This window comes from Gymnoscopelus braueri (assembly GCF_963280865.1).
Source record: "Gymnoscopelus braueri genome assembly, chromosome: 13".
Lineage (NCBI taxonomy): Eukaryota > Metazoa > Chordata > Actinopteri > Myctophiformes > Myctophidae > Gymnoscopelus > Gymnoscopelus braueri.
This window is the reverse complement of record NC_137615.1, coordinates 33,939,310-34,061,809: the sequence shown is the minus strand read 5'-3', so window position 1 is coordinate 34,061,809 and position 122,500 is coordinate 33,939,310. Positions and strand designations below refer to the sequence as shown.

Below are 122,500 nucleotides of genomic sequence, written 5' to 3'. Positions count from 1 at the left end.
ATTTTAATCCTGGCCCTAAGATCAATTATTCAGTCCTCCTGCTGAGTAGGCAGACACACTGATTATCCAGGAGAGAGGAGACAGGGCGGGAGAGGGGAAGAGAGAGAGAGAGAGAGAGAGAGAGAGAGAGAGAGAGAGAGAGAGAGAGAGAGAGAGAGAGAGGGTTAAGTAAAAAGGAGAAGGAAACAATGAGGCAATTTAAACAGAAAGGATGGAAAGGAAACTTTCGCTAGACAATAGGCTGAGATGTGAGGTCTCTCTCATTTTCTGCTCAACTTTGCCTTGGTGTGTGTGTGTGTGTGTGTGTGTGTGTGTGTGTGTGTGTGTGTGTGTGTGTGTGTGTGTGTGTGTGTGTGTGTGTGTGTGTGTGTGTGTGTGTGTGTGTGTGTGTGTGTGTGAGATGATATGCATGTGAACCGATATATATTACTGCATGTGACACCACACCAAGACCAAGACATTATTGAATGTAGTTCTATCTAGCTTTTTTGTGCTTGCTTTTCTTTATGCCCATTAGGGCGCCTCGTATCTATCTTTACAGACAGCATTTATGATTAAAGGACTGTGAGTGTGTGTTCGCACCCATTATTGTTAACAAGTTAGCAAAACATAAAACATAAAAAGCAAGATGCTCCATTTTTCCTTTAGCCAGTATACAGTGCACATTGTACTGTATAGTGTCTCAGGCATGTGTGTGCGCACACACACGCACATAGTGCACTTACATTTCCTCCAACTCTTTTCACGGACATAGCTTCAGAACAAAATTGCAGTAGGGATTCAAATGAACTCAAGATTTCAAAGTCCCAGACCATATCCAACAGCCAAACCCACATCATCACATACCTACAGGCCCGCATCATTTGCCCTACAGTACATTACTGTAAACCTTCTTACCCACATAAGCATATACAATACAAAGTCAGTTGTACTAGTATGGCTCCAACTATCTGCGTGTTAAAGTCCAATGCTAACGGCACCCGACAAGAAGGTTGGTGCCTTGCATGGTTTCCTCTGCTATAATATGAGTAAGAATGGGTGTGCAACTGTGCATGCACCCTTTCACCAGGAGAAACTGAGAAAGGCAGCACGGACTCCTTTTGCGGCATTGATTACATCACGCCGTTAGCTGGAGGCTTCTGCTGAAAGGATGCTTTTCATCAGCGGTGGTGCCGGTAGACCCCGGACAGCATTTCTGCACCGTTAATTGCAAAAGTCTTCTTGGACAGGCCTTTGCCTCTATCTACACCATGCCCACAGAAAAACAGCATAACATTTACAAACATATAAACGCACCATTTACTATTTAGTATGTCGTCAGCATACTGTTACTGTGATGCCATGTTTTTTTATTTGATTTGATTTATTTATCACAATGTAAAAACAGTACACAAAATATATAAAAGAAAAGTACCAGGAGGAGGCAAGAAGCCCAAAGGGCTTATATGAGGCCTCTGCCTATGTATAACACAATAAAAACATATTTGTAAACAAAATATAGATTTTTATGTAGAATTTAGAAATACAATTATTCATTGCAGTATAAAAATTTTAAATCTACAACATGATTGAAATACCTGATTATCCATGACATTACTGATAATAATTAGCCAACACAGTTGACATATCAGATTTTACAGGATGTCAAATCTATAGAGCAACCAAGCAAACAGGGAATAGAGAAGAAAATAAAAATATATAATAATAAACCAAACAAAAGTTATCAGGGAATGTGACATTATGTGACCTGGTTAATTATTAGGACATCCTTCAATGTGTTCTTGTATACAGTAAATGAAGTGGAGAAAGTTATTCCAGTGGAGAACTTGTCCCAAAGTGTAGTACCTCTGTATTTAAGGGAACATTGACCATGGCTAATACGGTAAAAAGGGGGGGGGTGAAGATTTGTAGGCTGTCTAGTGTTGTAGTTGTGTATTTGAAAATGTGTTTGGAGGTAATTACTAAAAGGTTTGGGAGTGGAGTTGGGGGTTAAAGTGGTTAAGGAGTTCTCTGTCAGAGAAACAAGGAAGATAAACTAGTGTTGTATTGTGTTACGGTTATTATGTGCTGCTGCTGTTTATTGCATTTGGATGGGTTTGTTTGGGTTTGTATTGCACAGCAATTTGATTTGTGTCTCTGTCAGGATGTTATGATTTTACCTGAGCAAAAAAACAGTGTTCTGTACTGCTGCAGTTATTGCACCTGTTGGTTTTGAAGGCTAGAGGGTGTTACTGTGCTGGCTTACAGATGTACTGTGAATGCCCTTTTTTCTATAGCATTACAGTCTGGCTGTCTCAACATGTGCATGCGTGCGTGGACTGCGTGCGTGCATGCGTGCGTGCTTGCGTGCGTGGCAATGGCAGGGCACAATGGAGCAATGATTTATGCTTGCCACTGCTCCACTGAGTAGAACAAATTCCCTGAAAACATATTGTACTCTGAATGTGATCCCTCTGGTTGTCAAAACCTTAGTATAGATCGAGTCACAGTTATTACAGTCAATATTTATGAATATAAATCTAAGATTCAAAATGACAGTTTACATGAGATTCGAGAAAATTGAATTTAACACGATTTAAATAAATCCCCAAATTCAGTTATTGTATTGAAAACAGATATAATATGATTCTAGACAGTTCGATTGACTGCTGGCCACCACTTGCTGATATTACTATAGTTGAGAACATGAAGTCATTTATTGAAATATTTAATCTGATTGACGGAAAAGAACATTTCCTGGCTGGGGTGGAGGCTTACACTTGGAATAATAAAACCTTGCTTGTTAAAAAAGAATTTCACTCTCTTTTACACCTATAAACCTGTGGGTATAGTGCAAGATAATGCAATACATTTTAATTGTGCAACTAAAGGTATTTTATTTTTATTTTTATAATGAACTAGACCGGTGCCCAATGACGCGGGAACGATGCAAGTTGAAAATACATGCGCCACCCAGTTTTGCAATGTTTTATTTATGCACATATTTGGAGATTTCTGTATCTGTCTGTGTTCCTTTTGTGCCCATAGTTCTCTGATGACATGAGTATATGACAGGGGTATGGCAACCTTTCTGGCATGAAGGGGTGCATCTTGTGCTTGGTCTGACTCAGCTGCACGTGCACGGTGTTGTGCAACACGCAGCCGCTTGCGGTAGGCTCGGGTACCTTTAGGCATCTTACCATGAACAAAGGTGGTCTGTAGCTGACCTACTGTAGAGTGCAAACTGAGTGTGACAGATTGTCCCTTTTATGCCCATATATGGGGATCCCTGATGTCATCAGTATATGCCCATATATGGATAGATCTGTATCTGTCAGTCCTTGTCCCTTTTGTGCCCATATATGGACATATCTGTATCTGTCAGTCCTTGTCCCTTTTATGCCCATATATGGAGAGTCCCTTTTATGCCCTATATGGAGTCCCTTTTATGCCCATATATGGAGAGTCCCTTTTATGCCCTATATGGAGTCCCTTTTATGCCCATATATGGAGATCTCTGTATCTGTCAGTCCTTGTCGCTTTTAGTTTTTAAAGACTGGGACAGATCAACTGCACAATTGCCAATACCAATGCTGTAAAAGTAGAAGTCAAATAATGTCCGATCGGATCGACATATCGTTCAAGTTCTATTGAAGAATGCTCCAGAACTCCTCTATTTTATTACTGTATATCATGCCAAAGTAATACATGTTTCCATAATTATGTTTTGTTTGGCTACAGCCTACCTGAAGCCCGTTTATGAGGCACTCAAACATATTTGGTTCTGGCCTGCTCCCCCAAGGGTTCTGGCAAGGTCACATTTGCATATTCTTTATTCTGCATATTCACTTTACATAAAAGAGCAGCACACCTGCTCCAGACGCCAGTGGAAAACTAAACTTGTGCTCATACTGTACTGCAGGGGTCTTCAACGTTTCTCAGGCCAAGGACCCCTTAGCTGAGAGAGAGATGAAGCAGGGACCCCCCCACATACTGTATTGTATAAAATTATGTTGCAGATTCAACTTTTCCATGGTTTTCATAGATAGCTTCATAGACTTGTTTGACAGAACTATCATCAGTGTTGTGTAAATTAATTTTTTACACATTATCTTTTCTATTAATATGTTGAATTCATAACCACTTAAACCTGCAATACATAGTCAACTTGACCTTTGCCTCTGTACTTGGTCTGCTCTTTTTTCCCTCTAGTCTACGCCAAACATCTTCCCAAAAAATAGCAGATCTACAAGCTCGCAGGGCGACAAGAACAAAATTGATCTCGTTCTATGTTTTTGTGGGGACCGTGGATGAACATTAGCATCATTGCTAAATCCGGTGTTACATTTTGTATGTAGGCTACCGTTCATTAATATACAGTGTCCTATCTAAATAAACAAATAAAGTCAAGTAAAGTAGAAGCAATGAAAAGCATTAACAAGAGCTTGTGATGAAATAATAATGACTGCAGCATGGATCCATTGGAACTTGGAAGGCATGCAGGTTCCTCTCTCCATTTCATTAAAAGTAGCTGTTCGGGACATACAAGGTTTCCACCTGACGGCATCATGCACTAATAGAAGCACTGTTTCTTGGTATTTCATCATTCACTCTGTCCTCCTCCTGGTATGTTCTCTCTCTAGATGTGGCCCCAAGCCTCTCAACATTAATCCCCCTAAACCTTATGAACCACTCGGTGTGGATGCCACTCCCCTCTGTGAAGAGGCTTTGACCCTGAGGAATAATTCACACACAGAGTCACCCAGGTGTCCTTAGAGGAACCTCTGGGGAGATTCCCTGCCCAATGACCAAGGGTTTAGTGTTACATATCGTTGCTGTCAGGCGGGAAAACCTTGTATGTTCCAAAACCAGGGGGAAAAAAAACCTGTGGTCCAAATAATGGATCCATCCAGTGTACTTATTAGTTTAGTCACATGCAGGATCTATTTATAAAAAGGCACAGACCGGCTTAACCACTTTCAACCTGGCTTCCCTATTTTGTTCATGTCATTATAGGCAAACATAGGCCTACATACAACACATTTGAGAGAAGAGCCCCTTCCTTAATCTTTGCACACCACAGTAAAAAGCTTGGGTGTTTATTTGGACTCCTTCTTGAATTTTAATTAACAAGTTTCTAGTGTAGTGAGGGGTAGTTTTTTTTATCAGGAACCATAGCTAAATTGAAGTCTGTTTTAACACACAGGGACCTGGAAACAATCATCCATGCTTTTATCACCTCTCGGTTGGACTATTGCAGCTCTCTGTATCATGGGCTGACTCAGTCCACTCTCTCTCGTCTACAGATGGTCCAAAATTCAGCTGCCAGACTCTTGACTGGAACTAGGAAGCGAGAGCACATTACCCCGGTTCTGGCCCAACTGCACTGGCTACCAGTGAAACATCGTATTGATTTTAAAAATGGCCTCGCGCCACAGTACATTTCTGATCTGTTTTTTTCTGCTACTCCGGCCCTCAGGGTACTTAGGTCATCTTCCCAAATGCTCCTTGCTTCCCCCAACAAGCCTTAAAACTAAAGGTGACCGGGCCTTTTCTGTTATTGCCCCCACACTCTGGAACAATCTTCCACTGCACATTAAGTCCAGCTCCACCATTGAAAGGTTTAAATCCACCTTAAAAACCCACCTCTTCTCCGTTGCCTTCAGCTCAGTCTGAGGGCAATTGACTTATTCTTTTAATTATGCTGTATTTGTATGAGGTATTGCTTTTGTGTTTCTTTTACTATGTTGTAGCCTATTTTATGAGGTCGTTATGATGCTATTGTGAATGGAAAGCACTTTGGGCCATTAAAGGTGACTTGACTTGACTTAATCAATAAAAACCTTGAGCCTGTGTCCCGATCTGTGCAGGACATAGTGCAGTGTGCAAATTAGACTCTTCCTCTGTAATTACATGCACAGTTGATTGTCTGGTAAAGAGGTGGCAGCAGTGTCACTGAAGCCTCATTTATACTACTGTCGTACGACGGTGTGTATCGCTCGTCAAATATAGCCAATCTACAAGCCAATCACTGACCACCATATGCCGTCATGAGCTTGTAGATCTGCTATTTCTGGCGAGTGACACCATCATACGACAGAGTATAAATGAAGCATAACAGATGCAGACAGATTGAGGAGTGTGCATGCATGTTAATCTGCGGAACATGGCGGATTATGTTCTGCAATATTTCTGGACATGTCTACCGACTGTGAATCAATCTGAAAAGTGTTTTAAGCTCACTAAAGCCTGATTTCTACTTAGTTGTGCGTTAGTGTTGAGCACCGAAAATAGCAGATTTACAAGCTCACAACGCTTTGCAGTTAGTGTTGATTTTGACTGGTCTTAGTTCTACTGGATCTATTCTCCACTAGTCTCTCCCTAACATTTTAGTCTAGTTTTTATTTGTTGACAACATTGTCGCCTATATTTAGTCATCATAGCTTAGTTTTTATTTAGTTTTCGTGAGTGAAAAAAGATAGTCGACGAACATTTTTCGTCATGGTTTTAGTCAACGGAATCAACACTGATTGCAGTGCAATGTGTTGTGGGCTAGTACATCGGCTATTTTCGGTGCGCAACGCAAAGCATAAGTAACCAAGTATAAAACAGGCATAAAACACACAAACATGAGTGTGATGCTAACGCACATACACTCACATCCACATGCACAAGCAGCGGAGCATACAGGGGTGGAGTGTTGACAAATAACACACGGCACAAACGCAAGAGCGGTGGAGGTTAAAGGGATTTATGTAGTGACAGCATCCATCCATCATCTGTGTCTATCACTAAAACAACAAATAATGACCTGCCTTAAAGGAATAGTTCATCCCCAAAATGACTTTTTTTCAATCAAATACACACCCCATGAAGCATTGAATTCATCAAGATTTTTTTGTTTTTATCACATTCCTGAGCCAATAATTGATGAGTGGCAGAGTCTCTGGTAGGAGAGTCAAATGCATACCGGAGAGACCGCCTTTCATCAAATTATTGGTTTAGGAATGTGTCAAAAACAAGAAAATCTACATGAATTCAAGGCTTCATGGGGTGTGTAATTGATAACCTATGCAGTATGTCTGTGGCAATAGAGGCGTGGAGTGTTGGTAGGTATACAGTAGTTCTCTTTTTTCCAGCATGGCTGCCTGTATCCATTGGTAACCACTTTTGAAGCAAAATTGCCTTTCTCTGTGGGCTATTTTCACTATTTGTTTGTTTGTTTGTCTTTAAGCCATTTCACAGTGGAGGGCCACAGCCGGAGGCTATGGCTATTTTGGGGTCCTTGGCATGGGAACGTTTGGGAACCCCTGGGCTAGAACATACAACAGTAAATGGAAGAAACAAAATAGGGTGCCCTGGTACAGTATCTGTCTGGGCCGCATGCATCTTCAGAGCAGGTTTATATTAATGATCAATCGATTCGATTGTGTTCCGGCTCGGATTAATGGAACTGTTCCTATTTATCGGTATCACAATGAAAACAAAATGTTCAAGGTTTTAAATAAATAAAATAATATGATATTTTGTTTTACATTATTTAAAAAAATATATAGTAACATCATTCAAATCTTTTGGCCAATTATTTGGGGATCCACTTGCAATATCCTCACGGCCCACCAGTGATCCCCGGCCCACAGGTTGAGTATCGCTGACCAACACATCATGTCAGGCTACGCCGTACTCATACTGACGGCCCTGCGGTTTCCTTTCCACTCTCAGCCGTAGCTGTGTGTCCTCAAGTACTCTGCATCAGACAGCACCAGACTGTACTGTATTTAATGGAAATGGCTTGTGGTGTCATTACCAATCTCACTGATGGTCCTGCGGGTCCCTTCCTACACTCGACTGTGGCTGGATGTCCTCAACTGATCTACACCAGACGCCATATTCTGCGGTAATTGCCTTTACTGACACTTTGATATCCCCCATCATTGTGGTTTAATTATTATTAATGTACACGGCAGATGAGGCTGTATTATTAACAGACAACCGAGACACGGACTGAGAGGCTAGAAAGGCTTTTACTATACAACAACAGGCAGAGAGGTACAGCAGACGTAAATGGGCGAGCTGCTGTTTAGATGCAGTTTAGATGCTGTCACCAGGCTACAATGTTTAAGATTCAGTACAAAGTTAGTTGATGTCAGGTGGCTTCCAGGTAAAAGTGAAAGTACACACGGCATGAATATTATTCGACCCCTGCCACCATGCCATTTGTGCAGTTTAATTCCATCAATGCATTCAAAGGACATTGATTGGCCTATAGGTGGAATCAAAATTCTGAGATCACACTGGATGGCAGCAACTGGATGGCAGCAACAAGAGACCCAAAATGACAGCACAGTTTGTGAACAAAAACACAGTTAGTGAGCCATTTCCCTCAGAATTTAGGGCATTTCTTTTTATTATTATTTTTGATGTTTAGACATCATTCAAACAAGACAAATCAGACAAAGAAGACGGGTTCCATTTGTATGCTCTCAGGGTAATGGGGGTCTTTGAAATTCAAAGGTTTGAGAACCACTGCCATAAGTATGACTATTGGTGGTCATCAGCTGGAGGCAAGAGCTGCATCTGCTGTTGCCATCCTTCTTGGTAGCAGTGACATGCTGACCAGTCTGAATATGCTCGCAGCGTTAGGAGCAACATTTCAGTTTCAAATGAAACCCATTGAGCAAGTGGCTTAGAATGCCACTGTAATGAGTACTTTTTCAATAAAAAAATAAAACAAATAATTGTCATGGAGATGTAAAACATGAGTGACTAAACTTGAGCAAAGTAAGTACATATCCTTTACTAGTTTTATCACCTCTTTTCCCTTTTTTGTTGGCAATGTAGCCGAATGTAAGCCAACCTTTTGCTTTGAACAAAACAAAAACAAGTTAGCCTTTTGTTTCAGCTTATTTTCACATGCATAGACTGCATTGCTATTACTGTATATCTACAGCCCCATAAATTGTCTTTTGTCCAAATGGCAGTGTACCCAAATGGAACCAGATGTGAAAAGGTCTCTACAAAACTTTTAACCAAACAAAAATGGCCGTTCTTTCACATCTTGACTCTTGAGAATGAAACAAGGAACAAGCAGTTGAGAAATCTGAAGGTTAATTTCAAAAACACTCAGAAACTTCAATGTAGGGGCGTCCGCTGGCCTAGCGATCAAGGCGCATACCATATACGCTGGTAATCCAGCATGACAGCGTGTCGCGGGTTCGACTCCCGTTCCCGACGACCTTTGCTGTATGTCTCCCCCCCATCTCTCTCCCCATTTCCTGTCAGCCTACTGTACTGTCCAGATAAAGGCATAAAAGCCCCAAAAAATATCTTAAAAAATAAAATAAAAACTTCAATGTATGAATTTCACATGATTATGCTGGCAGGCCATAAATAATACATTTTAAGAAGGAAGCCGCGGGCCATGTAAAATCGGCCCTCATGAAACAATAGGGATATGCAAACTTGATTGGACTTGACATGTAATGTGTGATAGCATGAATTCATAATTCCGTATGCTTAGTAAAAAAAACAACAACAAAAAACAATCAAAGCTTAAGGAAGATAAAGATACACACATGAGCATCCAGACTATGACATTGTTGTCATTGATATCTCCTCCCCACTCTGCGCTCTCTCTCTGTACTCTCTCTGTCTCTGTCTGTCTCTCTCTCTCTCTGTCTTTGTGTCTGTCTCTCTCTGTCACTTTGCAGTAAATCTCCTGTTGTAAATCCACCCCCTCTCACTCCCTATACTCCTCCATTCCATCACTCATTCTCAGTAGCTCAACCTTTCAGTTCATCACCTTCACCTCGTCTGTCTATATTACAGTGTGTGTGTGTGTGTGTGTGTGTGTGTGTGTGTGTGCGTGCGTGCGTGCGTGCGTGCGTGCGTGCGCGTGTGCGCGTGTGTGCGTGCATGCGTGCGTGCGTGCGTGCGTGCGTGCGTGCGTGCATATGACAGCTCAGTGTACCTGCTCCCAGGTGACTTAACCTCCATAAATGATTGAACACGCTCGAAGAGGAAATGGAGAGAGATGTACGGAATGAGAAGTGTGATTTGAACCTACAATATTAAAGCAACCAATGAGATTTCTCTCTCTTTCTCCCTCCCTCCCCATTTCCCTTCCCTAGCTCTCTCATCCCCTGACTCATTCGATAAGACACGATTGCGCGGTCTTCTCCGTATGTATCCCATTTCATGTGGGATCTGTGTTAAAAGGTTCACGTGGATGTAAAACATACTACCGGCGCTCTATGAACCCATTTACTTGCCCTTGGGGGGAATGTGCTTCAGCTTTTGGGGCTGGAGATATAAGGACACACATATCAAACGCAGCGGCGGCTCGCGTCCAACATACAGCTATACCCCGGGAGAAATCAAGCACCGCTGCATCGCCTCGCCTCAGAGCCCCCCCCCCGCCCTTTACATCCAACTCTCATCATCCCAGGAGAGGCCCTCTGAAACTGTGGGGGGGGGCGGGGCGGGGGGCTAGCAGCTGTGTGCGAACCCCCCGACCCCCTCCCCGATGCAGCATGGAAAGATTGGCTGCAGAAATGATGTAAACTACTCAGTGGAGGAAAAAGTACTAAAATGTTTTACTTAAAGGAGGAGTTCACCCAAAAAATTATTTATTTTCTATCAATTGCACACCCCATGAAGCCTTGAATACATGGATTTATTTGTGTTTTTGTCGCATTCCTAAGCCAATAATTTGATGCCCGGGTGCATTTCCGGTAGGAGACACAAAGAATTTACTTTGTGTCTCCTACCGGATACATTAGCCGGTAGGAGACAGGAATCAAATTATTAGCTTAGGAATGCGACAAAAACACAAATAAATCCATGGATTCAAGGCTTCATGGGGTGTGCAATTGATATAAAATAAGTAATTTTTTGGGTGAACTACTCCTTTAAGTAAAAGTATCAATAATGCAATGTAGAAGTACTCTGTTACAAGTAATAGTACTTGAATACAGTACTTGAGTACATGTGCTTAGTTACCTTACACCACTGAAACTACTGTATAGGAAGAGGCATTGTCATATACAGTACGCGTTACGTAACCACACCGCGCTGTTTGTCCCTCTGGGGATGCCCCTGCTGTGCTGTCGTGATTACTGGACAGTCTGGTTGTATAGTGGACTGGACTTTCAATGAGGCCACCGTGTTCTGCCCTGTACATGGATTCCGCGGTTCGATGGTTGGTAAGTAAATAAATAAACAAATGAATGACTCCTGAGTTCATGGCTGCGTCACTTATTGTTGAGTCGGGTGAGAAACGAGCTGTCCGCTGCATGTTCAGCATGCGTGAGCGTGTAAACGCAGCACATGCATGTCATCCACATGGACAAGTGTTCATACGGTGCTCTTTTTGGCAAGGCACACACACACACACACGCACGCACACACGCGCACACACACACACACACACACACACACACACACACACACACACACACACACACACACACACACACACACACACACACACACACACACACACACACACACACGTAGGTATATCTATGAAGGCATAAATAAATGTTGGCACACTCACATACTAGGCACCCCCCCCCCCCCCCCCACACACACACACACACACACACACACACACACACACACACACACACACACACACACACACACACACACACACACACACGTCATTGTCGGTATCTCATGAAATGCAACAGCGCTATCTTCTGTCCTGCAGGAGGACTGCAGGACTGCAGTAAGTGGATTCTGTGAACAAGTGGTACTGTAGGTCTCCCTTTCTCCTTCCCACCTGTATTACAGACAACGACCTGCTGATTCATCTGAACCAATGAACAACCTGCTGATTCACCGGTTGTTCACACACACACACACGCACACCCACAGACACACACACACACACACACACACACACACACACACACACACACACACACACAGTGCGTGTGTGTGTGTGTGTGTGTGTGTGTGTGTGTGTGTGTGTGTGTGTGTGTGTGTGTGTGTGTGTGTGTGTGTGTGTGTGTGTGTGTGTATTCCACCCCATATTATTAAAGATTGAATAAAAACGTCCCATACTGTCTGTCTATTCAAGGTGAAGGCGGTGAGCCTGGGGTTCCTGTCATCCTGTATGAAGCACATTCCTCCACTCTCACCCCCCCTGTCTGTCTCCCACCTCTCAAGTCTCCTTCCTCTCTCTCTCTCTCTCTCTCTCTCTCTCTCTCTCTCTCTCTCTCTCTCTCTCTCTCTCTCTCTCTCTCTCTCTCTCGTTGCCCTATTCTCACTCCACCCCTCCTCCCATCCGCACCTCCCTCCATCCTTCTCTTTTACCACACTCTATCTCCACGCAACTCCATTCTGTTTCCCCCTTCTCTGTGGCCCAGCCTCTTGTTCATCCCCTTATTATCTTTCTCTTTCACACCTCCCCCTCCCATATCAGCTTCATTCTTTCCCTTACTCTCCTTTGCCTCTCCCACTGTTCTCCATCAACCACCACTGACATACCCCACAGTCTCTCCTTCCCTCGCTACCCCCCACCCACCCCCTCTCTCTGACGTCACAGTAAACTGCAGTGTGGGCTCCGGTGCTTGCTCACACACCCACGCACACACACACACACACACACACACACACACACACACACACACACACACACACACACACACACACACACACACACACACACACACACACACACACACACACACACACACACACACACACACACACACACACACACACACGCACACGCGCCTCTATTAGTAATGAATGGCGGTGGTGGGTGGGGACAGGCATTGGGAAGGCAAACTAAATAAATTAAATGAAGAGGAGGCACACACACATTATTCTATACTCAAATGACATACGCATTGATGATCTGAACTATGGGTGGGGATATTTTGGTCTTGGCAAAGCCGTCATCTGGGGGAATCGGCAAAGCGATTCCACCGTCAGCGTTGATAATGATATGACTCATACTGTGGTGCATGGCGCAGAGGGCCCTGCACACACAGGCAACGCAACAGGCAGAGATGAACAGACTCGCGTCATACTGACGCGAGGGAGAGAGAGAGATATCGAGATCAAACCACAGAGTATAGAGGGAATGTTTAAGGAGAGGAGGGAGCAACTGAGCACGATATTGTTGTAAGAAAAGGATGTGCGATTTTCAGTTTGCGTGACAAAGTTAGTGAGAGGGAGAGAAAGAGAGAGGGTGTGCAGGGAAAAAAATACAAAACTAGGATGTGAACTGAAGGCATTTTGGGGCAGTGAGCAGAGGAATAGATGGTGAAAGGGACGTACTGTGGAGGTGCAGACAGCGAGATGTTAAGTGATTAGCATTCTATGGAACTGGCTGCTGAGTCAGGAAGTTGTGCACTCTACACGCTATACAGGCCTACACACACTGACACACAATGACATACTGTAACCCACCCTCTCTCTCCCACACACACACACGTACACGGCGCACACGCACGTACACGGCACATACACGCACGCACACACACACACACACACACACACACACACACACACAAACTTTTTGAAATATTTATTTATGTCCACATAAACCGAAGTACAAGAATGCCTTGTACATAGGACATAAACACTGCCAGTGCAGTCAGATAACACACACTATTCTTGCAAACACTAACTCAGAGGGGACTATAATATATATATATATATGAATATACTGTACTGTATGAGGACTGATTGCTGATTGAATGAATGTGCAAAGATGTTTTGCACAGTGTCTTGCAGAAGAGATTTACAATCATGGGGCAATCTAACAACATAAAATGCTTCACTTTTGTATGATATCATTTACTTCGTTGTTTTTTGTCTCTCTTGTATGGAATTGTGATTCTCTGTTTGCATAAATGTGCTTAACGTTTACATTTTGTATGAAAGCAATGAGGAATTATTTACTGCCTATTGTGCTCATTTAGGTCATGGTCACGACTAAGTGACCACAGTTTAATTCAAAGTGACTTGGCAATCAAGATAAACTGTAATACCCCACACACACACACACACACACACACACACACACACACACACACACACACACACACACACACACACACACACACACACACACACACACACACACACACACACACACACACACACACACACACACACACACACACACACACGTGCGCCCCGCACACCCACCCACACACGCACACATTGGAACTCTCAGTTTCATTTTGAGAACAAGAGATTGAAATCCAATATCCCGTGGGGCAGATTTTTCAGCTGTAGCATCAAAGCAGCCGTTCCAGTCATGCATGAATCCCCTCAAAGATAAGTGAATAGCTCATCATTTGACTCTAAAATCCATTTTGTCTGGCTGCTTTTGTACCTAAATTAACCTAAAAGATTCACATGGTAGTGTGTGTGTGTGTGTGTGTGTGTGTGTGTGTGTGTGTGTGTGTGTGTGTGTGTGTGTGTGTGTGTGTGTGTGTGTGTGTGTGTGTGTGTGTGTGTGTGTGTGTGTGTGTCTGTGTGTGTGTGTGTGTGTGTGTGTGTGTGTGTGTGTGTGTGTGTGTGTGTGTGTGTGCGTGCGTGCGTGCGTGCATGTACAGATCTAAAAATCTGATTCATCTGAAGAAGAAAAAAAAGGTGAATATACACATAAAATAACTGATTTTCCCCTGACACCCCAATTGGGCCAAATGCATATCAATGACATTTAAGGCCTTATATTTCTACAATGGGGCCAAATACATCATTTGTTTTTATTATATTGATTTTAAGGCCAAATAGGCTATACTAGCTAGATTTGCAATTGCTACAAAATCTATGGATAGCCAGTCATTATGGGTACAAACAAGAAGTTGAAGGGTACATGTAGGTACTAATGATGTGATAATGATGTACTTGCAGGTTCAAATCATGTGTACACATTATTTCCGACCATTCCACTCGACCTGTACCCATACAGAGCTACATGACCAGATCATTCGGTGTCAATGGCTGAGTGAATGTGTGCCATCTAGTGGACAAATGCATTAAGCACATTATGGTCTGAAAGTCTTCATGAATAGACCTTTTTTCATAGCCTGGTAAACCCTCCCTCCGGAAATCTCATTTCTAAATGAGATTTCCGGAGGGAGGGTTTACCAGGCTACTTTTTTCACTGCAGTCACATTAAATATAGGGTAGCGGTAGCCACATGGTGTTACCAATGATATCAATAAAATATCAATTTAATTTAGGGTGTCAGAGCTTGTCTGAACCAACAAGCCCATCCAATAGCACCAATAGCAGTGGTGTAAAGTACTCAAGTACTGTAGTACTACTAAAGTAGTACAATTTTGAGGTATGTTTTACTTTCTTCAGTATTTACAATTTTCAGTTTACTTCTACTCCACTACATCTCAGAGACAGTATTTTTACTTTTGGTACTTTAAGTGTATTTTGATGCCGATACTTTTGTACTTTCACTTGTACATTTTGAATACGGGACTTCTACTTGTAACAGAGTATGTCTACATTGCAGTATTGATACTTTTACTTAAGTCAAACATGTGAGTAGCCTACTTCTTCCATCACTGACCAATAGCACCAGCACCCTGAAGTTTGACCTGAACGAAACCTATGGTAACACCCTATTTCAAGCATAGACAGTAAAAGGTATGGACAACGTTACGGCCATACATCCGCCATCCTTCTATATCTTATGCACTCGGAAATGAATGCTGTTGGTTGGGACCAGAGCGGGTGGGGAATGAATGCTATTGGTTGTGCAGCTTGTCAATCAAATCATCATAAGGGAGCTACACCCCTCCTACAGCATACCCTACAATATCATAAATTTAAAATAAATGTGACCATAATTTACCAAAACGCATATCATGGTGATTGAAAGAAGACTTTAAACTAGCGACTGGAGGATTATAGTATTTATGACAATGTTTATTAAGGTAATAAAATGAAGCGTAAAGTTAGGCAAAAACCCATCCGCTTGAATGGAGCTTAATTACTTCTGACACCAGCAGGGGTGAAACAGCGAGACTACAGGCCATTCAGTCAGCTAGGTTATTGTGGGCCAACAATGTTCGGAATTCGGCAATCGGGATGGAATATGAAAAATCAAACAGATCTGTCTTGATCACATCACTGTAGAAATAATGTGTACCGATTTGTGTGAAATTTGGATAAAATCTGAAGGAAATATCAAAACATTTGTTTAACATAAGTCGGCCTCTGTGGCTCTATAAAGGGGCGTGCATCCTTTTAAAGTCAGTCCACATCAAACGCCATAATAAATAGTTGCACAAATCTTTCTAAGTGAATGCAGAGTCATAACAACGAAGGTAGCCTATAGGGCATTGGTTCTCAACCTGTGGTTCTCATCCCCAGATGATAGTAAAGTGACAATTCAAGAACTTCTTCTTTTAATTTTGAGTAGCCAATAATTTGTACCCCTTTTTTCTCCCCAATTTAGTCGTTATGCCAATTGATTCCTCCCCACGCACCTTTCTGTGTTGTTACTGCTGTTGTATCCTACCAATCTGGGAACCCTTCGTCAAATAAAATGGAAAAACAGCACCCCCAGCGTTTTTCACTTTTGCATTTGACTCTGGGGGGGGGGGGGGGGCTATGCTGACTGGAAACCGGGGTTTGGACATCATGCCCTCAGCCCTCCACTTCCGGTGGTGCGCCTATGTTTTCATTCCCACTAACAATATTTCTCCACGGAACACTAACACCATTTCTCCCAAAGAACATGGATCGTTTTGGTTATGAACCCACTTGTTTCTATGATGAAAGAGCAAGTTAAAATGTTACTAACTTTACGTGGTTTTGTCGGCTCCGAGGACACTATCGTTAAATGAGTTTCGGTTTGTTTTCAGTGGGAAGCGAGTGCACAGATGTAAATCCCGCCCACTACATTTTATTGGGTAAAGCGCGGCCTGCTTCCTGATCTGAAGGCACGCCCACTTGTAAGCTAACGTTCTGAACGGAGCTCCCGACAGATTCAGTAGCACAGCTCTGAATCTGTTCTTGAGAGATGAGTATCGTACTGACTCACCTGCCAGTGAGGAGCCCCCATCAGGAGGACGTAGAGCCTTCGTCCTACTCCTCCCGCCCAACACTCCCTGCTAACAGGTGCCGGCCCAGCCCGTAGGAATACATGCAGTGACATGTATTTCCCTCCAATTGTGTTCGCACAGACGCCTGACAAAGCCGGATGCACCATGGTGGATTTGAACCCACAACCTCCGTGGTGGTGGGCAGGGACTTTGCCACTGCGCTACCCGAGCACCCAATTCAAGGACTTCTAAAACATTTTTAATACCTAAAAGAAAAAAGAAATGAAATGAAAAACAGACCATTATTGCATCAAAAGTAATCAACAAACTATACTATTATAGGGGGGGAAAAGGTCATTGGCCAAATGTTTTAAATGATATTAGAAAAGGGCAAACATTTTGAAAATAGCTGATCTACAAGCTCACAACGCCTTGCAACTTATAGATAGATAGATAGATAGATATATAGATAGATAGATAGATAGATAGATAGATAGATAGATAGATAGATAGATAGATAGATAGATAGATAGATAGATAGATAGATCTAATAGTCCCATCACACATGTTACATTTGTGCACACAGCAGGGCCAGATTTGTCCTACTATGTTTCTACTGGACACAGTTAAAGTTATTAAAAATATGAATATGTTTTGCCCGTTTCAATTATAGACTCTATCACCTAGGCAGCAACACAATAACCCTGGAATAATCATGCCATCTGATTGGATTGCAGGCAGCTCTGTGTGTGTGCGGGCGGCCCATAGAATTTGATTAAATGTGAATCAGCAGAGGTTCAGATACATATTTACCAATAGCTATTCATGAGAAATGGCACAGTAAAGATGAACAGCAGTCAAAACTGGATGACGCGAGCTAAAGGCTACTATATCATATAGTTTAATCATTTTACATGATAAAATTATTTCCTGCTATTGGTCTATTGGTGACTGACTTGCAGTGGAAAGTAATTAAGTACATTTACTCAAGTACATACTTAAGTAAAATTTTGAGGTATTTTTACTTTACTGAGTACTTCCAATTTTCAGTACTTTTACTTCTACTCCTCTACATCTCAGAGGCAAATATTATACTTTTACTACACTGCAATTATTTGAAAACTTTTATAGTTACTAGTTACTTTTTTATATTTGTATTATTATTACAAAACATACATTACCCACTTCAGTCCTATAAATATTATAGTTTAATATTTTTTTTAATGATTTTACATGATGAAATTATTTCCTGTTATTGGTGATGGTTGATTGATTGATGTACTTTATTTAGTAAGACATGAGAACAGTACATGACAGTACATAACAGTACATGGAAGTACAAATTCACAATACACGGTCTACTAAACTGGAAATCTCATTAAAGGGGTAGTTCACCCCCAAAATAACTTTTTTTCTATTGATTACTCACCCCATGGAGCCTTGAATTCATAGATATGTTTTTGTTTTTGTCACATTCCTAAGCCAATAATTTGATTATAATAAATTTAGCCCCATTGATTCCGGTAGGAGACACAAATGCATTTGTGTCTCCTACCGGAATCAATGGGGCTAAATTTATAATAATCAAATAATAAAGGAAGGAATGCGACAAAAACAAAAAAATATCCATGAATTCAAGGCTCCATGGGGTGAGTAATCAATAGAAAAAAAGTCATTTTGGGGGTGAACTACCCCTTTAAGCACGCAGCTCGTTTAAGATGAGAACCCCATGCACACAAATCATGATGACATATAAGAGACAGACAGATATACACACTACTATACAGAATGTCATACAATCAGCTTTCAGGTTACTGGTATGAAGAGAGAAAAAAATATATATACAAAAGAGGAAAATGAAAGAGGGGGGGGGGGGGTAGGGGGGGTAGGTTAAGACATAGACAGGGGCCATTTTCGAATTGCAGCCTCCTGAAGGTGTATCTTTAGGGCAGTTTTGAAAGTGAGTAGAGTTTACACTCCTTTACTCCTTTTGGTAGGGCATTCCACATTTTTGATGAATAGCATGAGAACGAGTTCATTCCCTTAGTTGAGCCAAATCTGGGTTGAACATGATTTGTGGAGCTGCCTCTGGTGTTATGATCATGGACTTCATTAACATTTTGGAAGTATTTTGACAAATACAGGGGGATCCCAATGTTGTGGTGTATCTTGAAGACCAGGCCCATAGCAAGTTGCTGTACTCTGTCCTCAACCCTAAGCCATCCAATCCTAGCAAAATGAGCAGGGGTTAGATGGGTTTTGTGATTGAGGCCAAGAAGTAGCCTTACAAGTTTGTTTTGGGATGTTTGGAGCCTTGTTTTAAGGCCTTGGAGGTGTTGTGATACCATGAAGTGCATGCATAATCATAATGACCTTGAATGAGGGCCCCTGCAAGAATCTTCAGAGTATTCTTACTGACTAGACGATCAATCCTCCACAAATAGCGTGTTGTTTGGTTGACATTTTTTATCACTTTTTCTGCGTTTTTGTTACCAGTGACTGGTGACTGCTCGCTTGCACCGTTGGTGTTGTTTGTTTGTTGTCAATGAAAGTCTTCCTGTGTGAATGAATGGAACCAGTGTTGCCAGGTTTTGCGAAAGGAACAAAAGCAACCAGTCTGTGAAAACAAGCCAAAAAGAAGCAATAGGCCACATGAGCACTTTAAACCTATATGCACCGGCTATTTAAACATTTTAACAACACAAATCTTGTATGGGGTCCCTGGTATACAATATTTTCAGTTGGGTGTCTGCTGACACAAATACATATATTATTTGGGGTTCCTGACGACATGAAAATGTTTCAGAACCACTGGTTAAACAACATTATGAAACAAGCCCAAAATAAGCAACCCGCAACTACCAATATTTACAAGCAACTTCCAATTCCCTCAGTAAAATGAAGGTAAATGACTTCAAGGTCAAAGTCGATGACACAATCATCACTAGCAAAGAAGAGATTACCTATTTGGGATGTATTCTTGACAAATACCTGACAGGTGAAAGCATGGCAACAAAAGGTGGTCAAAGGAGTAAACCAGAGAACCAGATTTATGGGCAGAGTTTCCTCTTTTGTCAACCCTCAGGCCCTCAGGACCCTCTCAGGAGCCCTGATTCAGCCCCTTTTTGACTATGCTAGCTCCTCTTGGTACTCCAACACCTCAGTGTCACTGAAGACTAAGCTTCAAACCTCCCAAAACAAACTGATCCGACTACTTCTCGGACTGGGGCCCATGACCCACCTCTCTCCCACTCACTTTGCCAGCCTAGGCTGGCTCAGGGTGGAAGACAGGGTTAAACAACAAAAAATGGGTCTGGTCTTCAAAATTGTAAATGCAGATTTGCCCGAAATGCCCCCTATACCCGCATATCTGTATAAATACCTCGAAAAAGTTAGTGACACCCACAGCCACGAAACTAGAGGGAGCGTAAACAACAATCTGGTACCACCCACCCATAAAACAAACATGGGCAAATTCTCCTTCTATAGCACAGCTACCAAGGAATGGAATAGTCTAACCCCATCCCTCAAAAAATGCAGTTCGCTGGGCTCATTCAAAACAGCCCTAAAAACTCATCTTTCTGGAGGCCGAAAGAGGAGCTAGTACCAGTTTCCCTGTAGACAGACGACCCCCCCCCTCCTCTTTTTTGTACATATTTTGTATTTCCTCATGCTTTTTTTGTATATAATTTTTATTTTTCCATGCTCCCCCCCCCTTTTTTTGTACATATATTTTTTAATTTTTTCATGCTTTTTTTTTGTACATAGTGGTATTTTTTCTGTATTATCTGTATTTTCAAGTTGATTTTTGAACTGTTTGGTTGCTACTATATATGTCTATGAAATTAATTCAAGGACCCCAACGGAAACAAGTCCGCAAGGACTTTTTTGGCCGGACCTTTTAGACAAAAGCAATATAAATGTAACTGTGTTGTTTTACATTCTTTTGCCTAATAAAAATTTCAATCAATCAATCAATCAATAGAAAAAGAAGCCTAAAGTCCCGTATAATAAGCGGACATGGCAACACTGATGCCATCGTAATGCCCACGTCATTCGTCTGCTCCTCTGCGGAAGGATATTTGGCTGGAAACGTAGTTCCGGGATCTGGACAAAGATCTTCCTTGGATCTGGAACTACTTCCCCTGGGCAGGAAAACACTACGGGGGCGCAAGGATACGACAGAGCTACACGTCGCTAGCAGGTGCATGACGCAAAACAGAGCGTGAACCAGCGTTGCCATGTCAGCTTATTATAAGCCACTTTGTGCTTGTTTTTCTGTACAGTTGCTTCTTGCTTGTCAAAATTGGTATAGTTGCGGGTTGTAGGTTTTCGGCCTGTTTCTAAAGTGTAGTTGCTTATTTAGGCTGGCTTCCAATTGTTTTAATTATTAATAAACCAGTAGTTCTCAAATAATTTCATGAAAAAGTTGTGTGCCAAGGAGAATTTGTGTTGTAAGAATGTCTTCAAATGTTTTTTCCAAATATTCCACATTTCTATTGTAAGAGGTTTTGAAACTATCTGATCTGCATCGTGACCATAGATCGCGACCTATGATCTCGACGGGTTCTGAGCTTGTAGATCGGACCTGGTTGCTTATTTCTCTCACAAAACCTGGCAACAGTGGACAAAGCTACACGTCGCTAGCAGCAGGTGCGTGACGCAAATCAGAGAGAGAGACGGGGAAGATGCGATAGGAAACTGTAATTTACCTTTATTTATCGGTAAAGAAGCCAAAAATACCACATCTCGTTAAGATACAATGATGACACGGTGAGTATTGCTAGCATCATGCTATCGCACTAATATGCATTCAATATTCAATGCAGGGTTGCTAGCAGATGTTAGCATCTGTGGCTAACAGCTGATTTTTTTGTTGTCAACAATACTGTGATGATATCGATGCTTTACTTATTATATATATTATTATATACTATTAATATTATATTATTATACTATTATCATTATATTAATATCAATACTAATAATATAAACTATTAATAAACTATACTATACTTTGTAATTAATTAAAACAAACAACGTGGATGAATTGTAACAGGCATGCATTAAATAGTTCTCTTTTTCTAGTCGCATCATAATTATGCCAGAAAATGTCATCATTCACATACATAATTGGGGCTTCCCTGCCATGACACTTACGTGTCATTACATCTTATAGGCTTCACAGTAAGTAACTACTTCAGGTTGTCAAAGGGGCCCATCATCCATCTCACATATACTAAGTGTCATAAAGTGAACTGTGTGTGTGTGTGTGTGTGTGTGTGTGTGTGTGTGTGTGTGTGTTGGGGGGGTAAATATCCCCTTATTTTCTTTAGCTTAAAAGTTTGGGAACCATGGTTCCGAAACCATGGTGCCCTAGAGCACTGAGTGCTCTAGGGCAAATGTTTGCAAGCCATTATACCACACCCTGTATGCTCCCAGGTGCCAAAGCTTAATCACCTGTTCCTGCTTCCATAAGTTGGAACTTTAGAGCAGCTTACAGATGCCAACCTGTTGTTGCATAGTACAGACTATGCAGCGTAATGCTGACTGAAAGCCAAATGTAGGCAGTTTTAAGTAATTGGAAAAGCTTTGCCTTGCAGTTCCACACATTTAATTTTTGGGAAGCTGTGGCATTAACGGTGTTACCCAATATTTTCTTATTTGCTGGCATTCTTCTCTTCACCGCAGTAGCACATGTCTCTGTGTGAATTACTCTGTGTGTAAAAGTGATTGTGGCGCGTGTGTGTGTGAGAGAGAGACTCAGTCAAAGTGTTCTATTGATCATTATTCAGGGAAAGGCCCTCAGTTCTGCATGGCAGAGTTTTCTCTGATATGTGGCTGCACAAGAGGAAAACATGAGTCATCGTTGACGTCACAGTGAGGGCCATCTGAATGAACAGCTGGCATGGGATTGGTTTGGGAGCAAACACATTAGTGGTTTGTTTATGAATACAGACACCCTGGAGAATCTTGACACCATAACACTCTTCCCATTTTATCATAAATAGTGACTGAGTGTTTTTTTTGGTATCTGAAGGAAATGTCACACAGATAAACGTCCACACTCCCTGCCTACACACTGGGATGTCTTGAGCTTTGTTTAATGGCAGTAGGGTGTTGGCCAGCATGTGCAAACATGGGTCACCCGAGTCTCACCTGAGCAATGGACCAAACCCTCTTTTGTGGTCATGCAACAAGGAGGTGGGCACTTTTCCTTATCGTAAACACACGGTCTGCCACAAAGTCAACAGGCGGTGTTTGATTCGTGGATTTGTGACACAGTGGCCCCATTTAGAGCTGTTTCATCTTACTATATATCCCTATTGTTTGTTGTAGATTAATGTGAATTATATTTGCTCTTTGCTTTAAAATACGGTATGTCAATTTCTCTGGTATACACACATTGATATCAGTTTCTCCTTCCCCCTACTATGTCGGACTGCTGTAAGTAAGTCTTGGCGAGCCCTGAGGTCCATAGGGCAGGAGCCTATCTCCTGTGTCCTTAGCGTGAGGTTGCTTGATGTACAAGTACACCCCCTGGACATGATGCTAGTATGTCACAGGGACTTACCCCAATCCAACCCTTGATGCTGACCAAGTGCCATGCAGGCATTGGGTCCCAGTTTTAGATTATTTTGTATGACCCGGCCGGGGATCCCCAACCTCCCAGTCTCAGGGTGGACACTCTAACCACAAGGCCACTGAACTGGTCAGACTGCTGTGCTTGCTTTTAAAGATGGTTGTCTTGCTTTTAAAGATGCTTGTCTTGCTTTTAAAGATGCTTGTCTATCTGTAGTATGTGTAGCGTAACTGTATAACTGTGTTTGTGGTTTGAGGATAATCCTGGCTGTCCTCTTGGTGCCCATGCTCTTGCCTAGACTTGTCCTCATGTGGGAATTTGTTTTGGAGAAAGTACTTCTGGGTGAAGAGCTGTCTTCACCACGTCTTTTGGACAACAGCGCAGCCAATGGCAGCAGTGTTGTCCAGACAGAATGTCAAGATAATTTGTTGGATCAGGGTTCAGGAGGTTTTCTGTCATCTTGACTTCCTTGGCAGCTGATTACGCTGTTGGCTGATTATGCCTCAGAATCCCCGCTCACCTCACCGGCTTCACTTAGGGCAGAGCTGTGAGCCGGCTGGAAGTCCTCCAAGCCTCAAATTGATTTCCCATCTCTCTTCAAAGTCCCAAATTCCTCTTCAGAGATGCCGCAAGCCTGCTGCTGGAATGAATCACTCCTAGGCGAGGCTGTCCGCCTGCTGGCGAGCTGCTTTGGCATGCTAAGATTATAATGCCATTGTGGCTGCCTGTGTATGTTTGTGTGTGTGTTATTTATCAGTCAGTGCACAGCATGCCCTGCTAACATGTCCCCTGTTGCTGTATTGTGAGCTTTTCTTGACAAAGCTGCACTCCTGCTGTTGTATTCTGTTGAGGGGAGGGGGAGTCAGGTGGTCTGAGAATCCTTTTGCTGTGACATTGTTGCCATGGAGATCGAAATGAATGAATGAGTTTATTGGATGATTTAAAGCTAACGTATATAACACTGCACTGCAGCCAATGCATACATTAAGAATCGCAGTGAGGAAGTAAGGCTGGAAATACAATAAAGCCCAAGGGCTTATTTCGATTGTGGGTCCTCTAGTCTGTAACCACAAGATAAACACAAAACAATAACAAGACGGCAAGCAAAGACAATACACATAGTAGTTATGTCAGTTTTGTCATGTTGCACACAACATGCTTTCTTGGTCATAGACCATTTCTAACTTAATTGAATAATGCTACATGCTATGTCTTTAAGGCCGCTTTAACATACTCTGTTACAACACTCAATTTAATATCTTTGGGCAGTTTATTCCACTGCTGTACCAGAGATGTTTTTGTCTATTAGGCTATTTAATCAAAAGCATATGAAGTCTGTAGAGCTTTGCGTGCCTCTTATTAGTGCAATAATTAAGTATATATATTCATATTTGTAACATTTGTAAGTGAGCAGCATCTTACGTTATTTTTCTACCACCAACCAGTTTTTAAAATGTACAGCACCAAGATGTATACATTGGATGGAAATTTAAAACACAGTTTCGGTCAAGCTGGATGTACAACTCGACTTGCTGGGCAACATGTTCTTGACTGATACCAATATGGCAAAAAAAAGTAAAGAAGAAGTAACAATCAGCCCAATACAATAAATCAGCTGGCCAATGTGTCAGTCAGACTTTCCGTATACAGTTTTTCAACTCTGCATGCCACTGATAAATCACCCAGAATGATGTGCTGCCAAAATAAAAATGTATTTTAGTTCTAACTATGTTTCTTCTACTGGTGTCTCATCAACAGAGCTATGTTAAATGTGAGTGATTTCATCAGTGGACAATTTTGGGTAATAGTGACTGGCCACTATTCAGCAGACTAGTGATTTTGTGTGTGTCCCTCCCAGCCTAAGTTTGCACAAATACTCAAGTCATGCATCCAAAGCAGTGCACCTTATGCAACATACTGTCTCACTTGAGATTCACAAATGGCATAATACCAGCCACCGTTGCCAGGGGACAGCTCGAGCTAGACCTTTTATCGTCATAGTAATAACAGAAGACGATTCGTTCAGGAGGCTTGTAAATGGCTATGTACGTTTTATGAGACTGCAGAGACAGCATTGAGTGTGTTAGTACGTCATTATCCCCCTCACCACTGCAAATCAATCATCCGGTGGTGACCGACTGAACTGTAGGGCTCCATGGTCATTTTGGCCACAGAAATAATGGTGACTAAAATGCTTGCTAGTACACAAGACTATTTCAGGCAAGCTGTAATATAAATAATATATTATTGTCTAACTCTATGAGCACTAACCTGTATTTAGTGTTACATCACCACAGGGCCATTTGGCAGCAACGTAGCAGGTCTTTGCACTGTATTGTTGCATGTACTCTATATGGAATGGCATGCACCAACATGAGAATAAAACATAAGCTTAAGGTTGTAAGTTATTTGTGTCCACTCCTTTCTTTAATACATTTGTTAGTAGTGTGTGTGTGTGTGGGGGCGGACTTTATATTTTAGAAATGTAGACCTGTGTGTGTGCTTATAGCTGACAACATAGGCAATTCAAAAGTGACATTTCATGTCCTTGGCCACCATGAATTCAAGTAGCGACTAGCCAGCTCACTTGATTTTTCCAAATCTGGAAATGTTTATTTCTGCTCTAAACCATTGACCATAAGCGTATCTATTCAACAAAATTGTATGCAGTCAAATTATTTTATATTTGTCACTGGGATAACGAATGGTGGTGGTTTTGTGAATTGTACCTGCACATTGAGCATCATTGACCTGACCAGTGACCACCCTGTTCACATTTCAGCCCTGATAAGAAAATGTTCTGGACCTCAAGTCTAGTTTTGTTAGCAAAGGAAGCTAGCTTGTCTGAATTTTCACCCCTCGTATCATGCACTTTGTTGACCCTCCAGTCAGTGCATAACGTGTAGCCTACAGTGTTCCATGTATCTGCATGTCCATTGTCCTTTACTGTATATTCACACTCGGTGACGCATGTGTCTGTGTCCCTTTTCCCACTGCCTTCTCTCTTCATTACTATGCATGTATCATCATGTTGCCCTGGCAGACACCTTGTAAATGCATTGCTGGCATGTAAAGTAGGATCACTTCTCAGATTTCTCTGAGATTTCCCCAAAGCGACTGGCTTGGACAACATTTAAAGATGAGGAGTACACACTCTATGATGGATGTAATTAAAGCTGCACGATGTAATTTTCCTCTTCTACCCCGGATTTGAACCCGGTTTCCTGCTCACGTGTTGACATTTTGTACTTTTGAGCCAATAGAGCCTGCCTGCTTGCTCAGGGGATACGTTGAATCTTGACCTTCAGGTCAAAATTCATGTCACATCCTGTGTCTAGGTGACCGTGAGTCAGACATGACCTTTGACACAATCTAAATGTCTTAATAGAAGACAAAATAGGAGACAAAATACAACCACCCCAATTGTATAAGTTATATTGTATTAACATACTCTACCATACAGATTGGACAAAACTACATTTTATTCATTAAAAAAGATTACATACTAGTGCCACTTTAAACTCTAAAACAAACCAACTCACGCTGAAGCTGTGGTAAACAGGTTTATTTCTGTGTTGGGAAGTGGCCTAGATGTAAACTTTTTGATTAGATAAACATCCATGAGTGTGTTTGTCCAACCTCTAAGTCTAAGACTACCCAAGAATTGTTGCCCTAAGTTCTTTCCTCAACAAGGAACCTGTTATTCACTTCCACTCGTCAGGCAAGACACCGAATGTGCTTCCTGCCAATTGAATACTGGTGAGAAGTACTACTAGCTTTAATTACACAGTCTGAAGTGAGCCTTTTCAAAAGGCTTAGGCTGTTAGTAAATTCAAGGGATCTTTGGAGGTGTTCTGCAATTGGAAAAATACACAGATCAGGATGGAGTTTTGGGTTTTAAGCTTCTGTCACTCATTGCATATTACTATGGGTAATATATTTGGACTTTCCCCACAAATGTCCCCATGCTACTTCCGTGAGCCGTGTCATGAGTTAAGCCTGGAAGAGCCAAGACAAAGAATTGGTTTGTTGTATACTGTATGTGAAACAATGTAAAAATAGGCCTAAAGGCATACTAACTCCTTTATTAGTTTAGCCTAGATCTGTGATCTAATCAGGGAAACTGAACAAACAAGAAAATGGGGCATTCAGTAGAAATAAGAATGCAGCCTAATGAAACTGAAAGAAATTTGTTTTCCAGAATAATACTTTCCTCCTTAGTTCCTATCTGTTTACTCGTCTAATTAAATTATTCTGTTTACTCGTCAATTACATTTTTCTGTTACAAGTCTAATTAAAATTTTCTTTCTAGTGATGTTAGTTTCTATTTTATAAGACATTTAAAAAATGCAATTTTGATATACATTCAGAGACGCGCACGCAAACGTGCAGCAACGTTAAGTGAAGCAGACTCCCCTCATTATCTGTACAGTTATTTCTCTGTCTTTGTGTGTTTCCTCTTGTCCCGAGTTCAACTCTGTAGGGAACATAGCTACCATGTCTTATCTCCAGAAACGCAGTTCTAGTGGAGTGTTGGTCTTTTGTTTACTTTTGTGTTTTCAATTTATTTTCGGGGTATTCCATCATTGGGTGAGGGATACTTATATTTGCTGAATGGATGCATGTTATCAAAACATGCAATCAACCCGTCGAGCAGGAAAGAAAGTCTTTCAATGTGTCAACTTGGACATCGTCAACCTAGCTAGGTTATGCCAGTAGCTGTCAAACCAGCACTCATCTGTGTATTTCCCTCTCGTCCACTCTTTTCTGTCTCTATACAGAGCGGCTCCTATCTGTTGACCTCCTTACTCCAGGGCGGCCACACTCTCTCTGTACAGCCGCCGTTCCCTCTGCCTCCCAACAGCATGTCAGGTAAGAGTCTAGCCGAGCCGTCTATTACAATAAGAGGGTCAGTCTGTGTGCTGTGAGTTAATCTCACAAACACAAACCGTTGGACAAATTTCTTGTGCACACTGCCAGTTGGCCATAGAAGTAGAAGTCAATCGAACTAGAAAGAATGCAAGTAAGCACAACTCTGTCACAAATAATCAACTTTTTACAGAGTGCATGTCTCCGAAGAGTTCGATATCAGCAAAAGAATGCCAGCATTCACGGAAGTGTCCTTCAGGTGCTTTTATTCAGATAAGGCACGACAGGTAAAAAACAAACGCGTTTCAGCCGAAGCCTTCCTCAGAGCGATAAACATGATGATTATCACGCTGAGGAAGGCTTTGGCGTTTGCAGGCTTTGGCCCAAACGCATTTGTGGTTTCCCCTGCCTTTATATGAATAAAAGTACCTGAATGCACACTAACGTGAGTGCTGGCATTCTGTTGCTGACTGTTTTTCTTTACCAGTTTTATACTTATTGAAATATTTAACTTAAAATGTGTAATGGATGTCAATTGAGCGCTGATTAGGCTGAAACCGCGGCCAAATCTGGAGTCATGGCCTATCTGATGACTGATGTCACAGGCTGGAGTTTCAAATTGGAGCCACGCCATTCCCATGTGGATCCCGAGATCCACATGATAAGTTTTTCTCCAATTGTTCCTAGTAAATCAGAAGTAAAAATGGTTGTATGCTTAATTTCTAGCACAGTCATCAGCTCTCTTTCGCCTCTTCTACCTTTACAACTGCTTTGCTCTGTGAAAATCCACCTTTTATTAAGAGAATTTGCAAACAATATGACATACGGTATGACCTCTCTGTGTGTGTGTGTGTGTGTGTATCACTTCTGTGTATACGGTACCTCTCAAGTCTCATTGGCTTTTGCTCCTCCAGGTAGCTACACTCCGGCCCCTGGGGGCCCCTTCTCAGCCCTCACCCCCAGCATGTGGCCCCAGGACATCTTGGCCAAGTACCACCAGGTGAGGCTGGGATTTCTTTTGTGTTGTGCTTGGTGTGGCCGTTCACACCAAGCATTATAACTATATCATTCACCATTGTTGTTATTGTTGTGGTGTGGACTCTGCCATACACTTGAGTTAAAATGATTTTATTTTATTTATTTATTAAATGTTTTGATTATATCTTTATAGTTATAGTGCATGGTGTGGGTGGGCCATTACACACTAATCTACACGATTTAACTTTAATTGTCTCCGCCAGCCCGAAGGCGTGGCCAAGACTACGTTTTGGTCCCTGTCTATCCGTCCGTCTGTGTACAGCTAATCTCCAGCTCCGTTGGAACCGGTCAGCGTGAAACTGTGCGTGCACACTCTCTGGAGGCCAGAGCAGAACCTCTGCCCCACATTTTTCACATTGGCCTATTACAGCGCCACCAGGAGGCTGTTTATTTTTTTTTATAAATGATATTACTTTGATATATAATAGGTTTTGTCCAAACATCACGCGAATCGGTACACATTATGTCTATAGTCATGTGATCAAGACGGATCTGTCCGATTCTTCATATTATTCCATCCTGATTGGCTAAGATTAACTTCTACTATCTGGCCTGGCAGAGACCTGTGCTCCTAGGAGCACATTTTTCTAGTTTTATTTTATTTACACGCTAATCAACTGCTGCATTTGAGTGACTTCCTCAGGCTCCAGCCAAATGGTCTTTTTTGTGTGTGCTATTTTATGTGTTGCAACTGAAGGTTTTCCTGTCTACTTTGTGCAATAATTCTTACCTAGAAGTCAAAAGGCCATGATAAGATGGAATTATGTAACCGATTCTCATCCCTCACTGCTGTGGACAATCGGTTTTGATGCTTTGGCTTTAAACTGCCATTTCTGCTTTATGTTGTTTATACGGTACATGACTAAACATCACAACATTTCATAGTTTCTCCCTGAGCTTTGCTACAGTATGTCTTCAGTTGTCACAGTATGATTTAGATCTTGTGCATGGTAACTGGTGGCTCTCAAGAGCTGCCATGGATATTTTCAGCAGGGCTTTTCTCATGCAACATCGCAGTATTTGGCCAGATAGGACTTTTTGAAAGTGGTATATATTTTTTGTGCTACAGAAGGATCCCGAGGAGGAACCACAATTCCATTATGACGAATTTGGCTTCAAAATGGACATTGAAGGTAAAGCACACACAAAAACACAATGCTTTCACTCAATTTCCCGCCATGGCTAATATTATCTTTCACGTTATGGGGTACATCAACACGGTACCTTTTGGCATGTGTGAATAATGTGTTACATGCGACCCGGAGTCCCATGGCTGAGATTCAATTGAGCCATTTCTCAAGATGACTCTTGCTGATAGACATCTTCTGTGTTCAACAAGGGCAGCGATGATACACTACCTACCGCCTGTTCGCAGTGTGACAGTGATTTAGAGCAGTGATTCTCAACCTGTGAGGATAATATAATATTCATATAAAAAAAACAGTGTAAAAAAATTTCATAGCATTTTTTCTTTAAAACCTTGACACATGTGTTTTCATTGTGATAACGATAAATAGGAACATAAAGTATACTACTTTGGTTCCATTGATCCAAGCTGGAACGCAATCGATGATTTATCATTAAAATAAACATGCTCTGAAAATGCACCCATCTGACCACTTAAGTTAAGTGGTCAGATGCGTGGGCCGCAAACACTTTCAAGGTTTTCAAGTGGGCTCTGATCCAGAAATGGTTGAGAACCACCGATTTAGAGAGTTGATTTTATAAGCTTGGGTAATTGTCTGACAGCTGATCAGTGGCTTTTATATGTGCTATTTAAGATTTATGACGACATACGTAAATACAGCTTTTTACTGTATACTCAACTGTTTATCTTATTCACTCAGGCAAGATGATCCTTTTGCCAATCTTTTGCTAACACGAAATCTTTGATTTGTCATTGCTTAAAAATTCCGCCTTTCCACATCCATCAGTTTCAAAGCTTAGCTCAGCTGGGTACATTTATGGTGTCATGTCGAGACAGCAAAAATATGTTTATCTCCTTTGTGGGTCTCTTGAGTGATTATACTCTATGGTTACCCTCCGCCCCCCACACACATACATGTATATCTTACTTACTTAGGTTATGTCAGTATATGCTTGAAATCGTATATAAAAAATACATACACATTATACTGAATGTTTCTCCTTTCCATGTGCGTGTCAGATGGTGATGTGCATAGGGGATGGCTGGGCGCCGATGGATCGCCGCAGCGCGAGGACCCCCAGCAGCGTCTGCGCTGGCAGGCCCACCTGGAGTTCACCCACAACCACGCAGTGGGCGACCTCACCTGGGAGCTCATCGCCCCTGTCCTGCCACGCTCTGACCGCCTGCGCTCGCTGGTGCTCGGTGGCATACCGCACAGCATGAGGCCGCAGGTGGGTTCATTCAGACACAGCAGGATAAGAGCTGCTTGCTTAGTAGGGCAAGGCCCTTTTGTATTTTGACACAGAGAACGCAGACTCATTTTTTAACATCTCTGGATTGACCTGTCCTCACCACCATATGAAACTGTTTAACTTTTACATCTTTGCTTGGACCCCAATTGTTCTCCCTGCTAGTTATGGATGCGACTGTCTGGGGCTCTGCAGAAGAAAAGAACCTCTGAGATTTCTTACAGAGAGATCATCAAGAACAGCTCCAACGATGACACCACAACAGCCAAACAGGTCTCACTCACACACAAACTCACACGCTGACTTTGACATTCGTGGTTGCAGTACCAATCGGAGACTTCGCTGTTGCACTTGGGATTGTGGGTAGTGTAGTACGTCTTCATGACTTAAAACTTGGTTGATCTCATACAGACTTGTGGCTTCTAAGTTGTATATACCATGATTTCACAATCTCTTAGGTAAGTGTACATTGGATGGTTACAACATTATGCCTAATAATCCTCTTAAACAGAATATGAAAGGGATTTTCACTTCAGGCAACTCACTGTTGAGCTCTATTGCAATTTATCTACATAAGGAACTTATGTGTTGGAAGGAATTTTTATCAGGGCTAACATTAATTAGTGGTATTCATTAGGCCGATAGGAGCTGATTTGCCAGACCTCCAAATTTACAAGGTCACCTTGACGTTTGCGAGGCTCTATGAGCCACATGGATTCCATAATCCTCAATCCACAGTTAACTACTTAAACCCTCTACTTTTGGTAAAAACAGACCTGAGTTGCAACTGTACTTGGACAGCTTTTTTCTCTCTACACCAAATGTCTTCACCAAACATAGACTATCTACAAGCTTGCCTTGTACATCGGCTAGTTTTGGCTAATGTTCCCCCAGAATATGAATGCTGGGGTCCAAGCGGTTAAATGTCGGCTGCAGCCTAAGCCCAGTAATAATATCTAGTCAATAATTTCCTCACACAAAGAGAGGTAGATGGTAGTAATGAAACAAAAATGTCTGCTGGAAAGAGATAAAGAGCTAACCTGCACATATCATATTAGTAATACAAGCCCAAATCTCTTTAAGCCACAATTAATTGAAATGGCATTGGAAACACTCTGGAAATTAAATCTGCAATATCAAGGAGCTGACATTAAGGCATAGGCACGCAATATTGCTAGAGCAGTCAAATAGTAAAAAAAACCTAAACGATTAATAGTGAAAACATATTTTATATTTTGTTTAAAATGGCAAATCATTATTGACCAAAGCAACGCGTGCTTTGATACATTTCTGTGACTCCTGTCTGTCTAAACAAGTCAAAACACATTCCATATAACGGCCTAACAAATCAACACTGGCCAAACAAAACACCATTAGCATTATAGAGTTTCGACAGGAGGACAACTATAACTTATTGCAGAATGTAAGTGACGTTTGGACATGTGGTCAACCTGGGTTACACCATGTTTCTGATTGGCTTCCCACTTCAATCAGCAATCAGCTGGAAGCACCCTCTTATGGATATAACGGTATTGACCCGATTTGACATTACATTGTCATGTGTCATTTTTGAATCTATGCAAAACACAAAAACAACTGAGCTCAGTAGACGGCCCCAGTGATTATTAGGAGTTCTCCTTTTTTCGTATTCTTCCTCTGTTTCTTTCTGTGTATTATATCTCTCCCTTTCCTATAGTTGGTGCCTGCAGTTTTCAACTATCTGATGTTGTTTTTGTTGGTTTGTTCTTTCCCTCTCTATCGTCGTTCCCTCCTCAGATAGAGAAGGACCTGTTGCGGACAATGCCGTCCAATGCATGTTTCTGCAGCATGACCAGTGTGGGCGTGCCCAGGTTGAGGCGGGTTCTCAGAGGCCTGGCGTGGCTCTATCCAGACATAGGCTACTGTCAGGGCACTGGCATGGTGAGGACTGACCACACACAATCTTAATGGGCCTTGTCACGTATTTTCAAACGGCATCCTATCATTCTGTTGTGCAGAGAACACAACATAGTACCCAGTGCATGCTCTGTTTCTAGGCGATGCAAAAAATATGTATTTTGAATACATACTGTAAATCTGTTTTATATCGCTCAGTTTATACCTCTCTCTCTCTGTCTGTCAGGTGGTGTCATGCCTGCTGCTCTTCCTCGAGGAGGAGGATGTGATGTGGATGATGTGCGCGCTGATCGAAGACCTCCTGCCCCCCGCCTACTTCTCGTCCACCCTGCTGGGCGTGCAGACAGACCAGAGGGTCCTGCGGCAGCTCATTGTGCAGTACCTGCCCGCCCTTGACCGCCTCCTGCAGGAGCACGACATTGGTAAGGGGTGGGGTGTTGAGCAGTCAGAAGGAAGTAAGGAAGCTCATCTCACAATACCGGTCTGTCCCCAGCCACAGTCCTGCAGGAATATCATGTTTTATTTTATTAAAATGTTGGCAGTTTTGTGCTTTTACACATACAGGACAGGGTAATAATGTTAAAGTTTAGGATTGAGTTTAAGATTTTAAGTAAGGGGCAGCCAATGATGGGAGTAGACATTGGCTTCATCTTGGCAGGGCACACACCAGAAGCTCTGTTACACACACCAGGGCTCCTAACGTGTGTGTTATATTAGATGATAAGTGTCTTGGTTTAGGCCATTATTATCCAATCAAGTTCCACTGAGGGGGGGATTGGTGTAATCACCTGTTTAGCGTGTTTGCCTGGAGTTAAAAGCCTACATATGCTCAACCCCCGGTACATGATTGGGATACCACTGGTTAAACCTTTAGATGTGTATTGGGGACTGATTACTGGCATACAGACCGACCGCAGAGAGATGAGCTTGAGGTGAAATGAGGGTAAAGGATATTTACTCAGCCTGGCTTTTCAGGAGATCACAGCTTGCTATATTCCACTCACGTCTCCCTACTTAACTCTCTCTCTCTCTCTCTCTCATATGCTTCCACAGAACTGTCACTGATCACCCTGCATTGGTTCCTGACATCATTTGCCAGTGTGGTGGACATCCGTCTGCTGTTAAGGATCTGGGACCTGCTGTTCTACCAGGGCTCCCTGGTGCTCTTCCAGGTCACGCTGGGCATGCTCAAGATCAAGGTGTGCTAACACCGCCACACACTTCCTCGATTGTTGACAGGCCATAACCCAACAGTCCAGAGGCTCTGATTACTGTCTGGAAAACTAATAATAATAATATGGACCCCACTCAAATGTTTTTTTGTCACTTTACATTTGCACACAAATGTGTCCTCTTACCCATTAGGACTAGTGAGTGCTATGGGGACAGCTCCCGTTTCTCAGATTGCCTCTCTACCCATTCAGCTATGACCGCCTTTCTACCCATTCCACTATGGCCGCCCTCCACAACAAGCTTGTAGCCCTTAACAGGTCAACTGGACTGTGAAATAAAACAAAAGTCCTTGAAGTGCACTACAAATCCTACATTAACCACTAAGCTCTCAACTAGCAGACAGGAAACTGCTGTGTTCGCTCGCTGTCACTCTGCTTGATCATCAATTTACAGCTTCCATTATGTACTGTTCTCTATTTACTCCCACAAAATCCTTACAGGATAGTATTACCGGGGGACCTCGGGTAATATCATTTTCACCGTCGATCAATGTCATTTGATTGTTACCTCTGTTTTTCAGCAAACTGCCACATCCCCTATGCATTTTAACCCATTGATACCTGGAACGCATCTGTGTCACTTTGGATGTCTTTGGCTATTCAAAAATAGCAGATATACAAGCTCATAGCGCGGCACGAGTGCCGCGCTATGAGCTTGTATATCTGCTATTTTTGAAAAATCTTTTCCAAAAACGTATGATTTTGTTTTTTTTTAAAGAATCGCCTCAGGTCTCAATGGGTTAATACCATGCAGATCTTCAGTCTGTAATTAGAAATAATTTGTGTGAAAAAGCCCTGAATCATTTTGAGGTGTAAAGATAATAGATTTATGTCGTTCGGAGAGAGAGAGAGAGAGAACAAGAAATAAAGGTTTGTGGTTTTCACACTCAAAGCAGTTACTGGCAAAATAATTAAATAGGGCTATGGTCCCTTTGGGGGTCCCCGGACCCCACTTGGAGAACCAGTGCTTTGGCTTGCACTAATTGGTCTGCTCTTGGGTTATCAAGTCAAATATACCTAGAAGTAATAAGAAAAAATAAATATGACCGGTAACCATGCTGTCACTGTGTTTCCCGCTCTGCATCTTTGTGCACCTGTTTTTGCTCATTCTTTCACGTTGGACCTCACTGCTACAAATGTAAACTCTGCATTTAACATTTAATTGTTGTTTTCGCAAGAATACAGTAATACAGTTTGGAACTGCTCACGAGTAGATGAAACAGCCTAGGATATTTCCCTAGAGAGGCTACAAAGCTTTATAATAATACTATATAACATTATTTCAACATGTATACAATATAACATAATGACCGTCTATGAATATATAAGTAATGACCCTCCCTAGGCCTGTCTTATTACATAATCATCGAATCGCAATTATTTTAGATAATCGCAATTATTTTTGCATAATCGTTTCCATGTTGAAAATGTTTCAAATATAAAAAGAATTATAAAATTATTAAATGTCAATAATTTCTTAGTATATTTTTAAGTTATTTGTCATATTTGCCCTGAGCAATTTTTTATTAGGAAGCCTAAAAGGCAAATTGATAATTTTTTTTCTTCACATGTTCCAATGTTCAACGCCAAACACACAATTAAAACGTTAATCTTAATTATTTGTGTGACAATTAATCGTCAACTTAAATTAGTAATTGTGACAGTCCTAACCCTCCCCCCCTGCCTCCACTCAGGAGGAAGAGCTGGTAGCATCAGAGAACTCGGCGTCCATCTTCAACACGCTGTCGGACCTGCCCAGCCAGCTGAGAGACGGGCCTGCGGTGCTGGGCGAGGCCATGAGGCTTGCGGGGTCGCTGTCCCAGGAAACCCTGGAGGCTCACCGCCACAAGCACCAGGCCTACATCCTCAACGAGCAGGCGCAGCTCGGCAACGGAAACAACGGGACCATCAACACCAACCTCAACAAGGTCAGCCACTGTTGTCAACAGGAACTATTCTCGTTGCAACGCATTGTGAGCTTAACCCAATAAGACCTGAGGCCGATTCTAAAAAAGAATTCTAGTTTATTGAAGAAAATATAAAATGTAAAAAATGCATCCAAATATTTTGTTCCATGGACCCCCAGAAGCAAAGATTGGAGTTACAAATGTTCGCTTAAAAAAATATAGATTCAAAGATTTGCACACGTTTTCACGATTTTTCAAAAATAGATCTACAAGCTCATAGCCACGCTATAAGCTTGTATATCCGCTATTTTTTAATGTCCAAAGAAATCTAAAATGACACAGTTGCGTTTCCGGATTGAGTGGATTAAAGTCAAGATCTGCTATTTCTGCTGTGAAGAGATTTGGTGTAGAAGGAAGAGCAGACCAAGTAAAGAGCCAACTCAGGTCCGTTTCACCAAGTTATGTGGTTAAAATATGCATACTGTACATGCATGTAGATGGTCATTTTGTCCTTAAAGTCCAGCCATCATTTTCTCTTATTTCCTCATTATAAAAAAATCTTCTTTGTGTTCTTGTTCAAGGACATATTCTATATTCCAGGTTGCCATTGTGCATAATGTTTTGTAAATGCATTTGCCCTGGGGGTAGAAAAAGTAAGCATAAAAGAACCACACATGACAAATTATTTATGAAACGTTTTCGATGAAAACATGCGTCACGTACACAGGTGGTCCGGAGACAGTCCCTGCGAAGGAAGTCCACCCTCAGCTCCCTGCTGTGGGGCGAAGACGAGGCCGAGGCCCTCAAGTCCAAGAACATCAAACAGACGGAGCTGGTGGCCGCCCTCCGGGAGGCCATCGGAAGCACCGCCGAGCACTTCAACTGCCTGGACCCACGCCACTGCAACACTGTGAGTCCATGGCCGCACGGCGCAAGCTTCTTAACCATTTAAGCCCTATATACTGTAATAATTCAACAAAAAGGCATTACATCACAATGTGCTGTGAGCTTTAAGATCTGCTATTTTCATTCATATTTAGTTTTTTGTTTATTTTTTTTGCCCAAAATGGGGACATCCACGTTAATTTATTATTTTTTTGGTATTTATTGTGGTATTATCAAACATATCAGACAGTATGCACTTCCCAAATGAGAGTGCATCTATTTAATTCAGTGTGACCAAAAGCAGGGATAAAACGTATTGCCACCAGCGATAAAAACTGACTGCGGGGGGTATCAAAAGCAGATGTTGCCTCTGTATTGCCTCTGCACTGCTCACACACACCATCATTCAGCTGCCGAGCAGATAGCTGAGTTACATCTACAGCCCTACAGGCTTCTTTTTTTTTACGGCTTGGAGTTTATGCTCCGTCTCCTAGGAGTTGGAAGCAATCAGTGAGTCATTCTAATGCGGCAGAGTGCAAGGTGGAATGGAGTTGACTATATATAATGGCACGATCGAGCCCCACACAGCCTCCCTCAGCTGTTTGTTACAGTATATGTATGAATTCATTAGAGTGCGTCGATCCTGCAGTTTAGCCGCTCTGATGTATGTGTAGTTAACCCCCTGTGTGATCATGGGTTTATGACTAGAACCTTCGCCGGTTTGAATCCCTGGACCAGTTGGGAAAGGCCTTATGTACAGTAAGGCATTATAAACCCCACATATTAGCCCCAGTGGAACTGCTCACTGGCCAGCTGTAGAAGATCACTGTGGTCAGAATGGATATCTCCCATGTTTAAATGTGTGTGTATAAGTGAGAGGTGTACAGCAGGGTAATAATTAATTACTATAGATTTTTAACACCATTCAATCTTCATGCAACTTTTCTTTGTAAATAAAATGTTATTTTGACCAGTCTGTATCCCTGAATCCCAGGACATGACAAGTTACAGATTGCAGCTCTAAACAAGCTATACCATTTTAAATCTAGAATATCTAGCCTTATTATCTAATATAGCCATAATTCCCATCATATAGATTCAGAGAAAGAGTTAGTTGGCTTGCTACAGTAGCTAACCTGGATCTTTAGCTAGAGATAATAAAATCTAAATAAATCTATCTAATCTAAAATAATCTGTCTATCTAATCTAACTAAATCTATTCTATACATTATAAATCACACTTTCCTCTAACGTCACTGTCACTTGGGTTATCATTTACCAAATAGTTGGTCTCGCAATATATGCTAGTTTCAGTCTGTTAACACATTCGGTGCATAAGTATATACATTATATTATGTATGTATATTCATAATATACTCACCCAGTGCCAGCGATTTTCGTGTTTTATAACCTTTTCAACCAGTCACAGAATTGTTATATCCATTATAATTGTTTGTCTGGCTGTGTTTATAAACACACACGACAGATCGACCTGCACTCAAAGAGTTACGTTTTTTCTCTCCGTCTCCATTCTCTTTCTCTGCCCCTCCCAAACACGCTGCAAACGTCATATCCGGTGGCTGTAGTCGTATTTCCGCTCCCCTTCCGCAGGCCATCTTAGCTTAGCTTATGATCGGGTTTCAGATCGTTGGTAAACACAACGACGATAACTGTTCGTCGTCCAGAGTAAAGAAAATATAACCGGAGCTCTCCGTTCGTTTTTTATACCGTGTGAAAAACCCTGTTTTGCCCTATTTTGCCTAACAAAAATAAAATAATTCAAGCTAAAACCGAAAACCGGAAACGGAACCTGCTATTTGTGCATCCGGGTGAGTGGAAAGTGAAGTGACGCAATTTACAGAAAACAGTGCGATCGTTTATTAAACCACAAAAAGACCACTTCACGTATATCTACGTTTTATTTTACGGTTGGCACTCAACGCCACTTTTTGCAAAACCATAGATTTAGGGTTTTGGCACCCAATGTGTTAAGAATATTGGTCTAGTGGCTTCAACCTTAGTTAGACTTTCTATTCTGTTACATTTATTAGCTTTTCCTAATTATTTTTTTGTTTTGTCAAGCGACTTTGAGTACTCAGAAAAGTGCTATCTAAATTGTATGTATTATTATTATTATTATTATTATTATTATTATTGCATTGTCCATTCAGTCTTTATTAATGATCAATGGACTTTGGACTCTCTCTCTGTCACAGGGTCCTGTGACTCCTGACTACTCCATGGAGAGCCACCAGCGGGACCACGAGAACTTCCTGGTGGTGTCACGTAACCGACGGCGACGGGCCAAGGCCCTGCTGGACTTTGAACGTCATGACGACGACGAGCTGGGCTTCAGGAAGAATGACATCATCACCGTGAGTGACAACTCATTCAAAAGGGACTAGCGTTGACACGCGCACACACACACACACACACACACACACACACACACACACACACACACCCTCCTTTAACTCAAAATCTTAAATCTCTTTGTTGTGTTCCATTTCAGCTCATCTCACAGAAGGATGAACACTGCTGGGTGGGAGAGCTCAATGGCCTTAGAGGTAACAATTGTCCCAATGAACACACACATAAAACACACATGCCACTATACCAGTGGTTCTCAAACCTTTTATTTTATTTGAGGGACCCCATAACTCTGAGAGTGTACAAACCGGTCCATTTTGTTCCATTTGTACACTCTCAGAGTTACAGATCTGTAAGGGTCCATTTGGAACTACCTCAAGGATCCCAGAGGGTCCCTGAACTGACTTTGAGTACTGATATAAATTCACACAGCTCATTGTGTGTGTGTGTGTGTGTGTGTGTGTGTGTCTCTTCTTGTGTGACCACAGGTTGGTTTCCAGCCAAGTTTGTGGAGATCCTTGATGAAAGGAGCAAAGAGGTATGTGATATTTTTGGACAGTGCTTGAAGTGGGTGGGGGGGAGAATAAAGCACAGGAACGTTCAATCTTGGCAGTTTGGCCCATGTGTTGATGAAGCCCTGGGTATTGTATTTGATGATTGATTGGAACCAAATGGAAGCTTACAGGTCTGTATCTCCGGCGTCCATTTAGTTACAATTATTGATTGGTCCACTTTGTTTCCAGTACTCGTTGGCAGGTGATGACTCTGTGACGGAGGCAGTTAATGACCTGGCCAGAGGAACCCTTTGTCCTGCCCTCAAGGCCATCTTCCTGCACGGCCTCAAGAAGCCATCCATCCTGGGGGGGCCCTGCCACCCCTGGCTCTTCATAGAGGAGGTAAGACAAATGGATGGCCCCCATTCCACAAGGGCAGGTTCTAGCTCACTGTTTCGCATGTTTGGGTCGCAGACCAATTTTTATGGGTCGCGAGTAAATATTGTTTTCATTTCCTAGATTTAGTTTTATTATTTTTCAAAATAATTTCATAAATAAATACCAAAAATCTTAAGAAATCCCATGAATTCGAAAACAAATATTTAAGAAGTAGTGAAAATAGCTGCTATTTTCACTAGTTTGGGTCCAGGACAAACGTCAACTTTCTGTTTTGGGTCTTGAGCTAAAGAGTTTGGAAACCACTGTTCTAGCTTGTATGGCACCCTGGGCGAAGAACCTGGTCAATACAATCACAGAAAACCTTTAGGATGGCACCTCAATGAAAGTTTAAGCAAATCATTAAAGGTAGGGTAAGTGATATTTTTTGGGTTTAAACTAAAAGTTTTGTATTTGTTTTGTTTATGTTAAAGATCTATATTCAGAATTCAGATAGTAATCATTGCTACAGGGGTCTCTCAGTCTCTCCACCTCTTTAATAAACAACATACATTTCAAGTGGGTTGCCAATTTCAGCATGCAATCAGGAGTTCTCTATCTTGATTAAATTGGTATCCTGGGCTGAAAATGCATTTTCTGTTTACTAGAGCTGGAGAGACACACTCAATGATTACTATCAGAATATAGAGCTATTTAACACTTATTTTAACTAAAAGAAAACTACTTACTCTACCTTTTAATGTGCTAATTGGGTTATAATCATTTTGCTGCAAGCTACACACATTATCATGATGCAACTGTGTGAAAATATATTCAATGTTAGCTAGTTGTCACCCTACTGCATGTGTAATAGCATAGCGAGCAACATTATGCTAACAAACATAAGTGTTATACTATCCCATTTCATTACATACCGGTACATAATATTATACTCATCAATCAGCACCCTAGAAATGTATGTCCCATGCACAAGGCTACCATATGGAAGATGAGTGGCATTGTTAACACATGTTAGTAACATTGTACTCCTTCCAATAAAGAAGAATCATTTAGGTTCTCCTCTCAGTCAACGTGCGTTGTGCTTTCTGGTCTTCTCTCAGGCGGCCAGCAGGGAGGTGGAGAAAGACTTCAACTCTGTGTACTCCAGACTGGTGCTGTGTAAAACCTACAGGTAACCTCACACCCGCTCTGACTCGCATACACTCAATCTGGTTTTACACTTGGTTGCACGCCTTGTCGCCCTCAAAAAATAACAGATCTACAAGCTCATAACGCATCACGCTGCGACGCGTTGTGAGCTTGTAGATTGGCTACTTTAAGCACGCAATGACACCCATCCTCTGCTAAGTTTAACTCAGGCTTCAGGCAAATACTCACTCATCATTAAATGATGAGTGACAGGAACACAGGAGAGCAGAACATTTGTTTCTGCTCTCCGTGTCCCTGTCATAGTGAATGATTCCATCTGTTTTTTCTGCAGGTTGGATGAAGATGGGAAGGTGCTGACACCAGAGGAGTTACTCTACAGAGTGAGTATTGGTAAAAGCTTAGATTACTTAATCTGTCAACTCAATATGAGTTGTATTGTAAAGTCCACAGTAAAGCAAAAAATAAGTTATATGGACATGCTGACTGAGCTTTTATCCAAGTCTGGGACACAAGGCCCATCAAAGTAGTAGTGTGTTGTCAGTAGCCTGTGATTGAGCGCCCTCTGTCTGCCCTTTCAGGCGGTGCAGTCGGTGAATATGAGTCACGACACGGCTCACGCCCAGATGGACGTCAAGTTCCGCTCACTCATCTGTGTGGGCCTCAAGTGAGTTCACCCCCCCCCCCTACACACACACACACACACACACACACACGTACATTTGAATGCTGTTATTTGAATCTTCCAAGTAAATTATTCAGCATAACATTCAAATGCAAAGGTCCAACATACATTACAAACTGGTACAAAGCGTTTATGCTTTTCCACACAGCCTGGCCACATACTGTATAGACCTGTTTCACAGCAGACATTTAAACACAGCTTAAGGTAATAAACATTAATTTTGTGTGCTGTGCTTCAGTTAGGTGTTTTACTGTATGCCAGCTGTACTGTTAAAAATGACATCTGGCACCCACAAACCGCTACATGAAACAGACTCAAGGCTAATCATAATGTTATTACCTTCAGCTGTGTTTACTCGTCAAAATGTCAGCCATGAAAAAGAGTTTGTTAGGGCAGAGATTTAACAGAAACAGGATTTTTTGGGTGAGAGTGGGAAATCTCAAGTGTTTACAAATCGCAGAGGTTTGCAGGAACTATCTAGAACCAAAACACATTCTGTTCTTAACCCTTTAAGACCGGGAACGCATCTCTGTCATGTTCAGATTTCTTTGGCTATAAAAAACATAGCAGATATACAAGCTCATAGCGTGGCACCGAGTGCCGTGCTATGAGCTTGTAGATCTGCAATTTTTGAATAGCCAAAGAAATCTTAAAATGACACGGATGCGTTGAAACAACAAGTGATCCATACGCCGTTTGTTAATGTGGAAAATGTGCACTGAAGAAACCCCCCCCCACCACCACCCATGGAACTCATTTGCTTAGAAACGAGGCAAACATGCAAATGTACCCAAAGCACACTGTTCTCTCCCTCTGCTTACTCGTGCACCTCAACCCCATCCCCCAATGTGACCCCACCAGCGAGCAGGTGCTTCACCTGTGGCTGGAGGTGCTGTGCTCCAGCATGGCGGCCGTGGAGAAGTGGTATCACCCGTGGTCCTTCCTCCGCAGCCCAGGCTGGGTGCAGATCAAGTGTGAGCTCAGGTAAAAAAGAAAAAACACGCATGCACATATATAAGCTGCTGTTTTATAATTTTTATATATTTAAAATAAACTATAGGGTCACTGAAGAAGAAGGAAATTTAAATTACCAACCTTTCACCTTTGATCATTTTTTACCATAGATAAACCATACCAAAATCACAGTGAAAGTAATGCAAGTAATGCATCAATATGTACATTTTTAATTAACTAAGAGTGTAATGTAGTCGTAGACTGAGGTGTGCTCCAGCCCAATGTTACAGGTTTGAATCAGGCTGAATGAGATTTGTTTGCTTATCATTCCCCAACGTCTAGCTTAGTCATATTCCATCAGTTACAGCAGATAAACGGTTAAGGCGTTTAAAACGATGTCCCTTGTGTTGTGTCCTCAGGGTCCTGTCCAAGTTCGCCTTCAGTCTATCCCAAGACTGTGAGCTGCCTGACAAGAAGGAGGTGAGCCCAAATGATCTTGTGTACACACACACACACACACACACACACGCGTATCGTATAGTAGATACAAAGCATGAATAAACGTGTGGCTCTACCGTTTCAGAGGTCTGCTGGTCTGAAAGCAGAGGTTGTGGACGTGCTGGTTGAACATCACCTGTTTAGTTGGGATCTCTAGGTGAAATGGTCACAGCCACAGGTCAGACTGTAGTAGATGGCTGTAGCTGCTGTCTAATGCAGCCTCATTAGTCTCTACCTTTTTATTAGTCGACCTACGTATACCAGTGTTTCCCAAACATATCCTTTATCCCATTTTAACCTTTCCTAAAAAAAATCTAAAATAGTGAAAATCGTGTCGTAGTTGTGAGCTTGTAGATATGCTATTTTCACTCTTTCTGAAATGGGGATTAAGTGATTTAATTTATAATGCATTTTTGTACGTTTGGGTCCTGTAGAGACTCCTTCTCCTTTGGGTCTGGAGCTGAAAACGTTTGGGAACCCCTGACCTATACACTAGCAACTTAGGTTTCACCTAGTTTGAAATAGTTTTGTACTGCTCATGCAAAGCTTTGAAATGTAACTTTTGATCTTGTAAGGAGAACAGGCAAGGTGCAGAAAGCGGGTTTCACACTCAGCAGGTCCTTGCCTAGTCGTGTAGCCAGAGGATGTAAGATCTACGCCCACTGATAACATGTGGGGAAATCTAAATGAATTGAATGGGCTTTGATGGCAAAGAAATCCAGCAGTACAATACCTCTACCATACCCACTGCTTTGAAAACCAATCCTGATACCATTCCATACAAAGGAACACCTTAAAGTCCTTGCAATGGTTCTATGATGCTGTAATTATTAGGGTTCATGTACTTAAAATGACAGCTGTAAGGTCTGGTGCATGGATGTGATTAAAAAAGGTGTGTGTGTGTGTGTGTGTGTGTGTGTGTGTGTGTGTGTGTGTGTGTGTGTGTGTGTGTGTTTGCCTAGAGAGAGATGAAGGGGAGTTTTGCATACATGTGTATATATGGGGGGGAGTGAAGCCACAACCTCTTTTTTCTTATTTCTATTCATGTTCTCTTCTTGAATACCATGCACACTGTGTGAGAGAAAGAGAGGGACAACATGGTGATGTATAACGTTACAATGGTGGCTTTGTGCGAGCAACATAATTTGTGTGATTAGAACTACTGAAGGGGAGAAATTGAAGAGAAACAGGGAGCTGTGTGAGGCAGAAAGGGAACCAAACACCCCTGTAACCACCTTGCCAGCTGTCTCTTTTACACAGATGTCAATTTGTCTCTCTGTGACTTCCTTTGCTAACTGCGGAACAATAATACCCTCCATTCCATGTCCGTATCTTTTATGTAGAACAGCAAGGCGGTATAACGGCACAACATTCCCGCCTTGAACAGGCTGTGTAAAAGAGGCTATGGTTGACTTAACCACAGCTCCTGTTGACTATCCCTCCTCCCATGTCCCCACTTTACCTCTTTGCTGTTGGTTCAGCTCTAGCATTGATCTGGTGGTCTTGTGCCCTTTAAATTCAATGTAGTTGCTAAAACTGGGAAAACCATTTGGAGATTAAAAACCATTTGGAGATTAAAAAATAAATAAAATAACTGCATTGCAGAACCAATCCAAAGACAATAGGTTGGTCTTCATATTGGGGTGGCGATGTCATTGGTTTGCCAAGCAGGAGGTCTGTTAACGGCCGTTCTCACGTCTGTTCTAGCAACTACACTGGCAGACATTTATGATTGTCTGACGATGACAGTATTTTTCTTTCTTTTTATGCATGAGACAATCGTTTCAGTTTATAATTAAGGCATTTAGCAGACATTTGTCCAGAGTAACTTAACAAAATCTCCACTCAAAAAGTAAAAAAAAAAATCAAGTACTGTCTGTCCCAGCAGCCTCTGTTTGATGTCCCTTACCAAGTAGTTGGTTGTCTATTATTCTACAGCACGGCACACAGACAAGTTACAACCCATCCCTCCCTTCCATTTTGGATTAGCAGGTACGTAAATACCCTCGTGTCATTCTAACACCTCCTTCACTCTTTGTTTCCCCTCTAGGAGAAGGAGCAGAGGCCATTGAAGGAGGGGGTGCAGGACATGCTGGTGAAGCATCACCTCTTCAGCTGGGACATTGACGGCTAGGCACAGAAACAAACACACACAGTACACGCATAGACAAATATACCTCCATCCCTAATCCCTAATGCTCATATCCTTAAAACCCTTGCCACTCCCGTCAGTGACCGCATCGCTGTAGGCCTACATGCTCAATGCCATTCTACAGACATGGTGACGTGTGGTCAGCCTGTGAAAGTACTGTAGCACCCCCTGCAGCATAGACTTATGCTCTGTGTTGCAGCTACTGTCCACTGGTCAAAGTTATTTATTTTTTACCATGCTCATTTATTCATACTAAGCTGGCAGGGATTTTGGGTTGCTTCTTTTAACATTAGACAGCGACTCGGACCACATTGGAAATTACAATACCTCTGAGTTGTTGTTTTTTGCAACGTTCCTCTGGTTTGCATGGACTGCAGTGAGCGCTTTGGTGTTTGGTTTCGCTTAGAGCCAGTGTGCAAGTCTTCACTACACAGTAAAAACTATACTAATTCGTATAGATAGTACTGCTTACACAACATGGTCTGTTCCATGGGAATGCAACATTCTGCAGTCAATCAGGAAGTATTTATTTTCAGTAGGAACTAACCACTAAGGGCCGTCCGCCTTCCATGCACATTCATGTGTGCATGTGCAGTGAAGGATCGAGCAGTATAGGTCATTTTCTTGAACTGCCTTTGTCTATATGTAGCTGAAAGTAGGGCACCGAGTTTGTGTCCGGAGACACTTGGCCTTTGACATAGTCCTAAATTCCACGTTGACCCATGAATTTTCCAAATGTAGTAGAACAGAACATTCCAAACCATGGAGCAAGTGTATACAGCTCCAAGATGTTCTCAATGTTAAAGAGGGAACGACACACTCCTTCCCACTGGAATCACAGACGAGTGCTGCTGCGTTTTATTGTTGACACACATGCCAAGTAAAAGCCTTTCCCTAGTTGTATTGGTATGTGTGTGTGTTAAATGACAACTGAGCAATGGTAGTAAACACTAGAGCAATGGTAGTAAACACTACTGTACAGTATGTACACATGTATGACATTTATGAACTGTAAATGTCACAGCCACCACTTGAGTGTTCTGAGATCTCCTTTTTGTGTCATTAAGTCAGGCAAAGTAAGGCAGAAATGTTACATTAATGTATATGTTGAATGATGTTTTCAGTACATATCCAAAGTGTACTCTCTGATGCAGACAAACAAGGACACCGTTTTTTATTTTCATGTCCCCCCCCAGAATTTGTCTTAGCAGAGGTGCTAGGAAAAAGTACGGCAGATTTATACTTGGATGCGGCGGTGTCGTGCACCAAATTTAGCAGATCTACAAACTCACAATGTGTTGTGTATAATAACACATTTGTAGTACTGCACCCTGTGCTCCAGCAATCCAAATGAGCCTTCATGTATTTTGCTGTATAATTTATGACCAAATACGGCATTACCCAAATTAGAAAATTCTGATTTAGAGTTATTCTATATACCCACACGTTCTTGGTCATCCCTGTGTTTACATGGATTTTCAAACAGACCCCAGCTAATACCCAAAACCAACTTGTATTGGTTAGAATGGACAGGATAGAGTTCACTCTCACATCTAGCCACCTAAAACTGAGTTCCTGGGTGTTTCACGAACTACCAATTTTTCCACACCCATTTTCTGACTATTCTATGGCGCAATAGCCTTGATTAACTCTTTCAGTGCCAAGAGTATTTTCATAAAGTACTCCCAAACTGCCAGGAATTTGCGTTTTTTTTTATTTTTAAATTTTGTAATTTTTCATTCAAATAAATGATCTGATTGGGGTTTTAAACCCATAATACAGTTCTACCAGTAGAGAGCAACAAATCGACACATTGATGACCTCGCTGGCTCACTCACCCCCTCCCAAACAGGCTCACGTCATATCCGGTCCTAACCGGATGTTGACATTTCGACAATCGTTGATCGCGCTAAATTACGATGCGATACACGACTACGATGACTGATCGTCACCCAGACCAAAGAGAGTAGACGTGGACCTCTCCGTTCGCTTTTTATACCGTGTGAAAAACCGTGACTTTCCCTATTCTGGCCGAAAATCACCGGAGAAAAACAACGTGACCCGGAAATGAAATTTTTTTTTTTACATCCGGCTCCGGGTGAGTCTGATGTAGTCAGGAAGCGAAAGTGATCATGAAAAATATACAGAATAGCGCGACCACAGTCAAAAGTAAAAACTCGGGATTTCTCGTGCTGGCACTGAGGGTACTCGGGAAAAACTCGGGATATGTCGGGGCGTGGCACTGAGAGAGTTAATATCTATCGGTATTCAAATGTTACTTTAATTTGTTGAAAAGCTGTTTCTAAATATCAGAGGTCTTATTTTGGTCCATTGCTCTAGCTACCAATCTGAGCTCATGTCGGAAAATGTGTTTGTTACTAAAGACTTCAAAGGCAATTAGTTCCACCAGCGGCTAAGCTTGACACGAGATACTTTGGGTGTGCCATCGAAAGGTTAGCAACAAATTACCATGACATTTCCAAAGGTTTGTTTTTGTGTATATATTTTATATAATAACTTTTCCACGGTAGGAAAATGCATTTGTTAATTTAGTTTTGTTTTTTTACTATGTAAGTATAAATCAGATTATATCAACTGTCAGAAAACGTCAGTTGAAAGATTATATTGATCTCTATTCACAAGGTGAAAAAGGTGTTTATCCAACCAACAAATGTCACTCCTGTTAATGTACTATTATGGAAAGATTTAGGAAAGTGCTATATTTCTGGACCTAAAGAATCACATTGTATGTACAGTATACTGTATTAAACTACTATAAAGATTATGAACTTATTGACAGAGACATGTGCCCTTTGTCCCCTATTATTTTACGAACGTCTATGCTTTCTCACTGGCAAAGAAAAACATGCAGTACTTGTATTATTCAGATGGCAATTACAATTTCCATTCAACATTTCAAAAGCAACATTTCAAGAGTAGTAGAGCCCATTGGATGAAAGACAAAGCAATGGGTAAAGTCAATAAAGCCTGTTTATTCATGGCAAACATTTCAGAGGCAAAGTGTATTATTGAACATGTAAACAACAACGGCCCATAACAGATGAGGGGAAACTAGATATTCAAACGGCACTGCAAAATACTGCATGTATTAACAACCATGAGTAACTGCTGGAGTAACATCGTCATGTGCTGTATTCAGTGTTATAATGTCAAATACCGTCACAATGACGTTCTGTAACTGGAGAGAGTGATGCTTTAAGCTAGAGGAGATGCAGTTGGGAATATAAGAGCACAAGTGAGTCAAGTCGGAAGATGGATCACTTGGAAGGCCATCCTGGAGATGTATTATGGTGAATAAATAATTATAAAATCTAATAGCTTATATTTTCACATCTACAATTGTTTAAACCACTATATGTGCCTTCTGCTACATTCGCTGTGATTTTCTTTTCCACACTTTGGGTCTTTTTTTCCCCCACTTCAGAACACAACTATATTACATATGCAGTATATAAATATTCCATGGACCTGTTTTGCATTGCTGAGACCAAGGGAATGTATGGGTGGGGGTCCACTTATAGCTGCTCAGATTGGTCCACGACCCTCAATGTAATGTTTTGGGATATCAGCCTCCATCCCTGCCAACTGGCTTAAGAGACGCGTGGGATCATGCTGTGGGCTTAATTCCAAACCAAAGAAAAATACCCTCTTCCCTTTTGTTCTCGTTAAATGGGTGGAGTTCTATGGTAAAATCAAATAACGTAAATCATTGTCAGCAAGTGGTAACCTCAAAAACCACATTACTGTACAACCAAATAATGTTTTTTGTTTTGTTTTTGTTTGGAACATATCCCTTTATTGTTCCCTTAAAATAAAAATAAAAAAGATAAATAAATAAAAGGCAAATCAAAAACTAATGAGACTGAGAAGTCATCTAAAGAGGACTCAGAACTGTTGTGTTGGTCCAAAGACAGATGGGAGTGGTAGGAGGAGGCGCGGACCGGAGGGGAGGATGGAGCGGGGGGGGGGGGGTTCTAGAAGCACCCTGTCCCTGATGAGGAGGAAGGAGCTGTCGTGGAGTTGGTGCTGCTGCTGTTCTGGCCTTTTCCTTTATGCCTCTGACCTCCTCTTCTCCTGCCACCTCCTCCGGACTTTGGCTGCATATGAAAGGGGACCGAAAAGTCGTCATTAGAAAGAGGGAATGGCTGAACTGACTACAGATTTTGTACGCTGGCATTAAGTTAGCATTTCCGTCCAGAAAAACGTGAAGATTTCGTCATGAAATTGACAACCTCTCGCTCTACAAATACAAAACACAAACGGTGCGGTAGAAAATGGTGTTGACCCAACTGAATCCTCAGTTCAGCTTTAACGTGAATCTAACCCAGTGATTCTCAACCTTTTTTCTTTATTTCAAGGACCCCTCAGTTTGATATGCAATAAGCCACAGACCACCAATTTGATTCATTTTGTTCTCTGGGACCCCAATCTACACTGTAAAATCCATTTAACTCTGAGAATGTACACCTGGAACTAAACAGACCTGTTGGGTCCATTTGGTCCTGACTCATTGTTTGAAAAAAAAAACTCAGTGACCTAACCCACTTTACCTTGTTCTCCTTGTTGCCCTCCTTTATCTGAGGGTCCTCATCCCCCTCTCCCTGAGGTGGCCAGACACGCAGCAGAGGAGAGGGGAAGGGAGAGAGACGCAGCTCAATAACAGTCATGTGATCAAAGAGGGAACGAGTGTGACGCCAACATAAAGGAAAGCAGTGTGAAATGGAAACTGAAATGTTTGATTATGGACAAAAGAAGAAAGAGCAAAAGGTGGGTTAGGCTTGGAAACAAGGAAACAACAGAGGAAACAACTTAACAATAACAACGGGAAGCAAGGAAACAGGAAAATGAGGAAACTAAACAGAGGATAAAAAAACGGAACACAGGAAACAAGGAAACGATATAGAGGAAACTAAGAAATGGAACAGAAGAAAAAAGGAAACGGCTCAGAGGAAACAAGGAAACAGAACAGGAACAAGGTGTGATGGAAGAGCTCCCAGAGTTCCCAGAACACACTCTCTCTCACACACACTTCAAATGCTTACCTGTTGTTGCGTGGCATTTGGAGTTGCAGTCTGTGCTATCGTTGCTGCAGCCTCGTTGACAGAAATCACGCCGTCCTCTTTTCGGGGCGGCGCCTTTTTCGTGGACTGCATTTTGATTTGTGGAGGTTTGGAGTTGGACGGCAAATTGTTGGTCGACTGCAACAGCTATAAAGAGTGGCAGTCAGTGTCAGAGTTATTATAAGTTCAAATTAGTAGAGCTTTGTCTATTAGTAGACAAAGCTCGCACTGTCTGAGAGAAAAAGACCCACTCATAACCTCACCAGTTATTATGGTTTTGTATTTTTCATTAGTTTTGTTTTCATTTATTTTTATTAATTTCAGTATAAGATTTATTAGTATTTTAATCATAATATAATATGGGGATATTTGTCAGGGCCAAGATTTAGTAAGATTCAGAATAGATATTACAAAACGACACATTGTGAAGCTGATAGACTCGCAGTCATGTAGACATCCCAGTCTCAAATATATACACCAGTGGTTCTCAAATAGGGGGTTCCAGGGATCCTCAGGTGTTCCTTGAGGGGGTTCCAAATGGAACCATCTGTAACGGTTTGAGAAGCACTGATACACACCAATGCCTCCTCATGCTTGTTGTACTGATTAAAGTCTCAAACTAAAAACACATTTATATTTGTATTATTTAATTTAAGTGAGTTTTGTATATACACTATCATTTCAGTAAGTCCTAATTTTTTAAGACTAGTAAGTCTAGTTTTTAAAATGTGTCCCCCCCTCCCCCCACCCACCCACCCACATCTAGATTTTGTTTAGTTTTAGTTAACTATAATAACATAGCCGGGTCATGATTTTACATAGCCCTCAAGTGGAGTGGTTCAGACATAAGCAGTGGTACCTTGGTGATGGTGCCCACAGCCTTGGTACGGCCCTCCCTGAACACCAGCCTCTGGTCGCAGTGCAGGTACTCGGGGGTCTTGATGAAACGGAAGTGGACGGAGGCCTTGTCGCCTGTCCGTAAGCAGTCCCTGTTCATGGTCAAGATGGTGGCCGTCTGTCTGATGCTGCCACAGTGCACTGGAGCGGCGGATGATTCGTGCGGTTGGACAGAGGGTAAGGTAAAAAAAAGTTACACACTTGATGACACACATCGTTATGTCCATTTGTCATGAGAAGACAACTAAAAGAGGTATGCATGTCTGGTCCATTTTTTTTCACCACTTAAACCCTATATCAAAATTATTTTCACAGAAGGTTCGGTTATTTTCCCTAAATGTTTGCCGAAGTTTTGCAGAATTTGCGCGTATTATGACATGCCCAGAATAGTTCATGTGTCTGTGTGTGTGTGATACCCACCCATGGCCTGGTATCGGGGGGATATGGTGGTGGGATGGTGCAACACCAGTATCTCTGCCTCAAACTCCCAGGTAGCCTGTGGGCTTAATCTGGGAGACACCATCACCATGCCTTTCCTTATGGACGAGCGCTTGATCTGCACAGGGTGAGGACGATGGAAGAAACGAGACATGAACATGAATTTAACGGTTTTGGACATACAAGGTTTCCCCCAGACTGCGATGATATGCCACTGTGAATAACCCACAATTCAATGTGGTTCATATAAGCCGTTAAATAATGTTATGTTACAGATTGCATGAGTTATTGTAACATTCCATTTAATCCTTATGTAAACGACTTCATTCAGTTAATAATTTATCCTTAATATAATGAGAGGGCAAGGACATTGGACATTATTGTTCTCATCCATCATTAATGATAGTCCCTTGTTTTTCGCAGTTCATTATGTCTTGTCCCATTACACTTTATGAGCCACATTAAATCCAGAAGTAATATTGACGGCACTTGAACGTCCAACTGGAATGAGTCAAAGGCCAATAGTCTGAATAAGTAAAATACACAATCACATCTTTATTGTATGTCACTTTACTGTTATTAGCAAATGTCAAGTAATGTTATGTGGATTGCCACTACTCTGTCCCTCACTGAGAATATAACCGCTCGCAATGAGTCACATCGCGTACACGCAACACCTAAATTATAAATGTGTATTGCTTTAAACTAGTGTATTCTATTTTGTGTAGCACTGACTGAGAAGAGTGCAGATTTCCAAATTGTATAAGGTGTTAACTTGGTTCTCAACTGTCAATAATTTAGCTGGGGACCCCCTGGAACCCCCCCAAAGACCCCTGGGGATCCTCAAAACCCACTTTGAGAACCACTGATTCCGTGCAGTCCTAAACTGTGCCAGCAGATGGTGCTGTGAGGAGACCCCCCACCTACCTTTTTGAGAGCGAAGGAGGCCGTCTGTCCGCCCCTCACCTCCTTGACAGGCATCCTCTTGCGGTGGATGGATTTGACGGCGATGGGCAGGAAGCTGCCCAGGGGGTCGGGCCCCAGCAGCATGGTGTCGTTCAGACGTATCAGTCCGCGTAAAGTAGTCCCCGAGACCACCGTGCCCACACCCTGATGTGTGAATGAGAATGAGAGAGAACCGTGAACCATCAAACAATGTGGTAGTGCGATTCACACTTTACATCTCTCTCTGTCTCTCCATCCATCCATCTTTCTGTGGGTTTTACAATTATTGAACCACTTAAGCTTTATCTTATGGTTGCAAAGATGTTTAAAAATGGCATCTACAAGCTCACAAAACAACAAATTTTGCCTATAATGACATGGCCAAAATAGGGATACTAGGCTGAAAGCGGTTAACCAATGAAAAGTATTAGAGCTTGGGACATGTCATAACTCCATTAGATCCATTTGGAACAGTTTTTTTGTTTTATAGTTTGTGTGTAAAGTAACAGTTTTGGACATGGTTTTCAACTGACAGCGACAAAGTGTTTGTGATCATTTCTTTGTATATGCAATGCCACTGCACATATTTGGCTTTCACTATGAAAGTGTATGAGAACGCTGTATACGTTTACACACCTGCTGCTTTTAATGCCCCAGTACTCTGCAATTTACATTTACTTTAATTTTTTAAGAGATTAAACATTTGACCTGATGCTCTATCGACAGATCTACTGTCTATCCTGTTATTGTCTGGGATCAAAGCTGTAACTGTACTACCAACAGCAATGGTAGATTTCACCCAGTAATGTAGTGTAGTCCATATCAAAATGGACTACACTACATGCATTTAGCAACTGTCCGTCGATGCTTAGTTGTGTGCGTGATATCTATCCATCTGTAACTCTGAGAGTGTACTACTGTTCTACTCTCAGGATTTGACAGTGTACCGGTACAGAGTAGGTATCATCTATCTGGAACTCTGCAGGCTGGTCATCTCTGTAGGAGGTTCTGGATGACAGCAGGTTGAGAAACATTTTCAACAGCTCCATGTTCTCCCCCGTCACGTTGGAGATCTGGAAGATCGGACACATCCTGGGAGAGACACACACACATTTTGTGTATGCATGTTTCATTTCAAGGCAAATTCGACGTTACTTACAGGGTATAAAAAAGGCATTTCAATACATAAATGGCATTGTAAAGCATAATAGAAGGAATAAAATGGAAAAATAAGAACATTAGGTCAGGGTGTATCTGTGGTTTACTATTTCTCACACCATCAGATGTGCAAGCAGTATCGCATTGTGAACAATCACTACTGAATTCTGAATTCTGAGCTGTAGCTGTCTGAAAACCTTTTTTGGGGACACCTGGGAGAAAGCAGTATTCTAACCTGCTGGATATAAAGGCAGATAAAGTCTTGTTTGGACCGGAATCCTCTAAGTCTTGCTATATCTTTAAGATGCTAATAGATTTGTTATTGACTTGATGTGGATATTACAATTGAGCCCTGAATCCATAATAACGCCAAGATTTCTGGCTTGGTCTTTAGCCTTCAGAGACAGGGAGTCATTGTGAGCACTAAAGCATGTTTTTTTTCCTTTTTTTCTTTACATATTTGGGCCAGCGTCGCCAGATTTCAGTGCTCTTGATGTACGAACGGGAACACTCTGAATTATCGAACGATTATTAAGCACTCTGACACCCTCAGTGATCATTTACGAGAGGCAGACTGTACATCTGAATAAGACAGGGAGGGAAAGTGAAGGCATTGAGGTAAAGAGTGAGAGTGTGAATGAACAGAGGGAGAAAGTGATGGATTGACTCGCTGACTGACTAAGTGATTGAGTGAGTGGCTGACTGTGTGACTGCATGTGTGTACCTCTCGGAGCTGAAGTTGGAGGCAGTGACGATGACATCGTCCTTGTTTTGGACAAGGACAGGGATCTTCCTACAGCCGGGGGACTTGAGTAACCTCTGCAACAGCTTCAATGTCTCTGTTACCATCAAAGCAATACAATACATGTGACTGTTAGGCAGGGAGCATCACCCTTCGGTGTCATGTTTTTATTATTGATAGTAGCTGTACTATAAAAGGGCACAATTGGCCGATACAAACCAACATATTTGGTTGGTCACATTTGTGCCCTTTGTATTTTTCCAGTTATTATACAATGAACGTGTAGATTTATGGGACAGCTTTTATTGTAACATTCTTTCACATAACAATGTAGCCAATGTATAGAGGTTGATCTTTGCACCAGATTAATATCAGCAATCCAATATGTTAATTAACAGATATGTTTAAATATAATTGTTAGTCACTGCCATTTGTGAATTGAATCTACATTCGATGGACCGTTTGGGTCCATTTTGTACACTATCAGAGTTAACCCATTCAATCCGGGAACGCATCTGCGTCATTTTAGATTTGAGCTTATAGCCATTATACTTGGCTATTCAAATATAAATATTTTGAGATGGGGGCGTCCGTGTCCAAATACATATAATTTTGTGTGGTCCTTGACATGAAAAAGTTTGAGAACCATTGATATTATAGCAACATAACGGTTTTCAGAGGATTTAGAAGGCATTTGTAGATGCGTTCCTGGATTGAACGGGGTCAAATTAACACTCAGGATTTTGCAGTGCAGTGGACTGACCTTGCAGGATGTTGGCTGGACACATGTCAATCTTGGTGACCACAACAAACACAGGAACGTTGAGAGCCAAGGCGAGGCCCAGGTGCTCTTTGGTCATGCCTACGATGCCTGCGTTACTGCCCACCTACAGAGAAGGAAGAAGAACATGCATTGTAAATGTTATCAGGAAATTTGCATTGTGACAATTCAAATTCCCCCCAAGTAGAGCGGCCGCTTAGGTATCAGAAGGTTCCCGGCTCGATCCCCGGCTCCTCCTGGTTTAGTGTCGGGAGTGTCCTTGAGCAAGACACTGAACCCCTAACTGCTCGCAATGAGCAGGTTGGTGCCATGCATATAAATGCATATAAATGCACCATTTACCCTGTCATTGCTGACCCCTACTGGTTGGTCTTGGGGAGGGTGTAGAACAGGGGTCTTTCAACGTTTTTCAGCCCAAGGACCTCTTAGTGGAGAGAGAGATGAAGCAGGGACCCCCCACTACATATTATAAAATTGTGTTGCAGGTTAGAACTTTTTCATAGATTTCATAGACAGCTTCGTAGACTTGTTTTGACAGCACTTTCACCAGTGTATGTTGGATTCATGTTAATGTGTATTTTCTGATATTTAACCACTTAAACCCTCAATACTATACGTAAACTTGACCTCATTACTTGGTCTACACCAAACGTCTTTGCCCAAAATGGCCGATCTACAAGCTCACAACGCCTCGCAGCGCGAGGCGTTGTGAGCTTGTAGATCTGCTATTTTTGGCATAAGTTCTCCTCAGAATAGGGATGCTAGGATTAAAGTGATTAATGTCAAAAACAATATCCTATCACAAAAAGATTTGGCGGCCCCCCTGTAGTAACTCTGAGGACCACCTGGGGGTCCCGGACCCCCTGTTGAAGAGCCCTGGTGTAGAACACCACGCGTCTCCTATACTCCGATACTCGTGACGTCGCCAGCCGAGGAAAAGGGCTTGAATTCATCGTAGTTCTGTAAAAACTGGGCGCAATCTACATGAGGACCTGGAATGTTTTCTGTATATTTAAAATGCTTCCTATATGTCACAGCTACAGTATATTATGCACACATTTAGCCACAAAATAGGGAACGGATGTGTGAAATTGACCCACCTCCTGGCAAATATGTTTCCTTATACAGTAGACATCTCCCAGATTTATAGGCATATCTGTGCATTTAACATTTCCCCCCCACACACACACACACACACAGCTCTCTAACCATGAGCATGCAGAAGTCGGGCAGGTGTCCGGTCATGCCAAACACGGTGGTCTTGAGGTACTTCTCGTGTCCAGCCAGGTCGATGAAGGTGATGACCTTAGAGGACTTCTCACAGATCTTGGTCCAGTCCAGACTTCCTCCATGACTGTCTGGTTTATTCACCACCTAGAGAGACAGGGGGACACACAGAGGCTGCACAGTCAAATCCTCAAGGTTCATTTAATTCAGAGAGTTACAGTATATCTATAACGTGTATATACACCCCCCCCCCCCCGGATTCTCTTTATTGCTTTTCAGTTTCAGACAAATACAGACTTAAACAGGCATAAAAGAAACTATATCCAATCCATTTTACGATCATATACAGTATTCCTTGGCTTACTGGTTGCTGCTGGGTTAATATTTTATTAGCAATTCAGTTCTTTATTTCAAATCTCATAATGTACATGTCACCTTCATCTGTCCTTGATTTAAGCACATAAGCATGTTCTCCTATCTGAAACGGTGAAATTACATTTACATGTATATTACCGGGAAAAGGGGCTGGAATGACAGGGAAGACGTGAGAGAGGGTTGGGGTGACATGACGTCAATATGCTACAAAATAATGATGACATTCCCTCCTCGAACCGATGCCATGTCATATTGATGTACTCTCTAATCCAGACCCTGTCTACCCCTCACCTGTCCCTCCTGGTCGAAGCCCAGGATGTCGTTTCCCACGCTGCTGGTTCTCCCGCTCTCCATCTCGTGTTTGTGTCTGAAGAGCTTCTGCCGGGCAAAGCCCCTGCCGTTGTCCAGCTCGCCGTGGGTCAACACCCCCAGGAGGGTGCTCTTGCCGGCGTCCACGTTCCCCACCACCGCCACCCTGCAGGAGGGGAAGACACTGACGGTAAGTCTGAATCTCCAACCTTGCCAACGTTCACTCCACACATCACCATCAAATCATCTGTGTTGATTTAACCCATTAAGACCTGGAACTGTGTCATTTTTAGATTTGAGCGAAAAAGCATTATTTTACACTTTGGGCTATTCAAAAATAGCAGATATACAAGCTCATAGCGCGGCACCGAGTGCCGCGCTACGAGCTTGTAGATCTGCTATTTTTGAAAAATCGTGAAAATGTGTGCAAATCTTTGAATATATATATTTTTAAAGCGAACATTTTTAACTCAAATCTTTGCTTCTGGGGGGTCCCTGGAACAAGATATTTTGATGGGGGTCGGCGGCCAAATACATATCATTTTGGGGGTCCTTGACATGAAAAAGATTGAGCACCACTGATATAGAAACATACGTTTTTCAGAATACTGTTGAGATTTAGGAGACATGTAGAATCGGCTTCAGGTCTCAATGGGTTAAAGAGGAAATCCGTCTCATGTCTCCCATGTGAGAGACCAAACTTCAGCCGTTCTTCCAAGACAAAATCCTTGCTTAGCCAGGAGATGCAGTATATTGCGCTTCTGAGTTTCAGACAGTACTACTGTCAACCAGTAGGTGTCCTAACTGACACCAGGATCTATATTTATCAGTGAAAGTGTAGGGAGACCACTTCCAACCACTGCAGATGTTATATTGTATTAACATACTCTACCATACAGTTCTTTTAAAATAACGCTTTATGCATTTAAAATAAGTTCTGGATTCCAGCTCTAACTCTGAGAGTGTACAAAGTGTTTACATTCGTACACGTTACAAAATGCATAAATGAACAATGAGGATTTTACTGTGCTGGATGGAAGTGAAGTGAGTGCCCTGCTGCACTCACCTGACCTCCAGGAAGTCCAACTCGCCCACGCGTCGGCGGATGAGGTAGTCGCGGACGAAGCCAGCGGCCTCGCTGCGCTCCCGCAGGGGGATGAGGTCGGTGTCCAGCTGCTCACACAGGGAGCGCACCGTGGCCACCGACGCCTCCATGTCCTTCTCATCCAGACCCCAGTCACCTCCGTCTGGAGAGGAGAGGAGAGGAGAGGAGGAGATCAGGGATGATACTGTACATTGTAATGTCTAGACATTACCAGCTACTTTTGCAGAGATCCATAATGGCATAAGGATCTATAGCCATTGAAGGTAGGATTATCATATGACATTTTTCCTTTCAAACTTTCCCAGCAAACTAAAGAGCAAGCCGCTAAAACATGTTAACAGTGAGTGTGTAGTGTAGTGTATATTAGGACTGGAAAATAGGGTGTGATACGAAGCTAGATATCCTCGGTGATGTGATATGGCGTAAGTACTGTCTGTTCCTGGTTTTAAAGGTGGCATTACAGTAAAGCGATGTCATTTTCTGAACTTACATGACTATTATTTGCCTTTACCTATTTAGTAGACTATTATATAAACATTACTGATGATTATCCAAAATCTCATTGTGTTAAATATTTTGTGAAAGCACCAAATCATCCCCACAAATTAATATCATCAGAATATTGATATAAAAGGTATTCAGTCAAATATATTGTGATATTTGCCCAGTCCTACCATATACTGTGTGCGATTCTCACCTGAACCCATTCCCACCACATAAATGGTCTCTCCACAGCCTTCGTCCATCCTGTCACGTAGCTGTCGTAGTAACGAGTCATACTGTTCTCCATTTGGACTCACCAGGGCCAGCTGAGGAATGACAGGGTGACAGAGACAGTGAAAGACAATTTAGAAAACAAACATCTACTGTAGCTCATTCCTTATTACACTGTCAGCTGTGTAAGCACTATAGAACTACCTGCACAGTGAAATAGGGCTGCAACTATTGATTATTAATGTGTTATTCTATCGATAATTGTTTCGATTAATCGAGGGAAAATAGCCAATCCACAAGCTCATAACCCAGTGCATTGTGAGCTTGTAGTTTGGCTATTTTCACTACATAAAAAAAGAAGTTTTGCCTAATGACATGCCCAAAATAGGGATCGATTATTAATCGATTAATTTCTTCAATTATCAATTATTGATTATTTTTTATAAATCTATTTAATTAATTTGTTTGATTAACTGTTGCGCCCCGACAGTTAAGTATTAACTCACAAATGGCTAAATGAACACAGAATTTAACTGTGCAGAAAAGTTGTTGGACTGGACTGGTGACCTGTCATTACATAGCATTGCATAAGGCGTTACCGCTTTGAAAAGAGTGGACTTCATATAACAGAAGCTATGACTGAGATATTTGTCATTCATTTCAGACAATTCATGTCCTAGTTGTCCTCTAGTTAAATGAACATTGAGTAGTTCACAGTGCAGCTGTCTCTCTTCCCACGCTCACTGCCTCAAGGACACATGGAGACAGAGACTACACTGCATTAACACACAAACCTCCATGCTGGATGACAACAATCAATAGGCTACATTCGAGCTTACACAGTAAAATCCTCCCGAGAGTTAACTTAACTGAGTGTATAAATGTTACATTTGTACACTCTCAAGAGTTACAAATGGAGAAACTAACGCTGAGGATTTTACTGTGTATGTTGCCTCGGGCTGTCAGTTGCAATTACCATAGTAACGGAAACACAACGCTCTCACTTAAGCTGCACTGAAAACCACAACTTCCAATACAATTAGACTGGACATCCAAGACATTGTTCTGATATGTTATCACCACGTTTCCATCACACGTCAAGCGGAGAACTTAAACGAAGACGGCTGTGACAAGAATGTATTGTGATTTAAGACAGTTCAACATATACTGTATGAAGGTGTAATGAAACAAATATGGTAATAAACATTATAATACACAGAGGATTTTACTGGGCATTATAACATTATATCAGAGGAGTGTTCAAATTGAACCAAATGGACCCGTAATCGTCCATTTGGTTCCATTTAGGCTTCTCTAAGTAAAATTAACTGAGATTGTGAGCAAGTATAGGCAATAAGTAGTAGGTCTAATAAAGTGTAGAGACTAGAGAATGTAAGTAAAGCCTCAGCCCAAAGATTACACTTTGGGGTGTTAAAGGTGAGCCTGAGGCTTGCCTCCAAGCTGTTGCAACCCTCTGCAATCTGTGCGTGAAGGTACTATCCATCTATTACTCAATCATATGCAATCTGAGCCTACAGCCATCACGCACGGATACACGCACACCCACAGTCACTTACTGCCGTGTTTCATCAGCCTGTCCTGTCTACAGTAAATCATCAGGGCAACTCAGTTAGTGGCTTGTTTGACAACACAGTGACTCGTGGTTGCTATGTGTCTGCAATAGTAGTAGCAGCAGCAGCAGTGGTAGCAGTAGTAGTACAGTAGCAGTAATAGTAGTATTTAATAAGTAGACTGTCTGTTTATTAAATAATACTACTACTACTGCACTACTGATGCTATAGCCGAGTGTATCTGAGGGCATATACAGTACAGATCTCCTACTGTAGACCAATGGTGTGTCTTTTTTTAACCAATAACTAAAAAACCCAAAAAATGGCAAAACAGATTTTTGACAGAGAAGCAACCAACGTGTGTATATGCCCTCAGATACAGTAAGCTATAGCATCACAACTAGCTAAGCTAACGTTTTAAATATCTTATTGTTTAAGTCTATAGGAGCTCAAAACTGCAATATTAAACATGTAAAACAGATTTAGGCTGCAACTTGTGTCAATATTTTAAAAAGCACTCGCCGGTTCCATGCACGCATGTATAGCCTATATTACTGCATGATGACAGATGGACACATGCCATATGCTTCATTCATTCATTTGCAGCAGCAGAGCCATAATAAAGGCCTAAACTGTACTGTACTGCACAAGGACTCCCTCTTTCTTTGGTGTTTCGCCCAGGTGGGCGTGGTTGTATGCCCAAACCTAACCCTAACCTCACAAAAACTATGCCTCTAAACCACGCCCACCTGGTCGAAACGCCAAAGAAAAAAGGCTATCCCGTACTGCACAGCCTGACCTGGCTGCAGTGCACGTCGTCGTACGGCGGTGTCGCGCGCCCCGAAAATAGCACGGGATAGACGCGTTTTGAGCTTGTAGATCCGTGCTATTTTTGCGGGCCAAGCTCATCTCTAATGTATATATAATGTACACCTTGCTGGTGAAGTCCACCCTCCCTCGGTCCCCGGGCTCGCCGTTGAGCATGTCCCCGTCTTCGAAGCACTCGTCCCCGGCGTCATCTCCTCCTCCTCCTCGGTCCGGAGCGAATATACTAGCGGGGACCAGAGCGTCCGCGAGCGGTATGATTGAACCCGCCGCGTTGTTTATACTCGGCTCGTGCAGCGCTGCCATTGATGCCATTTTTTGGACGCCAACAACCCTGCAACCCTGCAAGTCTCCTCTCTCTCCTCTCCTGGCTCTCAGCCCCGCCCCCTTCTCCCCTTGTTGATGCTGCTATGTTGAAGACGAACAGTAGATACACACACTAGTGTTGCCAGATTTTGGGAGAGTAATAAGCAACCAGGTCTATGAAAACGAGCCCAAAAGAAACGACTAGGCAACGTTGACGTCAGCAAGGGGGGCGTGGAGCGCGACTTGGTAGCCACGTCCATGTTTAGGGGCAGAGTACATAATTGACGACTTTAGAATGCAGATTGACGGTGGATATCTGTGTTTGTAAACATTAACTAGTTATTTGCCGACTACATAGTGAACGGAAAACGGGATGGACAGAGCGAAACTCTGGCTCAACATATCGTACAAGGACATGCTGAACAATGTGGAAAAAGAGCGTTACCTCAGCAAAACCGGGAACATTGATGGACTCGCCCCTTATGAACATACACAGACTGCACGAATTCCAATCTGGCTTCAGAACATCCCACTCCACTAACACATGCCTTCTCTATTTGAACGACCACATCAAACAAGAGGTGGACTTGGGCAAATACCTCCAAAAGGCTTTTGACACTGTTAATCACTCACTATATTAATTGATAAACTAAACGCAATCGGTTTTGATAGCACATCAGTGAGTTGGATGCAATCATATCTGGAGGGGAGAGAACAGTGGTGGAGCTGAACAGAACCCTGTCCCCTCCCCTCCCAGTGAGCTGTGGTGTTCCGCAAGGAAGCATACTAGGGCCTTTACTGTTCCTAATATATGTAAACGACATGACATCAGCTTGTGACTGCAACTTGTTCTTGTTCGAGGATGATTGGGCTCTGCTGGTCTCGGACAGGGACAAGTTGCAGGTTGAAAAAGTCCTTCGCTCTGAACTCGGTAGAAGCTGCACCTGGCTCGCTGATAACAAACTATCATTACACCTGGGTAAACCATAACACCACAAAGGCCTTAAAAACATGTTTTTAAGGCCTCCAGACATCCCAAAACAAACTGGTAAGGCTACTTCTTGGCCTTACATCTACAACTCATTGTACTCCGCAGAACAAGATTGCCTCCTTTAAATCATATGAACGACCCCCTTCATCTCATTGGTCCATATGAACGACCCCCTTCATCTCATTGGTCCACAGGTAAAATATTTACCACGGTGAGGGACGCCATTGGCCAAGAGCCTACCAACACACAAAGGCCACACCTGCCTCATGGTTATTGAATGCGAGACAGTTTAAACATTTAAATGTCATAATAAAGCGAGACAAACACCATCACAGAGTTCAGTGGCGGCTTGTTGAAATTGTGTATCATATACTCAGTCAAATCCGTCCAACCCTGCTCACTTTGCTAGGGTTGGATGGCTCAGGGTAGAGGACAGAGTACATAGCTCATAGCAACTGGCAATGGGCCTGGTCTACAAGATACACTACACCACAAAGAAGACACCCATGTACCTGTCAAAATACTTCACACACGTCAATCAAGACCACAATCACAACCCCAGAGGGAGCTCCACTAATCATGTCCAACCCAGATTAAGCTCTAACAAGGCCCCCCTCCCCCCAGAACAGAACAGAACAGAAAAACAGCTAGGTTATTTCGCTTTGCACATAATACTGTATTTTCTCATATCCGAATAGCCTTAACTCATTCACTGCCACAATTATTGCTGGCCGCGTTTGCCCACTGCCAGAGATTTTTCATCGGAAAAAAAAAGTACTCAGGAGCCGAGATACAGAATGTTTAAGTTAACAAGGAAGTGGATGGGAGTCTAGATCTTCGAAAAATCATATCTCCTTGGTCTTTGGGTCAAATTTAAAATAAATAAATAATAATAATAATAATTAATTACGTTTTTTACGTCAGTGGCAGCATTGGTAAACGGGAATAATTACATTTATTACGTCAGTGGCAGGGAATTTAATATTCAAAATAGCAAAACATATATAAAAGTACAACATAAACACTACTGTACTGTAGGCCTGTAGCCTACTGTACTACTATTCCTGTTCATGATTATGAATTTGGGGGTTTCCTTGACAAGAAAATGTTTGAGACCACGTTGTTTAAACAACACTAGGAAACAAGCCCAAATAAGCAACTACACTTTATAAACAAGCCCAAAAAAACGCAACCCGCAACCACCAATATTTAAGCGACTCTACAGAAAAACATGCCCAAAGTCGCTTATAATAAGCGGACATGGCAACCCTGACACTGACCCTCCTCCCGCCCACCACCACACAGCGCACTGTACAACTAGTACAATGGCTATAATAATAACACGCACACGGATTTGACTGAGTTAGTATAAGAAACACAATTTCAACAAGCCGCCACTGAACTCCGTGAGGGTGTTTGTCTCGCTTTATTATGACATTTAAATGTTTAGACCGTCTCGCATTCAATAACCATGAGGCAGGTGTGGCCTTTGTGTGTTGGTAGGCTCTTGGCCAATGGCGTCCCTCGCCGTGGTAAATGTTTTACCTGTGGACCAATGAGATGAAGGGGGTTGTTCATATGGACCAATGAGATGAAAGGGGTCGTTCATATGATTTAAAGGATGAGGCAATGTTGTTCTGCGCCGTGAAACTGACCTGAAGGCCCTTACCAGCAGTGGTGGAAAAAGTAGGCTACTCAAATGTTTTACCTAAGTAAAAGTATCAATACTGCAATGCAGAAATACTCTTTTACAAGTTAAAGCACGGAATTCAAACTTTACTAGGGTAAGGGTAAAAGTACAAAAGCATTGGTATCAGAATGTACTTAACTTACCAATAGTAAAGCATACTTTCTACTTTACTAGTTACTTTACTACTCTAATGTCCCATTTCACAACTTTTCAAATGTATAAAATGTATACAAATCTTTTGAACATAGCAGATCGCGACGTGTTGTGAGCTTGTAGATCTGCTATTTTCAAATAGCCCTATTTAAACTGAAAGTTTAAATAGGAAACTGAAAGTTTAAATAGGGCCTGATTAACCTGACCAGAGCACAGAGGTCTGTCTATGCCTATGGTGGCATGTGGAAACCAGACCCTTCCATTCCATTCCAGAGGAGAATAGAAAATGTTACATATTTTTGTTCGATTGTGCGATTCTCAATTACATCATAATTTTAAGATGAGGTAAACATTTATTGATTGCATGGGTAAATATAGGTGTCATGGCAGCAACAGCATTAAGCATGAAACAGCATTAAGCATGAAACAGCATAACGGGTAGGAGTTCAGAGATGAGAGAATACAAGTAATATAGACTTAGAGTCTGACACTATAGAGACATGATTTGATATATTTATATTCTATCAATAACAACAATTAGATGGCAGAGAGAATGAAGCAACCAGGTGCTCACCGGAGACGTAAAAGTCAAAAGAGTTAAAATAGTAAAGGTGCTCCTGGATCAGACGGGATAAGACATCAGATAAAAAATGGGAGATCCGGGCACTCAAGATTAAAAGAGAGAACAGCCTTTATTTAATGTTTCGACCAAAAGCGATCTTCATCAGGGCTAAATGAATACAAAAAACGCCAGACTCTAATTATATAGGGCTGGACACAGCCTGGGGAGACCAGCCCGGACCTGAAACGCTGTTCCCTCTTTTAACCTCGAGTGCCCGGATCTCCCACAACAATTCGACTTTGTCTTTTCCTTAAAATGTACAGAATGCCCTCAAATTTACATTAGATAGATAGTGGACTTTGATTGATTGATTGATTGAATATTGTATTAGTCAGAAATGTAAACAGCACGAGGTACAGTCATACATTTAAGCTAAAAGGATAACACAAAAAAGTCCTGGGGACTTGTTTCAATTGTGTTCATAACAGTACTTGGTTTGATATTGATTGTCAATATGTTTTACTCCTGTTTTGTTTGGCCTTACTTTGTGTAGTGTCTTGTAAGCTCATGTGGCAAGATACTTGACTATACTATTTTACATTCATCCCCCTTTTGACCTCCTGCAGTCGTTTCCGCTGTCTCAGCATAAGTAATATTTTGATTGCTCATTACACATTCCATCTTTCAACCATAGCTACATATTGTATGTGAGAATGTTTATGTGGGTTGTTTGTCAGCAGACTAAGTTATTATAAATCTAATTAATAGTGCATTCTTTCAATAAAGTGTCTCCATATGATGTGGTTCTTACAGTGTACTTGGAAACAAATACGTCAAGATGACAGTTTTCTATATGTTCTCAACCAACATTGCTCTTTTAAAGCAGATATATATTGTGTGCGTGTGTGTGTGTGTGTGTGTGCGTGTGCGTGTGCGTGTGTGTGTGCATGTGTGTGTGTGTTTGCCAATTTTTCTGTATTCCACTGGTTTCTGTGTCATTAGGTCTCATGCCTGTCTTACGACTGGTTGCCAAGAGGAAGTATATCAGAACTCTATGTTACGTTACAGTTTTGACCCTTGTACTCCCTGTCCACAAGACACATCATTAGATCCTTGATGTCCTTTCATAGCGCTCACAGTGGATGCCCAAAAAAAGAAAGAAAAAGAAAGTCTGGCTCTAACCACATTAACCATATGACTCCCTGTTCTGGGCATGTCATTATAAATGTCATTCAGCAAGACGAAAATAGCCAGAATCAAGTAAGGTGGGCGAATTTCTTAATTGTGCATACCCACTGTTGTGCAGTTAAAAGATAGGTAAAATAATTTGAATATACCAGCTCTTGACGTTAACAATCGAGTTAATGGACTGAACCATTTGAACCTTAATCCCTATTCTAACATTTGGGTTGTTTTTTAGAGAACAATCTTTCCAGTGAAAAAATGGCAACAAAAGTAATCAAAAAAGACAACCAAAGAACAAGCTTTTGGTTCATGATAGCCTTGTTGGTCAGTAGGAGCACATTGAGGACGCCCATCCAATGTAATTTGGACAATTCCTTTCCACACAACTTTTGAATCTTCAAGGTATGAAGTCTGTGGAGCTCCCTCTAGTGGAACCAATGTGTACATCACCAACCTTAGAAAAGCAATTGACTAGCTATATTTGGGTATCCCCTTGTTTACAATCCTGTGTGGACCATACACATTTGTATGTGATACTCTATCCTTCACTCTACCACTTGATGCCACTTGTTGAGTCACTTGGTGCTAATAAAATGAGAACATGTGTTCTGGGGTATAGTTTAAAGATCCCAACCCAAATCCCAAATCGTTTATGTTGCGTGGTCTGTAGCTTCTTTTTAAGGATCGTAGGAATGCTAGACTAGAGTACCAGGATGTGCAGGCGTAATCAAAATGACTGAATAATTGTGTTCCTGCCAATATTTCAAGAGCACTTCTATCTATAAAAGTAGATATTCTAAAGATTTCACTTTCTGATTGACATTTGAGATCACTTTTAGTGCCATACTCTCTCTAGTTTATTGTCCAATATGCAGCCTAAGTAAGTAACTTCTTCCTTGGTTGTAACTTTCCAAGTGAAACTAGAAAGAATGCAAGCCCAACTCAGTCACAAGTAAACAACTATTACCAGGTGCAAGGCTCTGAATAGTTCAAATAATGCCAGCACTCATGGAAGTGTCCTTCAGGTATTTTTTCCCCCAGATAATCCACAGGCAAACCATGAATGGCTCAATTTCCCTTTATAAGTGACACGGGGTCATGCTTATGTTCCCTCAGCCCTATATTCCCTCAGCCCTATGTTCCCTCAATACCTAACAAATTGTTTTTCATCCAAATTAGGTCCTATGTTCCCTCAGCCCTATGTTCCCCAATCCCAAATTAGACCCTATGTTCCCTCAGCTTTATGTTCCCTCAGCTCTATGTTCCTTCAGGATCACATACTATAGCCCTTTGATTGATTGATTGATTGATTGATTGATTGATATCTTTATTGATCATGAAATAAAACATCTCACATGTAACATACATCTGACCCACCATAATCAAAAGAATGAAGCAAAAAAGCTTACAGTTTGTTTCCATTGCTGTCCCTTCCATAATGTGTTGGTGAGGGCACCTGTGAAAGGGGGGTGCAATGATGCGCCTCGCCAGTCCAGATATTACGTTTGTGACGTCGACCCTCCCAATTTTCCGCCGTAATCTGAAGACACCTCAGACTCCACTTTAGCCTGTAGCACTTGACCTAGCCTTGACGACTATGCAGTCTTATGCAAAGGTTAAAATGTAATTTCCTATAGTTTGTATAGTTTCAATGTACATATCATTTATCTTCTTATATTGTACTGTGTAGACTGATGCTAGGTTCTTGGTTGACCTATGATCCTATTACTGAGGCATTACACTGTCTATGCATTTGATGTACGTGTTTACCTTGTTTATTGTAAATCGCTCTGGATTAAGAGCATCTGCCTAAATTGTAAATTGTAGGTCTGTTTTGCAATTGCAAACCATACAGTATGGTACTGCACAGGCTTATGAAACAGTTTTTTTCACTTTATGGGAGAAAACTGAAGACAAAAGAGAAGTATGACTAAGTTACAGAAGTGGTACATTTTATCACCAACTTCATGTCATCGGTGGACTGGAAACAAAAGTTACAGAAGTGGTCAATTTCATCATCAACTTTATGTTGAAATGTGTGGACCAGTAGATCATATCTCACGTGTGTGTGTGTGTGTGTGTGTGTGTGTGTGTGTGTGTGTGTGTGTGTGTGTGTGTGTGTGTGTGTGTGTGTGTGTGTGTGTGTGTGTGTGTGTGTGTGTGTGTGGTACGTGTGTACTGGACTGGGTCTGTATATATTATTGTTTAACTTCTCTGTTTTCAAAATGTTGCACTTTTTGTGACATGACATTGCTACACCCTCTTTTAATCCTATCCTATAATATATTAAGGAAACCTCGATCAGTCTGTCTGTTCTGCATGTTTCTCCTCAGTGGGTTGAGCAATTGATCTGAACTTGCACACAGGCATTGACCATTAGCATATGCAGATGTGGCCCGTTTTTCACTTCCCCCAAATTTAAGCTGTTTATTAACGTTTTTGTGTAAACACCGGAGATTCAGAGTTTGGGCTATGGGATCTGTTGGCATGTTTACATGCTTTTACACCCATGACGCCAGAAAACGCCAGGACAGACAGACGCTGCCTGCAAACTTATAAAGTAACTGTTTTTTGAGCGGGGTGGCACTTTAGATATCATCTCCATAGCACTAGCACGCAGACTGACACGTGCAATGTTCGAATCCAGGTTGTGTTATTAGCATGCCGGAATAACAGCTTAAACAGCGTAAACTTATCATGGTTGTGGGTGGCAACAATTCTACATCGAGTCGTAAATGATCGTGTTGTCACACACACACACTTCAACTTCAACAGGATTAAATCAGTGTCCAAAACGTAACTATACATACCGAGCGCATAACCCAAAAGTCTGCATATAGTTTGTCTGTGCACATCGTGGTGTATGGACTAGTATGTGTGGATTTTTTGTGTAAAAATCTGTCTATAACTTTTTGAGATATCTTGCTAAAAGATATCTGATACAGACAGACAGACAGACAGACAGACAGGTTAATGGACAAACAAACAGGAGCAAAAACATCAGCTCATTTGTACTCATCTGAGGGAACATAGTAGTCCTGTAGCAAGTCCTCAAAAAAGCCCTTAGTTTTTGAGATACCCCCACCCGAGTTAGAACAAAACACAACCATGTTTTTTCTTATCTTTAGGGTCTCCCATTAATGAAATGGATTGTTGTGAAATTTTATTTTGGGGCAAAATTAGTTTTTTTGGCTATTCTTTAGAACTACCCCAAACTCTGAAAAAGGCAAATCCGAATAGGGCAAAGGTGACCAAATATGCTATAACTTGAGAATGCTCACTCTTATCTTCATCAAATTTGCTGAGGTATGAACCAGGTGTCTACCCTACATCACCAAAGAGTCAGAATGTAATTTACATAAAGAAATACTGAAATATAGTCCTTTAAACATACCTTTAGTTTAGGCGGAAATTGTACTTTTGTAGTGAGGACTCCTCTACTTTCCCTCATTTAGAAAAACAACATACGTTTATGTCAAATAAGCTGTTACTGCATAGCCTAAGATGCTATTAAACAATAACCAGTGGTTGTTGGAGAGATCTAGTACAGTTTTATTGCAAATGAGACTTCTTTAGACATACCCCTAATCACAGTATTCAATTTGTGTAATGCTTCTCTGTATTGAGGCCTGCAATTCTCAACAAAATCAATTAATCTATGCACCTTTGGTTTGGATGTGTAAATAAAAAAGTTCTTACTGAAATCATAAATTCATATTTCCATTAATTAATGACATGGCTTCATGTTGCCCCTGCCACACACAGCAATCATGTGTGAGTGTGATTGAATATGGTGCTGTACTTTGCTCACATACATAATTGCCTCAACATTGCCCCAAATTTTACTGGAACAAGGCTTCAAGATATTCTAAAAACACAACAAAACTAATAGTCACAAATTGCAATTTGCAGTAATTCAGAAGGTGGTGGCAGAGAATATTGTCAGTTGATAGATAGTATTGTTTTCAATATTGAAAGGTTTTGGATAGCTCTGTGGATCAAATTTAGCCCAAACTAAATTAATCTTTGACTATACACCCCACCCCCAAAAAAAATCTTGCATTATGAACCAATCTCTCTGCACCCCTCCCCTTACCCACCCAACTTCATAACTCCTCCCCTACATACACGAGAATATATATATATTTTAGCGCAGTGTCATCTTGTAGATACAAGATTTTGAAAAACATTAAATAGATGTTTTAACACATTAGGAAGGCAATCAGTGTGAGTGTGCAAAGAGGGGTGGGGGTGGTTATGGAGGTTAGTGTAGAGCTGTCAGAACCGAGTATCTACTGGGTGCCTAGACAGAGGGGAGTATGGGGGGTGGGTCTGGTCTAGAGTTTAGTGGGCCTAGGGTTCCCCTCAGGTGGGTAGAGGGGAGTATGGGGGTCACTGGATTGCTCCCTGGGCACTTGGAGCGCAGAAGAGCAAAGTTAGGAGCCAAGGAGACCCTGAGTTTCTCCTCTCCCCCATGTCCGATGTGCAAAATCTCCAATAGAAATTATACGCCATTTCAACGAAATTTTTGCAAACGATACATGAAAGATAAACTTGTATCTTTGCCAGATCTCACTCCAAGTGGCTTAGGGAGCCTGCGCTCTCTTCGTTCTCAGCTCCTCCAAAAGCAAATTAGCATTTGGGATGCAAACGATTTCTAAGTCACGGCACGCTGGAGGACGGAGGCAGTTGGCAGTTGCAAGGAGTTGCAACATGCAACTACTTGCAACTCCTTGCAACCATTAACCCCAATGGCAGTTGCAGGAGTTGCAACATGCCACTACTTGCAACCATTACCCCAATGGCAGTTGCAAGGAGTTGCATCGGTGTGGTTGACCTTAAAACAGTTTTGTTGCAAGGAGTTGCGACTAGTTGCATTGGTGCGGTTTGGCCTTTAGGTTGGCTGTTTTTTTTCTTCCCTAAAATGCAATTGGCCTAACTTCTGCTCTCACACTGGCCGTGTTTCTGGCTTCCCCCTCCGCTCGCCTCTTTGTTACATCTTGTATGGGTGTATAGGAGAAAAAAGTATTTAGTTCTGGTTCCTCAGTAATTTCTATGTTTTTATAGGTGTTTCTGAAGGCTTTGTATAACGTCCACAAGCAAGCACATCAGTGCATGCAGTGCAGGTGGTTTCAGAGAGTGACAAGGTCCTATAAATTCATTGTGAAAACATTACAGCAATTCATTGATATCAAAATTAAGAAATGTACTTCTACTTTTACTTGTACTTTAAGTATTTTTCAAAGCATGTACTTTGGAATACTTAAGTATATTTAAAAACAATTACTTTTTTTACTCTTACTTGAGTAACATTTTGACTGAGCTACTTTTACTTATAATGGAGTAAATTTGACCAAGGAGTATCTGTACTCTTACTCAAGTACTGGGGTCGAGTACTTCGTCCACCTCTGCTTATAACCAATTGCTTTAATATATAATTGTACTTATAATCACTTGACTATAATTTATATATGCTAATTGGATTCCTAGATCACCAAAACATGGGGTTAGGCACCAAAATTACTTGTGTAGGGCAAATAATGAAGGAGTAATGGTCTTTTAAGGAACTGGTGGCGGCCATCTTGGAAATTTGACATTTCTAATGATCAGATTTTGGTAAACTTTTGATATGTTATTAAGTACACCTGATACTACAATAAACCATTGAGAAACCTTTTGTTCTAATAATTTTTGGGTCAAACCATATTTGCACCCGCCTATAATGTTTTATTTCCAGAGAAGGGGTATGTCTAAAGAAGTCTAATTTGCAATAAAACTGTACTAGATCTCTCCACACAATCACTGGTTATTGTTTAATAGCATCTTAGGCTATGCAGTAACAGCTTATTTGACATAAATGTATGTTTTTTTCTAAATGAGGGAAAGTAGAGGAGTCCTCACTACAAAAGTACAATTTCCGCCTAAACTAAAGGTATGTTTAAAGGACTATATTTCAGTATTTCTTTATGTAAATTACATTCTGATGGTGATGTAGGGTAGACACCTGGTTCATACCTCAGCAAATTTGATGAAGATAAGAGTGAGCATTCTCAAGTTATAGCATATTTGGTCACCTTTGCCCTATTCGGATTTGCCTTTTTCAGAGTTTGGGGTAGTTCTAAAGAATAGCCCAAAAAAAACTAATTTTGCCCCAAAATAAAATTTCACAACAATCCATTTCATTAATGGGAGACCCTAAAGATAAGAAAAAACATGGTTGTGTTTTGTTCTAACTCGGGTGGGGGTATCTCAAAATCTGAGGGCCTCTGCTACAGGACTACTAGATGCTGATTTTGTGTTCTGTACCAAGTATTTTTTTTCTACTTCTAAATTATCATGATGAGAGACTATCAGCAAAAGTAACAGGTTACAATCACAGGTCTACTTCATGACATTAACATAATATGGGGAAAAGAGGACTTAAACATATTTGTGGATGAAGTGAGGACATGGTGCCATTCACATCCACCAGTTCTCTCTCTGCCCCCCAGATAAGACCCATTGATATTACCCATTGTAAAGATGCACTGCTAAAATCCAATGGCTTCAGTTTGCTCGAAAGGATATCATTTACGTGCAAAGTGCCTTTAGAATGATGATCCAGCATAACCAATGCCACAATACTTTCCCATATCTGCTTATTTCCTATAATGTGATCTAATACAGTAGATAGAGCAGACCGGTATCTGTAAATTATTTCTGAAACCAGATTGAAATTCAAACAGCAGATTGTGAGATGACAAATATTCTATTTATTCGTTGTTTGTTTCTATTACCTTTGATACTGAATAAAGAATGGAGACAGGACAGTAGTTACCGGGTTCTAATTTGCTTGTTTTTTATAGATATTTCAAATTTAGCTTTTTAGAGGGGTTAGTCTAGCCAATTTGAATTCATGAAGAAAATTACCTTGTTGTTTGTTATATAGGCTTTGCAGAGAGTGTTGACTTCTGTTCTCCTGGGCAGGCAGAACTACTCTGCCACACTTGCATACACGTGTGTGTGTGTGTGTGTGTGTGTGTGTGTGTGTGTGTGTGTGTGTGTGTGTGTGTGTGTGTGTGTGTGTGTGTCTGTGTGTGTCTGTGTGTGTGTGTCTGTGTGTGTCTGTGTGTGTCTGTGTGCCTGCGTGTCTGTCTGTCTTTTTTTTAAGCAGGCATAAGACAAAGGGGTTGTTGAGTTCTTGTTGTTAAGGAATTGACAAACAGACCATTGCTGTGATACAGGCTATCAATTGTCAATGTGTGTGATGTCCAATCCCACACATACTGTACACTTAATAAATTATAGTCCCTCCTCTCTCCCACACCCCTCTCACAGATGTGTCAACAAGCCTGCAACGACCAACAGCCATAAACAAACACTGCTGCCATCAAGAGATTTAGATAATAGGTGTCAAGTTAGTATTTGTGATATAAAATGTAATTTATGTTTGCACGTACGTATGTATGAGATTTATGCAAAGTAATCATGTTACGTGTGGTTTATGTAGTATTAATTGAATAATAAACGTTATTTGTACAGCACCTTTATTGTTTATGCATACTGTATCCAAGCCTACAGTAGAGGATCTTGGGCCCTAACCCAAGCTTTATAAACAAGTAGAAGGACACAGGGAGCCAGTGAAGTCTAGTTAAGACTGCAGGATGTGCTCTCTCTTTTGTTTGTTAGCAGTCTAGCAGCTCTGATTAAGCTATATCCTTTCAAATTACATTTTAGGAAGACCCGCAAAAATGGCATTACAGCATCTTTTTTTATTTAGGAAGGGTAATACTTTGGCAATATTTCTGAGTTGACAAAATGCTGTTTAGGTGAGGTCACTTTGTTTATATGTGACTTAACCACTAGAACATCGCAGACAACAACAGACAAGCGTTTTGGGAGCTTATGTAACAGTTGACCGATGGTCAAGGCTCCAAGCTGACAAAAATCCAGGAATGCAATTTTAATTATATTTTTTCTTCTCCAAAAAGAGCACTAACAGTCCGTGCACAAATATATACAGTGCTGGCCAATGCGAAAATGACTTAACAAAAATTAAGACTTGAGAAAAATGAGAGGCAAACACTAAGGAAACTAGAAAAAGTGCTCCTCGGAGCACAGGTCTCCGCCAGGTCAGGTAGGCTTTTGTGGCCTTCTGGTAGCGCTATAATAGGCCAACGTGAAAAGGGTGCCATTTCTTCTTAGGCCTTGCACGACAATCGGACACTGACTGCATTCATGATTTGAGGCGTTTGTTTCGCTAAATTAGACCTGTTGGTGGCGCTATAACAGGCCAATGTTAAAAGGGTGGCATTTGTTCCTCAACATAGTGTGAATGTGCGTGCAAAGTTTGAGCGCAATTGGACGCTGCGTTCATGATTTGCGGAATGTTGTTCAAAACAAGCCAATAATGCAAACTTTAGATGTCAATCTTAGCCAATCAGTATGGAATATGAAAAATCAAACACATCCGTCGTGATCACATGACTATAGAGATCATGTGTACCGATTTGCGTGAAATTTGGATAAAATTGGAAGGAGTAGTGTAAAATAATGTGTTTTACGTAAGTCGGCCTCCTGGTGGCGCTATAAAAGGCAGATGTGAAAAATGCAGGGCAAAGGTTTTTCCTTGACCTCTAGGGAGTGTGCATACAAAGTTTTACACAGATCGGTGCAGTTATAGGTAAAAACACAAATCGGCCTGTTATAGCGCCACCATGAGGCTGATTTGACTAAATTCAAATGGTAGTTCTTCCTCGGCCTAATGGGACTGTGCGTGCAAAATTTCACGGAAATTGCATGCTGTGTTCATGATTTGAGTCATTTTGTTCAAAACGGAGCACTCCTGCAAACTTTGGAAGACATTTTTAGCCAATCAGGATGGAATATGAGAAATCTGAAAGACACGTTTCGTTTAATGACTATAGAGATACTGTGTACCGATTTGCGTGACTTTTGGACAAAATCTGTAGGAGTGCTGTCAAAAAATGTGTTTTGCACAAATCGGCCTCCTGGTGGCGCTATAAAAGGCCCAAGAGAAGAATTTGGGGCAAAGGTTCTGAATTGGCATCCAGGGAGTGTGTGTGCACAGTTTCGCTGCACTCAAGACAACGGTGCCAGAGATTAGCTGGTCACAGACGGACGGACACACGGACACAAGGACGGACGGACGGACGGGGTGGAAAACATACTCTCTCGCCATGCCTTTCGGCCTGGCGGAGACAATAAAACAACCCAAACGGTTAAGAACTCTTGCAGGCTATACCCTTTCACAAGGGGCCCTGCTGCTCTCCCTCAGGGATGTTACCTGTGTTCCAGCCTAAGTCTATCTGACTGTCTGTCCCTGCAACCTCCCTTAAATAGGGAGCGGATCCTACCACAGGACACAGAACCAATTAGCAACAATTAGCTCTTTCATACATTCCCCATAGCATACGAGTCACCTAAACATTCCTAAAGATGCAGTCAATGTGTCAGTGTGTGTATAGGGCACGGGCTGCCCCGTGACAGCTCAGGGCATAATTACACAATGGTGTATTATCAGCATATGGTGTTAAGCATAACATGTTCTCAATGAAATCATAGTGGAAGCATGGTGAGAACATCAAAAGTTGTGACACATTTTCTCAGACTAATGAAAGTTGTGCTTCCTTGTGCCATTCTGTAAGCTATATTGTAATGTATGTTCAAGGCAATTTATGAGGATTTCATGGTTAATTTTACGGAGCTACACAGATGCGCAGTTAGTTTCTGTGATTAGCTCTGAAACCTCACTGAAATGTCTTTGAAAATAATGTAGTTTATTTGATTGAAACCTCCCGTTTCAAGTATCTTGCTCAGAAAGGGGGAAGTTTGGGTATGTAATTGATTGGAACTGCTCAATCAAATTTGGGCTTAGTAGTAGTAGGTTTCACAACTTCAGAGATCCCTGATCCCTGATTTGGCGTCTCAGGCCCAGGTCCAGGGGCCCAAAGGTCACTGCAACAGTGGCTTTCAGATGTGCTATTTTTTTGCCATTTGTCTTACTTGTGAAAATACATTAATTCATTAATTTTAACATTTTGTCCATAAAGACATAACCAAAATGGACACCAAGTTCAAAGTGGCTAAATATAAGTTATATATTTCTTTAGGATATAGAATTTGCCTCTGTATTGTGAAATGAGTGCGCACATAGTATAGTAAATAAAATCATAATTGTATAGTTGTATATTTTGCAATGATAATGTGTCACAAAATCCCAAGGCACACCTAGACTTATCTCCCACCACACCGTTTGAGAACTACTGCACTACAGGGCTAAGGCAGTGCCCAGGGGTCCATGGACTCAGGTTCTGGCCCTGAAAAAAATCCCATTTTAAGGGATGTATTAATAATATTTATGTTTGAATATTTTAAGTCCCTCTTAAAGCATATAGAAGGAACAGAGTCAAGACAGCAAGTGGAAGACTGAACACTTGTCAGCTGTTGAAAGGCTATGCATGTGTCAGTACTGAGTCACAGATATACTAAGTGAAACTTTTTTTCTTCTCTTTTCACTTTTTCCCCTTTCCTCATTCCCCCCTCAAGTTAGCTCACAGACTAAATACAAAGCTGCCATATGCTCTTACATTACCAGCTATACTGTCTTTGGGAGTTCCAAATATTTAGCTGTCTCCCGGGCAACATAGTGATGCCTATTTTTATCTGCCTGATGGCCCTCAGGCCTGTGGTCTTCTCTCCTTCCTTGATGTCTGACTAATTCAACTACAATGTCGTAGTATTGGCCTAAAGTAATAAATTATCTATAATTATTTTCATATTAATACAAGTCACAGTCTTCTCTCCTATGTGCTGCTGGATAGTGTATTTAGATCCACGACTAATTTCACATTGTCACCATGCAGTCTTCCCTAGTAGCAGGATTCCAGTAGTGTAAACTAAGTAACTAAGTACATTTACTCAAGTACCGTATACGTACAATTCTGAGGTATTTTTTACTTTACTTGAGTATTTCTAGTTTTCAGTATTTTTACTTCTACTCCACCACCACAGAGGCAAATATTGTACTTTTTACTCCACTACAAGTATTTGAAAACTTAAGTTACTAGTTACTTTGTAGATCTTGATTATTATTACAAAACATTAACTATTTCAACCCTATAGGCTACATTTCGGCCATTTGAAAATAGCTGATCTACAAGCTCACAATGTGTCGAGATGCGAAGCATTGTGAGCTTGTAGATCTGCTATTTTCAAAAGATTTATATACATTTTGAACTTGTGAAATGAGACATTCTGCATAATGAGTACTTTCTACTTTTGGTACTTTAAGTACATTTTGATGCCAATGCTTTTTTACTTTTACTCAAGTAGGCTACATTTTGAATACCAGACTTTCACTTGTAAGTTGTAACAGAGTATCTCTACATTGCGGTACTGATACTTTTACTCAAGTAAAAATATTGAGTACTTTTACTGCACGATTCTATTGGCTACTTCAAAACGTCAGTCAAGTAGGCCGGGCAGCGCTTGCTATAAATGAGACTGTGAGTGTGCAGTTTAGCCCCGACGCACCAGCACTCTCTCTCTCTCTCTCTCTATTTTGTACCAGACGGGATCTGCAGGCAAGATGAGTGTAAGTCTTATTATTCTCATACAATATTTTGCTCCTGTCTTACTTATTTGTCTTTATTTTATTCGTTCGGTTGGGCCAACTTGCATTAGCCTATGCTTTGGTTGAAGTTTGAACACTTATGACAGCTGCTTGCCTGTGTCTCAGTAGTCCTGGTCATAGCGTTAGTGAGTTTACTCTAACGCCCTGCCAGGCGCGCTGCTCTGCTCATACACCGAAAATTCCACTGCCGTGCAAGGTCTCCATCTCTAGTAAAAATAAACAAAACTACTTCGCTATTCACCGAAGCAAAGGCTGTTTTGGGTTGTTGAACGTCTATTCTCCAGGGTGGAAAGCCTATCAGGACCCCACCTTCTCTGTATAATATACGTTTTGGGCAGGAAAAAAAATATGTCCGCCAGATGGAAATTATTTTATTTACGCCACTGCGCCCTCTACAGATCTGGTGAATATAAATTACCATTGACCAGATCTGTAGAGGGCGCAGTGGAGTAAATACAATTTAATAGAAAATGTTCGTGTTCAGTCTATGAGCAGAGCAGCGCGCCTGGCAGGGCGTTAGAGAGAACTTAACTCACTAATGATCTGGACCAGGGTTATGCCAGGACCCCAGGAGCACTTTTGTCTATACTTGTGTAGTGTTCCCAACTTAAGTAGAGTTTTATTGCAGTTGCATCTATTACTAGCCTACTAACTACTATTTAGTAACTTTAAATATTCTGTCCAAGAGATCTTGCTCTTTCAATGACCATTTATGGTCAAAATATTTACTGCCAAACCGGGTCCATAAGTCTAAATTATCATCCACCTCATAGTAGACCTAGCCTTGGATCAATATTATCATAGATGTATTTTATTGATACTTTCGTATCTATGATATCATAGAAAATGTCAAAATCGATAAAAATCTATGATAGTCTTGATCCAAGGCTGTGTATGTGGAAGCTATTATTAATTTAATTGGCTACAATAAAACAAGTTAAATTTTAGTGCAAAAATATATAATACTGTATTGCACTTAATTTCTCAATAAATGTGTCCCACATTCACTCAAACATAAATAGCACTCAGCCATTCTATTGCTGATTTAAATTCTACGCACGTGGCCTTCTTTTCTCTCTAAAAGGCCTTTTCCCCCAGTAGTCATTGACACACATAGTTGTGTAATGACGCTTCCTTCACTGGTGTTACCAATAATGATACTAATTCAGGTTAATGTTCTTTCAAGTCAAACAAGGGTGCTGCTATTGTGCATGTTATTGTTAACCAATTGGTTTAACCAATTTCCAGTTAACCAATTAATTCACTGGGGCTGCTTACTGCTACACTAAATGAAACAGAGCCTTAATTAGTAGGCAACACCTGTGAATAAAGTAACATTACACAACTATTTATATAAATTTGGCTGAAAATGGTCATTTTCCATGGTGTAGAACAATGCAGGCACTGTATCACTTCAGCTATTTGTTGGTTACAGGGGTAAACATGTGTTGGAGAGATGCAGGCTCAAATTATATTAAGGGTTGTAATGAAATAGAGGTTGCAGTGCAAATTGCTATGTGAAGATTTGATGTGACCTCTTGGGGTAAAATAAAGCATTTTGGTATAGCATGTGATTTGACTTTGAGCTACTGTAAGGGAATCCTAGTTGCACTACAGAAGGCTTATTGTACATTTATAAGATACCAGAGGCCATCAGATGAGTCAATCTCACAGCAGCTGTAGTACAATTAGTGAATGTATTAACACTAAAGGGACACAAATTGAATCAATTGCCAATTGTCACATGGCCAATTCCATTTGGTAATACAGTACTGGTCTGGTTCTCAATGTGGGGTCCGGGGGAACCGAATGGACTCTTAACCCATGTAGACCTGAGGCAGATTCTAAAAACACCTTCTAATTCCTGACCTTTTCTGAAAAAGATCTGTAACTCTGGGAGATAAATACACTTACAATAAGTTAATGAGGATTTCACAGTGTAGATTGGGGTCCCAGAGATACAAATGGTGTTAAATGGCCGCGCTGTGGCCTAATGCATATCAAACTGGCGGTCCTTGGAATTTAACTCATCACTACATTACTGTATATACTATTGTGTATCTAATGGGTGTGTTTGTGAACAGTGGAGAGCCCCAGCTGTCTCTTGTCTCTGACAGCAGAGAGGCAGGGAGGTGGGTCGGCATGTCACACACACATAGGGATTCCGTCTCATTGCAGTGTCTGTTTATGATGTTGAGTCGTTGCCAAGTCCAGCCCCATGAAAGCCCCAGCCCCATACGGCCCCAGCCCCAGCCCTGATGAAGTTTACAGTTACACTGTTAGGACTAGCATGGAAAGAATTTGGTCTCACTCTTATGTTCATCCATCCCCTTCATTCATGCTTTCGTTGTGCAGTTCGTTCCTCTTTCTGATCTGTGCCTTATTTTATGTGCTATGATTTCTGGATTTGTAGAACCCACATTTATGGGAGTCTTAACCCAAAACTAAAACTCTATTTGATAGGATCTATTGAAATTTGGAATCCAATCAAATTAGCAGTAGGCCTACTCTTTTTTTTTCTTCTTTTTTTTCCTTCTTTTTTTAGCCAAGTTGGTGTCAGTCACAAAAAAAAACCAAGCCATTTTGGTGAAAAACTAAGTGGAAGTAGGCTACTGTCACCTAGTGTTACTCTCACAACCGTGAGAAATGTGACTAACGTTCTCATACACAGTTTCACAACATCTTCTTGCAACATACTTTAGCTTTTAGTCTTTGCTTTATTTAGATAGGACAGTATCTGAGATAATATAGGAAACGGGACAGAGAGAGGGGAAAACATATCACTCCAGCTGGAATCGAACCCTGGGACGTGGCAATCACATGCTCAAAGAACTATCCGGTCATGCACAGCACCTTGCAGCTTATTAAAATACTAAAACTCTGTCTGGATGTCCCAAATACTGTTGAGATCAATAGGATAGATTTTCTTTTGGGATAGGGAGTGAATAAATCAAAAATGGCTCCTGCTCTTTCAAAAGCTACTGCTCTTTCAAAACCACACACAGAAAAAGTGCTTATAGGAACTGAAAGTGCTGACATTTTATTTTATGTTTAACTTTTGCCAGTGCCTTTTTTTTAAAGCTTCCTTTCATGAGGTTTCATGACGTTCAGTTTTACCACACAGTCTTTGTCATGGTCCTTCAAACGTGTATAGAAAGTTTTAACAAAAAATTCCACTCCATTGATCCATGGCAGGTGTTTTTCTCTCACATTTCTAAAGCCTTTTCAACTGCAATGAAAAAAGAAATCTTTGCCTGCGGGTGTCGCTAGTGAGGGATTTTGCCTGTCAATCATCGCCTCTGCTCCGCCCCCCCCCCCCAAAGGAAAGGATAGGGGAGGGGAGCGGAGGGGAGGGGCGAGGAGGAGAGTGGGCGGGATTAATCGGCTGTGACCTCACTGCCGAAGGGCCAAGCTCAGATTACTTTTCAGCCTAATTATTCAGAAAACCCCAGACCACAGAAAATCCACTGAATGTTCAAAGTTCAGATTCTGTGGGTGTAATTGAGGTCATAAAACCCCCCCAAAAAAAAAAAAAAAAAAAAAGTGAAAATGAATGTCATAGAACCTTTAAACCTTCAATTCAAAAAACATGCAAACTTAAGAAAAAGCAAACAAACACACTGCAGTCATGTAATTATTACCTGACAGTAGCTAAATGTAAATGATTCCACTGTAGACTGAAATGATAGTGAGTCACAAATGCAACAACATAATGACTGCCTCACTGGCTGCTGTGCTTATACAGTAATCAGACATGTCTTTGGCACACATGTTCAACCATCTGTTGGAAGAGATGTCAGTTGTCAAAGGGCTGCTAAGGCTGTAATTGGACTTGGGAAAAATGGTGAGCCGTGGTGGTCTGTGACAACCAGATAATACAGTGTTCAACTACATCTCCCTAATCACTGTATAACTCGCATATCCCCATCATGCCTAATGTACAGTCCTGTATTGGAAGAGTGGGTTCTGCTGTGCTCAGCCTTTTTTCTTCTGTGCACTAGCCATCCACTTTGGGGCCATAGAGGAAAATGTGACTCATTTAAACAACAGCCTCCCCCCATCATTTTTCAAACAGTTTTAGCGTCTCCTACGCCAAAAAAAAGTCAGTGCAGGGAAATCTGGGAAGGGCATCCAACACTGGGATAAGAACCGGTAGGAATCTGTGAGCAGTCCTACGATGGGAGAGAGTAATTGGAAACACATGTTGTATTATTTGAATGTATATATGTGCCCAGGGTTAAGTAAATGAGATGGTTTAGCACATGAAGGCTTGAAGCTACCTCTGGTTCCAAAGCTTCCATTATAGAATTTAAATCACACTTTTCAGTGCTCAGAGTTATATCATCATCATCTAGTTTTATTACTAATGAATGTAAAATGCAACTGTTGAAACCACAGCACAGATTGTAATGGAAGCGAGGTTATGGTTTTAACAAGATGCAAGATGTACTGAACACGGAGGCTACCATATATCATTACATCAGAGTATTTTATGACAATACTCTCTCTCTCTCTCTCTCTCTCTCTCTCTCTCTCTCTCTCTCTCTCTCTCTCTCTCTCTCTCTCTCTCTCTCTCTCTCTCTCTCTCTCTCTCTCTCTCTCTGCATACAGGGAATGACTATTAAGAACATGTCCTTCAAGGTCGGACAGACCTTGACTCTCACTGGTGTCCCTAAACCTGATGCCACCAAGTAAGTGCCCCTGAATCATACAGACCTCCTATGACATCTCTTAACTTACTCTACAGTCCTTCTATAACTGCTCTTAATATACTATACGGTACATTCCTTCTATACAGCAAGTTCTCTTGTGCAATCATAAGATATTATGAAGTGTATATTTAAGGGTATTTTCTTCTTGGTATAAATGATCTGCATCTTTCCTAATCTATCTCCCTTATTGTGGATAATAACCACTCAAATTTGAAGTGCGTTACTTGGAAGTTTTTTATAGTATTAAATATATATTTATTTTATATACATTTGATATTATTTTTCACATAATATTGCATCCATCTCATTCATGAAGTGGATTTACTGTAGACATGAAGGATAAGAGAAAGGTTTGTACGTTACGAACCTGCCTAATGTACCTGTTTGTGTCTATGCCATAGTTTTGCATTGAACCTCGGCCCCAATGACAAGGACATCGTGCTGCACATTAATCCTCGATTCAGCGCCCACGGAGACGAGAACGCTGTGGTGTGCAACTCCTACCAGGAGGGCAACTGGTGTGAGGAGCAGCGTGAGGGAGGCTTTCCCTTCAAGCAGGGAGAGGAGTTTACGGTGGGTGTGTGTGTGTCAGCCTCAGTGCTTCCATGCATGGTGGTGTGAAATCTTCACCCATTACCAGCAGCGGGTCAGGAGCGAGAGGGGCTGTCTAGGAACCGCATGGTTCCGAGTTCGATCCCCAGCTCCTCCTGGCTTTGAGTCAATATGTGCTTGAGCAAGACACTGAACCACAACCTGCTCCTGAGGAGGTTGGTGCCTTGCATGGTTTCCTCTGCTGGTGTGTAAATGGGAGAATGTAGAAATGCAGACCATTTACAATTGCTGCTCTCTCTATGAGTGACCTCTGATGGAATCTTTCTGTCATTACACTTCAACATATTCAACTCATGGGCCATGGGTTGACATTTTGTCAGAACGGTACATAATGATTAAAGATTCCAAAAACATTATTGCTCATCAAATGGTGATAGAAAATGTTCTTGGGTGAGGGGCTTCCAAAGCAACAAATTAGAACTTCATAAAACATAAATACAACAAGTGTGTAGTTACTTTATATATACCTAAATATTCATGATAGTCAAGTAGTCTATCATGAATGCACGCACGCACGCACGCACGCACGCACGCACGCACGCACGCACGCACGCACGCACGCACGCACGCACGCACGCACGCACGCACGCACGCACGCACGCACGCACGCACACACACACACACACACACACACACACACACACACACACACACACACACACACACACACACACACACACACACACACACACACACACAGAGAGATCAAATAGAACACAGAGAATGTGTATTCTATTTGATCTTGTTTAAAATGGATATAGCTGTGGGAATGAAAGAGTCTTTGTGCATTTTGTTTTGGCCAGAGGAACCTTGAAATGGCAGCCAAATGGGAGTAGCTAAAAGGAGTGGTGAAGGGGGTGTGAAGGGTCCTTGATAATGGAATCTGCCTTTCTTTTTACTGCATGGTTGTAGAGCTCTCTGATGATCTCTCTCTCTCTCTTTCCTTCCTATTAGATGACTATTACGTTCACTCCAGAGCAGTTCCTGGTGGCTTTGAGCGACGGTTCTGAGATCCACTTCCCCAACCGCATTGGCGCTGACAAGTACCAGTATATCTTCTTTGAAGGGGACGTCCGTATCACAAGCATTTCAATAAAGTAGAATGTATCTTAATGCTCCTGATGCAGCCAGTCCAAAGGACATACCACCCCGCCACCACCACCACCCAAACTCCACAAATGCATTTATTAGGCTAAATTGTTTTTGTTTTCTTGTTTCTCGTGGACTTGCATCGAACTGCAGTGCCTTACATGCATGTTGCATAAGAAATACACGTTAATATATTACACTCAGACAGAGACAAAAGGCTCATTTATACTTTCACACTTTCTTCAGCTGAAAATAGGATTTTTTTTGGCATACAACAAAGTATAAATTAGCCTTCAAAGTGGCGGCGTCAACGAGTTGCAGATGCAGCAGAGCCATGGATAGAAAAAACTGACGCGCACATGCAAACACCACACACAGTGTTATTTCATTGCATGCCTGTCACACAACTCGTTGAGAGAGCTATATACTAACAAAAGTGTGTTAACCCACAAAAGCTTGCACTAGCAAGAGTTTTATTTGACAGTATTATTTGCTTTATAGTTGGGTTAAGATTTAAGTTGATAACCACTGCTTAACATGTACTCATGTGTTCTGTACGGTGCCTTGACGTTCTGTGTCAATTCTACTTTTCACTCCCTCCTATACGACAGACATTCCAGAATTGTAATGCCTTTAACCTATGGTCAAAACCACATGCATTAAAACATGTTTTATGATCAAATACCGCCTTTGGTGAATCACTTTGGTTAAGTTTGATTTCCATTTTCCTTGATTTAAGTATTGTGTTATAAGCTGTTACAGCGCTGACACCTGCATCACTAACAACACTCAGTCTGTAGTGCAAGAGCTAATTATTGAAATTATCATGACAATCATTGCCTTTGTTTGACACTGATTTTATTTCTTCATTTGGGCCTAATAGAATGTTCCCATTGCTTTGACGTGATGTCGTGAAGCATTTTCTGCACATAGCACCTAATCTATTCCCCTCTTCGCGCTCAATCAGCGAACTATCATTATGATCATTATGTTAATTACAGGATAATCTGAGTAATAGTTTAATCAGTGCTGCATTTCTTCTCATTTTACGCTTGTTAGGTCGCACGATAGATGGAATAGCCTCCTCTCACAATTAGCAATGAACTTGGTGAGACAGGGGATTTCATCAATAGATTTGACTGGACATGTGCAGAGGATTTCCTTAAACAGCATTTCATGCTTAATTTCCCTTTCTGTTTTTATTTTAGGCATTGTGGTCATTGATAGGAGTGATAGTAGGATTTCATCTACTCACCATTTTACATATTTACAAATTAGGTAAAACTAAGACATTTTTGGAAATTATGTTAATGTTTTTATACTTTTTTTGTAAATTGTTTTATTAAGTAACAATTAACATGTCATTGAAATAACAGAAAATATACCAGTAAATACAAAAATGTCCAATGACAAGCCTAATAATAATAATAAACAAACTAATTAATTATTATGGAGAAGGCTATCTAAAATGACCTCATAGCTTTTCAAAAGCTCGTTCCTTGTGTTGTTAATTAATTAAAGAGATTTCACAATAATTCTCTACTAGCAAAACTTAAAATGTAGGTCCAGATTTAAGGAAATTGTGCTTCTATATGAAGCATTTTCCTTTTGTTATCAGAATGAATACCTTATTTGAATTGATAAATTAACAAAATACATCTTTCATAGAAAATGTAACATTACACAGTTACATCAGCAAAGGTAGACACCAATGAATTGCATAGTCTACTACACACCTTATTTTCTATATTAAAATGAAACTCTTCTTGGGAATACAATATTTGGAAGTAAAAAGGCTCTTTTCCAATAGGCTAAATAAGAGAGTGGAAAAGAGTTCCAATTAAATGTCTTCCAAAAAAAAAAAAGTCTTGCATTTTTTGGTCCAACAAACTTTCAAGTTACCTTCCAGCAGCAGCTCGGGCAATAACATGTAGGCTACATGCTCTCATCAAAGCACACTTGTTTTTATTCATTGCATCATCCCGACAGTTACATTCTTGCATGCATACAGTAAAACTATAAGAAGACATTGATTGTTCATACAGCCTATGTGAGATCAGGAATAAAGATAATAATCTCTAAACCATTTTAGCATGAAAATAAAAATAAAAACTTTCATTATTCCATAAAATTGCATTGTGAGGAGAAATCTTATCCCTAAGCTGCTTTTATTTTTGCAGCCAGGTTGGTCGGATTCACAACAAAACGAAAACATTATATATATATAGCGGTGGACAGTAACAGAGTAAATTTACTTGAGTACTGTACTTAAGTACAGATTTTGAGTATTTGTACTTTACTTGAGTATTAGATTTTTTTGATACTCAAGTACATTTCTAGGAAGGCTGTGAAGTACTAGTTACTTTTAGGTTGGCTATTCTTGTTTTTAGTCTTTTCCCTTCTAAAATGCAATTGGCCACACGATGTGTTCTTCAAAGAAGGAAACCTAGCACAGTTCACACTCTCCACTGGGATCTACATCATGGGTATTCAACAGGGGGTCCGTGACCCCTAGGCGGTCCTCGGAGTCACTGCATTTTGTTTTTCTGACACTTTTTGTTTCGTTTTAATGTCTGAAAATATGTATGAATCCAACATAGGCCTACCATTAGCAAATATAAATTGTAAGTAAGACTACCCAACTATACCCCCAACCCAATGAGACCGTGTTGGTGTGAAGGACAAACAATTTAGGCAACAGATAAGTTAAACAACATAGACCCAGTCTAGTAAAAGTGTACATACTTCATATAATTACAAATGTGAATGATAATTATTCATACATAAGCCCTAATAAAAAGCCTGTCAACAGAACCTACTGTAGCAAGTTCACACTTTTGAGTGTTACTATGTAAACCACACTTAACACCAACATATGTCTGAGAAACGTTTACATTTCCTTCTTCTGCTGCGTGTTTTTAAAAGTGTTGCATAGCGAGTGCTGACAACTTAATTTGCTATTTTCGTGCCTTTTATACTCTGGTTTTAACAAGAAACATGGAGACTGCCATGCTCAACTAAAACATTTTCAGCGTTTTCAAACAAAGCGACCTAACCTACATCGTATTGAATGAGAGCAGGGTGGAGAGCAACTGTGGTTCAGCAAGACCGATATTTAAACTAGAAAAAGTGCTCCTCGGAGCACAGGTCTCCGCCAGGTCAGGTAGGCTATTGTGGCCTCCTGGTGGCGCTATAATAAGCCAATGTGAAAAGGGTGCCATTTCTTCTTAGGCCTTGCACGGCAATCGGACACTGCATTCATGATTTGAGGCATTTTGTTAAAGAAATGTGGTTTGCTAAATTAGACCTGCTGGTGGCGCTATAACAGGCCAATGTGAAAAGGGTGGCATTTGTTCCTCAACATAGTGTGAATGTGCGTGCAAAGTTTGACCGCAATTGGATGTTGCATTCATGATTTGTGGCATTTTGTTCAAAACAAGCCACTACTGCAAACTTTGGATGTGGCATTTCTTCCATTAGAGATAAAAAATTGACTTGGGTAAAAATACAAAAGTATTGGCATCAAAATATACTTAAAGTACCAAAAGTAAAAGTACTTATTATGCCGAATGTCCCATTTCCCAAGTTTTCAAATCTTTTGAAAATAGCAGATCTACAAGCTCACAATGTGTCGGATTGTGAGCTTGTAGATCTGCTATTTTCAAATGGCCAAAATGTATATAGGGCTGAAGTGGTTAATCTATGTTTTGTAATAATAATCTAAATCTATGAAGTAACTAGTAACTAAAGTTTTCAAATAAATGTAGTGGAGTAAAAGTATAATATATGCCTCTGAGATGTAGTGGAGTAGAAGTAAAAGTACTGAAAATTGGAAATACTCCAGTAAAGTGAAACTACCTCACAATTGTACTTAAGTACTGTACTTGAGTAAATGTACTTTGTTACTTTACACCACTGGTTTGCATGCAACACAACATCCACACACAGAGCAGTGATCTGATTGGCTGCAGGACATTTGGTTGGTGATTGTTTTCTTAGAAGTGTTGAAGAGCTGTGGTTACACTAAGTTAACACTATGTTGTTCTCACACGCACATGAGGGGGAGAAACTAGATGCACTAGATGCGTGTGTGTGTGTGTGTGTGTGTGTGTGTGTGTGTGTGTGTGTGTGTGTGTGTGTGTGTGTGTGTGTGTGTGTGTGTGCGTGTGCGTGTGCGTGCGTGTTGTCTGCATGTCTCAAGGCCACACAGTCATGCACTGTTACACCAACAACTATTATTAATATCTGCTTGATAAATAAAAATAAAGTCTCAGATATATCCTTGTACATATTATACCAGATGGATATATATATATATATATATATATATATATGAGAGATGGTCCCCCCCCCCCGTGATGCCGGGCCTGACACACACACACACACACACACACACACACACATGGTGAGTTCTGCAGCAGAGAAAAGAAACAGTGTGTTTTAACACATTAAACCACATCATCTTTGCAAAAAGCAACACCTACGTAGAGATCAGACAACTTACTGGCAGCGAGACCTTGTTCTCACGAAACACATGAACATCTGTGTCTGTGGTCAATGTTAGTTTCCTTACATAGAAAAATAGCCGTTGCATGTTACACCTTTATGTGAAAAAAAAACAACTCACACTTTCTGGGTGAGGTAGGTGGTGGTGGTGGTGGTGGTGGTGGGGGGGGGGGGGGTGTTGAGGGTACATGTCCTGATCTAAAGCTGAGCATATGAAGGGACAGTTCAGTTTACTCTGATGACAGAGGAACCAGTGTTAGGGTTAGAGTGTGTTTCAGAAACACAGACTCTTTATTTAGTTTATTTTGATATTAATTGTTGGCCTAAAATCATATTAGTATTTGAACTTAAAGTAATGTGGTGTAGAGCCCTGACCAGGGCCCAGCCCGGCCCACTAATACGGGCCAGGCTGGGCCGTTTCTGTATTTGAGCATCAGGCCCAGGGCCGGGCTCACAGACCCCATTATATTAATAATAATACAATTATATTAATAATAATAACATTATATTCATAATAATAACATTATATTAAGGTAAACATTTTGCTCAGTGAATTTGACCCTAATGTCTCAGCGTGTGCTAGCCTCCTAACCTCCTAGCCTCCTAGCCTCCTAACCTCCTAGCCTCCTAGCCTGCAGCTGCTGCCTAGTAGTATTCACGTGACAACAACACCACACACACACACACACACACACACACAGACACACACACACACACACACACACACACACACACACACACACACACACACACACACACACACACACACACACACACACACACACACACACACACACACACACACACACACACACACACACACACGTTAAAAGATCCATCGTGATCACATGACTATAGAGATCAAGTGTACCGATGTGCATGAAATTTGGATAAATTCTGAAGGCTTAATATCAATTTTTTTTTTTTACATAAGTCGGCCTCCTGGTGGCGCTATGAAAGGCAAATGTGAAAAATGCTGGTCAGTTGTTTTTCCTTGGCCTCTAGGGAGTGTGCGTGCAAAGTTTCATGCAGATCGGTGCAGTTATAGTTAAAAACACAAATCGTCCATTTATAGCGCCACCATGAGGTTGATTTGAACATTTTCAAGTGGCATTTCTTCCTTGGCCTAGTGGGAATGTGCGTGTGAAATCTCACGGAAATCGCAAGCTGCGTTCATGATTTGAGGCATTTTGTTGAAAACGGAGCAATCCTGCAAACTTTGGAAGCCAACCTTAGCCAATCAGGATGAAATATGGAAAATTGGACAGATCCGTGTTGATCACATGACTATAGAGATACTGTGTACTGATTTGCGTGATGTTTGGATAAAATCTGTAGGAGTACTGTCAAGAAATGTGTTTTGCAAAAAGCGGCCTCCTGGTGGCGCTATAAAAGGCTAATTTGAAAGATTTGGGGCAGAGGTTCTGCTCTGGCATCCAGGGAGTGTGTGTGCACAGTTTCACTGCGATCAAGCCAACGGTGCCGGAGATTAGCTGTACACAAAATGACAGAATGACGGACACACGGACACACGGACACACGGACGGACACACACACGGACGGACGGACGGACAGGGGGCAAAACATACTCTCTCGCCATGCCTTTCGGCCTGGCGGAGACAATAAGAAAAGGGCAATTTCTCCTGTGAAAGCAAAGAGGCAGGTGCTCAAGCACTGGTTGGCTCCTATGTGTGCACAGGTCACAGGTTAAACTGCATGCTACACAGGGACTAGGGAGTCACTAACGTTGCCAAAGACATTAGTGCTGAATCGTCAGATGTCATGAAAGCTGTGAAGAAGCTGTGAAGAACACCCTGCTCTACTTCACCATTCTGAGGTTCACACGGAACAGTGTTCTCATGCAGGTTGAAGTTATGTGTCTAGTCAGGAGTTTACTGCACAGAGCTGGCTGACAATTTCAATGACGATGTCTGGGTTGTGAGCTGAACAGAATTCTAAAGTTCTATGCAAGGCAAGGCCACAATACCGCCATTCACGTTTCTGAATGACAGAATGCAAAGCATAAAAAATAAGAATATACAGTATGGGGTAAGATAAATGTACTCTTACTTTTACTTGTAAGGGGCGGCAGTAGCTCAGTGGTAGAGTGGCCGGATGGCAACCGCAGGGTTCGATCCCGGGCTCCCCCAGAGTTAGTGTCGAAGTGTCCTTGAGCAAGACGCTGAACCCCTAATTGCTCCCGATGAGCAGGTTGGTGCCTTGCATGGTTTCCTCCGCCATCGGTGTATGAATGTGTGAGTGAATCTAATGCACAATCTTTGTAAATCGCTTTGGATAAAAGCGCTATATAAATGCACCATTTACCATTTTACTTAAGTATTTTTAAAAGCATGTACTTTCATGTACTTTTACTCAAGTAACATTTTGACTGAGCTACTTTTACTTGTAGTGGAGTAAATTTGACAATTAGTATTTGTACTTTTACTCAAGTACTGGGGTTGAGTACTTCGTCCACCACTGGATATATGAGATCCCAAGACTAACCGCTAGATGTCACCCCTGCCTTTGTAATGCCACTCTAGCTTTCTTTCCAGAGAGAGGGAAACAAGAATGTAAAACCCACACTGCCTGCACGGTTTGGGCTACAGTTTATTCTACAGTGGTGGAAAAAGTACTCAAATGTTTTACTTAAAACAAAAGTGTGGTGTGACCATATTGTAACTCTATGGGTGTGACCGTGCCCTTACAAGTAAAAGTCCGGAATTCAAAATGTACTTGAGTAAAAGTACAAAAGTAATGGTCTCAAAATGTAGGCTACTTAAAGTACCAAAAGTAGAAGTTTTCAAATGTATATGTCACAGGGAAATTGGAGAACCAGGGAAATTACACATCTTTTGAATATAGCAAGCTCACAATGTGTCGCATGGTGACGCATTATGAGCTTGTAGATCAGCTACAATATTTGACTCTGAAATGTAGTGGAGTAGAAGCAAAAGTACAGAACATTGGAAATACTCCACTAAAGTAAAACATACCTAAAAATTGTACTTGTACAGTAGGCTACTTGAGTAAATGTACTTAATCACTTTCCACCACCGGTCGTGCAGTTTACACGCTACCTAGTGGCCAAAAGAGCCATTGTTCAGGAAACTAGCACCCTGGGGTTCAGTAGCTGACAGCCAATGCCATTACAATCAGCAAGGCCCCGTGGACTCATAAGGTAGAAACCCAGTATTGATTTTACTAACTTCAGTCCATTTAAGTGATGAAGGGGAGGAGGCAGCTTAAAGCAGGCATTAAGCCATGAGAGAGTTCAGCGGTGTTGGGTGCAAATAATTGGGAAGGCAAGACTATAACATTTTGTACACAAAGCATGCTCTGGGAACTCTCTCTAATCTAGCAACACACACGCGTTTTTGCCCATGCCCCATGCATAGGGACACATTTTGGAAACCAGCTGATTGAGGTCGGCATGACAAATTGGTTACAAAATTGGTATCCCCAATAGTATCATGACGTTAGGTTGGGGGTTGGGTTAGGGAACAGGGACACGGTCTCGTCTGTTTTCTCCAAGGGGGAAACACACCTATGTTTACTGATTTAAAATGACTTTAAAGGCCTTTCTATTTCTAGAGATGCACCCTCAAGCTGGAAAAAAAGGGTAGCCTAAAGGAAAGAGATGACATGTTTGCATTTACTGTACTGTAAGTGCCTGGCTCTGTGTGTGTGTGTGTGTGTGTGTGTGTGTGTGTGTGTGTGTGTGTGTGTGTGTTTGCTTTGACCTTTTTTAAGTCGGTTCATGTCACAGACAGTACTGCATTTTGATGGATGACTTCGCCTGGGTCCTGTTTTTGAAAACATGTGGTCCCTCATAATGACCAGGACAAAGCATTTTGTAATGAGAGCAGTGATCACCTGACCTCGGCACTAATGTCCCTTGTTCTAACTTAAACCCTGCCCATATATGTTTATACTTCAGTGCACAGACACTGCTACTGTCTACAGTCATAAATTATTTATGTGGAATTACTTTTATGTTCCTGTATGTATGTGTGTATGTATGTAGTATGTGTTTAGCTCCAAGGGGCATTGGATGCACATCAACTTAATGTGTGCCTCCTCTGCCTCCATGCTATGCATGGCAGGTGTGTCCTCCCTGAGCCAAGCCTATATCTGACCGCATGCCTCTCTGACTCTCTGGGGAAAAGAACCCTTAGGAAAAGTACCGTAGAGCCCGCTGGTGGAGCTGAGGTTAATGTGGTTACCATTAAATTGATATTTATATTATCAAACATAAATATCAACTGCCTGTATTTTAAGTCTGACCAGAACCAGGGATATAAGTATAACATATCCCCACTGGTGATTACATTTAATGAGGGGGGATATCAAAAGCAAATGCATGGATTTCCCCCCCACCCCTCCAGAGCAAATTGAACCTTGGCCCACATGGACATGAGAGAAGGAATGACTCCAGCAGATGTACAGTACATGTCTAATGGCATGGGTCTTAGAAGTAGTATGACTGGTGAGGTGAAAGTGCTTGTACTCTTCTCACATGCTGTTGCGACAAGGAATGAATATAGTCATTAATTCCAACGCCTCTGGGCAGGAACATGTTGGGTGAGGGTATCCGCATACAGTACAAGAAAGTCAAAAACAATTCCTAACTTCTGTAGTGAGAAAATACTGGAGGATCAGAGAACAATATTTTGCAAACAGAATCTGGATTATCCGAGTGTTTTCTAACAATGCCCTTCATATTCCTGCTAAGAAGAGAATAGGTATAGCCGCATAAACAGAGCTGTGCCCTCCGTCCTTGTGTATCTATCAGAAGGTGTTGATCTGTTTATTGTAATATGTATTCATGGAGTAAGTCTTGTAGGTGACTTATACATGCCAACATTTTTCTTATTACAAATATATGCATTCCTTTTGGGTAGTTGATGGCACACTGCCTCTCACCAGCCTCACTCCCTTTGGCTACATTGGCTAATGGGCTGGTTGCCTGCTTAAAGCAAACATGGAAACCAAGGCTATGAAGAAGGTACAGTCAGCCTACGGGCCGGGCAGACACCAAAACTGGAACCGAAAGTTTGGTGAAATACATTCTTTGGCAGTCAGCTGGACCAGCTTGTGAACAAACACTATTTCTGAACGATTGCATCCTTTGTCAGTTAATCGGTTCAGGAATATGAAATCACAGGTTGTTTTCCAATCAATTGCTTTTCGACATGCACACTATATAATTTTATTGAGGCATATGAAATCACAGGTTGTTTTCCAATCAATTGCTTTTCGACATGCACACTATATAATTTTATTGAGGCATATGAAATCACAGGTTGTTTTCCAATCAATTGCTTTTCGACATGCACACTATATAATTTTATTGAGACATCTAAAAAGCTGCATGTATCGTTTCTGGCTCGGCAGTATCTGGTTGAGAGAGATTTGGTTGTCAGGCGGTCAATGATGGACAGTCTCGCGATACATTGGCACGTTCAGAAACATACTTTTTGCTCTTTAGATCTATATTATAGTGTACACATCGAAAAGCAACACAGCAGGAAACGATGTGTGATATGTCTTCTTAATTTTCCTGGGCAGAGTATTTCACAAAGGTAGCAGATTTTCAGACATAGTGTTTGTTCTAAGCTGGTCCACCTGGCTCTCATAGACTCCAAAGTATTCCACGGCTGCAGTTTGGCTCCCAGGGGACGAAAATGACGTAGATGTCCGTCCGTACCTTCTTTTTATATACCTTGATGGAAACCAGGAAATAGTGTTGTTGATGGTCTGAGGAGTGAAATGTCCACACTCACACGTTTTCACTTTGTAAAACAGTGATCTCTTTTTGGCATCCAAAGAGTTTCAATATATTTTGTTACTGTGCAGGCTTTTCTTTTAACTTCCTGATTGAACCGACTTAAAAAAGGTATAAACACACACACGCACGCACGCACGCACGCACGCAGTGCTCAACTCAGGTTAAGTGTTCAAACTTAAACATAATCTCCAACTCCTGGCCTTCTGGCCTGGTGGAGATGACTAGAAATAAGTGTCATAGACAATTCTGTGACAAAATACATGTCCACAGATTCAATTCAAAAACACAAAACCTTACATAGAAAACCCATAGAAATACAATTAAGGATGGCAATCTAGCATGTGTCCAGGAGATGACAAGGTACAGCAAGCGCGTGAGCCCTGTGAGGTGCACCTAATACTTGACAGTGAAAGTATGAGGCTGCATAAATGAGACTATGTATGTTTAATGAGATGTACTTGCTCACAGTACAGTAACGTATTATTGAGACCATCATAGGCTCCATGGTTTGAAGCAACTGGATCCACATCCTCTGTGTGTGTTGAAAATGTTTATACAGGAGTTTCTCTGCTATTTCCCCTTTTTGGCCTGATTGAGATGTTGGGACATTCTGGTAGCTAGTTTCCCCCAGATTCACCTAGTCCTGAGTAACTTGCAAGTGTTGTCTTTAACCCATTAAGACTTGAGGCTGATTCTACAAAATGTCTTCTAAATCCTAACAGTTTTTGAAAAAACCTATGTTGCTAAATCAGTGGTTCTCAAACTTTTTCAAGTCAAGAACCCCCCCAGTATATGTATTTGGCCATGGACCCCCATCTCAAAATATTTTGTTCCAGGGACCCCCAGAAGCAAAGATTTGAGTTACAAATATTCGCTTAAAAATATATATATTCGCAAAAATGTTCACGATTTTTCAAAAATTGCAGATCTACAAGCTCGTACCGTGGCACTCGGTGCTGCTATTTTTGAATAGCCCAAAGACATCTAAAAATTACACACAGAGATACGTTCCCGGTTTGAATGGATTAAAGAACTGCCAGACGGTGGCTCCCATACCAGAAACACGTGAAATGATGCATTTGTCTGTTTCCAAAACCACTTAAACCCTACTACAGTATATGCTGTTGCATGTCAAATTGCGAAAATAGCCGATCTGCTACCTCACTGCTAGCTTAAATCTTCCCTAAAGGGATGGTTAAGGCAGAGTCTGGGTCTAGTCATGGTCTACATGTATTGAAATGCATGGTTTCTTTGTCTAGCCTGGTGTCTTATTTATTTGTTGTACTTTTTTTTTTGCATCTACCTTTTGATAATGGTGTGACATTGTATGTAATTTGACATTATGTTTTGTTATCAACAAAGATGTCAAAGTCAAATTGTGAGCTTGAAGATCTGCTGTTTTTGACGAATGTTCACCTATGATCTCACAGAATTGGGACACTAGGCCAGGGTTCATGTGGTTAAAATACACCTTTGTGGCCAGTGTCGTTTTTCCGCTGGATGTGAAAAAGGCTACTGTGTTTTAAGAATTCGACCTGCACGGGTTGAAGTTTCTACTTGAGTGGAATTCTAGGCTAGTAGGAGATGAGGATCTCGATGAACGGATTTAAGTCTCTGCCTCCAAGATACAGACTGGGACATTTTGAATACTTAAAAAAGGCTCTCTGTTCCCACACTGCACGGTAGATTTTGGGGTTACGGTTGGGGTTAGAGGGGATATGGAATAATTGTAATGCAATGTCCCCAAAAGTTTGCCAAAGCACACATGGTGTGTGTGTGTGGGGGGGTGTGGTGGGTGTGTGTGACTCCCTGTCTGTATTATTATATTGTAATCTGATGTAACGGAATGCAATGCAGAGTGATGCACAAGTCTAAAGGCTAGAGAGGCAGAAGAGGGAGAGAATGGCTCAGGGCAGACAGGTTCTCATGCTTTGATCCTGGAACACTGTGTTTGATGGGTGCATTTAAGGTGACCTTTCCCTTTGTCACGATACATTAGCAACATCCCTCTGGTGTGTGTGTGTGTGTGTGTGTGTGTGTGTGTGTGTGTGTGATTTTTGTGTGTCGCACACGCACAAAAAAATCCTGAGTATCAATTTATCCATTTGCAACTCAGAGAGTGTACAAATGGACCCAAATGGACCCGTAACCCTCCCAGGGTTAAATGAACACTCTGGATTTCACAGCGTGCGCTACTGTCTGTGAGCATGACTGTCTGTGTGTGTGTGTGCGTGCGTGCGTGTGACTTACGTGTGCGTGTGACTTACGTGTGTGGTAGTGTATGTGTGTGGTAGGCCTAATCATCACTCAGACATCACCAGCCGATGTCAAAGGTGCTCTCTCCAGAGTAGAGGAAGGAGAGGAGATTTGGCTACCATGGCGACCAGGTTGCTGTCTGTTTCCTGCTCTCTCTCTCTCTCTCTCTCTCTCAGCCTTCCTCTTCATGCTTCTTTTGTTTCTTTCTCTCTAATTAATTCCCTTTTTTCCCTCCATGTTCTTTGCTTCCTTACCTCCTTCTCTTTCCTCCATTCACTCTCTCTCTCTCTCTCTCTCTCTCTCTCTCTCTCTCTCTCTCTCCCCCAGCTGTAATCCCTTCATCTTGCCATGCACCTGTTTTCAAATAACTCATTTTAACACCTCCCCTTCTTCATTATGGCGTGGGAGAGGAGATCAATACAGAGGCTCTATTTTTGGCATGTGTGCATGCGAGCGTGTGCATTGTGTGTGCCTGCATGCGTGAGTGTTTATGTCTCTCTCTATCTGCCTTGGTGCGTGTGATAGTTTGTGTATTGCTGGATACTCTGGTGTCAAGCTGTGTCACGTTTAATTCATACTTTGCCGTTTGATGGTGTCACTCTCCGAAAATAGGCGATCTACAAGCTGACAATTGTCTATTTTCGGCGAGCCATTGCATGACGAAGTATAACTCAAACAAGAGATTGGAGAGGAGACCGGTATACAGTATTTCTAAAGGGGAAACGGGGAGAGAGGGAGAAGGAGGGACAGATGCGTGAATGTCTGTTTTAGAGAAATGTAGGATGGGCCGTTTATATGCGCGTGCATGTGTGTGTGAGAGAGATTTGTTGGAAGGAGACATACACGTTTCCCCCCCACACATAACACCATTAATCAATCTTGTCAGGGCTTTGATTAACATGCCGTAATTACCATCATCATGGTAGGCCCGGGGGAGGGGTGAACACACACATACATACAAAGTACCACACATACAAGCATTGATCTTAGTAGGCAGACTGCTGTTCCCCAAATCCATACTGTCGTGATTAATGTTGCATACGTTTTCACCACCTGCCTTTGTTTATTGTCACCCATGACGTGTCACCTCTGTGTGTATCCGGGATTCAGTATGTGTGAGTGAGTGTGGGGAAATATATGTGGAATAATGATTCACCTCGGCTTACATAAAAACCATTGTCTATATATAGCACCAGCATGACTCCAGATTTCTGCACCAGAGCTATCAGCCACGCTGCGATGTGCGTGGGCCCACTCTGGATGACTGCGTTCCTGGATTCGCATTCCTGGGCTACTGCTATATTACCTCAGGCTGTTTGCTAAATATCATGGTGGTATGATGGCTCAGAGGGATCTATTAGCCTAGCAACATTGTAGAATATTACCTTGGGGACCCTTAGCTTACCGTACCAGCATGGCATACTAGATACCTTAAACCATTGATACCTGGAACGCATCTGTGTCACTTTAGATTTCTTTGGCTATTCAAAAATAGCAGATATACAAGCTCATAGCGCGGCACCGAGTGCCGCGCTATGAGCTTGTAGATCTGCTATTTTTGAAAAATCGAGGAAAAAAAATGTGGGTTTTTCTTTCAAAAAATTGTTAGGATTTAGAAGACAGAATCTTCTCAGGTCTTAATGGGTTAAACCCAAGCTTTCCTATTCTGCAGGCGAACACGCTGCACAAATAGCCAATCTTTAGCCGATATCAGTGTGTAGAGCAAAAGCAGGAGAGGGCCCAAGTATAGAGCTCTGGTGGGCTCTGGTCGACTAAGTATGTGTAGGGTGCTCAGGTGGCGCGATGGTAAAGTCCCTGCCCACCACCACGGGGGTTGTGGGTTCGAATCCACCGTGGTGCAGCCTGCTTTATCGGGTGTCTATGCAAACACAATTGGCCCGTGTTCGGGGGAGGGAAGCTGGGCGGTAATGGTCATTGCATGTGTTCCTACGGGTTTGGGTGGCATCTGTCAGCAGAGTGTTGGGTGGGAAGAGTAGGACGAAGGCTCTACGTCCTCCCAGCTCCTCACTGGCAGGTGGGTCAGTAGGACACAACAGCACTGACAACACAGAAATGTGTGTGGGGAGAAATTAATTGGCATAACGACTAAATTGTGGAGAAAAGGGGAGTAAAAAAATGTGCTACTCTAAATTAAAAAAAAGAATATATATATATATTTTTTTTTGTTGCCCTAAAGCATTTGTTTATGTTTTAGTTTCCACTGGAAGTATTTTGATGCTATTTCTGTTTACATTAGAAAGGCTTTTTAAGTACTTTATTGTGAAGACGTGTATCTATGCATTTTATTTTGAAACCCCTTTTTGCATGTCAGGAGAGTCACTTCCTGTCAGCACTATTTTCATGCAGCAGTGTACAGAGAACACAGGAGCTGGAAGCCTTAAAACCCATCCAACCCACTTGGAAGCATTTTAGAGGCAATGCTGTAAGTTGTGTTGTTTAATGCATATGGAAGTTTGCTGCTGTCTGCAGAGCATAATAGTGTACAGGTTGATTACTTTGAAGTGTGTCTTTGAGATTTGCTACTCACCTGGTTTCTGTTTACTGAACTGTTCATAATGCTGTTAATTAAGATCACAGACACTGGATTTTTGTATTGTTTTATTATCTTGCAGTTTTCACCGACATGTCATTGAGGAAGTGTGACAGTAAATCGTCAAACTTTGACTCTGTCTTCATTTAATTGGCTGCGGTTTACCTTGGTGTTTAGTGACAGTTCCCTACACTGCATGAGAACACACATAATATATGGTTTAAGTGGTTAACAAGAGGCTATTCTGATCACTAAACCCTCTGAGATGTATTGTAAACGTTTTAGATTAGCAACATGGCCATAACCTAGGCCTACTGTTGCTCAGAGGATACTGCCCACTCAGCAATATTTGAATATAGTAGCGTTGTTTGCTATGTTTGTTCAAAAATAATAATAACATTTTAGCATGGTGTTTGATGTTTGTACAAGTGTACTGTATCTGTTGCAGCATCTTTTCTATTCCATTGTGTCCACAGAACCTTGGTGGGAAATATTTGCTAGTATTTTCCATTAGGATTAGGTCCATGTCTCTCTACCGCATATTAAAAGATAAAAAAGTGTTATTATTCCAACAAATAATAATCCTAGAGGAATACTCATAACCTAAGAAATTCAGAGAAAATGCTGCCTACAGTATGGGATTGGACACAACAATCTAGATACACCCAGTATCCAATAAGAGTTTATCAAATTGCACACCATGAGAAAATAGTCCCTGTCCACATCATTGTGGACTCTACACTGATTGATCTTTCCGTTCAATCTAGTAGCATTTCTCAGGTGTCTCCTTGTAACTTCTAACGTGTTTTTGTGTAAAAGCAACACAAGAAAGTGTGGCATTTGGAACAGAATAGTTTGAATGAGTCTGTTGTCTGCTAAATATTTGTTGTAATATTGCTTTTAAAGGAATTTTGTAGAGATGTGGTGCTACAGTACGTTTGAATTGTTTAGGCTGACTGGCATTCATCCATTTTTGATGAACATTTTAGTGGTCTGTTCTAGTCACACATACAACATGTCATACAGTTCAGCATGTTGCGAAGCAGGTTAGGCAGGTTTCTATGTAAAGTGCCTTTTTTACTTGTATAAGTACAGTAAGTGACGGAGGGGGGGACATTTGTCCGTCGAATCTGTCATCCGTCATCCATCGCTCAGAGCTCAACCTGACGTACGTCCACCTTATACTTCAGTTAACCAGGGTCCCACAAGCCAGGGTCTACTTGGCCCCCTCCTTTTTTCCATCTACACCAAATGTAGCCAAACTACGAGCTCACAACGCATCGTGTTGATGTTTTCCTATTCTCACCTAATGTCCGCCTATTATGCCATACCCAGAAAATGGATGCTAGCAGCTAGTGTTCATGTGGTTAATGAAGCTGTTAATGAATGGTATATTGACTTGACTACATTGCCATTTAGCATACACTGCTGCTTGAGGCATGAGGCAGAAGGTGTGGTGTGCAGCTATTTCTAGGTCTGGGGCGGTTCATTTGGGAAGGTTTAATACGCTAAAGGTCAATCAGACTCGGCTGGGCACCGCTAAGGTGTGCCAGTGAGAGGTTGCCTCGGGCTGCTTCTGAGGGAATCCGTGCGAGCGTGTGCATGCGTGTGTGCGTGAGAGTGTGCGTGTGTGTGCTTTTTAACATTGGTTGGTGGGTGTTAAGAGACACTTAGAGATACATGCATACCGTACATATACATACATTTGATTTGATGGTTATATTTTTAGCTGATAATATTAAGTGTCACCTCTTGGAGGAAATCAGCTTGATTCAGCAGTTTGCACAGGAAATTGTCTCTATCTAAGCCATGGATAACGATCCAGTGAGAGGGATCTATTGCACACTCAACCCCATTTAGTGACACTCTGAGAGGGGGGGGGGTGGAGGATGGTTACTGGACCTGAACGGTGGAACTGCAGCTAAATTGACATTAATTATCAATGGCATGGTAATATTGTTACGTAATCATATTAAGGCACATCTAAAATGAATGATATAATGGTGTGCGTGCGTGTGTGTGTGTGTGTGTGCGTGTGTGTGTGTGTGTGTGCGTAAATTCCTTTGTGTGTGTGAGATATAGCATGTTCCAGACCAGCAGTCAGTTCAAAAAGCCCCAAGAGAGCTCTCTGTTCTTTCTATTACAGGCAGACCACAGAAAAACCCTGACAGCTTGGAGAGCCCACCGCCTGTGTGTGTGTGTGTGTGTGTGTGTGTGTGTGTGTGTGTGTGTGTGTGTGTGTGTGTGTGTGTGAGAGAGACATATACCGTACACAAATTTGCCATACAATTATGTGTGTCCAACGAGGGGAAAAAATAACTCAATGCTCTGCAGGATAGAGTAAAGGGTGTAGTAAGTGTTGATATGCACTGCAGGATGGAGGGTGTAGTAAGAACTTGCATACATAATGCACTGCAGGAGGAACAGGGAGGACTGCAGGCATTGGTCCAGTAAGCATCCATCTTCATGTGGTCTGTTCTAAGTCAGTGGTCCTCTCTCAGCCTACTCTATTCACTCCTTTTGGACACAAGAATGATTAATGAGTACTTCTGCACGATCTATAGAAAAACACTTGGTCTTGGTCTAAAGGGTAGAGGGGATCAATGGATGGATGGATTGATGGATACGAGGCAGTATAACTGTGTGTCCTGGGCTTCAGAAGCCTATAGAATCAGTGCATGTACTGTATGAGATGAGAAACATAACTGGATTAGATTGGCTTGACTTTAGTCTCGACCCCAAGTAGACATTGAATGTGACTTTGAATTTGAAGCTTTGGGTTTTAAAGCTACCCGTTTATGATATAAAACACAAATGAATAATGAACACATTGTACTATTTTGATTTAATAGAAGTAATCAATGAGTGATTGGTTTAAAGTGATGTTGAACTTTAGATGTACCGAGCCATGTTTATAAATCACTCTCGTATGGCGAAACGGGTCTGGAGATCACAGTTTTAGCACATGAACAAATTATGAAAAATTGGTCCTGCTACTTAATTTTGGCATACATGGCTGTGTTCAATCTGTTCATATTATATTAATACCCTTTCTCTACTGCAACAAACATCATCGGTCACAAATACCAGTGTAACGTGAGCAATACCATCATCAGCAGGTGAGAGAGAAAGGCAGACAGACAGACACACAGACAGACAGACCTGCCAGGACTTAGTTTTTATGGCATTTATATACTATAGTCCCTTTCTGAAAAGCGCTTTGCAATGTGAATTACATTACATTCACTCATTCAGACAAACAGTCACTCAACAATGGTGGAAACCACACAAGCACCTACCACCAACCCCTAACTAAGCAGTTAGGGGCAATGCCTTGCTCAGGGACACGTTGACACGCAGCCAGGAGGAGCAGGGGATCAACCTGTGACCCTCCTGTGGCTCTACCTCCTGAGACCAAGGTTCTGCCAAAGTTCAACAACTCTTTAATCACATTAAACCTGGCATCCCTATTGTGGGCATGTCATTATAGGTGGAAATTCTCAAAAATAGCTATAGCCTAGCACTATTAGACCTATATGCCAAATTCATACTCATGAAAATAGCAGATTTACAAGCTCACAATGCGTTGTCTATTTTCATCTATTTTCCATCGTCTACAATAAATATCTTTAACAAAAATAGCTGATCTACAAATTCAGTTTGTGTATCTGCTATATCTGCTATTTCACCCCAGACGTTCACCCCAGAATAGCGAGGGTTTAATGTGTTTCAGCGGTTAAACCAATCTTTTCTCATATCATCAGATTGTGTAGTGTAGTCATGCCCTCATCTCATCCTACGTCGAAGCTTCTGAAGGTGGTCTGTTTAAGGGGGCAGGTAGTAATCATGTGTTTGGTAGTCTGCTCAGGCTCGCCGCACTCACATTCACTTAATAGATGATTTGAAGCAGCCGACCCCAGTACACACATAGGCGGTTCAGTTCAGCAGGGTCCGTTGCCGGCATGGTAGAACTTCTCCTTTGACGCCATCTCATGGGTCCCAGATGTAGCGATGTATACGTGTGGGCCCGGCTGTCTCCCACTCCTGCTCCTATAAGACACCACCAGCCATGCGTTCATAGACGGGTCCTCAGAGATAGAACGGAGCATCTCTTGTTCTGTCTTATTGTTAGGGTGGCGGGACTCGAGTCTGCTTGGAGGCTATATGCATTGTGGTGTCATGCAGGATGGGCCAGTCATGCTTCTGGGCTTTCCTGGCCAGGTTGAGGGGAGCAGCCTCCCATCGGAGGGCGCTTATTGAATATTTAACAGCTGACACAGGAGCCTCCATTCTGCCCTAATCCAAATGATTAATGATTAACACAGTTCTCTCCATTCATCCAAAATGGACAAATGCAATCACGGGTCATTCCAATATTCAGCAATCAAACAACAGGATTTAAAATGCTTTGTAGACTAAATCTGGTGCCACCGAATGAGACAGCAATGCCAAAATAGTGAAACGGCGCCGAGGCAGCTGGCAAGACCTTAACGGTGATTGTGAGCACCATACGGCTCCATAAGCTCCACTGATACACTGATCCAGATGGCAACCTTGTTAGTTGACTCATTGTTGTCTGCAAACAAATAACAAGATGTCTGAATAGAATGTTAAAGTGTCGTCTTTCTCGCATTTCTTTCCCTATATGACACCAGCCAGCTGTGGGCATACAATGCCAAATTCAGGACACTCACTGACTGCAGTGTCGTTTGAGCAAATTGGCGCATGTGAGCTGAAAGTCCACACCACTATGCTGTGTCAACGTATCCATGTGTTTTTTGTCTCCGCCAGGCCGAAAGGCATGGCGAGAGAGTATGTTTTACCCTCCGTCCGTCCGTCCGTCCGTCCGTCCGTCCGTCCGTCCGTCCGTCCGTCCGTGTGTGTCTGTGTCCTGTCCGTGTGTTACCAGCTAATCTCCGGCACCGTTGGCCCGGTTGCTGCGAAACTGTGCACACCCACTCCCTGGATGCCAATTCAGAACCTCTGCCCCACATTTTTCACATGGGCCTGTTATAGCGCCACCAGGAGGCCGTTTTTTGCAAAACCCATTTTTTCCCATTACACCTACAGCTTTTAACCAAACGTCATGCAAATTGGTACACAGTATCTCTATAGTCATGTGATCAACCCGGATCTGTCCGATTTCCCATATTGCATCCTCATTGGCTAAGGTTGGCTTCCAAAGTTTGCAGGATTGGTCCGTTTTGAACAAACTGCCTCCAATCATGAACGCAGCTTGCCATTTCCATAAAATTGCACACGCACATTCCCACTAGGCCGAGGAAGAAATGCCACTTGAAAATTTCCAAATCAGCCTCATGGTGGCGCTATAACTGGCTGATTTGCATTTTTAACTATAACTGCACCGATCTGCGTGAAACTTTGCACGCACACTGCCTAGAGGCCAAGGAAAAACATCTGGACTGCATTTTTCACATCTGCTTTTTACAGCGCCACCAGGAGGCCGACTTATGTAAAATACATTTTTGGAGATTATTCCTTCAGATTCTGTCCAAAAAACACGCAAATTGGTACACTGTATTTCCATAGTCATGTGATTCTGATGGATCTGTCCGAATATTTCATATTCCATCCTATTTGGCTTACAGTGGCTTCCAAAGTTTGCAGGATTGGTCAGTTTTGAACAAAATGCCTCAAAACATGAACGCAGTGTGCAATTTCCGTGAAATTCTGCATGCAGATTCCCACTAGGCAGAGGAAGAAATGCCCCCCTTTTCACATTGGCCTGTTATAGCGCCACCAGCAGGTCTAATTTAGCAAAACACATTTTTGGAACAAAATGCCTCAAATCATGAGTCCCATTGAATGGCCTAAGAACAAATGCCACCCTTTTCACATTGGCCTATTATAGCGCCACCAGGAGGCCACAATAACCTACCTGACCTAGCGGAGACCTGTGCTCCGAGGAGCACTTTTTCTAGTTTTAAATATATTTTATTTAATAGATACAGTATATATATATTTTTGTATAACTAAATCGAGTCTGATTAACCATTTCTTTATACCTCGTCATACAACGGTGTCAAAAATACAGAACATAGCCGATCTATAAGCTACTGTAAATAGTTAAGGTATTTTTGAAAAATACTGAAAATAATATATTTATACTGTATTTAATTGTTTACACCAAATTGATTATTTTATAATTAGACAGTTTTTATAATCAATTAAATTACTTCTTTCAAGTGTTGCATGCACGTGTGCAGGTGTACTGAATGTGCACTGAACTGTGTGTGTGTGTGTGTGTGTGTGTGTGTGTGTGTGTGTGTGTGTGTGTGTGTGTGTGTGTGTGTGTGTGTGTGTGTGTGTGTGTGTGTGTGTGTGTGTGTGTGTGTGTGTGTGTGTGTGGACACACACACACACACACACACACACACACACACTAAACTGTACTCAGTGAATGTGATCACACACTCCTATGTTCGTGTGAAAAATGCTGTTGGCATCTCCAGTCACTGTGTCCACTCTCCTCTCCTCTCCTCTCAGAATCCTCTTTATTGTCACAGGTTTACAGGTGTAGAACAGTGGGTGAAATTCATTTTTTCCCTCTTCTACTCCCCTCGTCTGCTCCTCTTGTCTCCTCTGCTCGTCTCCTCTCCTCTTTCCTCTGCTCACTATCAACCTCATTTCGTTGCACCACTTTCGGCATGCTTCTCTCCTCTGATCTGCTTGATTGCCTTTCTCATCCTCCTTTCTCTCCTAGCCCATCTCTCTCTCTCTCTATCTCTCTCTCTCTCTCTCTCTCTCTCTCTCTCTCTCTCTCTCTCTCTCTGCTTTACCAAAGTATTCTCTCTCATTCTCTTCAGCTTAACCCCTGTTCTCCTCCTCAGGCAGGGTGAGTCAGGTGTGACTGTGTCACTTGTTCCCAACAACACATGCACAAAACCCCTTCAGGGATTCCACGCAAGCTTGTCCAAAACGTGTTTTGCCCCTCTAATCTGTCCTTCATGTTGTTGTTGTTCACTTCACAGTATCCTCTCAGATTTGTCCTTGTATCAATGCAGCCCTCACTCACCATCATTTAATGCTGAGTCCAACAACTTGCAACAACGTTGCTGTTACCACCTATCTGCATCACCATCTATTGTGTGTGTGTGTGTGTGTGTGTGTGTGTGTGTGTGTGTGTGTGTGTGTGTGTGTGTGTGTGTGTGTGTGTGTGTGTGTGTGTGTGTGTGTGTGTGTGTGTGTGTGTGTGTGTGTGTGTGTGTGTGTGTGTGAGAGAGGGGGGGGGGTTCAGTGTGTACTGTGCAAATGACAGGGTGTCAATTTGAATCAGTGATGTCTGGACCTCCACTCCATACACCCACACAGTCGGGGATGTGTATTCATAATGTCTTATATGAGCGTGCACGTATGTGGGTGCATGCACAAATACTTGTGATGTGTGCGTGCGTGCGTGCATGCATGAGTTTATATGGGAGAATATGGCCATTTATACCTTATTTTTTTATACAATTCAACAGTAATATAATGCAGTACCAGCATCTGAAATGGGTGGCAGTACAGTACCGAATATGTGACCGAACTCAAACCAGGGCATCATGTTGCTGTTATTTAATTCAACATAATTTGATATGAAAGCACAGAAAAGAGCTATATGAAGGGATATCACTTGCAGAGACCAACAAAATAGTTTGGAGTATTAATGTGTTACACCTTTATAATAAGGTGATGGGATTTGCTTCCAAAGCAATGGATGTAGGTTTGTTAGCAGCCATTCTCATCACTATTCTAGCGTCTATCTTGGATTTTGATGTCAACAGACACATCAGTAGGCGTAGATCTCCGGTCATCTGGCAAGTAACACGAGGCGGCTCATGCTGCAAAAAGTAAAACGAAAGTAAGGAGAAAAAAGCAGAGCATGTGCCACTCACACTAGGGATCTGCTTGCTACTTTTCTAGCCTCTCCCCGGACCAGCTGGATCAATAAGAACGTTCAGAGTAATAGAATTAGGCTTTAATGGAAAGTACAAACTAGCTTTCTATTTACTAAATCCCTCCAGGGGGTTCTCGGAAGGTAAAAAGCAGACTTGTGTGTGTGTGTGTGAGTGAGTGAGTGTGAGAGAAGGAGAGAGGAAGGGATAAACAGACTTGTGTTTAAAGGAATCAAGTCAAATGGGTTTAGATTCCTTGGCTGATGTCGAAACGGCAAACAGATGGGATTTTTTTTCACCGGGTGGGAAGTGTGAACAGGGACAACAGGAGGTTTTGTGGGCATACAGAACTATGTGTGTGTGTGTGTGTGTGCAAGCGAACAGCTGGAGGAGTTCAGTGAATCTCAAAGGGTGTCTCTGGTTTGGATAGATTCCTGTTGTTTGTCATTGCCAAGGTTTTTTTTTGTGTTATCTGCAAGGACTGCTGGGGCTAAACTCTGCCTTGCTGAATTGTTTACTATTAGGATTTCAAAAAAGCTGGAGTGAGAGCACTGTTGTTAATTCGGCATGGAAATCCACTTTTCAGGGTCACTATAAAACTGGAGTAAGAGCACGGTTGTTAATTTGGCATGGGAATCCACTTTACTGGATCACTATAAAAACGGCAAACGTGTAGAAGTATACAACGTAGGCAGTACACCACACAAAGATAACGCACACCCACACTCGTAGACTATTTAAACATTTTCATTGTGCCCAGCCCTTGTCAAAGGTTAAACACATTGTCCACGGGTCAGCTGAGACCTTGTGAGTTGTGAACAAATCAGATTTTGTAATTGGGAATATGGTTTCATGCACATTGTTTCCCGTTGTGTTAAGCTCACAAGCTGGCAAAGTAAATACATCACAGCTGGACAAACAGAGTCCATGAAGCTGATGAGCAAGCCGGCATGATAAGATGTCCGTCCACTTCCCAATGTACATTACATTATAGAGCGTCGCAGTTCCCGCCCACTTCCTGTTTTTTTTGGTGCCGGAAGAAAAAACTCAATGCATTTTTCCATTGACATTTCCAAAAATATTTATATCTATTAATTTAAGCCTCGAATCAAGCCATCACGAGATGACATGAATCATGACCATAAAACGTTTTTTTCTGTGATATTTTATATTTAATTATATGATATACTATATTTAATAAATACCCTTTGTTTTGCCGTTTTCAACAAAAAAAAAATCACAGAATCAAACGTTTATGGTCATGATTCATGTCATGTCATGATGGCTTGATTCGAGGCTTAAATTAATAGATATAAATATTTTTGGAAATGTCAATGGGAAAATGCATTGAGTTTTTTCTTCCGGCACCAAAAAAAACAGGAAGTGGGCGGGAACTGCGACGCTCTATACAGTAGCCTAATAAGAGAATGACAATGTGAATGTATGTGTGTTTTTGGTATAAATATTGTATAGATATTATTATGCATATATTTGTGTACAGTATATTGTATGTTCTCTGGAAAGCATGTCTGCTGTGTTAGTCCAGTCAATGTTTGCGTTTTTGGAAGTATATAGTATTAGTATAGCATTGGGAAACAAAGGTTCCCAGTTCGATCCCGGGCTCCCCCAGAGTTGGTGTCGAAGTGTCCTTGAGCAAGACGCTGACCCCTAATTGCTCCCGATGAGCAGGTTGGTGCCTTGCATGGTTTCCTCCGCCGTCGGTGTGTGAATGGGTGAATGTAATGCACATTGTAAAGCGCCATGTAAATGCGAAAATGCACCATTTACCATTTATTTGTCTCTTACATACTTGGACCCTCAGTCTCTTTGTTAGGATCTTGCTAAAAACAAGGGTGGTCCAACAGGGCATTATGTCGATAACTTGTAACTGATTTCATCACAATTTACAATTTAGGCATTTAGTAGGCACTCTTATCCAGAGTGACTTACAAAGTTCAAGATCAAAGTAAATGGCATGAACCCTAGACAGGGTAAATGGTCAAGTAAAATAGAGTGCAAAGATTAAAGGGATACTTCACTTTCACATAAAATAAACATTAAAAAAATATATTAAAAAAAAATTAAAGAAGTTATGGCAAAATAAAGGCCCCCTCACACATTAGTAGGACACTCTAATGCGTGAGGGGGCCGTGATTTTTCCATTACTTTTTTCATTTATTTTTAATATTTTTTTAAAATGTTTATTTTATGTGAAAGTGAAGTATCCCTTTAAGTGCTAGAAATTAACTAAGATACCAGATAAAGATCAAACCTGGCCACCATCTAAACGGTATGCCATCAAAATAACATACACAACATACAGTATATGAATGTGATCATGTAGCCAACATGCATCTGCATAGTATAACTAGCATCTATGAAAGAAATGGACTACAAGAGGAGTGCTAGGGGCTGAGGTATAGAGTCTGACGAGGTCAGTTTTCAGACTGCGGCAGAAAATTGACTTTCATGACACAGTTCAGCCTGTTGTTGTTGCCACGAGTTAGGAAAGCTGAAAAGTTTTGGGTGACCTTGTTTTCCTCCCTAGTGTGCTCTCCGAACAAGGCTACTGTTAGTAAACAGAAAAAGAAAGAAATATGTCTCTGCCACAGCAAGAGGAAAATTATTTTCATGCAAATAAGTCTTAGTGGAAAACAAATTAGTTTGCTGAAATTGATATTTTTTTTGTGAACGGAAATAACAAACGGATGACAACTTCCTCCTGTCACAACTTTTGCGAAGCGGAGTCACAGACTCTGTAGCATTCCAAGATTGAGGGACTAGCTGCCTAGGTAAGATACGGCAGCTGACCGATCTTTGAAAGGTTATCATCCTCCTGTTCCTTTACTCCCCTCATGCATGAGAGTGGAGTAAAGGAACAGGAGGATGATAATCTTGCAAAGATCTCTCTCTCTCTCTGCCACTTTCTCTCTCTGCCAATCACTTTATCCACTCACGACAAGTGGGTCCTTGTGGGGCCGTGTCTCTCACAGCACTGGTCCTTGACACAAGCCTGGGCATGACTGATGTGACACACACACACACACACACACACACACACACACACACACACACACACGCACACGCACACGCACACGAACAGATGTCCAGTCAACGAGGACCCTGAATGTTTCATCAGAACTTGAAGGGGCAAGGTTTAAGTTTCAGGTTAAGAGGTGTGTGAGTGTGTGTGTGTGTGTGTGTGTGTGTGGGGGGGGGGGGGGTTGAAGCTGAGACAGGTGGCATCATGTATCATAGGAGATATGTCTACAAGGCAGTCTGTCTGCATGCTTTAACTCTTGAATCTAATGATGAAGCTCGTGGGTGTGTTTCTCTGCACGTGGCACTATACACCAGCTTGTCTACAGTATTGAGTACAGTATGTTGTCGCTGTCGGGCAGAAACCTTGTATGTCCAAAACAGTTACTTTTCAGGAAACTGAAAAATGAACCTTCTAGTGGATCCAATGTATTCTTTTTTAGTCACAGGCTCTTGTTACTACTTTTCGTTGGTTAAATATTTATGCAACCCACAGACAGACTTAAAGGGATATTTCACTTTCAAACATGTTTGGGGTCATTTTAACGACTACTCAGGCTTTTGTGAGCACCCCAGACAGCTTGTAAGTTGCTTGATTCGGTATTTGGATATTTGATATTCATTTGAACAGACACACCCCCTTCCTATACAAACCCATTGTAACTTCAAACTCTATTTTAACCATTAGATTCATTGAAAACACCCGTCCTTGGTTCTGGTGACTGATATTGTCCTTTTAATGCGACCGTGTTTTATCAATACATTTTTTTTGTTAAAATTGTTATAAGTGAAATATCCCTTTAACCACTTTCAACCTAGCGTCCCTATTTTGGGCATGTCATTATAGGGGAACATTTTCAAAAGATTTAACAAATAAATAAATAAAAATAGCGTAAATAGCATATCTAGAAGACAGAAGTATAAAATAGGGCATTAAAATATATACATATATTTATATATACAAGGCCTTTGCCTGACAGTGATGATATCTAAGGTAAGGTGACCATATTTTCAACCGCCCACACACGCATCATAGGCGCTTTCATCCAGGTTGGGGACAGTACTTTTAGTTCTTAGCACAGCTACAGCACAGAGACTCTCGACAGAACTCCTCCGTCACTCAGAAAGATAAAGAAAGAATGATTTGTGATTCAATCTAGCATTTCCAACCGCTTCCCTCTTATTTAATCCATGTTCCACAGAACACCTGGGTTTGCCCTTATCTCTACCCATGGGAGGATGAGTGCCTGTGGGCAAGGCTCAACCACCGCCCCGCGGATCATTACAGAGTGGAGTTTCTATAACCCCTGGATGTGAGCTATCTCTACCAACCAGCCCTGAAGGGTGCTGGCATCTCTGTCCCTGGCCAGCTCTCTCCGAGGTCAGCCAAACTGGCGTACCAGATCAAAATGTCTGTGTGAGTATAAATCAATAAAAGTATAATAATTCAAATATTTATTCATACTATCAAGTGCATTCCGGAATGTACTGTGTACTACACCGTACCCTCTGTGTGTAATTTTTTCCAACATTTGGAATATTTGTTTTTTGCCTTTCAAAAATGTATAGTAGTTGGCTACTGTATCCGGAATTGGCATAACGACAACATTGTTTAATCGTTATGCCAATTCCCAAATTCTGCATTCGGATGCACATGGATGCTCTGCTTATTATAATTTCCCCCCCAAGATTTTATTTGAAAATATACGATCTACAAGGCAAGCTTTTGAGCTTGTAGATCTGCTATTTGAAAATAGCTGATGTAGTATATGTTTAAAGTGCTCATGTGGCCCATAGTCGCTTCTTTTGGGCTTGTTTTCCTAGACCTGGTTGCTTGTTTCTCTCACAGAATCTGACAACACTGGTGGTGGAGAACTTTACCTCTGCAACACCAGTGTGTTATTTTTTTAATTATATTTATTTATTCATCTAGATGCTACTATATCATTATCTGTTGTGTGCATTTTACAATGCATATTGTATAGTTTCTAGCATTTTGCTTATCTTTATATTTTCATTAAATAGTCATACATACGGTAAGTCTGGTAGTTCGAACCCACCGCGGTGCATCCGGCTTTGTTTTAGTTATCTGATCACATTCTGTTTTGTTTTATGTATCTTACCAGTACAGTATCTGACAACAGCAATTTCTGAATATATTTGAATTTTGTCTGTTAATACAATATAACTTATACAATTGTTGTGGTTGTATTTTGTCTCCCTGCTCTTCTATGGAGACATTTAGATTGTGTCAAAGGTCATGTCTCACCTAGACACAGGATCTGACACACATTTTGACCTGATAGTCAAGATTCAATGCAACCACTGAACAAGCAGCCAGGCTCTATTAGCTCAATGGTCAAAATTTCTGCACTTTGCGCAGGAAACCGGGTTCAAATCCGGGGTAGAAGAGGAAAGTTACATAGTGCAGCTTTAAGACAAATTAAACCCTCCTCTTGTGTGTGCTTTTTCGTTTTTATTTTTTATTTCAGATATTCAAAAGGTATTCAACAACAACAATCCCTGGTCTGTTTGCTATGGCCCATATTGGTTTCCTGAATTCTAAGCCACCGGGACCCAAGCCAACGTGATGTTTAGGTGAGTCTGACACACTTCACAAGATCCAAAAACAGACTGATGAGGCATTTCTTCTCTGTAATATGATTAGAAGACACGATGCTTTGAACAGATGTGCTGCGATGCCAAAATGTGTTTTTTAACTTGACTTGAAAGTGGAACAAGAAAATGAAACAACTTCAAAACACGTCACATCTCAAAGCGTTATGAGATAGTTTGGGATTTTTTAAAAGCCATTTCGCAATAGGGGGGCCACAGCCAGAGGCCATGGCTATTTGGGGGTCCGTGGCTTAGAAGAGTTTGGGAACCCCCGTTTTAAACCACGGTGTATCACTGTCAGGTCAAATGCATACAGTGAATACATTTGCATTTATCTTCGCAAAGAAAAAACGGGAAAGGCTATTGTACAGTCAGGCTGCTCATCCTTGTGATAGGTGTGTAGGTGCAAGAGACATGTACTGTATAAGGCTGTATGGGAAAATGGCGTTACATTTTAAAGAAATGTTTTGATGATAAGGAACGTGAAGCAATTCATTGAGACACACACACACACACACACACACACACACACACACACACACACACACACACACACACGTTTAATTTATTACACTTGTGAGGAAATCACAATTTTAGGACGGAATTGAAAATAGACGATTGAAAACAGCAAATTGTCATGTGATATCGTATAAAATAACCTACCCTAACCCCAACCTGAATCTTGTCCTAGTTGTGAGTCTATAACGCTAAGGATCTTTTTATCTATAAAACAACCATTATGGATCAAATTAAAATTGTTCTCACAATATCCATTACTCAAATTCTACTATACCCGCAGGTTTAGTAATGCAAGTACACACACACACACACACACACACACACACACACACACACACACACACACACACACACACACACACACACACACACACACACACACACACACACACACACACACACTGTTTCACATGGTCTCGCCCTGCGGATTGAAATGATACTTCCGTTAAACTTAACCTTGTGGTATATTCAGTTAGTCTTTAGTCAATCATTCAAAGGGCCTATTTGGAGGTATAATTGCTGTACAATAAGCAGCCATTGTTATTGAGTGCATAAGGTAACGGAAGTCTTCATATATTGTTAATGATGTAATTTGAAATGTGTACTTCCCCTAACGAGTTTTTCCAATACTACTGTATAAGCTTCATTCATTCTCCTTTTCAACTGTCCATGGAAATAGGACACTTGAATAGCGTGTTCTATTTCATTACAACTAATAGGGTACATAGTTTCTATAGTGCCTCTTTGTTGTGTCTACTAATTGCCTGGCCTGCCTGCTGTACTCCCTCGGAAGTGCCAAAACAGACACAGTGCACCGTCAGCAAATATCCCCCCTCAGTCTGAACCGTGCTCACAAAACCTCAATTATTCACAACTTATGAATAACGCACTTTGCCCCGAGCTGGTAAGTTGGGGTATTTTTGTACACGGCACCTTGAATTAGTCATGGCTTCACAATGGCAAAACATACAATTTTCATACCACCTGAACACTTATTTACGAGGAAGAAAGCGCCACAATAAGCATTTAGACGTCAGAATAAAGTGCACACCCAGCGTGACGCCTAACTCCAAGCCTTGTGCTTATGTTTCAAACTAGGCCGCTCTCCTCTGTGTGACTATAAGATGGCATGTGAAAGAATGGCAGTCATATTTAATTGATTGGAAATCTCTGCAGACCCACTTAAGTGCAGTGTGTGTCAGCATTATTTCTAATGGCAAAATCACAATGTGATTGTTTTTCAAGGTGCTGACTCTTGTGAAGCTCATAGTGTTATCCATAATGAAATACTAGGGGGTAATGATAGACCATTCTGTTATCCTGGAAAGACCACGTTGAGTTTGTCTGAAAAACAAGACAAAACAAAGAATGCCACATTAAGTCTTTTGGGTCATGTATTTGAATTCTTCTTTTTATTATTCTTTGTTTTTCTTTTACAACTGTTATTGAATAGAAAACAATACATATTGAGCCTGGCTTACTCTGGAACGATGCAAGTCGGGAACAATTCAAATTGTACCCCTTGTACTACTACCCACCCAAGTGTGTTTCCCTTTTGTGCCCATATATACATTTGTTTCTTGTCCTATTATAATCTTTTCCTGTGGTGTTGCAAATTGGGCCACTGTAATGTAAGAAACCTTTCAGACCAGTCTGGCAAGTCAGTATATAGATATATATATATTTTCAGTACTGAGGCACTTTAGGTATAGGGTCTGGATTAACACCACCATCTTGTTCCTACTGTATGTGTTAGTGAGTCCCACTGGGTCTGTCCTAGTGGGGGATTGGTGACAATCTCAAGGGCGTTTGACTGACCAGGGACGATATAATTGCATTAGGCTTTGTGTTTCTCTGTATTAGTCTGTTTTTTCTGATATTTACTATTTACTTAAAGTATTAAAGAAAGACTATGAGAGCATGGTATTCAAAATAGCATAAACCTATTTCCCTGCAGATACCTTAGATAGATAACTTTATTATCCCGTGGGGAAATTCAGTCGCCCAGAGGCGGCACAGCAGTTAAGGTTACAGAGTTACAGGTAAAGAGTAAGAAAAAAGAAAAACAAGTACTGTTGTGTACAGCAATACAAGGCAAAAAGAGAAAAACAAGAAGCATCAACAATACATAAGTGTCTCACCAGGTTAGGTTATAAGGCAGTGATTCCCACTCAGTGGGTCGCAGACCCATTTTTATGGGTTGCGACTCGTGAGGAAATATCCCTTTTTTTGCGTATTTATTATTATATATTTTTTAAATATCTCACGATTTTGTAACCCATTTTTTTTCACCCATTGCCAATTATATATATATATATTGTTTTTGCTTATTTAAAACATAGATATATATTTCAAAACATTTTCAATTTATTTTTTCGTTTTTTCCCCCACAATTATTAATAGAATGATTTGAAAATAAATACATCTAAATTCCATTGGAAAATACATTAAAAAAAACTTTGGAAATAGTGAAAATAGCAGATCTACAAGCTCACAACGCGTTGTGAGCTTGTAGATCGGCTATTTTCACTAGTTTGGGTCCCGGGAAGCCATTCAATTTCTCTTTTGGGTCATGACCAAAAAGTTTTGGGAACCACTGAGTTAAGCCATATTTTCTGTGAGTTTAGGGTTAGGTTTATAATATAGGCATATAACCACGGCCACCTGTGCGAAACACCCATGAAAGAGGGAGTCCCGCCGTGGCTCAAACGTCACAGTGCAGTGCCCGCTGTCCAAGGTGCTGAAACCTTCACCACGGGCGTGGGCTTGATTTACAGGACTGTGTGACCCGGTTGAGGGTAGCCTACACAGTAAAATCCTCAGTGTTAATGTATCCACTTAGCTCCAAGAGGGTACACATTTTACCAAAAGGGGTCCATTTGGTTAAATGTGTTCAGTGCACTCTCAGAGTTCAATTAATCGTGTGCGTGCTGGCGCCCTTCTTCAGGTCAATGTCGTTTTGAGCGAGCATGTGCCTGTAGCCATACAGATTATGTGTTGCCACCATCATTCTCACTGCTTTAGGTCTATATACCAAACGGATACAGGATAGGTGGGCACTAGGGACATCTGCACCTCGATGTAAAATTGGCTATTTTGTCCAAAATGTAAAAAAAATAAAAAATAATTGAAAGTGTTTTTTAAGTAACGTATACATGATGTGAACATGCACGGTACACATTATCAGACTTAATGTTATCCTTCAACTTATTATTTATGGCCCAAAAATGACTGGATATACAGGTTTTGTAGCAAATTGTAGCAATTGTAAAAATATTAGACCTTAATTGTCGAATATTTAAGCATGTTCTAATCATGTATAGGCTTTACTTTACTTAAGACCATTTTTCAAATGTTTTATTTTTTAACATTTTGGGCAAAATAGCCAGTTTTCGAGGTGCCCAGATGTCCCTAGTGCCCACCTAGCCTGTTACCTACCGAACACCCCCCCCCCCCCCCCCGTTTGGATGACAGTTGGTCATGCATTTGTCTCTTGCATCCATGCTGAGCTTGTGCGTTCGCTTGTGACTCGCACGTGTGTGGTGGTGAGTGTGCGCGCGTCCTTATGCTGCACTGTCCCCATGCTGTTTCAGCCCTCTGTGCTGCTGTGTGTGCACTGGCCTGTTATAAACCGGCATCGTCCATGAAAGATCCGAATCCCTTTTTAAACCAATTCTCCTGCAGCAGCCATGTCGTTTTGAGCCGAGCTGACGCGGCACACAGTTTAGGGAAGAGGAAGGCACTAGCTCTCTGGTCCACCACAGCGTTAGATGGAGTTCTCCTTAACGCTATGTTACTTACGAGCCGTTGCCCGCACACCCCCCGGTATGGCGCAGCCGCATCTCTAGTAAAAATAAAAAAATACACTTTAGCTACTCACCAAAACAAAGACGATTTGAAGATGTTTAAAGCCTACTTTCCTTGGTGGGAACACTCGGAGCCCCCCACCTCACGTCTTAAATACACTTTTTGTCCAGAAAAGAAAATATTTCACAGGAATGTGAAATTGTGTGTGACATGTTTTAGTTTCTCCACTGCGCCACCTACAGATCTGGGTAATGGCATTTCTATTGACAATTTTTTATTTTCCTTCCGGTGAAATATCTTCTTTTCTGGCCAAAAGGTGTATTTTAGAAGTGAGGTGGGGGGCTCCGAGTGTTCCCACTAAGGAAAGTCGGCTTTCAACATCTTAAACCCGTCTTTGTTTTGGTGAGTAGCGAAAGCGTATTTTTTATTTTGACTAAAAGACGAGAGGCTGCGCAGCCTGCGCTACCGGGGGTGTGCGGGCAACGGCTCGAAAAGTAACGTAGCGTTTTTGATACCTGGAACGCATCTGTGTCACTTTAGATGTCTTTGGCTATTCAAAAAAAAAAAAAAAAAAATTTAATTTTTTTTTTAGGATTTAGAAGACATTTCTAGAATCTTCTCAGGTCTTAATGGGTTAAGGAGAACTCCTTCTAACGCTATGGACCAGAGCAAGTATAAGACCCGAACGAATTAGTCCACGTGCTCACACACACACTCCTGTTGGTCCACGCATCAACACGATTCCGCTGAGTGGCACAGGTGAGCCTCTAAACCCCCCCCCATCTCTCTCTCTCTCTCTCTCTCTCTCTCTCTCTCTCTCTCTCTCTCTCTCTCTCTCTCTCTCCCCCCCTCTCTCCCTCCCTCTCTCTCTCCCTCTCTCCCACACTCGCACTCTCTCTCCGTGCGCGCGCTCCCGTTGCCACAGCTGACTCTATGGTTGTTGCTGAGCTCCGTCCGCCAGACACCGGCTTGACGCGCCGCACACACTCCAGCCTGTATTGGAATAGAAAAGGCTCAGGTGATTTCTGCTCGCGCTGTCCAAAAAAAACACCATGTCTTTGAAAAGGAGCAGATTTTGATCAGGATATATATTTTTTTGCTGCATGGGTGCTCATTTGTCCAACCAGATCCTTTGTGGAGTATTTGGCTCTGGAATGGTTGGCTTGACTATTCTGTTTTGTGGAGAAGACAACCGCATGGGTGCGTTGTGAAGTGAAACCTAAAATATGATTTACCTTTCATAGACATGTTGTTTTCGGCCCTGGATGCGACTCTTTTCGCTGCTTTTTGAAGACATCAGGCGCGCCGTTTGGATACAATATTTGTGGAATTCTAAGTTGCGCTCCGAATTGTTGCCATGCAGTGAATGTTTTTTCACCCTGGAAATGTATTTAAGTGGGAACAGAAAAAGACGTGTACCTGGAAACATCCCAATTGTCTCACAGGGTGTTTTTTCTTCTTCCTAGAGGCTCTTTCAACGTGACGGAGGTTATAGCCTAATATATGTATATTTCTACATCCATTTGCGCATGCAACCTAAAAGTGGAATTCAAACTGGAAAATGTATAGCGTTTGACATTTTCTGTCTCACTCCTGTTGTTTTGGGAGGCCTGTGCGCTACAGTATACGTGAAACTTCTAAGTAAAAAAAAATTGCAGTTTGAGAGCCATCATCAGCGGCAGACAAACGGCACTCTATCGAGATGTGCACATCAGCAACACGCACGATCTCCCAGCAGGGAACCGGCCATTGCGCCGCATAAACGGAGCAAAACCCCAATATTTGTCTGTTTTTCCCCCTTTCTTTCTCCCCGAAATGCCGTCGGACGAACTGACTCGATCTGCGACCATTAGTGGATATTGATTTTTCAAGCTCGTAGGTTTTCTCTGTGAGGCGATCGAACCTCGCCTGTTTTGTTCGGTTGATCCTGGACACACCTTTTTGATGACAGTCAAGGTAAGTTTAATCTTTTTTAAGGCCAGGTATTTAGGCTAGGGGTCTTCAACGTTTTTCAGTCCAAGGACCCCTTAGCTGAGAGAGAGATGAAGCAGGGAACCCCCCACTACGGATTGTATAACATTGTGTTGCAGATTAAACCTTTTCATTGATTTCGTAGAAAGCTTTGTAGAATTGTTTGACAGCACTATCTATATGTTGGATTCATGTTAATGTGTATTTTAAGATATTTAACCACTTAATCCCTCAATTACATTACATTACATTACAGTCATTTAGCAGACGCTTTTATCCAAAGCGACTTACAATAAGTGTATTCAACATAGGTAGGGAACGAAAACTACTAATCACCAGAAGTCTTTAGTGCATTTTCTGCAAAAACAAGCAACCAAGAGTATACCTAGCGCTAAGGTAAAAGTGCAATATATCAGCTACCTATTTCCTTAAACAGATGAGACAAAATAGCTAAATCAAATGAGCATGAGCTAAAACAAATAAGTGTATCGACTAAACAAGATCCAATAGATCAATACTTAGTAAAACTTGACCTTTCACTCTGTACCTAGTCAGCTCTTTTCCCCCTCTACACCAAACCTCTTTGCCGAAAATAGCCGATAGATCTGCTATTTTCGGATAATGTTCCCCTCAGAATTTAGGGTTTATAGGGTTCAAGTGGTTAATGTAAAAAATGCTATCACTCAAAGATTTGTAGTAACTCCGAGGACCCCCTAAGGGTCCAGGACCCCCTTGTAGAAGACCCCTGATTTAGGCTATCGCATGCTGGGATTTAATCATTTACCTGGTTGTAAGGGCATGATATTGCAACAATTATTGAGAGAGAGAGAGAGAGAGAGAGAGAGAGAGAGAGAGAGAGAGAGAGAGAGAGAGAGAGAGAGAGAGAGAGAGAGAGAGAGAGAGAGAGAGAGAGAGGAGAGAGAGAGATGAAGAGAGAGAGAGAGAGAGAGAGAGAGAGAGAGAGAGAGAGAGAGAGAGAGGTGTTGCTTGTGTATGGCCTGCAGCCGAATTGATTTGAGTTGTGCCCATGTTTGCCTCCTTAGTACCTTACAAATGGATGCACAGGGAATTGGTGTAGCATTTAAAGTGCAAGTGATCAAAAATAACTGACACTTAATTTGACACTGTCAAATAAGTGTAGAGTTAGCTGTGGTCCAGAGCATTAGAGCATGTAAACCTTGAAGAAAATAATTGCTGATGTTGACCCATGACCGCATCATTTGTGGCTTCAATTGTTATTCATAAAGTCTGGTTATTATGATTTTTAACACAGCAAAGTCGTGTCTTTTATCTTTAGAAGTTGCAAAAGGCGGTGACGATTTGCATCAATACCGGATCTAAGCCTAAGTGATATTTCTTCAAGGAACTATTCAATAATTGATTTGTTTAAAGTTCCCTCCCCTGTTCCACTTTGGAACTGGGGAATACACAGTGTTATCCATTGCTTAACACTGTCCATGGTACTGAACTATCCCTATAATGGGCACAAGAACACTTGGCTATCCTGTAGTTGTGTCATTATGAGTGAACACACACACACACACACACACACACACACACACACACACACACACACACACACACACCACACACACACACACACACACACACACACACTCACACACACATCGTCATGAGGAAACACCTCTAAATTGTTTTATTTAGAGAAAATGTGCCTCATTCACTGCTGGTCACACATATAAGCTCCTCTCCTCTCCTCTCCTCTCCATTAGTCTCCTTACAGACTAATGGCGCCCTACAAACGACACACCACATCCAACTAAATGTCTGATACAGCCAATGCAAACCATTCTAGGACTGTCTCTTGATGTGCAGTAGATTTAGCTCACATTACATCTGAGGCAGAAGGAAAGGCTCTGCTCCTGCTTTTTAAAGTGAAATCTTCATGGCTGTGATGAAGACTGTGTC

General features: G+C 41.5%; 3 protein-coding genes across 5 annotated transcripts; 2 read left to right on the top strand and 1 right to left on the bottom strand.

The window, feature by feature from the left end:
* Positions 1-21,639: 21,639 nt before the first annotated feature.
* Positions 21,640-48,243, top strand: sgsm3 (small G protein signaling modulator 3). The gene is made up of 21 exons (XM_080446878.1): positions 21,640-21,788; positions 28,380-28,470; positions 29,382-29,467; positions 30,575-30,638; positions 31,673-31,884; positions 32,068-32,175; positions 33,679-33,822; positions 34,025-34,220; positions 34,852-34,997; positions 36,725-36,958; positions 37,665-37,847; positions 40,039-40,197; positions 40,335-40,389; positions 40,681-40,730; positions 40,936-41,088; positions 42,183-42,253; positions 42,563-42,611; positions 42,810-42,895; positions 43,775-43,897; positions 44,287-44,347; positions 46,416-48,243. Exons 2-21 carry the CDS (start codon positions 28,464-28,466, stop codon positions 46,497-46,499), a joined length of 2,271 nt encoding a protein of 756 aa, XP_080303004.1. The 5' UTR covers positions 21,640-21,788; positions 28,380-28,463; the 3' UTR covers positions 46,500-48,243.
* gtpbp1 (GTP binding protein 1) lies at positions 46,852-63,042 on the bottom strand. 3 transcript variants are annotated; one of them, XR_013934298.1, is made up of 15 exons: positions 62,794-63,042; positions 60,273-60,384; positions 59,537-59,717; positions 58,453-58,636; positions 57,769-57,933; positions 56,542-56,665; positions 55,761-55,875; positions 54,826-54,970; positions 53,861-54,043; positions 52,916-53,051; positions 52,458-52,636; positions 51,581-51,745; positions 51,089-51,139; positions 49,308-50,635; positions 46,852-49,248 (listed from the first exon to the last, which is right to left on the bottom strand). XR_013934298.1 is itself a non-coding variant. In XM_080446880.1 (14 exons), the coding sequence occupies exons 1-14, from the start codon at positions 62,998-63,000 to the stop codon at positions 50,513-50,515; spliced, it is 2,070 nt and encodes a 689-aa protein (XP_080303006.1). In that variant the 5' UTR covers positions 63,001-63,042; the 3' UTR covers positions 46,852-50,512. The 3 variants fall into 3 exon arrangements, 2 of the variants coding, with proteins under 2 accessions (XP_080303006.1, XP_080303007.1); XM_080446880.1 differs by having other exon boundaries at positions 46,852-50,635; XM_080446881.1 differs by lacking the exon at positions 51,089-51,139 and having other exon boundaries at positions 46,852-50,635.
* A 16,054-nt stretch (positions 63,043-79,096) lies between these two features.
* lgals2a (lectin, galactoside-binding, soluble, 2a) lies at positions 79,097-86,305 on the top strand. The gene is made up of 4 exons (XM_080447406.1): positions 79,097-79,168; positions 83,819-83,898; positions 84,321-84,492; positions 85,486-86,305. Exons 1-4 carry the CDS (start codon positions 79,163-79,165, stop codon positions 85,630-85,632), a joined length of 405 nt encoding a protein of 134 aa, XP_080303532.1. The 5' UTR covers positions 79,097-79,162; the 3' UTR covers positions 85,633-86,305.
* Positions 86,306-122,500: the final 36,195 nt, after the last annotated feature.

Bases quoted from the DNA above. Each gene is read 5' to 3' on its own strand.
- sgsm3 (XM_080446878.1), top strand. The intron at 40,198-40,334 runs GTGAGTGACAAC...GTTCCATTTCAG, and splicing joins GGAAGAATGACATCATCACC to CTCATCTCACAGAAGGATGA. The intron at 41,089-42,182 runs GTAAGACAAATG...GTCTTCTCTCAG, and splicing joins CCTGGCTCTTCATAGAGGAG to GCGGCCAGCAGGGAGGTGGA.
- gtpbp1 (XM_080446880.1), bottom strand. From the start codon at position 63,000: ATGGCATCAATGGCAGCGCTGCACGAGCCGAGTATAAACAACGCGGCG. The intron at 60,385-62,793 runs GTGTACATTATA...GTCATTCCTCAG, and splicing joins GGGTGGACTTCACCAGCAAG to CTGGCCCTGGTGAGTCCAAA. The intron at 51,746-52,457 runs GTACCACTGCTT...CACTCTTTATAG, and splicing joins CTGTGGGCACCATCACCAAG to CTGTTGCAGTCGACCAACAA.
- lgals2a (XM_080447406.1), top strand. The intron at 83,899-84,320 runs GTAAGTGCCCCT...TCTATGCCATAG, and splicing joins CCTAAACCTGATGCCACCAA to TTTTGCATTGAACCTCGGCC. The intron at 84,493-85,485 runs GTGGGTGTGTGT...CCTTCCTATTAG, and splicing joins AGCAGGGAGAGGAGTTTACG to ATGACTATTACGTTCACTCC.